Source organism: Abramis brama (genome assembly GCF_963993115.1).
Source record: "Abramis brama genome assembly, chromosome: 8".
Classification (NCBI taxonomy): domain Eukaryota; kingdom Metazoa; phylum Chordata; class Actinopteri; order Cypriniformes; family Leuciscidae; genus Abramis; species Abramis brama.
Genome location: NC_139970.1, coordinates 22,324,098 through 22,468,276, shown reverse-complemented (window position 1 = coordinate 22,468,276; position 144,179 = coordinate 22,324,098). Strand labels below are relative to the sequence as shown.

At 39.0% G+C, this 144,179-nt stretch overlaps 1 protein-coding gene across 1 annotated transcript; it reads right to left on the bottom strand.

Annotated features, from left to right (window-relative positions):
- Positions 1-68,100: 68,100 nt before the first annotated feature.
- Positions 68,101-119,753, bottom strand: znf804a (zinc finger protein 804A). Its single transcript, XM_084122666.1, has 4 exons — positions 119,128-119,753; positions 77,262-77,405; positions 74,128-74,258; positions 68,101-73,668 (listed from the first exon to the last, which is right to left on the bottom strand). Exons 1-4 carry the CDS (start codon positions 119,236-119,238, stop codon positions 70,644-70,646), a joined length of 3,411 nt encoding a protein of 1,136 aa, XP_083978792.1. The 5' UTR covers positions 119,239-119,753; the 3' UTR covers positions 68,101-70,643.
- Between the last annotated feature and the right edge of the window lie 24,426 nt (positions 119,754-144,179).

The window sequence follows — 144,179 nt, the reverse complement described above, 5'->3', positions numbered from 1 at the left end:
TTTACATTGTAGATAGAATCTAGATCAACATGTCAGTAACATGTCATGTCAACGTACAAAGATATAATACTGTCAGTAATATATCTCAGAAAACCTTGCAGCCATTTGATTTTTTTCTTTGACACTTGTCTTTCAACTGTTTATGGGTGGTTTATCTTTTGCAAATGAAAAGGTTGTCCAAATCATACAGACAGCTTTCTTTTAGTATGCTTTGAGAACAGAGGGAGCGCAGTATTCGTCCCTGTCACTTGTGAACTGCTGACTGACATCCTGTGGTCTGGCTTGAGACTAACAGGTACTAACTGTGACAGGTGAACTGAAGTTGCTCCCTGTAGAAAAAGGCACAGAGGACCTGAGGACACAAGATACCGTTGACAGCTTTCTTTTCAAAACGTAATTTTCTGAAAATGTCATTTTCATTTATTTATTTTTCCCGATACCATTGCAACAATTGCAAACTGTAGATCAATTTGTCACCCACCATTACGTCAAATTGAATTGCATTGAACTGCTGGTATGCCATCCAAGTGGAAAACTACTTTCCACTACTTTGAAAGTGAAATGACTTTTTTTTTTAAATAAATAAATATTAAACTTTAAATGACATTTGATTTCTTAGCTGTAACTAAGAACATTTTTGACATTTTCTATGCCTCCATCCAAACACATAATCTATGCAATGATGAACTCAGTGACAGTGATTTTCTCTCAGTTTGCAGGGATGAATATATTTTTGCTCAGTATGGTTCTCAAACATTTCCATGGTTTATGAAGCTAGCAGCTACACAATTAGCAACAGATGGTGGACATAATACTTCTAATTGTCAGTTCTATATTATGTGAAGTCCTCCAAAAATTGTTTTGATGCAGCCAGCTTCTTTTTGAAGAAGCTGAAAAACGTTTACATAAACCGAAGAATTGTGCCAAAAGCACACATTTAGACCTCTGAAAAAGTTTTCATGTTTTTATTTTTCTGAGAAAAAACACTATATATGATTAAACTTTATTATTAAAATGTTATTAATCTCTAACAGTGCTAGCATATGTTTTAAAAATGTTATAAATCTACACAATTTACATACTACAACTGAAAAGTTTGAAGTCAGTAAGATATTTTTTTTGAAAAGGAAATGAATACTTTTACTTAGCAAGGATGCATTGAATTGATTGAATGTGATAATTTGTCAAAAGCGACAGACATTTATAATGTTGCAAAAGAATTCTATTTTAAATAAATACTGTTTTAAATAAATGCTGAAACTTCATCAAATAAACAAAGTATTCCAAAAAAAAAATTAAATAAAAAAAAAAAAATATATATATATAGCACAAATGTGTCTTGAGCAGAAAATCTGTATTTTAGAATGATTTCTGGAGGATCATGTGACACTGAAGACTGGAGTAATGATGCTGAAAATTCAGCTTTACATCACAGGAATAAATCTGTCGTCAGGAGCTTGAGCTCCAGGAACCAAGTCCGGGTTGGCCGGTACGGCACAACCAACACAACCTGTCTGTGTCCTCCCTGACTTTGCACAATGTCTGTGCAATCAGGCTCACTGGGGTAAAAGCATATTTGCGTAGGACCCGGGGCCAGATGTGTGCCAGCGTGTCCGTGCCAAGAGGGGTCTCGGTCAGGGAATACCACGGCGGGCAGTGGGAGGATTCTTGGGGAGCAACCAGGTCTACCTGTGCTTCTACAAAGGTATACCTAAATCAGCAGGAACACCTGGGGATGGAGTCTCCACTCTCCTTGAAACATCACCCATAGTGACAGCGCATCCGCTGCACGATTGAGTTTACTCTAAAGGAGGACATTCGACGTGAGCGTAAACCACCTTGGTGATTTATATGCCATCATCGCTGTGTTGTCCGTCCGGACTGACACATGCTTACCCTGGATCAACGGCCGAATCCTCAGCAAAAACAGCCAGCAACTTGAGACAGTTGATGTGCCAACGCAATTGAGGTCCTTTCCAGGACCTTGATGCCGCGTGCCCGTTGCATATAGTGCCCCAGCCTGTGCTGGACGCATCTGTTGTAACCACAACATGTCTGGACACTCGTTCTAAGGGAACCCCTGCCCGTAGAAATACAAGGTCTGTCCAAAGGCGGAATGAGTGAAGGCAGATCGGTGCGATTGACACGTGATGTGTGCCACTGAGCAATGCCCATCTCAGAACTCAAGTCTGAAGCCAGTGCTTACATGGTCTCCATCACTCGAATGGCGTAACCACCACCAGATCGCCCTCAGCGCTTACCGCCGAGGCTTTGTGAATAGAAGCAGAAGAACTTGGAGAGGGAGCAAACAAGGTGACTTGTTCCCATGGCCACACTCTCGCAATGAGTGCTTGCACTATCCACAAAAGCTGCTCCAGCATGGGGATGGCCCAAACTGCGGCAGCGATTGAGGCTGTCTGATGGAGACAGGTGTCAACAGCATCCAGAAATACACGGGTGACAAAGCATCTTCAAAAGGACATTCTTTGTCCGCGTTTGCTCTTTTAGAGGAAATTTATCTTTCATAGAGAAACTCTCTGTAACACTTTAGTTTAAGGTCCAATTCTCACTATTAACTAGTTGCATATTAGCATGCATATTACAAGGATATTGACTGTTAATTAATACTAATAAAGCACATATTAATGTCTTATTCTGCATGACTATATCCTTAATCATACCCAATCAATCTTAATTTAACAACTACCTTATTAACTATTAATAAGCAGTAATTAGGAGATTATTGAGGCAAAAGTCGTAGTTACTATTTAGTTAATAATGAGAATTGGACCCTAATCTAAAGTGTGACCAAACTCTCTTGTTAGAGAATATTCTCTTTTGAAAGTTTCTCTTTCTAGTTGCTCGTTGAAGCACCCTCTTGAAAACTCTCTTGCACTTATCTGTGTGTATGGGAGAGAGAACCACTGAAATGCGGCATAGGAATCCAAGGAAGCTTCTAGGCTGTGGTGAATGGAGAGAGACGCGTCTTCTCGGCTCCAAAGAACAAATCTGAAGTGGAAACAAGTGTGACGGTTCCAGTGAGTAACTCGTTTGCTCTGTACCTTGGGTCTCGTGTCAAGAGGCTATCGGAGAACTCATGAGATGTGAGGGATATGGGAGATCATCGCTGCCTTTTGTTCCATCTCATTTGGGATGGTTGTTGTTCTTGGAGGTTTCATGGACTGAGAATGGTTGGACTGTTGTCTTTCATAAATGCTACACATTTGCACATATCTGCTGACACACTGATTGCCATTTATACTGATCTTTAATGTTGTTCTGTCTTATACTGATAAATAAATTCACTTATTAATTGGCTGTGGTGTGTGGTAACTCCCTTATTTTGTTGCGACTCAGAAGAGATAGTAACACAAGCCATCTCCTTTTATTCATGTATGTCCGGGGGAATGGCATGCAAAATCCACTGGCCAATTTTCATTGGCCTTTTCTGAAGTATCAGAGGTGTTCGAGGCTCCCAAGTGCAACCCCTAGAGTCACTACAATGACATAACGTCAAAGTGGGTGACATATAAGGAACTATAAATTTTTTTACACATAATGATATATATTACTGTGGCGAGCAGGGCCGTGAGAGAACGGTGCGAGGCCGGTGGCGTGATTGATGATGAGTGACACCTGTGCGCCGCACCGGTCTTGTATCTCTCACGAACGCGGGTGAATCTGACTGCAGTAGATGTGAAAGATATGAATAAAAATGATAATAATTCAGCCAGCACTCATACCTGTATTTACATCCTGTTTTCGGTCGAAGTCCATAGTAATCGATTGTCACGTGCATAGGTTTAGTACCTATGATCACACGTGTGAACTCGACAATCGGCTACTTTGGACTTCGACCGAAAACAGGATGTAAATACAGGTATGAGTGCTGGCTGAATTATTATCATTTTTATTCATATCTTTCACATCTACTGCAGTCAGATTCACCCGTGTTCACTCTGAAGGAATCACTCACATGACCTGTGCACTTGTAATGACACATCAAGGATGTTAAGAGGCTAAAAGCAGGTTTAAAACTTGCCCCATTGAAGTCAACAGGGTGCAAATTTTAAAAAGAGGATAACACGGTGTAGGCAACACCGATTTTTGTCGTTGTTCTCTGTACTGACAGCACTCCAAATGTACAAAAAAATGAGCTCAATGTTAAAATTGACCGGAGTTCTCCTTTAAGGGTGTGTGCCTACACAGAAACTGACTTTTAAAAATAAACCCATACTGAGAAATATTCACTAGAATAAAAGTGTGATAACTAGCCCCAGTCTCCCCATATATATGGCAATAGATGTTTCTGGAAAATATTCTGGCTGAACAGCAGATAAATGAAAGGAACAGAAATAACACTTACATACTGAATTTCTGCTCCTTTCATTGTAGCCTTAATGGCATTTCCTCTTGGATGGAAAACCTCCCATGAACATTTTAATTAACACAGTTGTCTGTGTGTCTGGCCTTCCAACTCATGTGCTGTGTCCGCTCTCAACCTGACAACCTGAGAACAAGAAAGAACCACCGCATGTCTTTTAAAGAAGGTGTTGGATTAAAATGAAAAGAAGTGGTGGTTCCTGGCTCACTAAAAATATAAAACACATAAAAATACAAAAAGCAAAAATAATATCCTTGGGTAATGACTTAGTTTAGATTTATTTATATTCGCAAAGCTTGTCGCAGAAACAAAATCATTTCACATTAATTTCCATTTCCTTAAAAAAAAAGAAAGAAACAGCAAGAGATTCTTCTTTTCAGAGAGTAATGATTATGCTGTCCTTCAAAAGACTTATATCGCAGGAAAACTGTATATTATTTGCCAGTGCTTAGTGCTGTGTGATTAAGACTGAATACAGAAATTAAACCACAATGCTAAAGCCAAATCTGAATGTAGAAATAATCTTCAGATATTTTAATGAGGACTGGAGGATAACAGAATGCTAGCTAAAACACATTTGTCTATTTTATAAAACTTTCACAATAGCACATCAAAACTGCATTGTGGAGATAACTTATTTTTTCCCCCCATTATTTTGATGTCAAATATTTCTGAAAGTGATAAACTCTATAGATAATCCAACTGCAGAACAGTGAAGTTATCGTCAGATTTTAAATGATAGAAAGGCATGCAGGACAAGATGTTTTCCCTCAACATTACCAGCGGTCCTGCCAGCACTCTCCTGTTCCTCATGGGCCATTTGTTTGGCTCGATGAAGCCATGTTTCCAGTTGAGGAGCCAATCAAAGAGCACAGAGGCTCTGGGCCAGTGATGAGTTTTTCTGGCCAGCCCTGTCTGACAGCTGTCCTATCAATCCCACTTTGTGTTTCCTAATTTGAAGTTGGTTTAGAGCCCAAAAGCAGATGTACAGGGAAGACAGAACTGGGAATACTGGCTGTTTCTCAATTCCAAGAACGCAGAGAACGGACTTGTGTTCTCATGGAGACCGGTCTTGCCAAGCTTCCTTGGAAGAACGAACTCGGAACCGGCCGCAATGACTTCTGGGACACCAGGCGAGTACTAGCTCAAGTCTGCATTCGATGCATCCTCGGTATCAAGAACACATCCGGGTTCTTTCATGCGTCCTCTGTACTTGCGTTCTTGAGAATTGGGTCTGAACTTCGACGGTTAATGATGACGTAAAACGAGAACACAAGGACGCAAGATCGCTGAAGAACGCATATTGAGAAACACCCACTATCTCAGTGCTCACCCCAGGACAAGAACAACAATCTTCCCGTATGAACATACAGTTACATGGGCTCGTTTTATAATATTATGTCTGTATGTCTAATACATTAACAGGAAAAAATGTCTGGAAATAATCATTATATAAATTCTAAAGATTATACATAATGTGTTTTTCAAAGTAACTTTGTTAGACATCTGCTGCCAAATGACTAGAAGGGGGAAGTAAAAAAAAAAAAAAAATCCTTCAGATAGCAAACCAGGAACGAAATTAAGAAGAGTAAATCATTTACCCTGATAATACGTTAATACTTCCCCCGATCATGTCCACCTCTTGTGAGACTGGCCCTGTCCCAAATGGCACACTTCATATGGACTTGCGGTCTTGTGGACTTACAATGGCTGCCGCGTGTGTGTGTCCGTTAAGTCTGTGAGACCGTAGGGTGTCCCATTTGTCATTTTAGGCCCCATCCACATTACTGCGTTTTCGTTTAGAAACGGAGACCTTTTGCTACGTTTGCACCTCCCGTCTAGACTAAAATGGCAAAAACAAAGACCTAAAACGGAGAAGTTTAGAAACGCTGCCGACCCCGTTTTGCGTTTTGAATCTCCGGAGGGTGTTTTAGTGAAGACAGGTCAAAACGGAGGACTTTAGAGACGATGACGCAGAGGCTCACGCTCGGCTCTATGATTGGGTGTCATCAGTCATGGAGTATACACATGTAATATTCAGTACCAGTAAACTCCACCCGCTGGAACAGTTAATTACAGTAAGAAACTGCCGCGTCTCAGGCGCGGCTCGCACGGTAAACACGTGCATGCTAGAAATAGAACCGCCGCCTATTTTTCATGCGACACGCAAGCGTGTTGGAAGCGTTTCCAGGCAAAATAGAATAGGAAAAGATGTTTATATGTCATTTTGACACAAATACATATTAATAAATGACATTTTGATGTTTGAAAGCATTTTTTTACAGTCTATGTTTGAAAGTCTCTAGGTTTACACCGGCACGCGCATGCCCAGTGTTGGTGAATGGTCACGTGATCCGCGTTTTCAGTCGTTTTAATGTGGACGGAGATCAATTCTAATACGCAGCTAAAATGCTGGTGTGGACGGAGATCGTATTCGTTTTAATTCTCCGTTTCTAAACTAAAACGCAGTAGTGTGGATGGGGCCTTAGGCCTCAGAAGGGTATTCAAGAGCTTTGTGGTCGATATGCGCCCTCGATGCGCACTTTTGCCGAGCCCTCAATGATGCGGGCTCCGCAGCAGACTTCTTCCCGACAAGACCACGAGTGCTTAGGGTGCCATTTGGGACAGGGCCACTACTATCTAATGTACCCTTTTTACATTTAGCCTACAGGGTTCTCACAAGCAGAAGTCGTCATTAGCCCTGTCCCAAATGGCACCCTAAGCATTCGTGGTCTTCCTACGAATCCGCACTTTCGTGACGTAATGCCGCTTTGATTGTCGGGAAGAAGTCTGCTGCGGAGCCTGCATCAGTGTGGGCTCGGCAAAAGTGCGCATCGAGGGCGCATGTCGACCGCAGAGGGGGCGCTCGCGAGCACCCTTCTGAGGCCTAAAATGACAAATGGGACACCCTACGGTCTCACAGAGTTAATGGACATGCGCACGCGGCAGCCATTGTAAGTCCACAAGACCGAAAGTGCATGCAACGGCAGCGAAGGCAAACCCGGCATTGCGATGTTCATCAAGGCGCCGAATAATATCCAGTAGCCTAACGTTACGTCCATAAAAATGTGTTTTGAATTTGAGGTGAGTAAATTAATATGCATACTGCCCAGCAAACATAGAACGTTGGCACAACGTACCCAATCTTCTAACAACGTTTTAATAACATCGCCAAAAGTTTGCTATAACTACGTTGTGTGGTGAAGGTTACAGCCATTAAACCACCGTTCAGGGCCATTGCTTAAGGTTGTCAAGCCTAGGCAACCACTGGACTACATATGTACTCGTCACTGCCCTGAAGCGCGAAAATCAGCCTTTTAAATTTCAACCGCCCGTTGGGCTCATTGTGTTGTCTCATTCTTCATCGAGCAAGGATAGGTGAGTAGGCCTATATTGCGTTTAATTTACCTCAGCTAAATAAGAGATGTAATTATTCAAACACAACCTACAACTTCATTTTCCAATGTGACTAATAGCCTCGCTCGCACTGTTTAGTTTTTCATTTGTTTTGTCTGCTATTCGTTTCTCTGCTCCTCTGGATTTGTTGATGTTTCCTGGACTGATTCCGGTTATCAACGGGCTTTCGACTACGCTTCACTGTCTGCCATGTATAGAACCAGGTTTTATTCATTAAATGTTCTGATCTTTGCTTTTTATGTTTTATTTATTATACTTAAAATAAATGTGTACATTCGTTTATTTATTTATTTATTTTTTTTCATTTTTCACAAATATTACTTTTGGAAGTGCAATTTGATTACCATTATGCATAATTCATAAAGTTGAATTCACGTCACCTTCTGTAATTTTTACTCTTCAAAGTGTACACTTGCAGGTGTTGATTATAATTAGGCTAATTTACTGATAGCCCCAATAAATAATAATAAGGTTACACGATATTTAAAAAGTATATAATTATCTAACATCTGACTAATTAAAAATTAACCTCAAAACATAAAATGCTAAATGGGGGATATCTATAGGCCTAACGTTATCTAGCATTAATACAAAAAAAAAAAGTCAGAACGTCGTCGCGCAACAACATTCAGCCCTGTCGCGTCAGAATAATGAAAATTGCATGTAAACTGGAATGAAGAGTTCTGCTCGTGTCATGTAAACATCTTACTGCGAATAAGAAGACCTCACTCTGATTATTAGAAATAATTGCATTATTGGTGCACATGTAAACGTAGTCATTGTTGGGTACACTTCTATAGTGATGAATGGAAAAACTACAGGAAACATAATTTTTGCATTTCCATTTGCCCCAATACCAAAAGTGTTTCTATGACTTTCCAAAAGCGGAAAAAAAAATATTGAGAGATTGATTACATTTGTCAAAAGGGAGAAAGATGTCAAATTTGCCATCACTCCCTCAGCCGCTGTATCAGAAACACTCACTCAGTAGTGTTAACTAATTTTCTGTAATGCAATACCAATTTATTACAAGGTAATACAACACAAAGTATAGTGTTATAAATGTACATTACATTTTTTACAAATGAAAATATAAAAAAAATATTGCTAGATTGTCTGTGAAAAGGGTCCATAACTGACTTTTACAGAGGACTTTTCTCTTAGCATATTCACGTAGGGGGGACATACATAGAGCCAGGGATGTGTTGGGATTTAGGGGCGATTTTTAGGCCTGGAGCGATGGTAGCTAATCAGAGAGGGACTCATTACAAGAGAGGTGAGTATCAGCGTGGGGCTCAGGGGCTGTGCGGAGGAAAAGGGCCACTGAGCACTGGGACTCGGTGGCCGCAGGCGGGGGCATTAATTGAGAGAGATTAAGTTGCTCTCGCCCTCGCCTTGACAACACCATCAATAAGGGCCCTCGAAGTCGTCCCTAGACTGATGTTCTCGGTGTTGCACAAGGAACTGTGCGACAGGGAGAGCAGCTGGCAGAGGACCTGTCCACGAGAGCGCAGGGCCAGCTAAATTGAATATGGAACAAGGTCACCTGGGCCGCCCGCATCCTCGCTGTCTCGCTGCAGTCGCATCAGTTTGAGGGAAAGTGGATGCTTTTGATGCTTAGATTACTTTGTGAGGATTCGCGTAGACCGGTGAGGCCAAGAGATTATTGACATGGAAGACAATATTGAGAAATATGGAGTGACAAAAGGGTCTCAGATATCAGGAGAACTGGGGTACAGTTATGAGATTCAGAGAAGACTTTTTGAGTTTTATTAAAAATGTTTTTTTTTTTTTTTTTTTTTTTATAAAATTACTATAATGACTACCATGCTTATATGCGGATAATAAAGATGATCTGTTAGAATAAGATGTATATGTCATCTCAGTTGGGGGCTACTTGCATATGTTGTACATTATACAAATCTGAGCAGAAATGTGTGAAATTTACAGTATAGGCAAATAGAAAAGGACTCAAATGATGTTCTTTGGCTTACGTTCCATTTATTCAATTAAAGCGCACAATATTGCTGCAATGTTGGGATATACTCATGAAGTTGGGCTGAGTCTTTGGTATATGTTTGTTCTTCACAGTCTGTGTTCTTGGCATCTTGTGAAGCGACTGAACTTAAGTGAAACTTAGTTTTTTGGACTAATGGTTAATGATGTGTGCTGGAAAAGTGTCAGATAAGAAAGTCAATAATTCATCTCAATGCTGAATAATTTAGGTGTGGGGGGGGGGGGGATTGGGATAAACTCATGATGGCAGATTGCCTCAGGGCTGGAATCCTTCAGTATCTGGCAATAACTTTGATTATAAAGACATTAAAAATAATTAGGACAGACAAAAACAGTATTTACAATTGTTCGACTATTTAGGACGGTGATTATATCTCATCCAGATGAAACATCTGTATTTGAGACTAACATGGTGGTGTGCTGTGGCCCTTTTCACGTCTATAATTACAGCTCAAATCCATGTAATTGTTTCTTTTGTTTGCATGCCAATTTATAAAAATTGTTACAAATGCAAAGTGCTGAACCAGTAAATTAGTTAGACTGTATCTGAACGATGAATACCGACTAAGAATATCCTCTTTTTTAATTACTCTATTCAAAATATCTCCATTATTAACGACACACTCAAGAAGGCATTGTTTATTGTTCATCTCTGTTCTTCATGTTTCTTTTTCAAGTTGTCTTTTTCTCTCCATTGCATAACAGCTGAAGAAACAGCACATACTGCAAAAAATGCTTGAAGTTTTCAATTATTCCTTGAGCTGATTTGTAAGTATAACAGCTGTAGTTACCAGACATAGTCATCAAATATTCAATCTGTCATATTGCACAGACCAGTGGGCTGGTCTGAATTATTGTATATAAATTTCCATTCCCATTCAATTGGCAAATAATTAATATTAATAAGCATGAGATAGGAACATTGACCTACGCATGAACCTGAATGTGAAATGAATTTAGAAGAAATAGACAAATAAATCAATGTAAAGTAAAAAGACAGACATATTGTGCATCTCATTTCCCATCTATAACATGCCACCTGGTATCTCATTCAAAACTCCATTAGGACTCAACATCTGCATATTTGCTCAAATATTCAGAGCCACAGTGATGAATATGCAGCCCTCGGATATTTTATGATGGCACTTTATGGATTTCCTGACAATTTCTTTTGTACACTGGCTATAATTAAAGAAAAAACAGACTACAAAACATTTAAAAATAAACCATAAAGTCAGCAACTCCATGATTGTTGCCCTCTTTTCTGTATCATTCCTCAAGTTAAGAGTTTTAAGCAAATATAATAATATAATAAATATTGATATTTCAATGTTTAATTGGATACTACAACCAAAAATAAAAACCGTGTCATTATTTACTCACCAGTTGTTGTTGTTTTCAGTAAAATTTTGTTTTGTAATGGGGTCCAAAACTACATTGTACCATACTGACTTTCATTGTTGGACATAATAACTAAATAAACAAACAAACAAACACTGAGATTGAGATCTATTTTTTTGTGTTCCACAGATAAAGAAACAACACAACAGAAAAAAAGAAGACAGAATTAAACTTTTTGGGTGAACTATCCCTTTAAAATCTTAGTAAAAAATGATTCATTGAACCTTTATCATGAAACACAGTCCGAACAAATTTATGTGTCAATTGTAAAGCACTGTTTTTTGTATTTTGTATACAATACTTTTGTATTTAATATGTCCTTCCTGAATAAATGAATGAATTTCTTTAAAAAAATAAAAATAAAACACTGATCCCCAGATTTTTGAATGGCAGTGCAAATCTGTTCATATAAAAAATGTTCATTTGATTTAAAAAATAATGTACAAATGGATTTCTGAAAGATTTACACAGAAATTTGTTCTGCTCCTGCTGAATGAATAAGGCTCATCGACATTCAGACAGTATATTCACATCTGAGGTCATATGTTTATCAAACAAACAAACAAATAGGCTACCTCTGGTCAGCTCTAAATGATTCACTAGCTAAAAGTTTGCAAGAGCCATTTTAGTTATGTAGACTTTCTGTAAAAATTCCCAGCATGATGTAGCATACAGCAATGTTCCACACGACAGCTTTCCTCTGCCCTCTGTGCCCACCTGACAGCCTCTGGAGGCGGGCACTACTTCTGAAGAAGTCTGCTGATTATGTTTGTGATGGGAGCTGTCATTCCAGCGGTTCCCCACCTGTGGAGCCCAGGTGCAGCGCTACATTCATTTACAGCACACTGAGAATTAGTCTAACAGCTCTGGCCAGGAGAGGACAGACTCCACAAGCCATCCACAGAGCAGCCCTGAGTGAAATAAATTACCATTTTCACACAGAAGAATTGAGACGGAAGAGAGGAGTCAGTCTTCTGCACATGCCTCCTCAAATGAGGTGCCACCTGTAATTCAGTTACCCACAAATCTTCCGCCAGAACTGTTGCCTTTGAGGCTGGCATAGTATTAGTTATTAGCCACAGGAGCTCTCTGAGGACAGTGCTGGAGACGGGAAGAGACATATGTCAACTGTCAGGGGAATGGGTGCTCATTTCTGGGTCTTAGTTGAGTCTGACTCGTTGGAGAAGATGCATCTGACGTATGATGACAGGATGCAACGCCAGAACTAGGTCTTCTGTTGACCATAACACACACAGTCTAGAGCACCACAGGGCAAAGGCGAAGCAGAGCTGCAAAGACAGAGATAATAATACGCTTTAACAAAACTAAAAACAAGCCCCAGCAATGAAGGAAAGACTGACTTGATCATGACAACAAACTGAGCGGCTGATTGAATTGAAGACAATTAATTTCAAGTCAAAGTCTCAGTCGCTTTACTGTCATTTCTCTGCTGTGTGGTAGGAGAAGATATGAAACACTGTCTCCTGGAGCCATGGTGCAGACCATGTAGCTGATATTTACAAGACAACCACTTTCACAGATTACCATAAATACGAATACAGTTTTGGGCTAAGCATGGAAAAGTGTGTGACACAGTGCTGCATTAGAGAAGGTATTGTAGTGCAGTGAACACTGCATTAAACACAAATTCAGGTAAAAAGATAATAATAATTGAAGAATTAATTTTTTTTTTGCAGATGCTTTTATTAAAGTTACAGTGTATTCATGATATGAATAATGTTTATTAATTTTCCCTCATGCATTACCTGGAAAACAAAACTCATGCCTTGCCATTGCTAGCATGCCTCGCTGTTTTTGTTATGCAGGATATAATTTAGCATGAAATTAGGAAAGCCCGATTAATTTAAATAAACTAAATTTCACAATATGGCTTAGTGCAACTGTAAAATTGACCCTTTTCACATTTTGGTTTCTCAGAAGCGGAAGTCGTCATAGTTGGGTAAACTTGAATGAGAGACTATATATATATATATATATATATATGTTTCCATTTGCTCAAATAGCAAAAGAAAAATTCCACAATAGTTTTTTTCCCCCACAACTTTCAAAAAAAGAGTACAAAGATAAATAAAGAGAGATTGATAACGGCAGTCAGAAGAGAGAAAAATGTCAATTACCATCACTCCTATAGCCGCTGTATTAGAAACACCCTGACTGCAGTGTTAACTATTTCTTTTTTGTAACTTGATGCAAAGGTAATATAATACAATTGACAGTATTATAAATGTACATCAACTTTGAAAAAAAAAAAATATATATATATAAAAAGCTCTGCTGGATTTACGATGCTGTTGACCGTTAAAACACGTAATCACAGATTTAATAAATAAATATATGCGCTGTGTGTTTCAGGAGTAAAGCTTGGCACGGTGTTCGTTTTTATTATTATTTTGTCAAATAATTTATACACTTAACATTTTTTATTTAGTAATAACAACAACAACAATAATAGTAGTAATAATTATTAGTCATCTTGATTTTTTGGTATTTGGTTATTTTTGTTCTTAGTTTCACTTTCATAGACTTTTATAGTTAGTATTCATTGGTTCCTGTTTTCCTTGTTTCAGTTTCCCACTCATTGTTTGTCATCATCATGGTTACTAATATGAATTATCATTCGTTTCAGCTGTGTTCACCCCATTACCATCAGTATTTGTCACTCTGTTTCAGTTCTCAATTGTCCGGTCTAAATTAGCGCTTGTGTTTCTTCTGTTCCCTGCATATGTACGTATCTTTGAAGCTTTTTAAAGCATATTTATCTAATTTGTCATCTTCGCATTCCTGTCCTCAACCCTTGCTGACACCCAACATGATATTATTCAAATTGCCTTAAATTACAGTTATTCACTTGTTTCTTACATTTGTAAGACTAGGTTCCCTTAAATATAGCTGTTAGCCTACTATATTAATTTCATCACTGTTGTATCAAGTTTCCCATTCATTTTCACTTGCATTTAAATGCTACTGTCTCTATACAAAATATATTCATTTAAAAATGATGATGATGATACTACTACTACTACTACACTACTACTACTACTACTACTACTACTACTACTACTACTACTATTTCTACTAATACTAATAATACTAATAATAATTTAGTCACTCATAAAAAAAAATCAACAAGTCCATTTTAAGTAAATCAGTGGTACTATCTCAAATTAATGTAAGATTTTTTAAATGAGTATATTATGCAGTATAAGTTTTCATTACCAATGGGGAAAAAAAAGAAAAAAAAAAGAAGTAAATGTTTAGTAAATATTCTGATGTCTGCCTAATGTAAGTGTTGTTATTATTATTATTTTAACTTGATTCCAATGAGATCCAGGGTTAAACAGCTTTATTCATCCTTGACATCATCCAGTGTTAACCCAGGTTAAACAGTCCCTCATTCTGTGTGGTCCACTGGGATTTGGCTTTTCCTGTTGCTTGGGGCTCACCTGGGGCCTAAACACCTTGCCTATGCTCTAACTGGGGCATGAGCTGCACTCATGCACACTGCCTGCACAACACACTCACTCATAAATGTGCATGGCTTGTAGAACATGTTCCTGTTTGTGTAAAAATGTGTTTACATTAGCTGTTAGCTTATACATACAATAGCGTTAGCTATTCTAAATTGCCCCTGCATTCGTTTTCCCATTTTAGTCAAACTCTAAACCTCCAGTGAACCTGAGAGCATTGTGCCAAAGCACTGATGTAAACTAAAAATCATCAAGTAGACAAAAGTACACTAGAGAAATGGAATGTAAGCATCTAATCAAGCTCAGCACTCCAAAACACATGACAATTTGAAGCAATATCAGAGGAGCATTAAGTGGGCTGGAGGGAGCCAGAGGGTTCTCCGTTTAATTTCCAACACTAAAAATACTGAATGAACACATAGCACAAATGACTCAACACGGCTATTCGGAGGGGAAAAAACCTGCTAAATTTGTCACTACTGTTTTGTTTCTGGGCTTCTCTGTACCAGCAAAAACTGTGGAGACTGAAAACTAAAGCAGAGCTTCCTGTCCAAATCTATATCTGGTTCCTTCCTCTCCTCGTCAGTATGCTAGCAGTGTCCATTTAACCCAAGGCTTGGTGACTAAAAGTGTCTAATGCATCGAGCACTGCAGCAAGGGACTGGAGCTGAGGGAAATGACATCCAATGGAGTCGACGTGATTCTGGCACAAGGGCTAGCATGCTCCATGCATCAATCTTTCCCTCAATCAATTGCCTTAATGAAGAATGGGCTGGAATTAAATCTAAACCTCTAATAACACTAATGGTGGCTCTTTTTTTCCACAGTCGGAGGCCAAGTGGCTGCACCCTCAGGGGAAATACCCTTCTCTCTAACCATTTATAATCAATGATTAGCCACTGATCAGTGATTAGCCAGGCCAACTTTAGACTCGATCAAAGCAGAGGAACCCACAACCTTAAAGTTCAGACATGTCTCGAAGACATGAACTCAAATTTCTGGTTTAATTTCTGTTCCTTTTGAAAGTCATTTAATACCTTCCTCTTGTCGAAAATGAAGAACCAGCAGGATGGCAGAAAATCCTGGCACACTCCATTCAGTCAGTCGAAGTGGTAATGACATTTTTTTTCCAAAGCTAATGGACTTGGATTTAGCGTTTTGCTTTGACAGAGCAAGACAAGAAGTCAAAAAGCAGCCACTAAGAATAACCCCGGCGGCTAAGGAGGCGGTGGTATCAGTCAATGAGCAGAAAAGAAAAAGAGAGACATTTACCTTTCCTGTCTGTCAAGGAGTTGATGCATGGATGGAAAGAGGATGCCTTTTAGTGTCCTCCCATTCATTAGGAGAGTCTTGTTAATGCAGACCCCCAGGTAGGGCATCAATTTCTCCTAACATCTATATTTTCAACCCATTAATGTGACAGAAGAACAAGCTCAGATGTTGCTTAGAACTCTGATGTCATGACACCCAAACCACATGATTGGCTTAAGACAGGAGGCTCCAAAACAAAACATTATCCATGTCAATCAGCATCACATGATCTAAACCAGGGGTGCATATGAAGACTTCAGATGCAAAAGCCACTAAATGCCAAAATGAGATAACAATATTGAGCAAATGCTCTCCGTACATAGTATACGTTCATCAAATACAAAAAGGAAATCGTTACAGTGGCAATGACAGGATTTTGCGAGTTGCATATATAAACACAACAGTATTTCCAACACTATCTCACGACCAATTCGTACGAATTCGTACGAATGATAAAAAGATGGCTAATTCGTACGAATTCGTACGACCTCACTCGTACGAATTTGTACGATTTGTCTAAACCCACGTGATGGGTAGGTTTAGGGGCGGGGTCAGGGGTAGGTCATTCGTATGAATTCATACGAATTGGGCAATTCATAAAATATGTATGTTTTCCCGTGAGTTCATGTGCTGCTGTAACTGCTATAACAGAAACAGGCATAAACATTAAAGAACAGGACTTAGTGGTTTTTGCAAAGAAAAGAAAAAAAAAGAAGCACACATGGACAATGAATGTCACTAAAAAGCCAGTCAAAAGAGTTAAATATCAATTAATTGATTAAAGTGATATTTTAATAATAACCTTTTCATTGCCATTAAAGTGAAATTACTGAACCAAACACAGGAGCCTGATAAAAATGTTAATTTAAAAGAGAAAAATGTCAGACAGAATTAGAGGTTTTTGCATCTGAGGTCTTTATATATACCAAGGGAAGCTTGGAAAGATTTTGCTTTGGTAGACCAAAAAGAAATTACAATACAATTGTCTTAAATAAATAACTGTCTTAAATGAGTGCATAATACTTGTGTTTAGGGGGTTATAAAAAAATAATTTAAAAAAAGTATGTTTACAAGCAGTTTCATTTATAAAATATAATTAAAATTAAAAATGATCGTAAACATTTTTCTGCATAGAAACACATGGGAAATGCAAACATAAAATGTATTTGTATTTATGAAAAACAACAACAAAAAAACCACCAACTGAATAATTGTAATTTTGTTTTTTAAATAATATCAATGATTATGCTAAATTATTTCCAATACAAGATACAAAACCATAAATCATGCTACCAACAGCAAGACATGTCATGGTTCTGTTCTGTTTGGACTTTGTGTTATGTAACTGCTGTTGTCACTCTTTGTTTGTTGCCATGGTTATTGATTTGTGTGCCCTCATTATCTGGTGTATAGATGAATATCAGATGATGTCACCAACGTCTCCTCACTTGTCTGCCGCCATCTTGAGTACCTGATTCACGTCAGTCGCAAAGGAACTAGCAAGCTATGTGGTCAATATGTTGTGCGGTGGGGTGCAACAACAAAAAAGTCTCCGAAATATCCTTTTACAGGCTACCTGCAGGACGAAAAAAGATGCCGTAATTTGCAGGTGGGACGGGTGGGACATGTCCCCACCACTTTTGAAACATCTCGTGGCACGAATGTACCAATACAAATAAACAAAACATCTCCAGTTAACTAGCAGAGCATTCATTTCGTTTGTTTGTTAAATAAGAGGCGATCTAGCGCTGAAATGTGTTGTTTCTGAAATCAAGTGATCAAAGTGCTCGTTGCCGCTGCGATCAGTGGCGCAGATACTGTGTTTGTTTGTGGCTCGCGCACAGTCTTCACTCGGACGCGCGCTTCAATGTGGAGAGACTCTCTATTCGTTCCGGTGAAATTACAAAACAAACTGCACACAAACGTGTCCCTGCCTGATATACAACCACTGATAAACATAATCGGTTTTGATGAAAAAAAAAAAAAAAAACTATATGAGTGCGGATTAGAACCCAGAACCTCTGACACGCTTGGCAAAAGTTCTGCCCCTGGACCATTTAACACAGGATTAAAATAGTCAGATCAAAATAGAATATCATTGAATGCCAGGATTGGTAGTTCGGTAGCAGCGGACAGAGGCTGGAAGTACGCATCAGGTATCGCGTAGGGATCACACCCTAACGATATTCTTTTTTGAAAGTAGCGTTTCTTTTCATGGCAGTCGAGGTGCGAAATGTTGTCTTTTGTAGCCATTTACTGTATCTGTACGAAGCTGTAAATAGTAGCAAGCTAGCTAGTTAATGATTGTCAGTGTAGTTGTACACTGTAGTTGTCCGGTCTCGTCTATGTTATGGTTGTGTTTGCTTGTCCGTTACCTGTGGAAACTATTAAAGACTGTCTTGGATCTTCCTGTCCTGTCTTGTATCAACTCCTCTTGGATCTTTATCTTCTTCATCATGCGTGTTACTACAGCCAGTGGGTTACAGAAGACCGGGACCAAAGTGATTAAAGTTGCGGCAAATTTTTTATGTTTGTTTGTTTCATGAGTTTTTTTTCACCATGGACATTCCTTCGGCTCGTTTGCCCTGCCTCGACCAGGGAGATTCCCTCGAAGACCATTTGGATGAGTTTTTAGATCTCGCTTATCAAACATGCTTCCTGGATGACTGGTTTTGACTTAACACCATTACAAGGGCCGAGTTGTCCGGGAAGGACCTCAAGGTAGCCTCGCCACATTTGTGGAATGGGTACTGGATTCATGTGGATCTGCGTTCTTCACCGGCCCAGCGGATGATGACACCAGCCCCACTCCCAACCCAGAGCCCAGCCAGAAACCACTCAGCTGCACGGAACATCTGCCTGAGTCCACCACTGACAGGGAGCCCGAGCCTCGGGATCCTGACCAGGTGTGTGAGTCGGCAGCACCATCCATCACAGTGGAGTACGAGGGTACGGAAGGGAGCCCCGCCAACACATTCCCGCCACTGAGTGTGAGTTTCTGATGACCTCAATGAACTGTTGTTTTGATTTTAGAGAGGATAATTCCCTGCCCTCCCTGATCCCAGCCAAATCAGACTCTTCATCTCCATATCCGCTTATCCCGCCCAGCCTCCCTCTCCCGTCTCCTCTCCAAACCTCAGACTGTCCTTCTACCCAGTCTCTGCTGTCTCTCGTCAGCCCCTCAGTTATCCCTCAGCCTACTGTCAGTAGCGCAGATCCACATCGGGCCTGAAATGAGCCATCTCTGCTTGGCCGCGTGTGGATCCCCTGGCTCCGCATCCGGTCACTGATCCTGTCATTCCACCTCAGCCCTCTGGTATCCCGCTTCCACATTGGCCTTCAGCATCGTTCCAGTCCATTGGCTCTCTGTCTGCGCAAAGGGCTCCACCTCCATTGGCTCCGTCGCCTTCGCTCATCCCCAGGGTGGCTTTGATGCCCTCATCCCCATGGTTCCTCCCTCCAGAAACACCGCCATAGGATGACGTCCTGGCTTCTCCCTGGCTCATTCCATGATCTTCACCACCCTGGTTTCCTGAGTTTTCACCCCTCCCAGATTCCTTTCTTCGAACTGCCACCTCGAGGTTGCGCCTTTCCTGGATGGGGCATACGGTTCTCTTTGGACTTTGTTTTATGTAACTGCTGTTGGTCACTCTTTGTTGCCATGGTTATTGATTTGTGTTCCCTCGTTATCTGGTGTATTTAATTTAATGTTTTTCTGCCTTTAGTTGTCCTGTCTCGTCTGTGTTATAGTTGTGTTTGCTTGCCTGCCTCTGTTTGGATTGTCCTGTGGATACTATTAAAGATTGTCTTGGATCTTTATCTTCTTTGTTGTGCGTGTTAAGCCAGGTGCACACTGTACGATTTATTATAGTCCTTTACGATTGTTGCTTGTCAGACTGTACGAACATGATCATCACTGTTAAGTCATGTCACACTGTAAGATCTCAGTTGTCATTAATGTCAGACAGTACAGCAGTCAAGACGCGTTAAAAACGGACGCACGCAAGAAAACTTGTCTGGAGTTTTACATCAATCAATAACGCGTTTGGTGACAGTGAGCTGCATTACACGCGGGATTGAAATGGTGGCTATTGAAATGTAGCGTTACTACAGCCAGCGGGTGACAGCATGGGTTTGATTCCCTGGTAATGCATGAAAAAAATTTAATTTCAGATTTGGTATTGATGAAGGGGTACCTGGTTCCTTACTGATGGAGCTGTGGGGTTATACATGGCAAAAAAGCACCTTATCCATTTCTTTTTATTTCTTTGTCTCAAAACTTGCCTCTATACTTCCCCTTGCCTGTGGGGAAAATAGGATGGGGTGCAAGTGTCTGGAGCTTTCAAAGCCTGTCTGAAGAGGATTCAAAGTTAGCTTAGCTTTCATGTCATAAAACACTGTCAAAAAGTTTGTGGGTTTAGAAGTGTCATACAGCCACCCACCATTAATTAAAGTGAGAAGAGTTTCTGAGGTAGCATACATTTCATCTTTACCCTTAACTATTCAACTATTTGGAGAATTCAGCTTGGGCCACTATCATCTGTGAAAATTTGTCAGAATTATCAATGCAACCTCTTTATATCAAGCCTACTGTGAGATGAATTCAAAACCATGATGAGATCAAAGGCAGGAAGCCTATAAAGAGTAATAAGGGAAATAATCCCTCAGATTTAACCAGAGATAATCAGCAACAATGCAGTAACATCCTTTATTCAAGAGGCATCCATTCTGTACATTACTGGTTTGACCATGTACGCCACAGTTAGCTGCTTCACAATGCTGAAATGTTCTTATTTTGAGCTGACCAAAACAGAGAAGTTAGATTACAAATGACACCCAATATGGGGATGTCATGATTAATTATGATGATACTCAGTTCATGGATAGAGTTGGTGATTCCCTGTAATGGCAATAAATTTTATTTCGTGAACGGCTGTCAAGTCCCTGAGACAGGCTGCTAGGGAGTGTCAAGTACACTTTGGCAAATGCAATAATGAAAACTTTATTCCCTAGATTGATATTTCTGGTAAGAAAATGATGTCTGTAGCTCCAAATTGAATTCTTCACAATCACAACCGACTTAGTTCATAGCACAATAAACATTTATGTATACATTACTATAAAAAATTATTGAAAGTAAAGGCAGTGGATACAATTCTCTGTCTCACTCTAAATATTTTGCAGTTATGTAACTTATACACTAGAGCCCCTTCAGTTTTTGAGCCCAATTTAGAGATTGTTTTAGGTCAACGGCAGATTACTTATGCAATCAGTTCATTCACTATAATACATCCATAATGCAGGCAGTGCACAAAATGACAGGCCAATGAAGATGGAGAATAAGTTAGTGACATCTCCAACAACATCAGGATCTCATGTCAGGACAGCACATCTCTAGCCGTCTCTAGTCTCTGACTGACACTGAAAATATATCCATACACATTCACTGTGTCATTGTCTTTTTATTTGACATATTCTTGAAACTCAATGCATAATAATGATGTCTTTACAAAGTGAATTATCAAAGCAGCCCAAGTCTTGTTCAAATTCATTCAGCACAGAGGGAAGATCACATCTCTGATGTCTGCAATGACAGCTTTATGTGTGGAAAGGCAAGTGGGAACAAAAATGACGGGCCATTATGATATGGAATAAATTATGCAACATAAAATGTGTCAAATGATTATTTATGTTAGCTGACAAATTACAAATTTGATGATCAAATAATTGGTTCATGTTTTTGTGTTTTAAATTATTATCCGAGGAAGGCCAGACACTATCTCAGTGACTATCAAGTCCCATTACTAAGGTGGCATTAATTAACAATCTTTTTTTTTTTTTTTTTATAATTAACATATTAAATAATAAAAAAAATTGAGATGGTCTATATAAATAGGGATATTTTGTGCATCCACAATTACGAAAGGTAAATAAATAAAACAAAAACAAAAATTATATTTGCTCCTTGTTTGATTCTTAAAAACCTAGACTTTCATAAGTCAGATATCTGCAAATTAGAATGAAAAACATTTTAATTTCATAGAATATGTTCTAAATTTTTACTTTTTTCTCTTCTAAAAACAAATTTATTTGGGTTGAAACCACACATTTGCCTGAATCTAACACTCTGGAATAATATAACAAGCTCTCACATAATTATCACTTCATTTGGGCAAAAGAAAAGTGAAGAAGCTTTTTCACCTCTGATTGTGTTTAGGATTGTGAGTAGGAGGAAGCATTCTTTAACAGGAATAACTGAGCATGAGCATATGCAGGTCACAAATACATCCATATGCTCTATTGTACAGTCCGTGTCAAAAGAAAATGATGAATATGCTTATGTGGAGCACCTGTCGCCAACCCTTTTTGGGAACTTCACAGCATGCAAGAAATATCTGCAAACTTAAATGTCAAATTCAGATCGGTGGTGTCCTATCAAACTTGACAAAACCTTTCCTGGCCTTTTGAAGGAGAGCAAAGCTTGTGAAAACACAAGCTTAATTTCATTTCATTTTTACAGACTTGTGTTCAATTGAATTTTGAAGGTGAACTTGTCATCTCACCATATGCTCAGTATTTCTTGCAAAAAAGAATCAGCTTGTGTCCCTTCAGACATAGATCTGCTGAGGTCAGCACACTCAAACAAGCCTTAGAGATGACATGGATATTGTTTTCTTATAGCATTCAAGAGTAACCCTACATTGCACGGAGTGGCCTTTAAAATACCTTTTTTTAGCAGTATTTGCTGCATAGCAACGGAATTTGCCAAAGGTTATAATATTCAGTCTTACTTTTAGGTGTGTTTAATTTAAAATATTCATTTGATACAATGCACTTATTGTGTATACATATTTTAACATTGTACTTAAAAAAAAAAGAGAAAGAAATACCTAAATGTAATTACATATGTAATGAATTTCTGTAATTTATTTCTATAATTACACTAATGGCCCTTCCCCTACCTCTTAATTCACCCTTAATTCACCCTTAACAGCAAAAGTGTTTTGCAATACAACATGAACATAATAAGTAAATTGTACTTATTTTTTTTGTTGTTGATGTAAGTCCATAGTAGTTAATAACAAAGTGTGACCGAATATTCTTATGTCATTTGTAAAATAACAACAGACAACTAGTGAAATGAATAATCTTTTGATTTTTTGTTATATCCCATCTGGGTTTCTCTATTGTCTTTTTAAAGACAGAATAATACTTGAGTCTGTCTTTCTCCAAAATGATTGATTGTTTTGGTCACTTTTAAAGGGCTATCTGCAAGAATTTTCATGTTGTAATCACTTTTTTATTGCTAATGTGTGAACAGCTTGTAATAAAAGTTAAAAAACGAGACGTTCCCTGACTTAATAGGTTGTTTTTGAAAGCCAGTAGACTGATTTTTATGTGAAGGACTCGCGCTGGTTTTGCCGGGAAAATCCAAAAGATGTGGTGGTTGTGCAGGAGCATGAGTCTCTTCCGTTCAATGACACATGAAATGAATGCTTATACAATGTTTAGGATAATGCAAAAAGAGCAATTCTGTACTGTAATGTCAATGTGTCATCATGCAAAGAAAAGGGATTTAAAGTCTCACATAGGCTGATCTATATAGTCTATAGTATCAAATATACTTTATAAACAAACTATCATGACTGAGTCATTTTAATTACTTCATCTGTCGACATAATCCCGGTGAATTGCAGAGCTGGTGCAAACATCCACATCCCTATAATCAGTTGCTTTCTTAACTGCTGCTTTCTCACCACTTTCATTGCTGTTGTATGTTTGTTTTGTTATTGAGAGTAAAGTGTGCAGCACATAGAGATGAGTGTCAAGCTTTTGCCTACAACAATGACGACATTGGTTGCATTCCATCCTTGAAGATGCACATCACACTTCATGACACAAGGCCGGTGCAGAAAACGTATATGTCGGTCCCAAAGCACTTGCTTGATGAGTCCTTGCAAGACTTTAATAAAGGTTGGGTGGCTCCTTCCAGGTCGGCAAATTCATCTCCAATAGTCTGCATGAGAAAAAAAAAAGATGGCAGTCTTCGGTTTTGCTGTGACTATCGGGAGTTAAACCAGAAGTCAGAGCCTGATCCCCACCAAATCCCTAAGATACAAGACATGCTTGACACATTGAATGGAAGCACTTAGTTTTCAGTTTTGGACCAGGGGAAGGCCTACCACCAGGGCTTCCTGGATGAGGACAGCCAGCCGCTGTCAGCATTTATAACACCTTGGGGACGATACCATGGAGTTTGGCACCAGCTGAGTTCCAAAGAAGTATGGAGAACTGCTTGTTAGGCCTCAGGGACACAATATGTCGACTCTATTTAGATGACAACTTGGTCCATAGCAGCACTTTTGAACACCATTTTGCCCATGTGCAGCTGGTGCTTCAGCGCTACAAAGAGCATGGTATAAAGCTCACCCCCCAAAAATGTGAACTTTTAAAATGCAAAGTGAGATTCCTGGGTAAAATGGTGTCTGGTGAAGGTTATACGATGGACTCAGTGCAGGAGAGTGCCCCAGTGCAGGCCCTGGAGGAAAGGATGCCGCCCACAGTGGGTGACCTAAGGAAGATGTTAGGGTTCCTGTCCTATTACCCCAGCCACTGTACCAGATACTGACAGTGAGAGAAAAGGGTTCAGGTGAATCAGGAATTAGTATCAATGAAAGGAAAATCCACCCAGAAGAGGAAAGGTAATTTGGAATCACAGACACCCATTGAATGGACACAAACCCATCAGTCGACACTTAGAAACCTGATAGATCACCTTTGTGCTACACTGTGATGCATCCCAGGAAGGGTTGGGTGCAGTACTGTATCAACGCCAGAATGGGAAGATTGTCGGGATAGCTTATGGGTCCAGAACACTTAGTCTCCCAGAGAAAAATGACCACATACATTCTGGTAAGCTTGAATTTCTGAGGTTAAAGTGGGCTGTTTGTGAGCGTTTCCGCCATTACTTGTACTATGCAGTATACTTTGTTGTCTACACTGATAAGAATCCTCTTACCTATGTGCTCACTACCGCCAAACAGAATGCCACTGGGCACAGATGGGTTGCACAGCTTGCAGACTACAAATTTTCCATTAAATACCGGCCGGGTAAAAGTAATGCAGATGCGGACGGTCTGTCATGCATGCCGCTGGACATCGACAAGTTTATGGAGCAGTGCACAGAACAAATGCAACCAGAAGTCCTTCAAGATTCAGTGGAATGGGTGGTTAGTGGAGTGTGAAAATCCCTCACAAGGATCAGGGTTGATTCACTTAAATGCCTTGAGTCTTGAGAAATGCCTGAGAGAGAGCAACCAAGGTGACCTGGGTCCACCACTGACCCCAGCCCAGATTCGAGAAGGTCAGGAAAATGACAATATTACTGGGAAAGTCCTAAAATACAAGGAAAACCAGGCAAAGAGAACAGTTGCTACTGCAGAAGTCTTACCACTCCCTGATTCTAACTGAACTACACCAAAAGATGGGTCATCTGGGTGTGGAGAGAATCCTCTGCCTCATTCAAGAGTGCTTCTGGCCAATAATGCAGAAAGACGTGGAGCACTTTGTCAAAAAAGAAAGTCAGTCAGACAAACTCGAGCACCTTTAACCACGATTCACACCACACATTCATTTGTAATGGTCGCAATAGACTTCCTCCACATGGAGACCTGCAAACAAGGTTTTGAATACATTCTTGTGGTGATGGATCCCTTCACTAGATTTGCACAAGCTTATGCAACCAAATATAATAATAATAATAATACCTTTTATTTATGGGCGCCTTTCAGGGCACTCAAGGACACGTACAATATAAAACAAGGCAGTAAATACAAAATATACAAAGCCCAAATTACACATCAAACAATCATGTCATTAAAAGCTATTCTAAACAGATACGCTTTTATCTGAATTTTAAAATGGGAAATTGAATCCATTTGGCGAATGTGCAGTGGTAAAGCATTCCATAACTTAGGCGCCACACAACTAAAAGCTCTACCACCAAAGGAACTCATCTTGAAGTTTGGAACAGACAATAAGTCTGCAGAAGATGATCTCAAAGAACGAAGAGGAGTATACAAATGAAGAAGATCTGAAAGATAGTGAGGTGCCAAATTATGAAGAGCTTTGTAAGGAGTAAGATTTTGTAATGTGCATGGTAACTAACAGGAAGCCAATGCAGTTGGTAAGGAATTTGGGTTATATGATCAAAGGTACGTGAGTGAGTAACAATCCTGGCTGATAAGATAAGCCAGATAAGATAAGCTTTTCAATGACTTTGCTTTAAAGTTTGGTTTTCCCTGTAAAAACCATCATGACATGGGCAAAGAATTCGACAACAAATTGCTGAAGAAACTGAAAGAACTCTATGGTATCTGCGAATCACACACAACACGCTACAAGGCAATGGACAAGTGGAGTAATTCAATCACACTCTATGCTCCGTACACTCATGGATGAGGAGAAAGCAGACTGGAAGAATTTCTTGGCCAAAGTGGTTCATGCCTACAATTGCACAAGGAGTGAAGCAACAGGATTCTCTCCATACTACTTGTTGTATGGAAGGTCCCCTCGCTTACCAATTGACATTCTCTTCAACCTGAAGACAGGTGACGTGTATGGCACTTATCAGGACTATGGTCTCGTTGTAAGGAAAGGTTGAGTGAGGCGTACCAAATTGCATCAAAGACTGCTTCAAAAGTAGCAGCCCGTGGGAAAGCTCACTATGATCAGAAGACTCAGGGGAGAGATCTTCAGCCTGGTGACTGGGTCACAGAAATCAGTGGTATTCACTTATGATACTTTAGGCCAACCTTCTTTGGTTCAAAGGGACTGCTCAGTAGAAGTAAAGCAGTTACCTGCCTCTAACGTTCATTTCTGGAGACCTTGGAGTATATTTGAGAGTTGTTAAAGACTGCTGTTGAGAAACTGTTGAATATGCTTCAAGTTATATTTGAAATGTCAGGAGTTTTTAGTTTAGTTTTGTGGGGGAGAGTGGGACACTAGTGTAAAGAAAAGTCATTAAAACGGAAGACACCCCATTTAAAATGTGTTAGTTTAAATATTTCTATTCAGAGGTAATCTTTCCAGACTAAATGTCTGAAAGTGCTTGAAGTGTGTCTTGGGCTCATGTTTACTTTAATAGAGAGCTGCAAGAATGTTATCTATTCATGTGTATACAGTGGCGTAAATGATCCAAACTGCTAGGGGGAGCTCTCGTCAAGGGCTGCTTAAGAACGCGTAATACGGCAGTTAATGCACGAGCAGATAGATAACACACGGGCTGTGTCCGAAATCACCCCCTATACCCTTAAATAGGGCACTATTTGACTGGACAGCCATTTGTAGTGGTGTCTGAAACCATAGTGGACGTTATTGTGTGCACTCATTTAATCTCACAATGCACCACAATAACGAGTGTACAACTGATGTATGCTCAACAGCTAGAGAATACTCATAATGCACTGTGAGAGTCGTGCGCTGAATGAATTCCTGCGTCTCGCCAGGAGATGGCACCCGCAGCTGAATCAGTCATCAATCCATTTTCCAAACCGCGCTGGTCCAGCGTAATATCATACATGTATAAATTATTTTTTTTATTGATTATTAAATTGTTTAATTCCGTTACATGCTAGTTTCCATGGCAGAGTCCAGGATAAATCTTTTCATTACTACTAGAGCTGCCAGTTTGATATGTTTCAGTTAATTATAAAACAGCAAGCACAAACTATGCAGAAGCGGCAGCCCTTCCGGTGCACTCAAGTGTCCGAATTCACTCACTCGTTTTCATTCACTCTTTCAATTGGACTATATTAGTGGAGTAATGTAGGGGAAAGTGAATGAGGGTCAGGCCGATTTCAAACACAGCAACATAATTGAGATGCTCCATATGTGATTGAATTTATATATAAGCGAAGAATAAAAAGAACTTCGACATGAGTATATCAGAGCCTTTAATCACATTTAGTCTCTTGTACGTGACATGCACTAGTGCGAGCACGAGCAGAAAGTTGCTGGCTGCAGTTCACTTAATGGTCACCGATGTCGCTAATAACAAGGGTTTCTAAATTCTACATATAGCCCCTATATAGCCTCCATTAGTTCACCCAAAAATGAATTATTTACTCACCCTCATGTACAGTATCTCACAAAAGTGAGTGCATCCCCCACATTCCAGCAAATATTTGAGTATATCTTCTCAAGGGACAATACTATAGAAATTAAATGTAGATATATTAGTCATTGTGCTGCTTGTATAGCAGTATATATTTACAGTCCTCTGAAAATAACTCAACATACAGCCATTATTGTCAAAAAAGCTGGCAACAAAAGTGAGTACACCCTAAGTTAACATGTCAAAACTGTGTCCAAAGTGTCAATATATTGTGTGAGCACCATTGTTATCTAGCATTGCCTTAATCCTCCTGGCCATGGAATTCACCAGAGCTGCACAGGCTGTTGCTGGGATTCTCTTCCACTCCTCCATAATGACATCACGGAGCTGCTAGATGTTAGTCACATGATGCTTCTCCACCTTTCACTTGAGGATGCCCCACAGGTGTTCAATAGGTGTCAGGTCTGGATAAATACTTGGCCACTCCATCACCTTCATCTTCAGCTTCCTCAGCAAGGCAGTTGTCATCTTGGTGGTGTGTTTGGGGTCGTTATCATGCCGTTCGGCACAGTTTCTGAAGGGAGGGCATCATGTTCTGCTTCAGAATGTCACAGTACATGTTGGAATCCATGTTTCCCTCATTTAGGGTGCCACAAATTCCAAAAAAGTGCAACAAAGGCCAAAGCAAAAAGTCCATTGTAAGTTCAAGTTTCACTCAGAAATTTAGCAGGAAAACAAACTAACAAAAATAACTGTTCAAAGTTCAACTCAACACATACAAATTGAATACACACACACAAAAAAAAGAAACCACACAAAAGGGAAAAAATGGAGTTACACCATTCTTTTTCTTTCAAACATTTCATCTGTTCTTTTATAGTTTTGGTCTCCTCCTTCATTTTCAAACTGACCAATCATAACTCTTCATCAGTTACTAACTGTACATTTTACATTTCACAGAGTATTTGCAACCTTACAAACAATACCTTGAAAATATCTATCTTTAACAAGTTGCATTGGTCTAAAAATCCTTAATAGACTAACTCCTCCCCTTCAGGATGACATATAATCGGTTTCCTGTTCGCGGCCCATCCTAGGCATTTCCAGAAACCAGTAAGACAAAGAGACATGCACATTAATATACAAGCATTGTTTGTCCAACTTCACCTTGTATGCTTCACTTTTAATAACAGTCACCATGGAATGTGCACCTTTCATGTGACTGCCACTAGAGTAAAACAAACACAAAATAAAGATCTTACAAAACTGTTTAGTGTGGTTCTTTGAATTGGAACGTGTGTTACATCACAACAAATGAGAACAAACCTCCTTGGTTCTTATGGAAGCTCAAACATGCTGCATAAACTATGAGAATGAACCTCATTGGCTCTCGCACGTCAAGCAAACATGTTTGAGCTTCTATTTACCATAACTGATGTGTGCTTTGATAAATGTTTATGTGTGAATAAAAATTAATTCAATCTGTTCACCACATTAAGCGATTGTCTCCAGAAAATTTGGAATAAACTGCTCAATTCATATAGATTAGTTTAAAGATCTGTTTGTTAACTTTTTGAAGCGTCAATGCGAAGGTTGCGTAGACTGTCAATTGAGGGACAGAAAGCTCTCAGATTTCATTTGAAATATCTTCATTTGTGTTCTGAAGATAAACAAAAGTCTTATGGGTTTGGAACGACATTGTCAGGTTTGACAGACGAAGCAGACAGAATGGTAAGTTAAATGCTTTAATTTGCAGAATGGATCGGTACAGCAAAACAGGTGAGTAAACAGTAAGTTGAATTTCAGATGATAGCTTAACTGAAGTGTAACCAAGTCTCTCTCTCTTTCTCTTGCAGATGATGAAGGAGATCCTTAGAAGACGGAATGATGACTGGCTGAGAAGATCGAGATCGAAGGTAGGTATACAGGAAAGTATAGCAGAGAGTCTGTCTCATGTGTAGACAAGATCAGACAGTGACTGAATGTTTGTAGCAGGTATATATGGGTGAACTGATGATGAGGTCCAGGTGACGGTGATTAGTAATCAGGTGACAATGAGCGTGTGAATGACAGTGGCCGGAGTGAGGGAATGAGTGGAAGGAGATGGTGATGGAATCCTGACAGTACCCCCCCCCCCCTCCCGAGGCGGCTCTTGACGGCTGGGAAGAAGAGAGATGTTGCCGGCGACGAGGTCGACCACGACCCCTGGGAGCTGGGCGGTCAGGATGGTCAGAATGGAACTAGGCTGGATCTAGGATATCATCACGGAGCACCCAGGAACGCTCCTCTGGACCGTAGTCCTCCCAGTCCACCAGATACTCCAGACGGGGACCTCGCCGCCGGGAGTCCATGATGGATCGAACTCTGTAGATGGCCTCTTCTTCCACAGGAACAGGAGGAGGAGGCACGTCATCCGAGGTGGAATCTGAGGGAACAGAAGAGACTGGGTCAGTGAAGTGTTTGAGGAGAGAGACATGGAAGGAAGGAGAGATCTTGTACTGAGGTGGAAGGTTGAGTCTGTAGGTTACTTCGTTCAACTGCCTCTGGATGGTGAAAGGTCCAATGAATCGAGGACGAGCTTACGGCAAGGCAGGCAGAGGCGAATGTCCCTCGTCGATAACCACACCTTCTGACCAGGTTGGTATTGGGGTGTATCGGCTCGTAGACGATCCGCTTGATCCTTGTGCCTCCGCACTGCCTGTTGTAGATGCACATGAGCTGAGTCCCATACCCCCTTGCTCTGATGGAACCAAAAGTCGACAGCTGGAACCTCCGAGGGCTCACCCGACCAAGGGAAGAGAGGTGGCTGATATCCAAGGAAGCACTGAAAGGGGGTGAGCCCGGTGGTACGCTGAGTGAGGGAATTCTGGGCGTATTCCGCCCAGGGGAGGTATCGGTTCCAGCTGTCTTGGTACTGGTGGCAATATGTTCGCAGATAACGTCCTATCTCCTGAATCTTCCGCTCAGTCTGGCCGTTGGTCTGCGGATGATATCCTGAAGAGAGGCTGACAGTGACCCCGAGGAGCTTGAAGGCGTGCCACACCCGGGAGATGAATTGGGGTCCCCTGTCCGAAACGATGTCTTCTGGAATGCCGAAATTTCTGAATACATGATGAAAAAATGCTTCAGCTGTTTCTAAAGCCGTGGGTAAACCAGGTAAAGGTATCAGCCTGCAGCCTTTGGAAAATCTATCCACAACGACGAGCACACAGGTAAAACCACCGGATCTAGGAAGGTCAGTCATGAAGTCCACTCCGATGTGTGACCAAGGGCGTCTGGGTATAGGTAGTGGCACAAGTTTACCCTCAGGAAGTTTCCTGGGAGTGTTGGTGATGGCGCAGACTGAGCAGCCGCGGACGAACCTGGAGACATCTTCGGAGATGGACGGCCACCTGTACCGCTGACTGAGGAGCGAGAGGGTACGCTTGCTACCTGGATGTCCAGAGCCCGGAACCGTGTGAGCAGAGTCCAGAAGGGGAGTACGAAGATGTTGAGGTACGAAAGTACGCCCTTCTGGACCTCCCGGCGGAGCAGGATGACGAGAATTTTCCTGAGAGATTTGCTGGTCGATATCCCAGAGAATGGGACTGAGGATTAAGGCTGGAGGGAGAATTGTTTCAGTACTGAGGTCCTCTGAAGATGAATGATGGAGTCTGGAAAGAGCGTCTGCCTTGCAATTCTTACTTCCTGGACGGTAAGTAACAATGAAGTTGAATCGAGTGAAGAAGAGTGCCCAGCGGGCCTGGCGAGGATTCAATCTTCTTGTCTCACGAAGATATTCCAAGTTGCAATGATCTGTAATTACTTCGAACTGGTGATTTGCTCCCTCCAGTCAATGTCTCCATTCTTCTAAAGCCAGTTTTATGGCTAGCAGTTCCCGGTTGCCGATGTCGTAGTTTTGCTCCGCCGGGGACAGCTTTTTGGAAAAGGCACATGGATGGAGTCTGGGAGGCTCACCCTGCCGCTGTGACAGCACCGCTCCAACCCCAGCGGAAGATGCATCGACCTCAACGATGAAAGGAAGTTCAGGATTGGGATGGATGAGGATTGGTGCTGTCGTGAAGACTTCTTTGAGGCGATGGAAGGCTTGGATGGCTGTGGGATTCAAGGACAGAGACTTGGGTCGATTCTTTAATGAAGATGTGAGAGGAGCACTGATGAGACTGTAGTTCTTGATGAATCTTCTGTAGAAGTTTGCAAAACCGAGGAATCTTTGAAGTTCTTTGACAGATGTGGGTAATGGCCAGTCTTGGATTGTTTCCACCTTCCTCTGGTCCATCTGGATACCATGCTGATCTATGATGTAACCCAGGAACTGAACAGAGGTGATATGGAACTCACACTTCTCCAATTTCAGGTAAAGCTTGTGTTCTCTCAGTTTCTCTAGTACTTGAATGACATGATGGTGTTCAGCAATTGAAGATGAATAGATGAGGATATCATCAATGTAGACAATTACAAAGCGGTTGAGGTACTCACGGAACACTTCGTTCATGTACCCTTGGAAGACTGCTGGAGCGTTGGACAGCCCGAAGGGCATTACCTGATATTCATAATGGCCAGATGGGGTGACGAACGCTGTCTTCCACTCATCTCCATGCCGTATACGGATCAAGTTGTATGCACTCCGAAGGTCTAGTTTCGAAAATATGCGAGCCCCACGCACCTGCTCCAAGGCAGCTGGGACCAGAGGAAGGGGATAACTGTATTTGACGGTTTGAGAGTTGAGATGACGATAATCGATGCAGGGCCTCAAGCCTCCGTCCTTCTTACCCACAAAGAAGAAACTTGAAGCGGCAGGGGAGGTCGATGTGCGGATGAACTGTTGTTGTAAAGCCTCCTCCACATACTCCTCCATGGCCTTCTGCTCCGGGATGGACAGAGGATAGATACGACCCTTAGGTAGAGTGGCTCCAGGTAGCAAGTCGATTGCGCAGTCCCATGGCCGATGAGGTTGTAGTTTAGTAGCCAGTTTCTTGCTGAACACATCCTGGTACGCCTGGTACTCCACTGGAATCTCTACTTGATGCTCTACTTCAGGGCTCTCAACCGAGGTGGAGCAAACAGGAACTTTGGACCTCTTCTGAGGCGTCGATGATGAAGAAGGGATCTTCTTGATGGATGATAGACAGGACAAATGGCAGGACTCACCCCAACGCAATACTTCACCAGATTTCCAGTGGAGCGTCGGCTGATGTTGAACTAACCAGGGGTGTCCCAGGATGAGCTCAGTGGTGGACTCCTCCAGCACCATAAAAGAAATCTCCTCTGAATGAAGACAACCAACACGCAGCGTCAGAGTAGGTGAACAGTGACGAATTCGACCTCGACCCAGCGGTTTTCCCTGGATGGTTTGTACCTGGAGGTCTTGAGAACTGCGATGTTTGCGGATGTTCAATTTTTGGAGAAGCTGGGTGGAGATGAAATTCCCCGCCGAACCAGAGTCGATAAGGGCTTGCGCTGAGACACAAACACGAGAAGTTACTACATGCACTGTGGTGCGATTTAAAGCTTCAATTTTAGGTGAGACTTGAATTGTGCTTACCGCTGGGCATGGAGGTCGAACAGGGCAAGAGCTGAGAAGATGATTATCAGATGCACAATAGAGACAGAGTTTATGAAGAATTCGTCGTTGACGCTCTGAAGCTGGAAGATGGGCGGAGCCGAGATCCATAGGCTCTGGTGCTGGAGGAGTGACTGATGGAACCGTGGACGGAGGACATACAGTGGGAGTCGGAGAATCACAGGCTGATTTTTGAATTAATTTCTCAATTCCCAGACTGTCGTCATAAACCACCATCAACTGACGAATGTTAGGGTTCAAACCATGACGAAAAGCTGTGATCAATGCTGCCTCATTCCAACCACTGGATGCCGCTAAAGTGCGGAATCGTAAGGAGAAAGTACTCACGGAAGATTGGCCTTGACGAAGATTGTAGAGTTGATCATGTACTGATAGATCGGCAGCTGTTTGACCGAAAACTTCTTTGAAGTGTTGTATGAAACCGGAGAGGGATTTGACGACTTCCGAATTCGAATTCCACAGAGACTGTGCCCACTGAAGTGCTTGCCCAGACAGAAGTGAAATGATGAAAGCAACACGAGCTGAATCGTTAATGAATTGATGTTCTTGCACGGAGAAATACAAAGATACCTGAAGAAGAAACCCACTGCAGTCCTCCGCCTCACCGGAGAATGTCACTGGTCGGGCCATGGGACACGCTGAGGCAGTGAACGAAGCAACGGGCGCTTGAGGAAGTGAAGCTGAAGAGGTGTGTTGATGAATGGCGATCGGATTGACAGGTGAATTCGCTGTGGTTTCCGAAGGATTCTGCATGGTGGTCTGATCTTCTGTCAGGTTTGACATAGACGAAGCAGACAGAATGGTAAGTTAAATGCTTTAATTTGCAGAATGGATTGGTACAGCAAAACAGGTGAGTAAACAGTAAGTTGAATTTCAGATGATAGCTTAACTGAAGTGTAACCAAGTCTCTCTCTCTCTTGCAGATGATGATGAAGGAGATCCTTAGAAGACAGAATGATGACTGGCTGAGAAGATCGGGATCGAAGGTAGGTATACAGGAAAGTATAGCAGAGAGTCTGTGTCATGTGTAGACGAGATCAGACAGTGACTGAATGTTTGTAGCAGGTATATATGGGTGAACTGATGATGAGGTCCAGGTGACGGTGATTAGTAATCAGGTGACAATGAGCGTGTGAATGACTGAGTGGGCGGAGTGAGGGAATGAGTGGAAGGAGATGGTGATGGAATCCTGACAGACATAAGGGTGAGTAAATGATGACAGACTTTTCATTTTTGAGTGAACTAACCCTTTAATAATATTAATGATACTGCTAAATGATACAAATCAAGATAATTATGAGTCAAAAGTAACACAAAAGTAAACACAATTGGTGTTGATGACAAGGGGCTGTGGGGGTGAAAAGACAAAATACATTAGAAAATATTAGTATACTGTGCTCAGCCTTAGTTAAAATGACATGTAGGACACCTGTCAACAAAATGTTGAATTTCTTGGAGATTTTTTTTGGGTCTGGACGTAATAAAAGTCATTTTATTAATAAAAGTGCAATATATGTACTGCTGCATTGCGGATGAACACATTTAAATTTTTATCAAAGACTCACTCAAGCTGAAACAGCTTGATGTTGTCAGTAATAGACCACTTTTAAATCAGTGTTCGACACTTGATGAGGATTCTACAACTTTATCATATTATAGACACTTTACAGACTCTGAACATGTGGTCAGTTTTACTGCTAGCCAACTCAAGGGACTGGAACATCTGCATGGTTATAGAAAGATGTTTAAGAGCTGCTGACTAAATAGCTTACTGCTGACCAGAGAAATGGTGATTAACATTTATTTTACCATGTGAGAAAATCTTGGGGAAAAGTGCATTGCAAGGTTAGCATACAAAACAAAATGGTGGAGCTTTAAAGGCAGGATAGTATCAATGTCATGGCACAGCACTCACCAAAAATGACAGCAACAATAAAATGCTCAATAAAACAATGAAAAACATGCAGCATATGATTCTTAAAGCAAATATTTGATGACTTTCAAAAGCCCAAGAATTATTTTAATTTAAATAGGGTTTTCCGAGTTTTCATAATTTGGGTTTTTAAAACAAAGTGTAACCAAACATAAAGTGACGTAGTTACATTGTACTTACTCCAGTAAATTCAGAGTAATACTAATTAAGTACAAGTACTTACTATGCTATGGTTAGGGTTTGGTTTAGGGTTAGTTACTTATTGTTATTACTATAGTAAGTACATGTAGTAACATGTAACCATGTCACCTTCAAATATGTTACCTAAAGTTGAATAATCTAAGGCCTGGTTTCACAGATAGGGCTTAGATTATGCCAGGATTAGGTTTTAGTTCAATTAGCTTTTATAAATGTGCCTTAGAAAAAGATATCTCAGTTGATTTCAGTTAAAACAGCTCAAACAGTCTGGGACTAGGCTTAAGCCTTGTAATTTTCTTTTAAACCTAGCTTACCTTAAAATATTTAGTCAAAGCTTTTCTTACCTATGCAAATAAATAAATAAATACAGAATGACAACAATTAATTAATTAATTAATTAATTCATTCATTCATTCATTAATGACAGGGTTTGATCAAAATAATTATCAGTACTGTGGTAATTAATGAGACCTAGAATAGTAGAATACATTATTTTTGTTTAACTTATTAAGGAAGCAATTATTTTGGATTGGTCTCTTACCTGTTGCAGACCACATTGCTCTTTTCTGAGCCTTCTTAGCTTGTCTTAGGCTAACCAGCAAAATAAGAACTTGCTTTGACACAGCCCATTTTAAGCACAGTATCTAGATTATTTGTTTTCTTTAAGCATTATAGTGGCTTCTCATTTGCCTGGATTCCCTTTCTTCTCTCACACCTGCCAACCAATCAGCCATTAATCATCAGCATTATACGCTCAGTGCATCTGCACTGCAGCAGCAGCCTCGTCCTACTCAGCCTCATCAGAGTCTATCTGTGGGAGTTCAGTGAGGAAGGCTAATGGAGATTCTAGTTCTTCTGCCCTACAACTATTATGCACTTTATGTAAGCTCTCTCCTATTGTCACAGAAAAGATCCTCTTTCTACCTATTCCAGTCTGTTACATACATCATTTCATACCACAAATGTGACCCTGGACCACAAAACCAGTCTTATGGGTAATTTTTTTAAAATTGAGATTTATACATCATCTGAAAGCTGAATACATAATATTTCCATTGATGTATGGTTTGTTAGGATAGGACACTATTTGGCCGAGATACAGCTATTTGAAAATCTGGAATCTGAGGGTGCAGAAAAATCAAAATATTGAGAAAATCGCCTTTAAAGTTGTCCATTTCTATTGGCGATTGTGCTGCATCCACTCACAAAAATAAATGTTTTATATATTTAAGGTGGGAAATTTACAAAATATCTTCATGGAACATGATCTTTATTTATCCTAATGATTTTTGGCATAAAAGAAAAATCTATAATTTTGACCCATACAATGTTTTGTTGGCTATCGCCACAAATAAACCCTGTGCGACTTAAGACTGGTTTTGTGATCCAGGGTCACAAATGAAGAATCTCATCCCACCTATTCTGTCCTTCACTAACTATTAGAGATTTCTCTACAGTATGACTTTACCTTGGCCTTTGCCAGGATTATGTCATTTTCCCTTTCTGGGCTTCATGTTGAGGTGGTGGAACAGGTTTGCTCATATTATTATTTCATGCTACAGTATTACAGTCATCACCCTATACACTGTAAAAAAAATATCGTAATTTTATTGGTAAACGACTGTAAAATGCTATGGTGAAAACCTGTTAATTGGTTACTTGTAAGTTTCCTTTCTCTAATTACTGAAAAACTGTAGTAGATCTAATGAAACATGTCATGTAATTTTACATTCAAATAGTATTAAATGTATTTTTTGAAGTAAAAAAGAACTGGTGACATCGCCAGAATTATCTGTGTTACAGCTCACATCTGATGATTTTTCAGTAGTTATTTACTGCTTTGTTTTTGTTTTTTTCTTAGTTGTGTACATTTGGGTTTTATGTTACATGTTATGTTGCTAAATTAATGTTTTATTTTTTCTGTACACACCTGACTTAAGTTTTACCTGTCTCGTCTCCTAATCGACGTTTATAATTATATTTATCCACTAGCGCGTCTTCTAATCGACGTCGGCTGAGTCGGTCAACGTCTTGACCACTATGAACACTCTAGTGCCCCACTAACTTGCTGCACAGCAAATACCAGACAGACTTCAGCAAATGCCCTTTAAATGCTTTAATTACGGCCAGGAGAGTCCTCTTACAATCTCAGAGAATCTCACCCAGAAAGAAGAACACGTCAGGTTTTATGGGATAGACATAAGAATAACATGTCATATTTCTAATGATCATCTTTCCATATTTTCCTCCAATATGATTGGTTCAATCTGTGCAAAACAAGCCCCCACTTCTCCCTCTGTTACTGGCAGAGGAAATTTAGATATCAAAATCATAAAAAAATCATAGGGGTTAGAAGTTCATTTGATTACTCAATATGTCATGGGACTATTAGACTATCTTCTTGATTTGTCTAGCCAGCATCTCAAAGTTTCCACTGCTTAAACACATCAACCTCAGATTACATTTTGTGTTAGAATGTTAGGCCTGTAGGAAAATAAATGTTAGATGTTAGTTATGATTATGGTTTAAAAAATACAGTTTTAAAAAAAAACATTACAATGTTTATTGCATTATTTTAGAGTAATGTCTGTGTGTTACCATGATAGTGTTTTGTATAAGTATTTACCTAAGAAAAGCTACTTGTCAAACTTTGATTAAACATGTGGCTTTCTCTTTACCACCTTAAGGTTGTTGTCAGTACAATATAATATATATATATATATATATATATATAACACTATATTAACACTATATTAACACTATTTCCACACAATTGTTTTTTTCTCTAAGTTTGTTTAATCTGTAAAACGTACAGTGTTGCTTTTTATGGAAAAGTTCAGCAACCACAGCTGCCAATTTTCTACTGAAAATTTCACAGATTTATTTATTTATTTTGTTTTGTTATATCTTGTAGTTGTAGTTCTTTAAAAGCACCAAAATCCTTGTCCCCATGGCCATCTAGGCACATTTCTGAATGAGGTGGACATTCTTCTGAGCTGATTTCAATATTCAGTCTGATGCTCCCAGCTGCCCTTCAACATCAAATGTCTATGATAGACTCTTAAACTCACCTGTGACTCTAAAGATGGGAAAACAATTTGATTTTGTTCACAGAAAACTGTCCCACACCAGTTGCTGTCACTTTGGTCCATATGTCTGACTATTTCATCTCATTCCCACTTGTAGTGGAACAAACAGTGAAGATAAACACTGTGGGATTTGTGGTGATAGAGTTCGAAGAAGTGTTTTATAAAGGAATATAATAAAATAAAATTAAAAAAAAAAAAAAAAATCCTTGTCAGAAATGACTGCTGGTTTGTGCAGGGGAAGCAGTGAGTTCAGAGGTACAAGGCAGTCATTGATTTGTGTCTGCTGGAAGTGGACCTCAGTAACACCAGATGTATAGATGTAAGCCAGCAATAGTAGAGACAATAAACAATGATTTTAAATGAATTGCATCATTCATCACAACTCCCATGACACCTCCCGTCCTTTTACCCGCTGCAGGTCATACTAAAGTGAAATTTTCAGATTCCCCCAGTGCCATTTCTCCAGTGGCATTTCAGTTTTCATATCCCTCCTTTCCATCCACTTCTTCTCAAACATCTCTGCAGATATTTCATGCACACAGGCTTAAAGGGATAGTTCGCCCAAAAATGATATTTAAGCCATGATTTACTCACCCTCAAGCCGTTCGAGATGCATATGTCAATCTTTTTTTCAGACGAACACATTTTCAGTTATTTTAGAAAATGTCTTAGATCTTTCAGTGGTTATAATGTGAAGCAATGGGGTCCAGCTGCTTCAAGTCGCAAATTGTGCATGCATCCTTCACAAAAATAATCCATCCGGCTCCAGGGGGATAAACGAAGACCTTCTGAGGGTAATCCGTGCGGTTTTGTCGTAAAAATATACATATTTAAAACTTTATAAACGAAAATAACTGGCTTCTGGTGGCGGTCGGCGCGCGTTCATGGAGATGGATGCTGGCATATGACGTAGGACGTAGCGCAGGAAGCGTCGTGACGTAGAACGAACGTAGAGTTTTGTTTTGCTCTGCTCTCTGGCTGCGCTGTCACGCTCGTTCTACGTCACGACGCTTCCTGCGCTACGTCCACCGGAAGCCAGTTATTTTCGTTTATAAAGTTTTAAATATGTATATTTTTACGACAAAACCGCACGGATTACCCTCAGAAGGCCTTCGTCTATCCCCCTGGAGCCGGATGGATTATTTTTGTGAAGGATGCATGCACAATTTGCGACTTGAAGCAGCTGGACCCCATTGCTTCACATTATAACCACTGAAAGATCTAAGACATTTTCTAAAATAACTGAAAATGTGTTCGTCTGAAAAAAGATTGACATATGCATCTCGAACGGCTTGAGGCTGAGTAAATCATGGCTTAAATATCATTTTTGGGCGAACTATCCCTTTAACTTTAGATTTTTGACCATTTAACATCTACAGCCTCAAAGCAATTTTTTTTTTTCACCCTGAGAACTTTTTAACTTGTTCTACAAATTGTGGTCATCTTGTGCAATTCTCACACAACTCATTGCCTAATCTCATGCCCATCTTTACTTCCAAGAGAGCCTTGAATGTGCCTTTAACCAAGCATTGTGCAACTGCTCACCTTCCTTAATGCATTTGCTCAAAGATATTGCCTGTAATCATGTTAATTATCTCTTCTTCTGTGGTGTTAACACACATCTTACTAGAAGTTCTGTCCCTTTATACTTTAAAATAGGTTTAATCTCTCTGAACCTCTAGAAGCTAAAAGCTGGTTTCACTATTTTCTCCCTTTTGTTGTAATGTTGTAAATTTTGTAATCAACATTTCTCCACCTGCTGAACTATTGAGACGATCAGTCCAACTTGCATAACATTTAATCAACTTGCTTGACTACAAACAATGACAAGTATTCATGTTCAACAATATTGTGATTATTTCTAATAATCAGAGGACTTAATTGCAGTAAGATGTTTACATCACTAAGAATTGTGGTTATTTTTACCACCATTATTCACATACCCCAATGCACAGCACAAATGATGAACTCACATGCAGTACTTATGTTATTGGCCACTGTTCCCTGTTGGAGCAACACTGTCAACATGACCAGAGCTTCTTTAAAATCCCAGAAATGTGATGTTTACGAATCTGCGCATGACAACGTGACATTTTGTTTTGCAAACTGATCCTTTAGTAAAATAACAAGTCCTTACCCCTCCACTCTGAAACGACCAATTATGATCATTAGATTATAATCTTTTGTGTCAGTTTGTGTAAACACCGCAAACTGCGCGCTCCAGAACAGATGCTCTTCAGTTGTCCTGAGTGAGGTTCGATTCAGTGGTCCACTGAGTCTGCCGCTGAGTCTGTCTGGGATCTTTTTGAGTGCTAAATAATGGACCAGTTTGGTGCCAAAATTGGACAACCCACCAGATTATTTATCCCTTGCTTCTCCCTACCACAGGGAGATGGAGACACAAATGGAGACACGACAAAGTGCTTTTGATGGTATTTACTGCCACAGTTAAATTTCCCTTAACAATTTCCCCACAAAAAAATTTGATTAAAATGTAAATTACACAATTGCCACGGTTATCTCAAAAAATGTGATTAGTTAAAAAAAGAACACGGCAAGCCTAGCTGGCTGCTAGTATTAAACTTAAGATAGTTGTCCCCCCCCCACACACACACACACTTTTTTAAGAACACTGTTGCCTTGTACAACCCTCTGTATGTTGAACAATTTAACAAAAAGTTACATGGCCCTTTTAGCAAGAAAGTGAGAAACATATACTTTTTATGACTTTGAGAAAGACGTTAATACAAAGAGTTTGCCCTTTCATCATGTATCGACAACTCTCCTTGATATTTCCCCCATCACGCACAACAGGTATTGATGATCTCCTCAATGTCACAATAAAAAATCCATTTCTCTGTGTGTGTTGTTTGAAATTGTGAGTGCCTTGTTGTTGTCTCCCCACGAGCGCTGTTGATGCTGTGTTTCTGTTGTTGAAGCTGGCAGGGGTTCTGTCACTATGAAAAGGCATCACACCGCCTCTCAGTCTGACCTGCATACAGCACCAGTCCTCTCACAGTCTCGGCCATTGATCTTCTCTGCAGCCCGGCTCACCATGACCAGAACTTAGAAACAAAAGACTTTTCCCTTTCTGAGAGACGGCCCTTATCCTCAAAATGACTATGACCTCTAAAGACACGCAAGTCTGACATTAAGCCCAGCAGCTGTAAGAGAGATCTTGTTTTGTAAATAAATATTATGCATTCAGCTCTGTAGACCTAATGTGAATGGGGAATTTATCACAAAAGAAAATTAAAATGAGAGATTCAAATCCTGAGTTAAAATTTATGGTCAAACTTTATATTAGGTGTCATTAACAACTATGTACTAAAAAATTTTTTTTTAAAAATGGGTGGTTTTAATGGGTAATGGAAAGGGTCAACATTGTTATTATAAATGTAATTACAGAAATTAATTACAGCTGTAATTACATGCAGGTATTTTTTAAATATAAGTGCACTGCATCAAATTATTAATTTAAATGTTAGTACATAGCCTAGTAGTTAAAGACATTTAATATAAAGTGTGGCCAAATTTACTAATAATAACTTTATTTAAAAATCAATGGGATGCATTTTAGTATGAAAAATGGTTTACAAACAAGATCACATAAGCTATATATTCACATATGTGTCTGTTTTCGCTCTCCCCGCTACACTGCACACTTGTCAAACATTTTGACGCCTGGCGACTTAAATTATAGAGGGAGGTAATGCTACATTAATTCCATAATGCACTGTATGCCGCACCTCTTCCTCTAAGAATAAACCCCCACTGAATATAAGACGTTAGATTCTATACTTTATACTCCGAAAGGACTCTGTTCAATGGACCCTGGAAAGTGAGAGCCATTACATACTGTTTTTATGTCTTTAGTAAGGGAGGTACCACATAATAGGCCCTGTGTTCCAGGAGGTTTAGACGCTACACAATAATGAAAGGTATTTGCTTCGCCAAGCACCGCTCCTGATATACAGCAAATTCAAAGAGACAACGCATAGCGACAGTCTACCAGCATTCATGAGCACTCGAGAAGGAAAACATTGGGAGCTGAAATAGACCTCCAGTTTGTGTGAGGTACTGATAGTAAAAACAGAAGTTGGCGTAATGAGTGTGGTTTGCTTTGCAGAGAATCTGAACCCCCCTGGGAGACTGACAGTCTGGAGGTGAGCTGCTCTTCAGCATTCGCGAACGCCTGTTTACACGCTCATCTCAAATTGCGAGTCTTCGCCTCCCTTTGTTATTGTCAAACTCCTCTGTTGTTTAGTTTGTAAGAATGAACACGAGAGACTTGAGATCTTGACTGTGAATTTGGGTGCGCGTACGTGCAGTTAGATTTGTCAGAGACATTTTTCTCAGTGCATAAAGATCGTTTTCATATTCAGCGTCTGAATGCATGACTCATGGCTCTGAACACTGCAGCAGAAGGGAGCTCCTCAACCACTTTGCTAATTATCACAGATTGAATCATTTTTTAACAACTGAGCTCAAATGCAGCCAATAAAGAGGGTGATCTGTCTAAATCATTTGCTCCATGCATTGGAAATGGAACTCGAAATTTCATGTTAATTATTAAGCTTTCCCCATCAAATGAATTTTAAATCATCTTCTGTTTGGGTTTCTGTAAAGTGAACCTAAGTTATGGCCTGATCTGTTATGGCTTTACAAAAGAAGATTTAGCAATGACTGAAAACGATGTGATTTTTCACACTATAAAGCTTGGAACTTTGCCTGCATCGTCATGAAAACAAAAATAGCATTCTAACTGTTCGATTTGCCAGGGACGGAAGAGACATATGAAAGCATGAAAATAAAGACTGACATTAGCTATAATCTGTAGACATTTAAAAATACATTTTGAATAAGCACATTGGATATGGCTTTTTGAAGTCAAGACTTGTGCATTATCTGCTAGCACTGAAGTGAAAAAGAACTGACAACGAAGGAGAATTTGCCCTTGTTGGTGTCAGCTCAATCAGCCTCCTTTGGAGGGCACTGTTTTGTGGCACAAACATATGCATGCTATCTCAGCTGACCACATGTCCAGGCCTTAATAATATCTGACAGTAAATATATAACCTTGCCATCTGCTCATATAACGGTGCTGTGCAAAGCGAAAACGCTAGTAACTTACAACATTGCAGGGTGGCACCCCAAAGGAAAGAACAATAAAATGGCAGGTCACGAGGGTCAGCACACTCAGTCTTCATTACTTAGATTAGTTTATAGAGCTAATAGAGCTGCATAGAAATGAGGCACTTGCAACATGTTCTTTAAAGCAACATAACTTGATTTCTTTTTAAATTCAAGTTGATGACCTATACAGAATCAACAGATGTTGAAAAAGAGGGAAATTAAAGTTGGTGTACACACAGCATTTTTCCACGCATTCAAAAACATTTAGATGAAGCACAATAGAATGGAACAGAACGTGGGGAGGGTCTGAAAACACATTGAGCGCTCATGCTGGTTGCCAGTTACCCATTATTAAGATATTAATAAGACAATGTAGCAGACAGATAGTCTAGACTAGCGTTGCATGGTATACCAGTAATGAAAAGATAAAGATACATGAAATAAATAAATAAATAATAATAATCTGTCAAAAAATAACAAAAAATATTAACTTAATATTAAATATTAGTATAAGTTACTTTTGAAATCTGAATTGTGTTCCCACTGAAAGGTATCCAACTGTTCTTGTTTGAATTGATCACTTTTTTTTAATTCTGTTGTGCCATATACATCTTGTTTGGTCTTGTAAGTTATAGGGCTGATTCTGGCAAAATGGGCTTTTAATAAACTTGGTTGTCTATGCTGTAGAAAGGCAGTGCTACATGACAAGAGAAAACTGAGCAAAAGGGCTAGGGAAACTTCAACACCCATAATGCACATTGAACTGGGTTCAATCCGACTGTCCATGAGCAGGACTATGATCTGTAGTTTTTACAAAAGCTCTGGAGCTGTCAAAAGTTTTGCATCATCAGGCAGACTTTAGCTGAAAAATAAACTGGGAGATCTGGGTCCAGGTAACATGGAGAAAGAGTACACATTGTTACATAGAAAAAGCTGGTTGAAAATTGGTGAACTAATCCTTTAAAGTGTCATCTCTAAACTTTAAGATGTTCCATAGTAGTTTTGACATATCTTACCGTTATATCTTGACAGCAACATATAGTGTCGCCTCAGAACCGGCCCACATCTGGTGCGCGTTGAATCCACATGTACCAGATGTGGCCCGGATTTGGCCAATCACTATGTTGCTGTCTGGATAGCATACTGCTGCTTTGCATGTTTAGTGGACTAATGATGCCTGAGATTCTGTTCTGTCTCATTAAGAGACCAGAAACATCACAATAGCCACATTTCCACTGGCGGGCCAAAAGCAAGCATGCTAGTAAGGGCCAGTCACCTTTCCACTGTCACTTCCAGGGCTTAATCGGGCCTCCTCTGGGCTTCCTTGGGGCCAACGACCAGGGTTTTTTGGCCTACCGAACACCTTGGTCTAAAAGCAGGCCACTTGAGGAGTAGTTATGAACAAAGATGGTGTTTGAGAGACTCAACACCGCTGCTCGTTTCCCACATTTTTATATCAAGCTACCAGCTAACCTCAACATTAAAGAAAAATTTCAGCTCAAAACTAACTTTCAGACACCAGCAAGTATGTGCAATAACTTCCAACTACGATCCGATGGAAATTCTGAAAACCGAGGCAGAAATATATTGATATTTTTATATTTGAAGAGTTCAGATGCAAAAGCCTCTAAGTGCCATCTGAAATTTTCTTCTAGAATGATCATTTTTATCAAGCTCGTTTATTTAAATTCAGTAATTTCACTTAAATGGCAACTAATAGGTAATTGTCATTGCCATTTAAAGGTGCTGTATGTAGTTTTCAGCGACCTCTAGCGGTGATGTTTCAGATTGCAATAATTTTTCAAGCGCGTGCTCTTGCGCGTGCTCGAATTTATGAGCGAGCACTGTGTGGGTACCTTCCAGACTGAGACGCAACACACCGGAGAAAGCATCACACAACATGCTGGAAACTAAGGTAAACTCCCACTGCAACGTTACAATAATAGGCTACTTTTATCAGCTTGACGATGAACTAATGCTCCATGCTCGTACCATGATATGGAACCCTATCAACCGTGCCGAATTTTGCCACTGCAAGCACCACTTCACATTTTCTTCAGGAAATGTACATTCTAGGTTTGTAGATAAGGTTTCTCCATGATTCACATGCCCTGCCGATGTTGAGCCTTGTTTTTTCACCCGAAGTTCATCCGATTCACGTCTGGCCTTACGAGCTTCAGCAGAAAAAACTTTTTGTTTTTTGTTTTTTATCAATATGTGGAGTTTGTGTTGGAGTCTGTGTTGTGCTGGGAGCAGGTCGTTTCTTAGTGTTATCAGACATGTCATAAGTTGCATAAGTCATAAGTCCATGTCATAAGTTGCAGTGTCGTCGCTCTTGAGTGCAAAGTCAGTAGGCTAGACGAGGCGAGAGGCTCGGGAGCGCGCATGCAGGTCACGTCACTGGATTTTGCGGTAAATCCGACCCGGCACCTTCACATAAAAATAAGAATACTTGCTTTCCGAGGTAATAGCAAAACCCGCAAAGTGGATCATTTTAATGTGAGATTACATCCCCTTCACACACAGGCAATAAAAAAAGGATTCATTTTAGTAGAAAAGTTACATACAGCACCTTTAAGTGAAATTATATTTGTATTTACGCTAAAGGTCACATAGGCAACAGCTGAGCCTGTAATAATATGTTAATATATTATATATGTGATTTATATATACACTATATAGCCTAGGCATAGGTATCAATATGTATAGGCACACATCTGCTAATATAAGCAACTTGAGCAATTGTGTGCAATCATTACACTAAAATGTATTACTTTTACTTCATTTCAGCACATTTCGATCTGAATCCACACAATATTTTTAATCAACTGCAAATAAGTGAATAATAATGCTAATAGATTCTGATGAAGAATAGTGAAATTCTTCAGAGACATCGCAAAAAGTGACCAATTTACAAAACAGCTACACCACTTTTGAGCGTAGCATTCCCAACAGTCCCAGCAAAGTATCCCAGATCAAACTAGTGTGCTCAATCCTACAACTTAACACTCAGAACTGACCCACAATTTTGGGAACTGCACTGTGGAAAGTGTTCAGCACAGATTTGCTCGCACCATTATTTGATTTGCATAATTACTTTAGTGAACTGCTACAATGCAGCCAATTCATTCTTAGTGAATTCCCTCCTAAATGTCTAAATGCGTTTCATGTGTAATTAAACGTTATCTCTGTCTAGATTAACAATTTACATATATGCAATCATCTACTTAATCATATCCTACAAGGTCAAATCTGTAATTTTGGAAACAAAGCCAACAGAGTCAAATATTTAATTGCTGATTTAGAAATACAGCTGTTTTTATATAACATCCCTTGTTCAAACGTAAAGTAAAAATCAAGTTTTGGATGCTAATATCCTCCAAGATATCAAGTGATCCTTCTTTGCCTACATTTACATACATTATATTAAATGTATTTGCTGACATCATGAGAATAAACAAGTGTTGAAAGATAGCAGGTGCAGCACGCGAACAGCCAAGGCGATTCCCTGCCACCCTAAACACAGCAATCAACACATCTCACTGTGAGTATTTGTATTCAGACTCTATAATGATGCTCAGTGTAACAAACTGGATTTCAGCAGGAGTCTGAGAGACATCACAGAGCTTAACCTGAAAGCACTGAAACACAAGAAGCCTGAGGCTCACTGGGAATCAACATATAATACAGCATCATTAGCCCCTTAGCATGTCGTGAACCAGATGTTCATTTATAAATGCTGAATATTAAGTGCACACTGTTCTCTCTCCATTGCTCTACCCTCTAAAACGTTTTAAAGTAATCCAAACCAAAACCAACAGACACATGCACAGCTTTTCCCCAATGCTCTATTTCGGCTCAACAAGGACCTCAACCGTTAAAGTGGTGAGAGCTCGACCTGCGTTGGGCCAGGTTGCAGAATGTAGAGACTATAGTGCAATAATATTCACCTACTTTTTTTTAGTGGCCTTGGTTCTATATTTCTCATGCATTTTGTCCAATAGATCCTTCAATAAAGAGTTCTAATAAAGCTGTGATGCAGTATGATAAATAACATGTTTGGAGTGTTTGGATTATACATAGTGCATGTATAGAACGTTATTTGGGGCACAACAAAATAATTACATGAAGCATTGTAACCAACACAATCCAGTGCTTTTCACTGAAAAACTTTACATAGCTGACATTACACAGGAGGAAAAAAAACAAAAAACATGAGCATGTAACAGAATTAATATGTTTGCTTATATTGAAAAAAAAAATGTAGGGGAAAAAATATATACATTTTCTTAATTTTCTTTTAGCTTTATATTTTTCTGATGAACAACCAGTGTAAAATAACCAAAACAACGAAAATTACAGAATGAAAATTCTAAGAGCTCCTACTTGTACCACATGTCTGCTGCAGGTGCCACATGTCTCATTTAGGAGTTGATAGTGGTGCCATAGCATAATCCCAGTCTGAGGACGCAAATAGCTCCGAATATAACGTTGTGTGTTGTCATCTTGAGACTGAGGTAATTAGGCTTGTTTGAGATGTATGCAAGAGTAGGCAGCTGCAGTGAAGGTAGGAGTGAAAAAAGTGCATGCAAGACGGACAATTCTCTCTTCTCATAGTGGATCAGAGCACCTGCGTGATCAAAGGCGGGGTTTTTTTTATAAATATGACAACAATCAAATAACCCATATAGAGATCGCACTGTCAGAGAGTTTGGGAATATTCACACATAATTTATAGCCTACACATGATATCAGAGTTTTATCCTTTGCCATACATTGCACTCAACTTAATACCTCATTTCAACATACTGGACTGCAACACACACTGCACTTTAATACAGTAATATATCCCTATCACCGAATTACCATCCATGCACATCATACTGCATTATGCGTATTCTGTGCATACATAAATCTGTAATTTCACATATTATTGTGTGAATTGTATATCATTTGCATAATGTGTACTGTTAAACTGTTAAGTAGCCTACGTCAGTTGTATACTATGTATATTAAGCATATAGGCTACTGTATATTGTGCATTGTCATCTGTATATTATCCAAATATGTAAAAACTGTAAATTGTAAAATTGTAATTGTATATTGTCTTCTATGTTAAATTGTATTCTGTGCTGTCTGGAGCTCTTAAGAATTTCACTCACTACGGCACATGTGCTGTTAGTGATGTGACAATGAAGTGATTCTGATTCGTCATAAGGTAAGACTTTATTTATGTGCTGACATGCAGCATAAATTATGAGCTTTGTATGTGCATTGTGAATATGTGCATGATGTTCAACTTCTCTAGGCACATTTTATTTTCCATAACTGGCCAATTACATCAACAACCCCCTATAAACAAACAAATTTGATGTTTTGAAGACAACATGCAATTAAATGTTTTTTAAGTCATGCAATTTTTGTTGTCATCATCGATCAATGCCAATTGGTTATAATCATGCCCATCACTAATGCATTTTCAATGCTGTTACTTAAACTTGGCATCAGATATTCAAGGAAAGCTATAAAATCTCTCAGTGCATCTCATGTCATGAAATTTGAAGGTTATTGAACAAGCAATATGGTATTACACTTAATACGCATATGCACAGTGTGATTTACACAAGTAGGACATGTTTTTGGAATATTTTGTTGTTTCGGGGACAACATTCCTGTCAACAAGCCCTAACCCTATTCCAAATTTGCCCCAGAAATCAGAGAAGAATGATTGATTGACAGAAATGCTGTTCCAGGAGAAACAAAGGATGTTGATCCAGGAGCATGTCCTACTTGTGTAAATAGGATATAGAAACGTAGAAGGCATTATTAGTCATAAACAAATCTCGCTGTATTGTGGTCTCTGAATTAACTTAGCTTTTTGTGTCCAGTGGCCTTTCTCATACATGCAGACCTGGAAAGGAAGAACAAATCAAAAATAGATCAAAGCGGCCCTGGGCTTGGAAAGTCAGAATGTTTAAATTAAAGTCGCACTCAGTAACTGGGCCTCGTTCTCTAGGGAGCAGGAAAAAAAAAAAAATCAAGTGCAATTTTGAGTGGGTGCAGTTGCTTGTTATCTGGCCCTTTTAACTCAGGCTCTTGAGGGAAGTGCAACCTTTATCAGACATCACTGCAGATGCTGATGTGAAGAGCCAGGTTTTGGAGAGACAGAGTGTGTATTGTAGGATGTGTGGTCCGTACAATCCGTCAGCATTCACAATGCATGCTCTGAGCCTCTCAGATGGTCTTTTTCCATGCATTTGCTTGATGAGAGTCATGCACTGGGGGGCTGGCCATGCATCCATCCAATCATCCAGAAATGTGTAATCATGTGAATCCCTAAAAGGGAAGATTCAACACCTTGGAAAATGTGAGTTGGGAATTGGTCTGTGTTTTGCCCCTGAGCATAAGCGGTGTGCAGTGAACAGTAGCTCGGTCTTTATGGTCAGTGAATAGAGAAAGTTCCATCTTCAGGGCATGGCAGAGCCGGGCCTGACCAGACTGGAAAAACACGCCGATCTGAGCTGACATTTCCATAATGGAGGCTGTCTGTGTGATCTGGGCAAATAGACTGGGTGTTGCGAGGGGGGAGGGAAGCACTGCGAGGACCGCGTTGCGGCAATTGTAATATTAAGATGCATTGAACAATACTCTCTAATTCTCTTCTCAGCTGATCTGTCTCAAGTGTTTGGTTTCTCTTTCAGTGCCCGCAAGCAAACAATTACAGTACCTATTGAACTGCATTAACGTGGTGTAATGTGCTCGATGCAATTACCAATTCTAATAACCTTGCCCATTTAAATAGAGATGGGAGGAGATTGCCACATGGAATGGGTAATAGTTTGAAGTTGATCTCTGATTTTTATTGCTTTAATGAAAATGTAGTGCGCTGATTTGCCATTATAGGTCCATTGGTGTATGACATTCAGGGATAAGAGAGGTAATTTTTAACGACGCAGATGGCGGGCCATTTTTCATTCCTCGGGCCATGCACTTTTGTCTCTGCAGTGTGAAAGAGAAAATATGAGAGACTTCAGGGTGACCAGTACTAAGACATCTTATCTATAAAGGGAGAAATATGTCACCCAACGAAGTAGTATGACTGTCAGCCATGATTCAATTAGATCATCTGCAAGCATAACACATCTAACCTCTCTTGAACAAGGCATGAAGGAAGTCAAGGCAATTTGGAATTACTTATCTGCTGGTATATAACCTCGAACGACAAATATCATTCTCTCCCAGCATTATACTGATTACACCATTAGACAATAACAATAGCTTCTTGAATCGTCCATCTCTATCTCGCCTAATCTGATTTTTAGACCATTAGCTACCATATGGAGATGGCAGAGATTGTGTGAAATTGCTATTATGCTATAGACCACCACTATTTGTAAAATACGGTCATTAGGATGAAGACTAAATAATTGTGTAATGTGGAGAGGGCTGGAAAACATATGCAGGCCTTATCTGGCCTTCATCTCCAGCTGACCATCAATACAGACTTTCAGCAATACAACAGGGAAAAGAATAGAACACAACTTGAACAAAAGGGCATTATTTGATATAAAATTATCATTATTTCCTCCCTCATGTCATTCCAAACCTGTATGACACAAAAGATTTGAAGATGTTTTGTAACCAATGGTATACTATCACAGTTTTTATACATATTTTGAATTAGCTTATATTTTTATATCTTCAAATTGCCTATTTGTTAAAAAATCTTTTATGTCCCACAGAAAAAAAGTAAGTCATACAGGTTTGAAATGACACGAGGATGAATAAATGATGACATTATTTACTTATTAGAGTGAACTGTCCCTTTAACACTGACAGTGAAGTGCACAAGTAATACTGATTATAAAATCACTGTCAATTGAAAACAATAAAGATTTGATGTGCATCAAGGTTAATGTGACAGTGCCATTCAGTCTAAGTCAGATCTGATTACAACTGTAATAAAAATCAGTTTGGAAAGTATAATATATGAGAAGCAACGCCTGTCTCTAGTTTCCATTGCAATTAGGTCATAGTTGTATTGGAGAATCCTAAAAAGTCGGCAGTGTTTCTAAAGGCTGAGATTACTCTGTCACAGGGTAGTGGGTCTTGGAGAAGCCCAATCATAATGGTGGATTTGCACTGAGAACTCCCCACTGATTAGGGCTCAACACCTCAAGTGACACCCTTCATGTGCAGTTTGCTAAAGCCTTATCTACTGATGCAGAGTAACCCGGTAGAGCATTACCATTATCTGTGCAAATTCTACAATATTAAAGAACAAAAATATAAAATGTAATCTATTTATTATGAAGAACAACTATATTCACCAAGATCTGAGTGCACAGCCCTGTCCCAAATGACACACTTAATATGCACTTGTAGTTCTGGGATGGCTGCCGTGTGCATGTCTCCACAAAGTCCATGAAACCGTAGGTTGTACTTCCCAGTTATCTTTTTATATTTTAGAAGAGTTTCACAGAAACAGTGGCCAGTTGCCATTTTATTTCTTTATACACCATCTTCCAAGTCTTGGCCAACAGATGGTCAGAAGATATTAAGTAGAAATGTCTTAACTTAAATGAAACAGTATAATTAAAACCACAACCCTCATTTTCATCAACACTATCATTATTATTATTATATTACATCAATACACCAGTAGGTAGTGACTAGGTCTTTACTGATGAATGAGTAATTGACTTGTTTAAAAACACTGATTCATTCAGAAACCAAACTGTCTGAATTTGAAATAGCATTTTAGTATACTACTCATACTATGTTCACCACGTATTTATCTTCTATCTATCTATGGCAGAAATAGAAAGAATACAGTAGCCTATGGTATTTTTATTTTTATTTTTTTCACACAATCACAATCAATAATTATTAACACATTCAGTTATTTGAATGATTCATTGAAAATTTCGCTTAATAAGATTCATCCAGAAATACCTCTACTTAGTGTTTGCTCTGCCCAGTTATTCCTCTGTGGCATTTGGACCTTTTCATTGACAGAGCAAAAACAGACAAATTAACTGGTAATAGTGTGTCTAAAATGTAGGTTAATCACCATTAACTTCTTGTATTTTAGTCTGTTGTATAAAAGTCACATGCAGTCGTGCTGTTTGAATTTCATCGTGTGCTGATACGTTTGTCAGTGGAGGGTGTTCGCTGAATATTTATTACATGTTTGCCACAGTGAGACTGAAACATTAGTACTCAGTACTCAGGCCAGGCTTCACCTACTCAGCTTCCTTAAACACACTGTTGATTTTTCCATCATCGATTTGTGGATAATTCCACATAATTACTTTTATCTAAGCAGTCCTGATACCAGGACACTTTCCGGCTGGGACTTTCCTCCCTGGGGCGATGGGGTCAAGTTTTCTGAGTGCCCCCCACCCCCCACCCCGCCAATTAATTAAATGCAATTAAATACTTGGAGCACTCATGGGGGGAAAGTGTGTTAGAGAAGCTCCCAACACACACAAGCGCAAACCTCCCTCTCTTTCACATTATGGAGGCTCTCTCACACTTGGGTCACGCTCAATCATAGCGCATTTCCGCTTAATCTAGCCAACCACTTGGACTGCAGTCATTTATGCTAAGCTCTGTTATTAGCCGACTGAATGGACAACGAGCAAGCGGGAATCAACGCTTAGCAATTATGATTGCTCTTTCAAATGAAGCATAATGATAGACACGTTTCAACAGATCTCCCTGAAGTTGCCATGTCAATGCCGATGGAGTTTAATTTTTCATTTATGAATGCATTATTCCTTTCATTAATATGTGACAGAATCGTTAGAGATATCATACCATTCACCCTTTGCCTTTCCGAGAGTTGCTCGCTTGAAAAAAACATACCATACCACTTGAGTGAAAATCTGTCATAAAGTTTTATGTTATAGAGTTGCAACCACATTTTTATATCTGCAGCTGTCAAGAGCAATCGGACCAAAATGAAGGCTATTAGCAGAACAAGCAGAGCGGGAAAGCCTGAGTCATACTGTTATTTTTCTGATACTGCAAATATGCACCTGTCACTTGTACCTGCTTCCATTACACATCCACAAGCTTATCTGAGACTATTTAGATCAGAGTGCTTTTGACAAAACAGAGAGAGCTGAAATAGATTGGCAGTATAGTAAAAATTACCCTTCAAAGGATTTAGTTCTATATGGAACAAAGAATATTTTAAAGCATTGAACATTTTGGTTACCTTGTCATTTTGATGTTTTTCAACTATTTACTTTAAGTGACAAATGTAAAAATACCTGACCATTAAAGGGATAGTTCATTCAAAACATGACTTATCTTCTTCTGTGGAACACAAAAGAAAATTTTTAACAATGTTTCATTATTATAATTTTTTTGTCTATATAGTGAAAGTATTCCATGGACACAAACAAAATCCTTCAAATATCTTCTTTTGTGTTCCGCAGATTTTTTTAACCCTTTAACAGGTGTTGTTTTTGTTAGGAATGCGACGGATGCTGCACGAGTCATTCATGCAGAACACCTGATGACAGCTGTTCTCTTGAGGGAACGCCGAGACCTCTCCATGACCTGGATATCAATATGTCCCCACACCGTAAGATAGCATTGCCCCACAGTATATTTGCAGTCAAAAGCATCACTCCTGTTTAAACTAAAAGGGCCCTATGTGAGCCACTCAGAGATAGTTGGTGCCAATTTATTGTATCTTTGATATTTAAAGGGTTAGTTACGGTGGCCCAGTAGTGCACAACACAACGAAATTAAAGGTCCCGTATTATGCCCCTTTTCACAAGATGTAAAATAAGTCTCTGATGTCCCCAGAGTGTGTATGTGAAGTTTCAGCTCAAATACCCAACAGATCATTTTTTACAGCATGTTTAAATTGTCATTTTTTGGGGCTCAGAAAAATGCGCTGTTTTAGTGTGTGCCCTTTAAATGCAAATAAGCTGCTGCTGGACGACCCAGGGGGCGGAGCTTCATGAGCTTGCGCTCAGTCTCTCAGGACAATTTCATCTCACGGAATGATGATAATATCAGAAACTCTCAGTAACGGTGTTCATTTCGAGTCGGACAATAATGCCTACAGAGTCAGAGTGCTGTATAGAGATGAAACAGGTATAGTTTAGTAGTTTAATTACGGTTATTATAACGTATTTGTCATCTTTGTATGTATCCATTATTTATTAATAACCTACAAGTCTGCTGTTTCGGACCAGGTCCGAATAATGTTCAAACATATACTGATGAGTTTAATAAAGTTTATTGTACATCAAACAAAAGATGAAGCGTCAGTTTTACTTCAGAAAATCACCGTAAGAGCTGAGTAAACACAGTAAGTTATAAGAAGTGCGCAAGTACATAAACGAATTTCGGTAGAGTTGAGGGAGCATTCCTGTGGGTGGAGGTTAGTGAAAAACTGTTCTAGTGACGTCATTAAAGAAGGAAGTAGAGGGATGTAGTCCAAACGGGCCGTTCGCTGTAGGCGACTTCTGTTAAATAAAATATCTCGCTTGGCATTGAACTTTGAGCTTTATAATTTTACAGATATTATTTATACTCTAACAACAACATTACACACTAACTAAAGTTTGAAACATGGGATCACGAAGAACGGGACCTTTAAGCCACAACACAACGAAATGAATCCACAACACAACGGAAATGAGCCACAGCACAACTGAAAATGTACAACATAACGGAAATAAGCCACAACACAACGGAAAATGTACAAGACAACGAAATAAAGCCGCAACACAACGGAAATGCTCCCGACCACTAGAGGGCTCTCGGAGCGCGGTAAAGTTAGTTTTCCTTGCCATTGTTCTATAAAGTCGGCAGTCTTAATATATCAATACCACAATTAGTTTTTACAGTATGTAACTATTGTATATCGACATAAAATATACTTCAAAATCACCTACATGAATTATAGCTGCGTATTTATACTGGAGAATGCTTTGACACGCTACCACAGCGCATTCCACCAAGTGGTTAAAACGTACTCGGTTACTAACGTAACCTCGGTTCTCTCTAGAAGAGGGAACGAGTACTACGTTTTTTGTAAAAACGCTACGGGAAAAACTCTTTTTTCACGAAATACTGAAGCAAAAAATTATCCTTAATTTTCCATATATGTAAAGCGCGTTGCAGCAGTACACAGCTATGGCGAGACAGCTTGCTCGCTCATTGGCTGTTCTGCGGCAACTGCATAAGCCTATCGAGCGAGGCCTGAAGTGACGTCAGGCCAATGAGGGCGCTTTGCGCCCTCCTTGCCACTTCCCGCCGAGACGGGTGTGGCTAACCTCTATAAAAGGAGCTCGAAAAGGCTGATTCACTTGATTTTCATCGCCGAAGCGAACCAGAGTGATCCGTACGCACGGCAGAGAACGCAGTACTCGTTCCCTCTTCTAGAGAGAACCGAGGTTACGTTAGTAACCGAGTACGTTCTCTTACGAGAGTCCTCTCGTACTGCGTTTTTTGTAAAAACGCTACTGGAACCCCTTGTAAAACGCCGTGCGTGCTGGGATAAAACACCGATCACTGGAAGCTAACCCAGGTATACAGTGCATAATCACCAGATAGACTCACAGAGAGTCTGGGAATAAGGGGGGGGGGACCTTAATTCCCTATATTGTAGCGTCCGCAGACGCAAAACATGACCTCACAGAGAGAGTCTAGAGACAAAAGGGGAATCCCTCCGTCCTTATATGGCTGCGTCCGCAGACGCGAATATGACATCACATAGACAGGGTGGGGAACCTGAACTAATGTGGGAAATGTGGGTCTTACACAATTCTGCCCATAAAACAGTCGGTAGCGCGCTGCGCATGCGATTTCAGTGTTCTAGTTAGACAGCTGATTCGACTACACCGATAGTAGCTTAGCCTGCAAGGCGGGAACCTCTAGGTTGTAAAACCTAATAAATGTAGACGGCGAGGCCCAGCCTGCCGCCATACATATGTCCTGTAAGGAAATCCCGCTAGACCAAGCCCACGAAGAGGCGACGCCTCTCGTGGAGTGCGCTCTAACGCCCAACGGGCACTGGAGGCCCTTGACAGTGTAAGCCAGCGCTATGGCGTCAACTATCCATCTGGATAGGCTCTGTTTTGAAACAGCCATTCCCTTGGAACGTCCACTGAACGAGACAAAGAGCTGCTCAGTCTGTCTGAAGACAGCAGAGCGGGACACGTAAGCTCTTAAAGCCCTAATGGGGCAAAGAAAACTTGAGTCCCCTTCCTCACTTGATCCCGGCAGGGCAGACAGGGAGATAACCTGAGCCCGAAACGGCGTGTTGAGGGATTTTGGCACATAACCATGCCTAGGTTTGAGTATGACTTTAGAGTCATTAGGTCCAAACTCTAAGCACGCTGGGCTCACGGAGAGCACGTGCAGGTCGCCTATGCGCTTCACCGAAGCGAGAGCCATCAAAAACACTGTTTTAAAAGACAAATGTTTGAGGCTAATAGATTGGATAGGCTCGAAAGGGGCACCTTTCATGGCTGCCAAAACCGTAGAAAGGTCCCACATAGGGACTGAAGGAGGTCTGGGAGGATTCAGCCTCCTAGCTCCCCTGAGGAAGCGGATGACTAAATCGTTCCTTCCTAGTGACTGACCTAGCGTTGTTCCAGAGAACGCTGCAATAGCCGCCACATAAACTTTGAGCGTGGAAGGGGATCTGCCCTTATCCAACAGCTCCTGTAGGAAGGAGAGAACCTCCGTCACCTCACAATCGAGGGGCGATAGGCCCCGAGCTGTACACCAGCCGGAGAAAACCGACCACTTCGAGGCATAAAGCCGCCTAGTCGACAGTGCTCTAGCCTGAGTGATGGTATTCATCACTCCCTCTGCGAGATCAACGGATATCCGTTGAGCGCCCACACATGAAGGGACCACAACTCCGGGTGTGGGTGCCAAATCGAGCCCCCGGCCTGCGAGAGGAGATCTTTCCTCAATGGCACTGGCCATGGAGCGATGTCTGCTAACTGCATCAGGACTGGAAACCATGCTTGGTTCTTCCAGAACGGTGCTACAAGCAGTACTGAGCATTTTGTTTCCCTGACCCGCTCTAACACCTGAGGCAGGAGGGAGACGGGGGGAAAAGCGTATAGCGGGCAGCGCGGCCACATCCGGGACAGTCGTTCTTGGAAAAGAACACGGGGCAATGAGTGTTTTCGCGGGACGCGAATAGGTCCACCTCCGCTCTGCCGAATCTCTCCCACAACAGCCGGACTGTTTGTGTGTGTAGAGACCATTCGCCCAGGGGAATGTTGTTCCTGGACAGTCTGTCTGGGCCCAAATTCTGGAGCTAGGGCACATGCACTGCTCTCAGCGAGCGCAAATTGAGCCTGTACAGGGATCTGGATCTGAGACCGCCCTGGCGATTTATGTAGGACACCACGGCCGTGTTGTCCGAACGGACTACGACGTGTTGGTCCTTGATTTGGGGACAAAAACGCGTCAGCGCGTTGTGCACTGCCAGCATTTCCAGGCAGTTGATATGTTGGAGCTTTTCTCGTTCTGACCACAGGCCGAAGAGCGGTCTGCCCTCGAGCAGCGCTCCCCATCCCGAGGTGGATGCGTCTGTCGACACCATCCTCACTCCCGAGGAAGTCCCCAGGCTTACACCTGATCGGTACCAGTCGTCCGCCATCCAAGGTATCAGGGCTGCCACACAGCTCTGATTGACCTTGGGACGTAACCGGCCGGACACCCACGCTCCGCGTGGTACTCGCGCTCTCAACCAGAACTGCAGAGGGCGCATGCGGAGCAAGCCCAGCTGAAGAACTGGCGATGCTGAGGCCATGAGACCCAGCATCCTTTGAAATTTCCTGAGCGGGGTAGTCGCGCCGCAGCGGAAGGATCTCGCCGCGCGCTGAATGTGCAGCACGCGCTGTGGCGACAGCCGCGCTGTCATAGACTGTGAGTCCAGAATGGTACCCAGAAACGAAATCGCTTGACTGGGGTTCAGCGAACTCTTTGTCCAATTGACCGTGATACCAAGATTCTCGAGGTGATCGAGTAAAATGGTTCTGTGCTCCACGAGCTGTGATCGTGATTGAGCTAGGATCAGCCAGTCGTCCAAATAGTTCAGCACTCGCATGCCTCTGAGTCTGAGAGGGGCGAGCGCTGCGTCCATGCACTTCGTAAATGTACGAGGTGCCAGGGACAAGCCGAACGGCAGGACTGTATACTGGTATGTCTGACCCTCGAAGGCGAATCTCAAGTATCGCCTGTGATGTGACGCTATCTGTATTTGAAAATACGCGTCCTTCAGATCTATCGACATAAACCAGTCTCCTCGGCGAATATGCGCGAGGATTTTCCTGGTCGTGAGCATTTTGAAACTGTGTTTCACTAATGCTCTGTTCAGCCGTCTTAGATCCAGTATGGGTCTGATACCACCGTCCTTTTTGGGGACCAGAAAGTATCTGCTGTATAGCCCCCCTTCGCTTTGAGCTTGGGATACATGCTCTATCGCCCCTTTGCTCATCAGTTGATATTTCGGCGCGAAGTAGGTGTGCTACTTCTAAAGTCACCGTAGTTTCGACGCGCGCTGTGAAGCGGGGAGGGCGTCGACAAAACTGTAGCGAGAAGCCTCTGTTTATAATGTCTAGCACCCAGTCCGAAACCCCTGGAAGCGCTGCCCATGCCTCTGCATGGCTGGCTAAGGGTTGGATGCGAAGCGCGCTCTGTTCGCCGTGCAACAGAGGTGCTTCGGGGCGCAATAACATAGGCGTTACGCCTGTGACATTCGAGGCGGGGAGCGCGCTTATTACAGCGGGCAGAACGCTCGTCCTCGACCCTACTACAGTGCTTAACTGAGTGAGGGAGGGCTGAGAAAGTCTCGTGGGACTCATGCTGTCTGCGAGTAAATGTGGGCGGGAAACGGGCACATTCACTGCTTTGGACGCGCTGCCTGCCTGAGCAGAGCGAGCGCGCACAGGTCCCGTTTTTACAGAGAGCCTGTGATCTGCGAGACATAGTGTTCGTGGGCACTGGGAAGTGGGCACTTTTACTATGTTGGAAGCGCAATCGACCTGAGTCGATTTTATGTGCGCGAGCCCTGAGTGTAGGGCTGTGCTTGTGTGTAGGGATGGGCACTGGGCAGTGGGCATCAACGCTACATTTATAGCACCATCGGCCGTGGCCGGGACAACAGAAAACCTGTGATCTGTGTGACATAGTGTTCGTGGGCACTGGGAAGTGGGCACTTTTACTATGTTGGAAGCGCAATCGACCTGAGTCGATTTTATGTGCGCGAGCCCTGAGTGTAGGGCTGTGCTTGTGTGTAGGGATGGGCACTGGGCAGTGGGCATCTGCTCTACACCTGAAGCACCATCGGCCGCGGCCGGGATTTTTATTTATTTAAATTCTTTTATGAAGCGCGTTCTACCGAGGGGGAAGCGCGCTGATCACAGCGGACAGAATGCCTGCGCTCGACTCCGCTGCGGTGTTTAACCGAGCAAAGGAGGGCTGGGCGAGTCCCGTAGGACATATAATGGCCGTGAGTAAGTGTGGGCGCGGGAGAGCGGGCACAGTTACTGCAATGAGTGCACTGTCTGCCTGAGCAGAGTGAATGCACACAGGTTTCGTCTTTACAGAAACCACAAGGCATGCAGAACATAGTGTTTGTGGGCACTAGGCAGTGGGCACGTTCACTATGTTGTGTGCAGCTTTTTTTGTTACCTATAAAACCTATAATTCCACCACTGAGCCACAGGGGGATACAGGCTTTTGAAAGCGGCGTCAACATGTATTCTTCGGCGTTTGCTGGCAGGCAAGCGTGTTATAACAGACTCACTTGCTGCAATAATATTTCCAGTCGCCGAACAGGGAACTGAGAAATGTGAGAGAAAAGAGGTCAGACCGACCAACGGCGGGACTAAGAACACTCTTTTCTCCTTCGCCGGTGAATGACGCGTGCAGAGGCAGGGTAGCTTTTCTTGTAACGTAAAGAAAAACTAATCCCGCCATCCGCTTCCAGGAAGGGCAGCCTCGGAAAGGATGCCCGGCGAGTCCTCAGAGTCACCGTAGGCAATTGGCTCGGAGTGAAGGCGTTTCGCCGTCAGCGAGCGCGAGCGCTGCATGAGAAGGCATCTTGAAAAAGACGCAGCTCTTTTAGGGGTGAGTGTTGCAAAGCGAACACACACACACACACACACAAGAACAATAGAATGGAAAGGATATGGCGTCGGAAAGCGCAGCAGGTACGGCGGTAGAAGGCAGCGTTGGCCAGCGGCTTCGAGGGCTCGTCCCGCTGAAGTGCTTGCATCAGACGACGCGTGCTTCCTCGTGATCCAGCGATGCGTGAGCTTCGCTGAAGAGATGAAAATCAAGTGAATCAGCCTTTTCGAGCTCCTTTTATAGAGGTTAGCCACACCCGTCTCGGCGGGAAGTGGCAAGGAGGGCGCAAAGCGCCCTCATTGGCCTGACGTCACTTCAGGCCTCGCTCGATAGGCTTATGCAGTTGCCGCAGAACAGCCAATGAGCGAGCAAGCTGTCTCGCCATAGCTGTGTACTGCTGCAACGCGCTTTACATATATGGAAAATTAAGGATAATTTTTTGCTTCAGTATTTCGTGAAAAAAGAGTTTTTCCCGTAGCGTTTTTACAAAAAACGCAGTACGAGAGGACTCTCGTAAGAGAACATATCATTTATTATAATATAATTTGATAAATAAAAGTAAAAACCATTTGGTTAATTGCAAAATGACAGGAAGTTATTGGCACAATTTCACCTGTAATAAGTCTAGGGACCTACCACAAGCTTTGGGACATAAAAAAAAAAAAAAACCTGTAGGTGAATTACAGAAGGCCTAATGTTTATATAAAATACTTCTGTAGGGGCGGCAGTCGCTCAGTGGTTCATGTAGGTTGTCTACAAACCGAAAGGTTGGTGGTTCAATCCCCGGTTCCACCTGACCAAGTGCCGAGGTGTCCATGAGCAAGACACCTAACCCCAGCTGCTCCCGACGAGCTGGATGGCGCCTTGCATGGCTGACACCGCCGTCGGTGTATGAATGAGAGAGTGAATGGGTGAATGTGAGGCTATGTAAAGCGCTTTGGTGGCCATAGGTCTGTGAAAGCGCTATATAAATGCAGTCCATTTACCATTTACAGTGGCTCAACCTTAAGTTTATCAAGCGACGAGAATACTTTTTGTGCGCAAAAAACAAAAATAAGCGGCATTTTGCAACATGCTAAAGTTTGTCACAAAAAAAGCTGCTTGGTTTGAAGGTGACTTCTGTGTGAGCTGTGTTTCATATATCGCTACACCACAGACAATACAATGCACCTTTTTGCCTGCAAAATTTCGACAGGACTTTCAGTAGGAATCTGCGAGATTGGGAGTTCCCTATGCAGATTTTGTTCATTTTCAAACTGGCTTGAGAACAGAACTTTTGTCCCAGTGAAAATTCGCCAATGTGATCATACCTTTGCGCTTACATTAAGATTATTATATTGTTGTTGTTGTTTTTTCTTGTCTAGGCAGGACTGCCAACATGATGCATGATGCCCTTGTTTGCAGTCTATTTGAATTTCACTTGATGTGGCGCTTGTGATTTTCATCATAATATAATACATGATTTACAGGCAGCGAGAGCCTATTTCCCATATAAGACAATAAAGAAAATTGCTGTCAATCCGTAGGAATGCCTCCATTATGTTGAATTGGCCCTATTAGAGGACATTAAGCATATTCAGTCCTCTCTGAGCCTGCGTTTATGACACACGCATTCAGCCACTTCCATTCTGGCTGAGCCTGTTTTGCAGGGGAAGGAGATAACAGCCAATCCCCAGTTAATAGCTACCTCTTGCCCTTTCCCTCATCATACAGTGGTGAACAACGCTTGATCCTGGTCAACTGAGTGAATACATTGAACTGAAGCATTGAGAAGCTGTTTTATTTATTTATTTATTTATTTATGTTTGCGTCACAGCTGCGAGAGCGAAGGTTAATTAAATAATAAAATTTTTGTGAGGCAAAGGCATTCTGTTCTGGCATGGCTAGGAGCATGATGGGAAAAATACTGGGGAGAAATTTGCATGTAATGGTTCTCTGAAAGAGCATAGCAAGTTATTCACAGTGGCTCATTTAACATGGCTGTTTGACTCCCACTTCACCAAGGCAACGGTGGTTTTCACTTTGCTTGCATGATGTTTTTTTTTAATACAAAAGCAGTGCATTCTATCTTAAGCTGCAATTTCACTACAAAGTCGAGAACTGTCAGATATCTTCTGCACTTATTTACTCTTAATTATGAGAATTTCACATGACAGAACATCACATTGGTATAATTGCCGTTTAAGTAATTATCCTTATATACAGTTATTTTTGGTAGCTTTGTCAAGAAAAATATAGCTGCAGTTATTTAGTTACCATGTGCACATAAGCCCATATCTACCACGTGTTATTCTTTTAATTGTATTTTCTAATATTAAATAAACCATCAGTGGGGTTAACGTGACTGTATTTTTAAAGCCTTCAAACTTTGTAAATTATGCTACATGATTTCAGCCAGAGAAAAATGCTGTTTAACAGCCCTTGAACATTCTTAAGAGTTACTGCCAAATCCAGTCAATGGCACATTTGTAAATGAAGCATAGTATTACTTTAGGCAACACTATTTTAAGAATGCTCGCATATTTTCCCCCACAGTTGGGAAATGTTTTGGCATTTAATTAAAGATAGCCTAAAGTACTGTTAGGACCAATACCAAGTGACATAAGGTTATTAAAGTGAAAAACTTAAATTACCTTAATTGCGTAAATTGTCGGTGATCTGGACATTTTTCCTCATGCATAGGAAGAGGAAGTTCTACCTGAAAGACTCAGAGGGCAGGTGATCGTCTGCTTGGTATTTATTCCATAAAGTATTAACAGTAGTGAGCTCCTAACTAACCCGTGCTTAGTCCAAATCCTGGGGGATGCAGATTCAGCTGATCCTGCCTGAAGATGAAGGCAGGGGCGGAGGAGCCTACCCCCTAGGTGGACCGGGGCCAACCTGGTGGTGGTAGGGAGGATGGAGGAAAATGTAAGCGTCATGAACTGCGAATGTGAAAGCAGTTCAAGCAGTGATTGGCCAGACCTATTAGTATGAATGAATGACGTGGCATTAGATTCTAAATGTGAAACGTTCCCAACACAATACTCAATATTGTGTTGGTTTGGTGTTCAGAAAGGTAAAGAAAAATAAGAATATGTAGGCTATTTGGAACAGTGTAATCTAAACGGGTTGGTAAACTCTTGAAAGACATTAAAGTCCAACTATGCAATATAGATGACCGTTTTTAATAGCAATTCAATTTGTCTCTGAGGAAACCTTTGACTGTTATTAAACTGCTTCACTCAATGAGAAGATGTCTATGCATATTTGATACAGTGACATTTTTTACAGACATTAACATTTGACAGTATTAATGTAAATATGAAACATTTAAAAAATCCATCAAGCTATCTAAGAGGCACTGCTACATGATTTACCGGTAGATGAATGAATGATAACACAAATGTTATATCTGGGCTGAGCATACAATATAACAATCTACATTCCTAATGATAATCTTTTTTAAATAAATACATAGAACATAAAAAATACAATGTAAACACCTGAAAGAAAATATCTTTAGACTTAAACTAATGATATAAAAATGACTAGATTATACATTGTTGGGGTCAATGATATATATATATATATATATATATATATATATATTTTTTTTTTTTAAGTGACAGTAAAGACTTTTACATTGTTCTATTTCAAATAAATGCTCATCTTTTAAACATTTTCTAAAAAAAATATAAAGTGAAAATATTCAACATTTATAATAATAAGAAATGTTTCTTTAACACTAAATCAGCATATTAAAATTATTTCTTATGGACCATATGCAGATTGAAGTATTGCTGTTTTTACTGTATTTTTAAAGCAAATAATACAAATAAACAAATCTTACCAAACTTTTTTGAACTATATATATATATATATATATATATATATATATATATATATATATGCAATATAATATTGTCATCTTAGGTTCACGCCTCTCTATTGAAAAGCTTAGTGAAATTACTAGCCTCTGACCCCTATTTTGACAGAAATCATCTCAGTACCAGTGCAGTGCGTTTAGATCAGTGACAACAGGATCAATAAAATGTCTAAGGGGACAGTCATCGGGGCCAGTATGAAGATAGCCTGTGTCATGAGAGCAGCTAGGCAATTCATTGCCATCACAAACCATTCAGATTGTTAACATCCTGTGACCTTCTTCCCATCGCAGGGGAAATGTCCACAGCTCTCTGAAGTGACTGAAACAGCGCAATACTGTACATTCCCTGCTATGTGCAGTATACAGTAGGCAGATGATACCTGGATAATGCACATCATCTGAGGTTCTTCAGCATCACAGGGGGGCTGCAGGGTTTTTCGTGTGCCAGTGGGCCAAAGATCACACTGGTCAAAGGACAATGCCAACATTGTAGATGTAGAATATACAGTATACCACACACCTGTGTAACTATGTACTTCCTAAATGGTTCAGATGTAAGTTCTACATAAAATTAAGTTCATATATAGAAAAGGGATTCGGACACAGCCATAGTTACTAACAGTTTGAACTACTAAATAAGAAACTTATTTGAAGTTAAAGCCAATTCAAACTACAGAAAGCATGAATATGTGTATCTCTGTAACAAGCTGCAAAAGATTCACTTCAAAACCTGCTGATCTGATCACACATCAAATAATTACACACCCACTTCAAATAAATTGCAAAAGCATTTACAGTCATGGTCTATATGCACATTTTTATGAGAAGGACATGCAGGCATGATATCCAGTGCATTTTATTCATTTATTCTTTGCTGTGTGACAAATTATAAAACTGATAGTTAACTAATATAATAAAACTAGTAGTTAGCTAAATTCTGATTCATTTTTACATATCTCATGTTAACAAAGACCTTACCAAATCTAATATTTATATAGCCTATTGTACATTTATTCTATATAATCTATATTCTGCATTCTGTGGTTTATGTTCAGTGCTCTATATTATTGTGCAAAGTTGGGAACCACCTACTGTTACAATCAACTATATGATGGAAGAATTGTTTATTCCAATAATTACTAATCATAAATGTAAGTCTTTTCAGTGATGGGTAAATGGGTAATAGGCAATCCAGTTCATGCTCTGTCTAAGAACATGTTTTAGCCCTGATAAAATGATTGGCCTGTCATGGCTTATTGGTTTCATATTCATTAGCCTAGAACCATGATTCTTGAATGTGTTTAGATGTTTATAGTATTTGACATTTCTTTATACGCTATAAATTTTTCATGCAGAGACTTCAGGCAATGAAATTTGTAAGCTTGCTACTGTCGAATCGGCTCTTATTGAGGTTAGCAATAACTTTCTTGACAATTTATTTAACTTACTGTGGGATTCGCTGTAACACGAGCACTTAAAGAGTCCCAGGCAGTCCCTATGAAGAAAAACTACAAAGAGCTTCACTTGAGGTCAGACTTTAATACACACCACAGACGGTGTCTAATAAAAACTGAAGCCAGATTTAATAGTTTAGGCCCTAATTCAGATGCTTCTCTTGCCATTCAGAGCCACACAGACTATTGTTTCATTCTATAATAATGAGGGTAAAATTATCCAGGAGCTCATCTTCGTTTAGTAATAAAAACCTGCTCTAAGAGAATGGAAGCGTTAATTAAACATTATTTAAAAGTCCTGCGTGAGTCTGTGTGTTTTGCAGTTTCCTGCATCACTCTCTTGTGTATTTCCTTGACCTTGCGAGGAAAATAAAAAGAAAGGCAACAAACAAAAAGGATAAAGAGACGACACAAATGAGACGCCTAGATTCTTAATTGCATCCCCAATGTAGGATCCATCCTCTGAACGTGAGACTCTGATCAACATACAAACAAGATGACTACGATAATGCTCTGATTCTGATATACAAAATCATGATTAGACCGGTACAATGCTCAGATTGCAGAGAATGCTTTTGTCTGAGGGTAGCCAGGCATTTGTTTATCCCTGGCTGTGAGAGGCAGTGTCGTACGTGGGTGTTTGTAAAGAGATGGTCCATAAGTCTGCAGGCAAGATACGCTCCGAGGAAAAACAACGTTTTAGATAGCAAAATGTTGCAATTTGGTGCTTTTATATAACAAAGGCTTTATGCAAATGCAGCATGTCAGTGTATGCAAAAAGGAAATAAGTATGGACGTTAGTTGTTTAGCTTATTTCTCACAAGTACACGATCCCGAGAGCCATCATTCCGGGTCGTCCAGGCTCAGGGAGAGGTGCTTAAACAGTAGTGTAGACAGCAGGAAGACCATGTTTTAGCTCTGTGGGATAGAGGTAGCGGGTGAAGGAATCATTTGCATCCGTTCCAGGGAAACAAAATGGCACAAGGGAGTGCTGTGACTGGGCCTATGAGTCACAAAGTATGAGGAAATCTACCGAGTGCTGTTTTGAGTGAAAAAGGTCGGCACACAAAATGGCTCAGAGAGCGTGCGATTGTTGCCGAGCAGAAAGAAGGTAATGCTGTCTAACAACAGTGGAGCCTTGGAGAGATGTGATTCAAGGACTGGAGGGGAAATAACAGCGGAACATCTGAGCTAATCAGTCTCATACAGGATGGCAGAATAATTCTGCATAATGATGTCACTCTCTCAGAGAGCTGCTGCAGGAAGCTGCCGACTGGAGTGTGAATTTTAAGCCTCGCGTACTAGAAGCTCAAGCTTCCGATGGTCTAACACTGCCTCAAAGTTGCTAGAAAATGACCACGGCTGTCTCACTCAATAACCTCTGCATCGCTTGTGCAAGACCTTAAGATGAAATATTCAACAGTTCTTTCCTAGCAGTGACAAAAACCCTGGATTTTCCCTGGCTTCAAAAAGCATGCATTTCCAGTGTGTTTGTAGTCATATACTGTGGACTTTTTTCACCTGAGTGTGTGGTGAACCCAAAAACACATTTTAAATGGACACACATGAAAGCAAGCGCTCGTTTCTTTGTTTTATTACATAGTACTTTAGCATCATTCAGTTGGCAAAGTGGCGTAAAAAACATAGTTGTTTTTATCTTATCTAAATAATTCATACATACAGGGTACCTGGCACAATAAAAACATAAAACATATGTACATGTACATTACATATTACATGATTTATAAATAGTACTGATTTACAGCATATACAATTTTCCAAAGCATGTTTTTTTTTTTTTTTTTTTTTTTTTTTACTGCGGGGAAAAAAACATTAACATTGTGCATTTACACAATTTCCTATGTGTTTAGGGTTTAAGAATCAGCGTGAATTAAGAAGGAGCAATCTGGCGGTATTCAGGGCTTTGTTGAACAGATGTTACAAAAACACCAGTCTCTCTCTTTCTCTACACCACTTTTTATTTTCATGTACCACCTCATTTCAATGCAAATTTCAATATTAAGTAATGAAATTACATGATTTTAGGATATCCAGAAAAAACTAAATAGACTGCAGCTTTGCTTAAATTTCTCCACTGCTACATTTCTAATAGAATCCGTCTACTTCACAATAACAGATTCATTATTAATATTTATTAATTAGGCATTGAATACAGCTATTACCTGTTACTATTTATTAATGTTGTCATTATTGATTAATTTGAAATAACCTTGAGTCCTGTTCACTAGAAGTGGTGAAATATTATTGTGGAGCTGTATAGCCTTTTATTTATTATTTTTTCTGTTTTAAATAAAAATATATCTAATAAAAAATAAATAAATAAATAAATAAAAAACATATGGTTGAGCATAATTATCAAGAATTAAGTACAGTCTACTTTCCATATGGCTATTTGCAAAATCCACAAAACTAAGTCATTAATTCCAGTTCAACACATCTCCTTTGAAAATGAAAGGATTGTGAGAATTCAAAGACACAGAATTTTAACTGTTCTTCACTAGCTAACTTGACTTGCTTTTGGATTCAAGTGTCTTAGAAGTTAGTATTTTAAATAAGTAAATGAATCCTTCTCTTGAGTTTAGTCTCTTCTTTCATCTGATGCAAGCAGGAGAAATTGAATGCTTTGCTAACAAAACCACACTTCTGTTTTGAAGTTACCCTGAAGCAGGATTTCAATAAAGTTCAGTTAAATATTTGTTAGAATTAATCAGAATTTTATCACCAAGGCTTGTAATTTTTTAATTTTTATTTTTTACATGAAATATGTAAATCAAACCAATAATATTAATGAAATGACAAGGGGAATTGCCTTAGTTGTATATGCTTACTTTGAATAACTGTTAATGTTAACTTTAGCTCCACAAGGCAGGCCATTTGGTCGTTTTTGGATATGTAAACCAGTCAGATTTACACACTGGATAAAAAAACATATGCTAAGAATAATAAAAATCCTTCAATAACTGCTACAGGGCAGGGTACTCCATGTTCTACAGATAGATCTAGGCTATGTTCTCCTAATCCAAGCAGGTTACAATATGAGGGATACAGGAAACACCCATATATGGATTTGCACTTGGTAATTTTTGTGCTTCTTTTCAAATATTTTAGGCAACAGCATGTACGATCTACAATTTGAAGTACATATTAAACCACACATAACACATTCTGTAGTCTGAACTTAACCATAATTCTGTTTGTTTATTCACTGCACTGAGGTTGATTATAATTAGCTAAATAAGAAATATAATTTGCCCGTATCAGTTCAGCTTTCGACAGGGACATTCAGTTTCCCCATTACATGCAATGGGCATTTTGATTTGCATAAAAACTACTCATAAAAATGAGCATTATGTATGTGTTCAACACAATGCTGTCATAGCACATGGTGCATAGCACTATTTTGCTGCATTCCGCTAGCCTTTGACAGGTACAGCAGCATTATATTTAAAGTAGTAATTATTCTCATACACTAGTGCCAGTGTGATTTATTTTAAATGCTGTCACATATGAAGAATGTCTGTGTTACATCAGTTCTCTGCAGGTTTACTATGGAGCTCTGTAAACTGCACATAATAACACTTTGACGCTTTAGGACTTCCTGTTTTCATTTCACTACATATACTGGATGCAACCATCATATATTCTATTGTTATTGTATATATTATTATTATAACAGTATTTTGTTATTATCTTTGTGTATATAGACTAAAGCGCACATATGTATTTATAATATTTTATAATTTATTTCTACAAAGATGTGCACCTAAATTGTGTTCCAAATGATCATGCTGCTCTTGATCCAACAAAACGATGGCCTTTGAGATGATTAAAATCTGTTAAAATCTTCTTAACAACAAATCGTAGAATAAAATAGGTATTGGACTTAATCAGGTAGGCGAGTTATATATTTCCTAATAAAAGTGTCTGCAAGAATCTCTACTGACAACATTGCACAGAAACAGCATCCTTCCCAAACTGCAAAGACTACTCTTTTGTATGTTACCCAAGGAAAACTTCCTATCTCAAAATTCTTACTAAGGGAGCAGTGCTGCTGATGTTTCTCTCGCTACTGCAATACAAAATACATTTTATTACACACAGCTAAAAGAGAGGCTGAAGGGGAATGACAGCGTGATGAGGGGGCAACATGGGCGGAAACATGGCAGGTCGTGGCAGGGCATGAAACGTCACAGTCATTGGGTGAATACTAGGGGGTGCCACTACCGATACCTGCTGAGGGGTCACGAAGGGAGGTGCAGTGGGCCGACAGATCTCTGGCCCCAGGGGGAGTCGAGAAACAGGCACTACCTGGGGGTAAATAGGGGGTTGTGGGGGCAGGAAAGCGGTGTGGTGCTGTAGTATGGTGTGCCGTATTGTGATGGAGCCAGAAGGCAAGGAGGATGGCAGGTGAACTGGATGAAGGACAGCAGATGACATGGGCATATGAGGCCTGGACAGGACAGATTTGAGCTTGGTGGGGAACATCTGCTGGTGTAGCACTTGTCCATGACTCTGGATCTGCAGGAGACAGTGTCTCTCCATGCTTTCTGAGGGGGCCTGAAAAGATGCAGACGGTTGGAACAGGCTGCTGGTGGTGTGGAAGCACTCCCTGCTCAACTTCTCCTCAGCCTGAATGCCTAGGTGAAATCTCTGCGGCGGGGTTTGAATGCTGTGCTGACATGATTTGTCGTGAGTAGCTTTTTCAGTCCTCTGCAGGGCTAACTCTCTCACATCGAGCAGGCAGGCCTGAGCAGCCGCTGAATACTTGTTACAGTTCTTTAAGTGCGTTTGTGCTGCCTTAGACTCGCTACTAAGGATATTACTATTCTCCTTTGTTGGCTCTTCTGAGAGCTTTGAATCTGTCTCTAGTAGAGTTAGACTGCCCTTGGTGCATGAGGCATTGATCTGAGAGGAGGCGCTCCGTTGCCAGTCACTGCTCTCCACCACAGTATGACCCAGGGCACTGCTAATGGAAGTAAATGTCTGAGGACCAACCGCACTGCTCTCTACATCATCAATACTGCATGAGATTTGGTCTGACCCATTCGAGCTGTCACACACGCCTTTTAAAACAAGGCATTTCAGGCTTGACTCCTCCACAGCTTTGTCCTTTTCTTCCAGAACACTGTTTTTAACAGCGGTACATTCATTTGCAAGGCATGGAGTTTGATCTTGGACATGTGACCGCCTCTTTCTTTTCCTCATAATCCCATGCTTACAACAGGTAAGCTCTGAGCACCCATCAGAAATCTCTGCCGGTGACTGATAGGAGTCGTCAGACTCATCTACATCACTTAGAGAATCTGTTCGTCGTCTTTTAGAAATTTGTCCTTCACATGGTCCATCGCTGTTAGTCTCTGGTGATGAAGGTGTCTCCTCTCGGCACCCTTCGGCTGCTCTGGATCTCTGAGAGTGAGATGCGTCTTGGCTGCGAGAACGCTGTCCAATGGTCGTCAGCTCCCCTGCAGTTGGATTGTCAGGCTTTTCCCTGCTGTTCCTAAGCACCTTTTCACCATCAGCACAGAACTCATCAGAGAGAATGATGCAGCCTGCTGAGCCGTTTTCATCGGCTGTTGCCTCCTGCCTCATGCCTCCCACCCCTTCCTCAACTACGGGAGCTGTGCTGCTGTCCTCAGTCTGATTTTGAGCTGATTGCTTTGACTTCTCTAATGGATGCACTTGCTGTGAAGTGGTGCCTCTAAATTGGCTATCAAGTCCTTCCACACACTCAGGTCGTCTGTGGAATTTCTTAGATTTCACCATATTGCTCTCTGTTTCCCGGTATCTGTCCCTCCTCCTCTTCCGCCTCCTTCGCTTCCTTTTGCAGTGGCTTCTGTAATGACGTCGATCCCTGGTCCGCAATTTCTTTTCAGCCCTCTTACTTGCATGAATCCAATCTTTGGAATGTCTACACCTGTCATGTGTTTTCAGCCTGACACAACTCTCTGTGTCACTTGAAAACTGATAACACTTTCTGACCTTGCCTTCAGGTCCTTCGCTGGGACTGTTTCTGTGGCTGGCTGTGGATTCCTCAATGTGCTTGTCAGAGTGGCAGGATTTGAAACCTGAGCAGACAGATAATTCCTCATCAGTTTTGAGCTCAGTCATCTCCTGAGTATCAGCAGACCTTCTAATCCGTGACCTCTTGAAGTCAAAATGGAGGGGGTTGCAACTGAAAGACAGGGATGGCTCTGTCCTTGTGAAGGTCACCATCTCGGAGGGCCACTGGAAGATGGTGTTACCATCTCTGCTTAGGACAGAGAAAAAAGGCTGGCTGGGTTTTGTGAAAGGGGAAGGTGTCTTTGCAGTTGCATCCTCCACTTGTTCTTGTTTTTGAGCAGAATCGTTCTTAGGTGACATATCTGAGAAAGTCTTTTCCGGAGGCTCAATGATGGTTGAGTGCCCCTCCTCTGTAATGCTGTTCTCCTCTACTGTCACATCCTCAGAGGTATCAGGTTTACTTTCAGCAATGCTGCTTTTCAGGCTCTCAACAGAGTCCTCAGAGTCAAGAACAATATCAGCACTGTTTAAACGAAAGGGGGAAGTGTTTATGAGGGACACGGCAGGACTGGGCACATCCTCTGAGTAAACGAGCAAAGCACACAAATCTGAGGCCGTTGACGAGGGGTTCTCCCTCGCCACAGGGATATCTGATGACCCCTGACTTCCGGTGCTGTCACTTTCTTGGAAGTGCTTGCCCTGCTGTGTGCCAGTGCTGTAAATTGCCTCCTCACAATTTAGTACTTTTTCCTCCATGGGGGAGCTGGGGAGGTCAAGCTCGACAGGGGGTGCTCTGAGTCTTTGTCTACGGCTCCGCTCCATCGATCCCTCCTCTATACTCTCACAGAAAACCGCCGCTGATGACTCAAGCTTAACAGACGCTTTCTTTGGAAAGGAAAAAGAGAATGCAATTTTGCGTCTGAAAGTTTGCTTTTTGGCCCTGCCATTGTACGGCCACAATGACTGCTTACTAGCTAAGCCACAACTGCTGGAATGGATCTGACCCCCTGAATCTTGAGCCGCACAGCTGTGGTTTTCTTCTTGGGCATCATCACAGCAGGACTCCCTCAAAGAACCCTCCACTGCCACCGTAGTAGACTTAAACATAGGACCACTTCCTGGGGCACTGCATCAGAAAAGAGGAAGAAAAGAAAGACAAAATCATGAAATGCATGTGCCAGGTTCATTTACACTTTTAACTAACCAAAAAAGGGGATGATAATGAGGATAGGACTCCACAGGGAAACAAGATAATTGTGCCATGGTATCCAAAATGACTTCAGAATCAAATTACATCTTGTGCTTCATGTGCTTCAATGGAAGCAAGAACATCTGACATTTTATACAAATAAGTGAACATTATCAATGTGAAAAAAGGGCTTGTTTGATCAGTGACTTAAATAGTGCAGAATCTTTCCATCTTTATTTAACTTTTAAATATTATTATCTTTATTTCCATGATTAAAATAATGTTTCAGAAGAAAAAGAGCAGATTTTCTTGACTTTTAGACCCCATTCTATATATGTATACACTTGCACATTGTATATAAATATGGAAATAACAATTTAACAAAACGTCCCCCACCATTGCACCTCTCTGCGTTGTTCAGCAAGCTCATGTAGGCGTCTGAGAGCTCTCTCCTGTTTCCTCTCATCCTTCCTCGATTTGGAGGCCACGTTGCGGGCAAACTCTCTCTGCTTCAGTTCCTTCAGCCTCTGAGGGGGGACAAAGAATCTCTCATTCATTCACCTATCTTAGTATGTCAACTACGTCAAAGCAACAAAAGCTATTTAAATATTAATCCTCTTTGAAACCATGAATCTTTTTTCCATGCTTTAACAACCTTTCATTATGAAGACTGGGGTATCACTGTGTATCACACATTGAGGGATACACAACAAAAAAGATTAAAAATCTCTTCAAGAGAGAAGGATGGTAATTACGGTGTTTGCACACCAATGTTATGTTTCATCAAATCCATTTTCTGTGCAAATAAAAAGAAGCTGAGGATGAGGTTGCTAAACTCCATGAAATTGTCCTATTTATTTTTGATAAAACTCAGTGATGCTAATTTGCATTTGTTTCCAGGTCTGAAAGGCTTTGTGCTTTGAATGCAAGATTGATGGAAGCTGCCATGAGGGTCTGATGCTAAGGCCGTATACGCATCTCAGGCAGTGAGATGTATCGATTAGGATTATGTCTGTACATGCAGTGTACACTCCCTTTGGTCTGTTAGATAATCTAAATGAACTTTCATTAATAATTCACAAGGATATGATATTTATGGGTGTTTAAAGACTACACTCCTTTTGAAAGCACTAGATGTCTCCAAGCAACAACCAGCTCTAGAACAGTTATCACATCCAATTAATCCTGAAAGCTTTCTTTCAATTATCCATTAATAGTTGATGCTTAGCTTTAAGACAGATGACAAGCCCTTTTGAAAATAATTTTTGTTGCAGGACGGACTATGAGTTGTACTTGGGCAAGTTAGATTCTGTGCTAGCGATAGCTGAGAGTAAAAACAACGATGGTTTCTCCAGGCAGCCAAGTAGAGTCATCTGGCCCAACATTACGCATTCCACTCAGGTTGCACAGTTATACACAGTTCAGTGGCGCTGTAACCTCTCCTATTTGAGAAGGCTTCAGTGATTGCATTTACCATGGCTGGGGCTCATAGTCAGGGGAATGCGAGGCGGTCACATCAGATATCATTTTGTCATGTTAAAGGGCTGCTCAGTGTGGAGTGGGCACATCAGGGTAACTAGTTTGATCCCATCAGGATAGGGTCTCTTTGTGCACCTGCCCTCTATCTTTCAGCACCTATCTTGTCACTCTCTGCTGGCACAGTATGGGCAAACTCAGGCCTGATCCGCTGCGCTGGTTTACTGTCAGCCATTCTTGCAGAAAATAGCAAACAGGTTGGCGTGGGCTATATTTATTTGACTCTCAGGTGCATTGCTTAGAGGAGCTGTTCTTTATTGATTCTTAATATATTTGGCGAGAGAAGCTCTGGAATGAGCCATTAATGCATGTAGCCTGTATTTCACATGACTGGATGTGGTTACATCATTTATAGTAGGATACACGACTGATTTGAGAGAGCTGTACTGCAAATACCCTGTGAAATCCTTTCATGTACAATGGGGGCAGACATGACTGACAGGTCACTTGAGGATGAATGGAAATTTTAACACAGTAATTTTTTGACTGGACATGTATTCTTAATTAAAGGCAACATTGAGACCAGTCGAAGGCTGACAGTGAAGGCTTGGCAGTGATGATTCACACACCGACTGGAACACCAGGCTTTTCTGTAGCTCTAGGCTTCCTGTGGGTCAGTGAGTCTCCCATACTCCATTATATTCTCAGCAGACATGCTCTGCCAGCCTCAGAGGGTTGCTGGGAAATTGTGCTATTCATCTATCAACCTCCTTCGTTGAGGAGGTAAATGGTAGGATGTGCTGGTGATGTAGAATAGTTTGAACTCTGCAGACAGGAGGCCATGCGACGAACACATCTGAATGACACAATCTAGCAAGTGCAGCACCCATATCAAAGAGTGAGGGGAGTGGCTTTTTCCTTTATAATCCATTAATTTCACTCCTTTTGCAGTGTTCAATAGCAAGGTCATGGGTGGAGGGTGGCGAAGATGGTGTTCAGTCAATAGTTCAGTGAGCTCTGTTATTGACAGCGCAGCAGGCCCCAGAGACTCCATGCATTTAGTTTCTGATTGAGTCAGAGCACAGGGGTCAGGGTCGATATCAAACAGCAGGACAAGTGGTGGAATTAAAGCTTTAACTTGCTATTAAAGGTTATACTGCTATTTTTGGATGCTGGCAGTTCTTAAATCAACATACACTGAGTGTGAAACTGCATTGAAGTTATATGTTTGTTTGATGCAGAATTTCTCAGAATTTAAGAATTCAATTACAATTTACACAAATTCAACAACGCAATGCATTGTGGGAAATGGAGTGAACTTCCACCCTGCTATCTATCTATCTATCTATCTATCTATCTATCTATCTATCTATCTATCTATCTATCTATCTATCTATCTATCTATCTATCTATCCATCCATCCATCCATCCATCCATCCATCCATCCATCCATCCATCCATCCATCCATCCATCATTAACCATAAAATTTGTTGAAAGTTTTTTTTGTCAATTAACTTCTGAATGAAGCACAACAGTGCTGCAAACATGTTTTTGTTGCTTTCTATTATTTGTTTGCAAACTAGCACTTTTGTTAACTTATAATATTGAAACGCGTATAATATTCAAATGCCTCAGTGGATCTGGATATGGATGAGACTATTAAGCTATTCTCAGGAAAACTTCACGCATGTTGGCTTTATGGCTTAAACAATTTGCAGTGCTTAAGAACAGGTCAACAAAACTAGCACACTAACTTGTTTATGCAGCATGCTGGGAAAGAGGTTTAACACTGTCCTGAGAAAAGGGGATAAACAACACGAAAAAACAACAACAAAGCACTAGGACTTCCAATTGTCCTGCCTGCTTTTGATCTATGGCCTCCTAAAATAAAACTCCATAAGACCACCTCCACTCCCAGTCAAAGGGGAAGTCATTTGTCTTGTGCTTTACATGTGTGCTACAAAATCCATCTGTTGTCATATTCTAAAACACTCTATTATTGCAATGCATTGCATCAGTGGACGTCTCAAGGGGCAGACAACAGGCCCATTACCTGCTTGTGAGCATGGTCATACGAGTTGATGTGGTTGTCAAACTCTTGATGCTTGTAATACTGTTTGTCACACAGCTGACAGTAGAAGTTGGCCTTGAGGTCCTCCAGGGCTTTGGCCAAGGTTTTCCCCTTCTCAGCATAATCCTGGAGCAAAAGTAAACATAATAATCCATCAGGATAATAGCTTCCAACTTGTTTAAAACACATCATTTAGAACGACACTCAATGTAATGTCCTTCATGAGGTCCTTGAATTAAGATGTAGTAGATGTTTTTAGTCTTATGACTCAACAACATATTAATATACTAAAAAAAGAAATTGATGGGGAAAACCATAATACAAAACAGAAATTGAAATGTCCTTTTCAATTATTTTTCTATTGTACACATACAGTCATAAGTGATAATTTTTCCTATTAATACAGAGATACTCTTGTCCCTCAATAAATTCTGTTTGCCAGATATAGTCAAATAAACTCACAAATATACACAGAGATATTGGTAGACATATTTATATATACACAGTACACATGTTGCTGTCATGTTGATATATATTCATAATTTGAGAGGGTGAATATTTGTGGTGCTCTTCTTTGAAAATGATGCTCATAAAACTGAACTCAGCTCCCATGATGCCATCCTCATTTTCTTCCTCTTCTTTAATACTCTTTATTAAATATTGATTTACAACAAATTTTAGATGGGAATACTTTCACCAGGGGCAGATTGTATTTCAAATATAATTTCTTTAACGCTCTAGAAGTATGGAAACTTGCAGATTTAAAAACAAGATGAAAAAAAGAAAAGAAGTCTATTCCCAAAAGGTCTCCAATCCAAATGACCACAGGGAAGAGGAAAAGCACTTCCATTTTAATTAGAATCAGTTTACCATAAAACTCATCGTCGACTCAAATGTGAACCTGTCATTTCTGTGAAAAACAGCATGCAGTGAAGGACTAGTAAATCAGCCAAGGATGATTAAGTCAACTATCAAACGTGTCAGCCAGAATGAGATGGCCAATAAATGATATACGATTGTCATCATCAGTCAAAGCCGACAAACATATGTCTGGTGTTATTACTGACATGATCGTGAGCTTTTCACAACTGCATCAAACCCATTAGACTGAGAAACAGGGAATCCCGGCCTATTCAAATGATCTGATGCCTTGTGAAAATAGTCTGTCTCTCACTCATCTTAGGTGAGAATACGCTACCGCTAAACACACGTCTGTGATATGCAAAAATAATAACATCCCTCACACTCACTCCCACTGAGAGACAGCATGAAACAATTGCCGTGTAATTGTACTTAATAAGTGGCTAGCTTGCAGGTAATGAAAACTGAATCGCTTGATTAGCTGGAAGTGCTAGGGAAAGTGACCCTTATTTTCTTTAGCTCAATAGACCTGAAAAATTAGAAAAAAATCGCTTGCTCTATATCAGGAAATGGTTACTTCTTCTGGGAAAGTCCTGTGAACACCTGGACTGTTGTGAAGCATGCTCTTGTTTTTATAGACTTGTTATAGACAACCCCCTGGATCTCAAGATAACAGTGGAGTCAGGGGAGAATTCACAAAAAGATCCAAGTTGGCTTTAGCAACACTTTTGTACTTGAAAGTGGGAAAGTTTTTGGGAGCGAAATTAAACAACAGAACTCATATGTGGAATGAAGAAGAAAAAACACCAAAAGCGAGTGATGTGGTGTGAAGCTGTGAACTCATTTACACAGCAGATAAATCTAATCACTGCATGGGGGGAAGCAGCCACTTAACAACAACTTTGTGTCAAGCTGAGAAACCCCCCTATACCTCTCTGTTCCTTTCAATATTTCAAAATAGAATGAGGTTGTTCTCAAGGGCATGTGACCCTAGCAGCAACAACAACAAAAAAAAAAAAAATCTTTTTAGTGGTACTTTCTAAGGCAAACATCACTATTACTGATTCTCAGTTAGCACTTAGAACAATATTAAATTACCTCACATAATGCATCTCCCACTGTTTATAGGGACATAATTGATACTTGAAATCATGCAGATTTCTGAAGTTATTGCATAAGTTAAAAAAATCCCATACACTAGCATTAAAGGAGGGGCCAGAACCATATCTAGAATAGAGCGCAACAGTGTCCGCCCTCTTTTTTCAGCAGCGCTGGTTCCAGAAGTTTTTTTGTTTTTTTACATGTATTTTAAAATAGTCTTTGTTAAAGAGTTATAAGGCAAGAACCAAGTTAATCAGCTGAATCACAACACTACAAAAAAGTTTTTGCCAAAAAGACAAAGGTACAAGAATGAGTACTTAACAGTTTTAGTGAGGGAAAGAACTGCAATCACATGAAGCATTGCGAACAGCATAATCAAATTAAAAACAATGGATAAATAGAAAACTACTCATTAACAAATGTTTATTATATGTATAAACGGATATATTAAAGGAGCCGTATGTAAGATTGTGGCCAAAACTGGTACTGCAATCACTTTCAAATTACTGTAGAGCGGTGTATCCCCTCCCCCTCCCCCCTGACTCGAGGTTGCCAGATAGGCTGCAGGATCCAGCAGGAACATAGGCTGCTATGTAGCTGTGATAACTAGAGCAGAGCTGCCAAAACACTACTGACTTTGTGATTGGTAGATAGGTGGAGGGTGGCGCTTCAGGCCAAAACACAAGATGACAGCATCAACATCAGTTGAGGGCTGCAACTTCACTTTTTAAATGACAATATCCTGGCCATACTACTGTTGTCAGTGATATAAGTATTTGAAATGAACATGATTTCTTATTGACATATCAGGGCCATTTTATGATTAATTGAAATACATTTCTTACATACAGCTCCTTTAAGTTTATTGCAAATTATGTATATATATATATATATATATATATATATATACATATATATGCTCTGAAAATGTCCTGGTAGACGGCTGCGTTGACTCTGGATTTAATAAAGCACCGACCCTCTGATTGGTGTAATTTTCTGTACAGCATCATGGGTAATGTTTTTCACCAGGAATTCCACTGTTAAACCTGATATTTAGAAAAATTCAGCTTAAATAATGAGTGCTGACGGCTTTAACAAGTTTTTACTCCCTGAACCCAACAGTTGGAATTCTATTATAGAATTTTGGAGGAAGAGTGCTTGTGCTAGTAAGCAGAATGGCCTGGCATCCACCTTGCAACACCCAAGCCGCCACCCAGAACACCCTAGCAACAGTATTGCAACACCAAGCTACAGCTATATGTTTTTACATTCCACTCATTTTTAAGCCAGCTGAAAGTAATTTAAGTTGAAATTACTTACACAAGTTGATTGTACATAAAAATGTAAGGCAGCAAGTTTTTTTTTTTTTTTACAGTGTAAATAAATATATAAATATGTGGGTAAAATTAATTATTTGTGTGACTAAACTAATAGAGTACTTTATTAAACCACCAGGTGCTTGCATTATAACATTATAACTTGCATTATGGATGTGTTTTTGTACTGGCACTTCTGTCTCACAGCACCAGTCTATACTTTGTTATTTTCTGTAGGCCATGCACAAAAATCAACAATCAATCAAAACTTTCCAGCACATTAAACACTGTTGTCTGCTATTGTGATTCCTGTGTAAGTGATTGCAGACTATTATAAAATCAGTATAAACACACTCTGATGCCCTATAAGCACTAAGTGAAACTCCAACTTCAGATCAGTAGATTTTAAGGTGTAATGGATGTGTACTAAAAAATGTCCTCCCTATGGACAAGAGCTTCTCTCTTTAACATTGTCTCAAGAACCTAAGGCAGGAATAATTAATGCGGGACACATTTAGAAACATTTTGCAAACTAAACATCTGTCTTTTGTTTAATATTTGTAGCAGCAGACTTCAATCTGGCATTCTATTAAAACATCAAAAGACAAGGGTATTTACATACAGTGGATTACTGCCTGACTTAAAACAAATCCTGTGATGGGTTGACACACAGGGGGTGTTCGTATAAATAGCACACTTCTGAAGCATCACAATGCATCTCCAAAATCTGAAGCGCTACTTAACATGGCTTCTTTTGTACTGAACATCAAGCACGAGAACATGAACCGTTGAAGATCAAGTGGCTCTTTATGCATTTATGGGACTGCCTAACAAGGTCAACCACAAGAGTGGGAACCACAGAGCCACCACACCGCAGAAATTTATTGAAACATAAAGACAAAATATGATTGACATGAGGGTACATGAGTGGTGATCAGAGAGACTGTGATTGCTCTTTTTATAGCACACCTGGGTTATGAGTGATGTCTTTTATGTGGCACAGAAAAAGGGCAATTTCTGAGCAAAGGGTTGAGAGAGTGTTGTTTGATGCAAGTAGAGAAAATGAAGATGGTCCTTCACAAAATCACATTATGTGATTCATGAATTAAACAGTAAAATAAACCCTGTCTCGAATTAAATTAATTAAAAACAACCTGATGATTAATTAATGCACATTTCCTGAAGCCTTGGAACAATATCTAGTCAAGAAAATCAAAAATGCAATTTCATCAGGGATCATTTCATTTTTACAGATTCTCGCATAATTTATGAGGAAATAGAAAATATTAACTTTGCACATGGCTCACGGGCAAATCTGTTGTAAATCTCATGCATATTTTCAGACAGTTCTAGTGAAGACTCTACAGACTTTAATAATAACCAGCAGTAATGGCAACACTTTGAGAAAAATCACATAGATCAGAGCCGATCATAATAATGATGTCATGAGCACAGCAACATGTGATTGCCCATTTAATATACATAGCAAACCTACTCAGTATTCAGAACCACTGTTGAAGTATGAAATACACTGATACACGGATGAGAGTCAATCGTACTAGAGGTCATTTAAATATAATACTACACTATTCAAATACACTTAATAATACTATTCTACTATAATAATATTTCAAATGAGTTATTATTAATTATGTATTATAATTAATAGTATTATATCAATACTATTAATTTATTCATATAATTATCATTTATATACACAATATAAATATAATATCAAAAGTACAGCAACAAAGTACTGTAAGTAAAGTCAGTCTAATTATTTTAACAGTCTAATTTTAAAACTAAATTAATGTTCTTGGGTGCAAGAAACCTTGACTATCATTATAAGTGGGGGGAACTGTTTTTAAATTCTATTGGTCCTTTTACACAGTTACTTTTACATTGTTCATCTAATAACATTGTTCTGTGTGTTTAAACAGTGTCAGTCTTCAAAGAGCCTGATTCAGTTCTTGATTAAGTATCACATTTTCTCATCTTTCACGTCTTTTAAAATTAGAATTAGAATTAATATATACCTTGTGTACACTTGTTCCGCTTCAAGCTACAGCAAACAGCAAAAAAACACAACACTTACTCTGCTGGCTGGTGGAACCGTAGCGTAAATGTATTTTGACATGATCCGCTTGTTTCCACCCACTCAAGTAGTTTTTTTAGGGGAGTAATTTTACTCTTCCTCGAGCACATTGGTTGTGATAGAACATTGACTGCACTGTTTTCAATACACACTCCTCTAACAGCACATCACTCACTACTGCTTCTACAGTTTATAGACGAGACGATGCAAGGTTCAAGCCACACTTCACGGCAATGCAAGGTGAAGCCATTTTCAGTAACTGCACTCTGACTTTGAAGCAGCGTAATAAACCCAACAGGCTCCAGCCTTAATAATGATGCAGTGGTATTTTACACTGAAGACTGCGGGAGAGCGAGATCTCTCCGAGCAGACGCTTACATCTCGCCTGTTGTGATTAATTGTATCCCTTCTGGTGGGATTCCTGTTGGCTGTTGTCTCTAAATTGCTGACACACACAGAATCTATCTCCATTATTGACTGAAGAGTCTCCTCTAGAGGGCATGATGGGAGCTCCTGCATTTGTCTCCAGCTCTCGCTCGCTGTAATGTGCTCTTCCAATGACCACCTGATTACGACACGTAATTGTATGAGGATTAAGAAAAAGTGTTGTGGGTGTCTAGGGAGCAACACATTTGATAAGATTTGTGATAACACAATTTTCAACCAACCACAACACAATGACGCACCACTCCTAGGACAATGGAACTGCACTAGAATGTTCACTGGAAATCGAAGTGAAATTTGAATACCACTATGTTGTTATATAATGGTCAGATTTAATATATAATAATAAGAATATGTTAATAATAATATTCCCAGCTTTGGTAATTGTACTATTACAGTCATGCCAATTTAAGTAGTGTAACGACGATCAGTTCCAGGAATGCACTAGTATTTTGTTGGTAGTACCAGTTTGCAACAATTATTAGTTAACACTAAGTTGTTAACACTTCGGAAAAAATAATAATTCGTCGTTACACTACATCCTTATGCATCGCTTTCTGACAGGACTTTTACGTGCTTTTCCCAAACCACTGAAGTGACATCGACTGTTAGCAGTAGCATGAGCCGTCAGGCAAGTGTTATTTAAATAAACTCCTGATGTACTTACAACCTTTCCAATGCCTCGCTTTATGAGTACAGAACCTATTTGTACTACTGTAGAAGTTTGGTACCATTCTGGGCATTATTAGTGGGGTAATTTACGAGATACAACCTTGGATCCATTAGCGCCTACACTAAGCCATCCGGCTGATTTCTCTAAAAAAGCTCTAACTTTAATAATGTTCAACCAAGGGAAAAAAGGCTTCTGGGGGGTGTTTGGCTCGAGGTCATGGTGCAAAGGACCCTAGGTTGATTTTACTCCGAACCATCCCTTTAATTGTTGTTTTAATAGTGTTTCGATATTTTTACTGGACATCAATACAAAAAGAAAATTATCTATTGCAGTGCAAGAAGAAACAAAAAACATTGTTATGTTTTGTTCCTGCTAAATTAAAGCTCTTTATTTTACATCACACTATGTGCACATTGTAGTCATTGAGCAAAATAACACAATAATTCATATCCAATAGTCCACAATTATTTCCTTATCCCTACACCACTTTTAAAAATCATGTATTTGCTGGGTTTTGCAACAATTTCAAAGGATCTTTTTTTTTCTTTTTTCTTTTTTTGCTTCTAGTAGTTGTAGAGAGTGGGTTGTAATTGGAGGCTGTGTAGACTGTAGACACAATGCCTGGAGAGAAAAGAATCTCGAATTCTGAAGACAAGAGTAAACGTTACGTTGACTGGGACAAGGCCGATTTAGGTGCTAGATGAGAAATTCAGACTTATACTCTCAGTTTATACATCAGGGATCAGGATCCGTCTCGTGTGAGGTTTTGTGCCAAAGTGATCTGCATTACAATTGTGATTCCCCCCCCCAAGTCAAGACAAGAGAGGAGAGGGAGATCACACATACACACACACACACACACACACACACACACACACACACAAACACACACACACACACACACACACACACACACACACACACACACACACACACACACAAGCAGGGCTCAGTTAAAAGCTGGTTTCCATCCACTTTGTTCCTGTGGATTTGGGGCAGGGAGTAAAAAGAAGAATTCTCTTGTAAAGACTATGATCAAATGCCCTTGACTTGCAGCTGCAATTCCTACAGGAAAGTTGCACAGTACTCATTGACAAGGTAAAATGTAAGAACGATACAAAAAAAAGGAAGAGAAAGGGTGTGGGACTATGCTGACAAGCAGTCGGAGGAGATGTGCCTCCGTTTGACAGCTGCTAATTTTCCTAAGGTTGCCCTCCTATTGTGAGGGAGGGAGAGATGTGATAATTATCATCTGCAATCAACTGAGGTTATGAAGGGAACAGCGTATGTTTTTCTTTGGCTTTTCAGAGACACGACACGGGAGCTTGGATAAATCACAGGGAGCATGCAGCAATTAGAGGGACGTTTTTCTGCTTGATGAAGCTGAGCTTGATAAGCCTTTCCCAAATGTCTCCAAAAAAAAATAAAAAAAAAATTCAGCTGTAGTCAGGTGCTGTGGAAGTTGCATCTGAGGAAAGAACACAGTGCTAAAGCAAGCTGTCAAAAATAGAGAAACACGCTCAAAGACACGATTAGAACTTTCATCCCTTAACAGGTAAAATTTGGTTTGTATTGATCCTGTGTGTGCTCATTATTGATCTACGGTGTGCCTAGGAAATCAAAGTCTAATGCATGCATATTCATCTTAAGCATACATATTCATAAATAATTACATGCCGGTATTGTCATTATTATTGCTCCACACTGAAGCTGAAATGCAATATGGACCGAAAATGTTTTTCCAAGTCTGAAAATAAAACCAAATGTTTGGCTGTAGAACAAAAAGGAAATGGCATATGCAGCACATACTCAAAATCAACATGAGTAGTTCTTGCACAATCACATTGTGGCAAGCGAATAAGTCACAAAAACATGCGCATAGTGAGTTTGTAGCACATTTTCATTCAGTGGCATGCTTGTAAAAACAGCAATAGAATGTGAGCTGGAACAAACACGATTAAAAGTAACCCACAGACGACGGTGACGATGAAAGATGACTAATTTGTTAATTCCCTCATTGGCATGATGGTGTGCTGGGAGTGTGAAGTGCAGGACTTACAGGTCTGAGTGTTTCTGCAGCTTGCAAGCTTCAAGCTTGTAAACAAGGCCATTACCGGTGCCTCATTTCATTTTAAGTGTTGTTTTTTTACTAGGTTTGTATCTCACACATTTACTGTTGAGATCTCACAATCAAACTCTACCCATTTTCTCAGTAACTATTGGAGGTTTATAATATCTGGAAAAACTCTACATGATAATTTCCATTTTCATCCGGTCAGTTGGCCAGTTTTGCTTTGGGAACTCCCTTTCCTTGTTCATTGTTATTGTATTTAACTAACATTGAAAAATGTACCCCTTCAGACCTGAAGTTTTTTCCACTGAGCAAAAGAATTTTCACCTATTTGATATTTACTCTTCTTCAATGTAGAAATGAATCTAAAAACATTTTTTTTTACATGTCCACTACAATGGACACCACGACTGAAGGAACATACAAATCTTCATATTTTAACCATACTAATGAACTAGAGTTTGTGAACTAGTGTTGAGGACTTTGAAAAGAACACATACTGTGAGAGTGAGCAAAGCAATATTAATGTAAAAAAGGGTGAGATGATATGAAGTCTCAGAAAACTTGTTTGATTACTTTTGTTGGTTGCAGTGGGTGAATCTATATGTGTGTATTTGTGTCTTTGTGTGTTTGTGAATGTGTTTATGTGTAGTTGCTGGTTGTTTTGATGAATATGTGATTGTGTGGAGGGTGTGTGAGTGTGTGTGTGTGTGTGTGTGTGTGTGTGTGTGTGTGTGTGTGTGTGTGTGTGTGTGTGTGTGTGTGTGTGTGTGTGTGTGTGTGTGTGTGAGTGAGTGAGTGAGTGAGTGAGTGAGTGAGTGAGTGAGTGAGTGTGTGTGTGTGTGTGTGTGTGTGTGTGTGTGTGTGTGTGTGTGTGTGTGTGTGTGTGTGTGTGTGTTGCTGTGTATTCATTCATCTCACATCCACTGTGAATATTTCTCACTAAAACCAATGAAAAATGTATTGACAGTTCATGGTCACTTTGAAGACATAAATAAAATCTGAAATTTTAAAATCAATGTGATGCTTGAAGCTCAATCAGATTAAGTTAGGGGTCATATCTTCATTGTGATTGGTTGATCAGGGACTAATCAGTGACCAGGCATTACTCATATTATAAAAACATATTTTTTTATTGGCAAAAAAATAAATAAATAAAAATAATAATAATATTCCAATGGGCACAGTGTCTTAAGGGGTTAAAGCTTTTTTTTTTTTTTTAAGTTGCCAGCCAGCATCAGCATTTTCGGCAATTTTCACACACACACACACACACACACACACACACACACACACACACACACACACACACACACACACACACACACAAAATAAATAAATAAATAAATAAATAAATAAATCATGGCCCCCAGAATATTTTGTTGTATGAATATCTGAACATCCAATATTTCAAAAGAAGGAATACATCCTCTGCTTTTAAACAAACAAGCAAACAAACTAAAAATCAGTTTTATTCTTTTGTAATCAACACTTGAATGTGGGTAAGTTTCATTAAAAAACAACAACATTTTGAGCAAAAAGCTGAGAAAATCTGTGTCTGGATCTGATTCAGTACGATGATCAAAACACAGATGGAGTAGACCGAGTCCATCAACACCTCTAATGTGTGTTCAGTCATATAGCACTTCCTGGGTCAACATTTCTTTTAGTAACATTAGGCCATTTTGATTTATATGCCGTTTATTGTGATATTGCATTATTTTTCATATGCATCTTACATATGAGACCGCTTGTTTCTGCTTCTTCTTTGCCTGTGTTTTGATCAGGAGATTCTGTACTCATTCAGGAGATAATAGCGCCCCCTACCTTATAACAGTGATAACACGAAAATCTGTAAAAACTCGTCATTGGCAGAGATTTGTTTTCTCATAAATTATGAGTTAAATCGTCAATGGCAGGGAAAGAGTTAGTTTCTTTAAAGAAACAAATATTTCTCTGTATTTAGATGGCCATCAATGGACAACATTTTTGCGAACCAGATTGTGTTACAGCTTTTAGAAGCAGAAGCTAACACAGCCGTCCAGACCTTGACCTCTTGTTTTCAATCACATCAGGTGAAGATTTCACTGCAGGCGAATGGGGTGTATTTGAACCACATGTAAGCTATTACATGACTTCAATAAGCTTTTCCATCATCAGAGCTATGTGATGCTGTGAGCTTTGAGTCTGCTGCAATTCTTACTCTGTGACGGCCAATCGCGACGGCCAGAGCGCATGAAGCCATGGTCTAACTTTTATCCCTCAAATCACGCATATACGTTGTTTAGTGTAGCATATGTGCATGTGAGCCACGCTAAAGCACAACGTGACGGGGTTTAATCTAAGTTTGGGCTCCGCAGTCGCTCTGTAATGAATGAGTAGCCTCGGTTTGATAGCTGCTAGCGCTGCCTATGCATCAGCGTTCTGCTTCAAATGAGCAGCGTCTTCGAAGTCTCATCTCCACCACCTCAATCGATAATAATAAGAGAGACTCTGCCGAAATGAGACAAGCTGTAATTAATCCTTCCAATCGCGCCAGCCGGCCCCTGCCAGCCACTTCTGTCTTAATAATGTCGAAAGGCCTCATGACCCAGCCACTGAAACAACCATTTAATCACAGCATGACACAGAGAAACGGGCCAGGAGACACATACGCCACACATATCACATAAAGGCCAAGGGGAAAGCACAGAGGTCTGAAGGGTCCTCAGAAAATGCTTTCAGTCTGTTAACTCTACAAACAAGCTTCTTGTCCTGTTAAATCAGGAAATGAAAATCAAACTATTCAGAATGAAAACATGTGAATCAATCTATTCAGACTGAACGTTCCTGGGTTGTAGGACTGAGTGACTTCCCAGGCTACAATTTAAACGTACAAGTATGTCTGAGAGCAGAAAGCATCTTTCTCCATTGATGGCCATTCAAAAGTATCCATGTTTTCTTTCTTTTTGGTAGCAACATTTAAATGATAAATATTTCATTTTAGCGTAGCAGATGTTTACCATGAAAGGCTCTTAAACGCGTGAAATGGATTTTGGAAATGGAAATGACTGTTTTTTTCCTGTCTGTTGCTTTCAGGATAGCAAAGGGTTTGATACTGTGTATATTATTGTAGTGCCATCTGCCAATCATGGTACTTATGACGCTGTTTGATTGGATCTGAAAAACATAGCCACAAAACGGAGCACTCATGAGCAAAGTTGGCAGTTTTCAAATCAGCAAGGACCCATTAAACTAAATGCTAAATGTAAATGCTGTTCTTTTGAACTTTCAATTCATCCAGTAATCATAAAAAAATGATCACGGGTTTCACATACTGTACATAATAAGCAGCACAACTGTTTTCAACTTTGATTATAATTAGAAATGTTTCTTGAGCAGCAAATCAGCACTTTGGAATGATTTCTGAAGGATCATGTGACTGAAAATTCAGCTTTTCCATCAGAGAAATAAATTACTTTTTAAAATATATTGAAATAGAAAAGAGTTTTCTTTTCATTTTAATAATATTTAACAATATTACCACACTGACCTCTTTGAGCATAAGAGGCTGAAAAATCTAACTGACCCCAAACTTTTGAATGGTAGTGTATTTCATGGGGGTCCTGTGCTGGCCAAGCAAGTGCCATTGAGATGAAGAGGAATGCTAAAAGACATATTTCTCCAGATATATCTTTCCTGTAGCATTTGATTTTGAAGTGCTGGTCAAATCGAATGTACCGACAACACACAAAAACAACAGGCACAAATAAACTTCAAAGCACAAAAAGAGTGGCTTGGCTTTGATGACTTGATATGTGATTACCATTTGAATATCCTGAGGGCCAATTTCTGCCCCTCCCACCCCCCAAGAACTGGAGCAGAGACCGAAAAGAACAAAAATGAGGGGGGAAAAATGTAAAATAATTCTAATGACCTACTTCTACTCTCTTCCCCCAGAGCTCTCTTACAGGGATCTGTATGCAGGATTATAATAACACGGCTCTAGGTACAGAAGAGTGCAGGACCGAGAAGGAATACACAAAACAACTTCAAGATCAGTGGGCTGAGATCAATGGGAGCTGATATTTCTGTTGTCATCATTATCTCGGCATCATTTAATATCTGAAGAGAGTTTGCATGCAAACACACAGACAGCGTTTAATTTCAAAATTATGAAGACCCGGAACAAGGACTGGTGATGAATTCGTCTGTTTGTACACTTGCTTGTAAATTGCAAATGTAAATTATATGCAAAAACAAGAAGTTGTGAGTTTCGTAAGCACTTGCATTAGAGTAAAGCAGTGTAAACAAAAAATTTTACTAGCAAAGAAGATTTTCTCTTTCGTGCATTAAAGTGCAAGCATATGTGCTTTTAAAAACAATACAGAATATTTAACAAAAACCTGCATGGCTAATTTTTGTTTTAGATTTGTATGTTTTAATGACATTATTATTATGAAATATATAACAGGTCATTCAAAAGTGCAGGATTACATATGTAAACGTCTGAGATCCAGATTGTACTGCCATACATTTAGCAATGCTTTGAGGGAATTCACTCATTTACAAGGATTCTGACAAAATGATTCACAAACTACATTTCCATAAACTAATGTCCTGATATTCTAACTCATCTTTGCAATCTGCGCAGGGAAATCTGTTTGATTAATTCATAAACATTTCCTGTAAAAGTGGACATTCAAAAAGATTTGGTTTGAGATGAGATATGGAATAGATTATGCCATTGGCGTTGCTTTACAAGCTGTCACATCACATGGATTACCCATAAAACAGTTTGATATATTCAGTGATGAATGATCAGTGGTCCAGTATTGAATGCGTCCCAGATAGCCTCTGCAAACAATTACTGTGACATAGACTTGACAGCTGTGATTTAGCTGTGATGGCATTATATGGTAACTCATAACCTTTGTAGGCCCCATGAAGACTGAGATTTCATCTCTGTAGCTGAAGGGAGAACACAAAAATAAAGAGAGGCTAAAATGTAAAAGGTTAATATATTCTACATTTGTGTTCAGAAAACATAAATAAATAAATAAATAAATGAATGAATGAATGAATGAATGAATGAATGAATGAATGAATGAATGAATGAATGAATGAATGAATACATACATACATACATACATACATACATACATACTTATTTATTTATTTATTTGACCATGTAGTTGATTAATAACATTTAATAAAGTTGTTGAAAAAAAAGATAAAATTAGAAAACATTAAAAAATATTATTGTTTTAATAATGTTTTATAATAATTATTATATTATAGCGTTATATTACCTAATAGCATGACCATATTATTGAATGATAATATTAAAATTAGGGCCATAATTCAAAATAATATAAATTATTATAATAATTTTCAAAGGAAATATTTATTTTGGTAACACTTTATTTTGCAGTGTCGCTGTTACACATCTTATATCTTAAAAACAGTAAAATATGCATAATTACTAGTCCCTAACCCTAAACCTAACCCTAATTATTTACTAAGTACATTTAGTTAATTAATATTATTCAGTGCTAATTACACTGTAACAACGTCACCTTAAAATAAAAAGTGTATCCTTTTTTTTCTTTTTCCTTGTTTATAGGTTTTGTTTTAAACACTTTCAAATATTAACTCCTTTTTTCTTTTTCTAGCTTTGCTGTCCGTTACATAACAATTTTGTCCCCATCAGTAAGCAAGCGTCGAGCTGTAATTATGGCTGGCTTTCCTTTCAGCTGCGAGGCAGGTTCTCTCAAAGACAATCCCCACCAAGGTTCTATAAAAAGTAAATTACACGTCAAGAGTATCATTAGGGTGCAAAATAACTGAAACAGTAATTCCAATGGCAATAAAAACTATTATCTCGACCAAATAATGAGAATACAGTATGTAGGCCGTATAAGCTAGGATAATGAGCAAAGATAATTAATAAAGTGAATAAGCATTACATTACTAGCCAAAATCCACGTTTGTAACAGCGTGTGCTCCTCTGTTCCATTTCCCATGCAGGGTAATGTAGATGAACCACAATCAAATCTCGACGAAGGGCCGCGCTAACCTTTGAAAGAAAATCAACCAGACGTGAATTATTCTGATTGTCAAATGAATCAATTAGCCATGCTGGAAGCCTCATTTTCCTCTCGGCAGCTTTAACGGGCAACATGAAAATGAACACGCTTTAAGGAGAACCCCTTCAAATTGTCAAAAGGCTGTGTATTCTTCTTTTTCTATAACTGATTGCAAGCTAGCCTTTATTTGCGAGTGAAAGGCAATTAAACAAGTGGGTGCCTTTCTCTTCTCGCAGTGTGATGGAAATTGTAGAAGATGGAATAATTCGTGGTAGTTAATAAAAATGAGTGAAATAGACTGAAACAATGGTTACAGTACCCACTGTCATCCGCAGTTTGGATTCAGAGAGAAATTTCGTGCTCCTCTATTCATTCTTTTAATCCTCGCTATCTCCATCTCTTGGGGAAACGTTTGCTTTATCAAAACCAGGCTTAAGACAAGCAACCATGGAAACAGAAGAAGAACCCCGTCTTTCTACACAAGACCTGCGTTTGCGTAAAGCAGCAAGGAGAGCATTTGGTGTGGTATTTTTGAACCGTGTGTGGATGTGATCAGAGTGTGATAATGTGTCTTCTGTGTCTTGTCTCATCTGAAGTCTGCTTGAGCTCAGCATCCCAACCCTCAGCTATGCCAACATAATGCTCTCAAGATTTACTACTGGAACAGATGAGCTTAGATGATTGCTAAAAATACTTCCTTACGAAAAAGTTTTTGACATTTTGGAAAGAAACACTAAAGTTTGTCCAGCTGCCTTTGTCTTATACAATGTGTTCCTGGGAAACTAACCTGAAATCCTTCAATTGGCCTTAGTCAATGTCTGTAAAGTATGTATGCAATCAAAATGTAGCACTTGCAGCTGTTACCCTTTCATAGTAAGTAAATAAAAGTCTTATTTTCTAGTTTTTCTAGGGTTTTCTAATCATCTAGATAAAAGATCAAAGATAAATGTTACTGTGAAGTAAAACTGCATTGGGTAACACTTTAAGCTTTAAGTATTTTTAATGCATTAATTATGCCTTGTAATTCTCCTTATAATGCATTGTAGGATCTCATGGATAATTGTAACCAGTTACAATACATTATTATAAACCTTTAGAAAGTATAATGCATTTAAACAGGACAAACAACCAATTTCAGATGGAATACTTGTTACATCTGAATATATATAATTTTGCTACACAATATACTGTATTTGATTCACAATAAATTTTTACAAATACAAATACTTTTTAATGAAAAAAAAAAAACTGTTTTTCAGTGCGGAATGAAATCCTTTTTCTTTGCTTTTTTAAACTGTTGCATATTTTCAAGTAAACAAAGAAAGCTAAATACCCAGTATGCTCTAAAAAACAATCTAAAAGTTCACTCCATAATTTATTGATCTTGAGCCCCGCTGACAAATTATCTACCTTTGAGAAGCCATCACTGGAAATGAGTTCAAATTATAATGTGTAAACCACATCACAAGCAGAACTGATGTGCGTGAACAACTTTTTCCATGACACACTGGTCCGCAGCAACAACGGAATCTCTCCAGATGTTCAGAGATGTTCACTCCAGGACTGAATGATGATTATGAACGCTCACAGCCTAGTTTGCACACAAAGCACCCAGGCTCCCCTCGTTCAGCATGCTCTTATCAAGTTAATGAAATGGAACTGCTGGAGGGAATTTGATTAAGGATGCAGACTTTTAATCATGGAGGAATCTGAGATTTTTTTTTGGGGGGGGGGGGGGGGGGGTTACAGAGGTCTCAGTGGTACACGAACAACAACAGAGCGAATAAGCGTCGACTGATAAGTCCCAAGGACAACGGGAATCAGGTGTCAGGAGCTATAAACATTGCGGCTCGGGCGCTAGCTGCGCGCAGTCTGTTGTTTGGGATCCTGTCGTGGGTTATTAGCAGCAGCGGGGGCTATGTTCGCTGGGAGAGTCCACGATCAGGCAGCTGCGTGCAGGCGGCCAGGGGAGGAAGATGAAGCATCTGGGCCGAAGGTCTCTGAGGACATGGGGTACATCTGTACATCACTGATATCGCATGCTGCTACTGACAACACTAACTCAATCCGTCCATTTGAGCAACCACAACTGCAACCCATGAAAAAAAGACATTACTCTGACATATTAGCAATAAAATGAGATCTTTTGCCTTCAGCGTGATGAGTGCTTTGATCTGTGCCCCACTGGTATCAATGCAATCCTGTCTGATACTTCACAATCTATGCCAGCAGAAGCCAATTATTTAAATGAATATGTAAGAAATAATGTTTCTTAACTTAGTGACGGAAATTAAAATTCTGTCATCATTTAATCACTCTCATTTCATTTCACCCTCATTTCATGACTTTCTTTCTTCAATGGAACGTAAAATATTTGGAAACATGTCCAATGAAAATCAATGAGGTCCAGTGATGTTGTTTTGGACCCCATTGACCTTCATTCTATAAACAAAAAATGTATCTGAAAAAAAAACGTGTGATTGCTATTTAAAATGTTTGTAGGGCTGCAAAATTTGGACAAATCATCATTGTGATTATATATAAATATTACTATGAAATGAAATAATAATTATAATAATAATAGTAAAAAAAATATTATTATTATTAATATAAAATATTGAACAAAATAAGACATATTACTATTGTAACTAGAACTTTTCTAAATATTACTAAAGTAAATCATGATAATTGCACTGAGCCATATTGCAATTTTGGTTTTAATTTGATTCATTGTGCAACATAGTTAAACAAGTTCTTCAAAACATCTTGTTTTGTATTTTGCAGAAGAAAGTAAGTCATACAGGCTTGGAAGATCATGAGGGTGAGTAAATAAAGACAGACATTTTGGGTGAACTATCTCTTTAAGGCATAAGATAGAAGAGCAAGTGTATATGTGTTGAGGTTAGGTGACAGTGCAATAGCAGCCTTTAAGCCCAAACAGAGTTAAGGCACACAACTGACTGTGAAATGTCTAAAAGGCTATGGCTTTGCACATAAAAGTGTTGGCCCCTTTTGACTGCATCGGTTTCAGTCCTCGGTTCATTTTGAAATGTCAGCTCTGTTTTGACTGCCACAATCACAGGAACTGATACAGGCATCTATGCTGTTCCAAGGGGAAATAAAAGGTGAAAGCTCTGAAAATCTCCTTTTAATATGACCTTTACTGACCTCAGAAAGAGGTTAAGATGGGAGTGCTGGCGATGAACTGTTTTAGAGGATTTAAAGGAACGAAACTCAATTTCATATGGTTGTGAGAAGCTGTAAGAATTATAAGTTGATTTATAGGAAACACTACCATGGCACTACATTATAATAGTTCTTATGGTTCTATCAAATCTGACACATTTTTATAGACTCTCTATTATTCAGTCTTATGCCAAGTTCGTTTTAAAGCAATAGACATTGCTTCTTGTCATACCTGTACAAGAACGTGTTTGTACTTCTGAAGTAGAAGAAAGATAAAAAGCCATCGATTCTTGTGATTTATCTCTGTAGCAGATGTTTCCTGCTGTTAATGTTAAACTAAGTTCACCAGCAGCGAGGAAAAAACTCTATCTGATGTTGATATAAGAAACATGGCTTGTGAATTTTCAAACATACCATCAAAGACAGAGTGTGTGCAGTGTTTGTACCTGATGATCTATCATTTTACTTCAGAGAAAGATTTGTCTAGACCAATTATTAGTTTTAAACTGAACATATGAAAACAATCAGGTATTTTTTATTCATTCTCAAAGTTGAAGTGTGTATTTTCGACCAAACAAATGAAAATTCTGTCATCATTTACTCACCCTCAAGTAGTTTCAAACCCACATGATTTACTTTTTGTCCATACAACTAAAGTCAATGGGGTCCAAAACAACACTGAATTGTATATATATAACATTGAGACAAGAGGAAAAAAAGTCATACAGGTTTCGAAGAATATGACAAAATTTGCACCAATCTGACAGCAACATTAGCAACAGCAACAATGACATTTAGTTGGGGACGGGACATTTTCAATGAAAATATGTTTTTATATCAGCGCATGTGGAAAAATTGGCGTTGGATGCTGGAGAGAGACGTTCGTTCCACTTCACGCTGGGCATCATGACAATGAATTTATTCACATGATGAGTACAGTCTGACGGAGTGAAAAGGTACAGTGTGTCAGCAACTAATTATTCATCTGTCGCTAAAACGTTACTAGAATCGAGGGCCTTGACTGATCTGACAGCAACTGTGAAGCAGCATGTTCAGATTTAGAATCAAATGACATTCAATGTGAAATTCTGACTGGCCATCTCAAAAAACATGAGGGAAAAAAATCCGAGCGTTGGTTGTAAGCTGTGCCTTCCGTCTCAGTCAGAGAGCGTTTGCTTTCAAACCACCCTCTAAATACAAATTCTTTCTTGGTAAATGCTTAAATATTAATAGGGTTCTGCATGGGAAAGATGCTAGAGCTAGAGAATGAATCTAGTTTATAGTTCCATTTTCTGTGCACGCTGCCAAAGTGATCAAAGGATTTTTTTTATTATTTTTTTTTACAGCCACTTTGAAATAGAGTCCGCAATCTCGAGTTTAAAACTGAACCAATGGCAGTACTGCAAACCCAAACACAGAAAACACAACCACAAGCCAGATCCTAAAGGTCAGTAATTGCAGTTTTAGACACAATTCATTGAGTTACACACAGCGATGGATGGCTTTGTTCAGAAATGCTATCAAAAATGTGGACACATGTTGACAGCAACAACACGAGCAAAGATTTCGTTTTGTGGGGGTTGTTGTTATACCGCGCGTTATAGAAATGGTTTTGAGATCTAAGCGCACAGGAATTCCCCATCTACTCCCCTGAGTCCTGCGCAACAGGGGCTAGAACAGCAACATTCTCTCTTAATCTGATCTCATTTTGCTTTATGGATTTTTTTTCTTATCCTCTCTGATGCTTACATTAGTGAGCGCTGCTCTTGTGTGAGCTGAGGCTATATCATGATTGGGTTTTTACAAGAAGCTCCAAGCCATTTGAATCTGGCTTGTAATAGGTTTTTTTATGACCATCCTCTCCTTCTCTCTGTCAGATTTTGTGCGTGTGTGTGTGTGTGTGTGTGTGTGTGTGTGTGTGTGTGTTTATAGCTTATCTAATTATGTGTCAGGTCTGGGCCTAGAACAATATTATATCATTACCCCCCTCCACTTAACATTTTGCTAAGGCCACATTGAATAATAAAGCAGTGGTAAGATGTTCAAAACTCAAAGCGTCAATCAGCAAGATGCCAAAAAAGCCATCGGGCATCACAATCACAACACAACACAATTAATCTCCACCATGTCACAATTCATAAGTCAGTGTGTTATTTTTTATGTTGAAAAGATGCGTCTGCTGAGTTGGAGACATGCCCTCCCCACTTTTTTCAATGACTGATAAATCTAATACAGAGGAAGCATCTCCATTTGTCGAGCGGGAGTTTTCATTTCAATTCATTCGCGTGTTTTACATTGAGTGGCACTGGAAATGTTTTTAATGTTTCGCTGAGTGGTTGCAGTCGTTATCAGAAAAGCAAACAGAAGGAAATAGCGACAATATGTTCTCACACAGTTCCCTGTTTATTACTTGTCAATGGCTCTCTACATGTATGAAATGACAAAACCAATTTGGTAACAAATGCATTCCCACAATTGTTTCCCATCCATAATTTGACATGCAGACATACAACTGTTTTTATCCAATATAGGCTCATTGAAAAAACGTGCCTGTACCCTTGTTTTGAGAACTCCAGCGTTTTTTGTTTTTTTTTGCTCAAATGAACAATTTATGGCAGTAAAACTCCAGCAACTTGTATTCCTTTTCGCAGATATTATGATTACAGGAGCAGATTATCAATTGAACAATACTTATTTTTACACCATTCCCTACTACACTATGTATACATGATATAATAGTATGACCTCAAAACACTTAGTGCATGATTTGTAAACTAATAGATTTTGTAATTTGCATAAGATAACCAACTCCACATGTTTGACTTTTCTGACATAGTAAACTTGTCCTGTGAAACACAAGTCACAAGAACAGATCTCAAGGACTTATGACTTATGTATTTATTTATAATTTGTTTTTGTAAACACTATCGGTTAGATTTGGGTAAGGTTTATTGTGTAAGGTACTTTATTTTTAAACGCGATAAAGCATTAACCTTTTAGCACCACTCACCAGACATTTCACTTCCAAGCTGCTGTGAAACATAAAACAACCAACGTAATAAAACATGGCCAGATTCACGTTCATATGTTTCGGATAAAACTGGACGTGCTTTTAGCACCACTCTCTGGACATTTCACTTTGAATGTGTCATGAAACTTGCAAAAAGCAATGTAATATCATTTTGCACAAATGTTGCCACAGGTTTTTTTTTTTTTTTTTTTTCAATGAGCCTGGGTGTTTTTAAAATATGGTTGTTTACATTTCAGTTTCACTTAATGAGCAAATACTCTACTACAAACTTTAAAAATATTTATCAAAATAGTTCTGTGCATAATGTAATTAATATTCATTAATATTACTCATGAATATTAATTATATTAATTAATATTCATAAGCCTAATTAATAGATTTAGGCAATTTTGTGATTTAACAAGTATGTCTGTAACCCCCACCCCACCCAATGGATCATTACATTTTAAAGTCGTTTGGATATAATCTTGAATCTTTCCATGTCGTACACTAACCCTAAATGCATGAATGTTTATCCAATCATTATTACTTATTCGGGTCTTTAGCGACCCGGATCTATATCTAACATGGATGGATCTCGACCTGTCGTGATAATATAAAACTCTTACGATATTTTAATAACAATTAAAAAGGAATAAAATAAAGCATTTTTGTTACCTTTTGGAGCTTGGAAGAGTTCAGCGTGAACACGTTTTATACCTTCATCACTGTCCTCGTCGGAGCTCATTTCCCAGTACATTCAGCATCTGGCTCATATTTGCGATCTCAGACATATTCTCAAAACCATCATCTTCAAAATCAATATTTTGAACGCAGACAGCTTCTTCACCAGATCCACCATTAAGTTAGCCTGACGTCGTCATACTCAGATTCTAGTCAGAATGTGAGTCTGATACTGCTCCATTGAGCTTTGATTATGGGGCGTGTTTCAACCGAACCAGGAAAGAAAATGCCTCTGCACTCAATTGGATAGACCTACAACCAATCAGAGCAACGGAGTAAGTGACGTATGTTCTTCATTCATGTTTCCGATCGACAAATGCCTTGATCGCGGTTCTCTGTTCCTCTTTTAAAATTAATGCGCTGTCGATATCTTCTATAACAGACGCGATGGTGGAATCTACACATGTTTCATAAACAAAGTTCAGGAGGAGCACATTCAAATAATCAATCCAATCAACCGTCTACGGTCTACACTATCAGCATGAGAGGAAGCATATATTTATTCACTCTGTCAACTCACCTAACATTCCTTGACAGTTTTCAGCATCCCTCCACTCACTCTCGGCTTGTTCTTCCACAGCCAGGAATACGGGGGGAGTACTTTGGGTTCGGGCCGAATACCGAGCCCGAAGCCTCTCCTCGGACAGCACGCCAAATATGCATTTATTCTATCTGACTTGTAAGCGTGAACTCGTGAAATCTCAATTCTCCAGCGGCAGTCATTTGAATTCAACCCAAGCGCTCGTTGATGACGTGGATGATTATGTGACCGTTGCTCATCTGTCCATCGTCGTATAAAGCCCGCCCTGACAATTTGATTGGTCCGAACTATTTTTGTTTGGGCATAATAGCTCCTCAACGGATCGAGTCCAGACCGAACTTCCCGACCTAAACATCTTGTGGGCGGGGCTAAGTTCGGCTGGCATCCAGGCTACCATTAAGTGACAGTGACACTAAAATTTTATTGTGTTCAGTACTTGCTCTGCAGTAAATCGCTGACCCATTTCAAGTTTTGCTGATGATACTTCCTATTCTTTTGTTTCCTGCCTGCGGAAACTATGAGTGAAACGTCACTTCATCATTGTGTATCAGACACTACCACCTTGTGGAATAAAGGTGAATTGCACTTATTCAGGCATCAGTCATTAAAGATTCAATTGTTGTTGTGCAGAAAAATATATACTTACACTGCTAGTTAGTGTTGTCACATAGTTACACACACCCTTTACAACTTTTTACATAAAAATTAAAGGGAAAACAGGTATTATTTTATAATTGTATTATTTTTTCTTGTTATATTGTTTATAATGAATTGATTGAGGAATACTGAGAAGGTTGATGTCTAAATTTAAAAAATGAATGAGGAGGATGGTAGTGAATGATGTCTCAGTTCTGAGGTTTGCATTTAAGGGTTAAAGATTGAAGGTGAACAAACATCTCGTCAAGGTATAATGATGTCAGGTGACTTCAATAGATGGTGGAGCAATGTGTTCATCCCAGGGCTGTGATTGTGCTCCTGTATCACTTCTGTAATGAGGATCTTCTATTAATGTAAATGAAAGTAATAATTCTCAAGAGGCCTTACATTATAGAAGGCTAATTTATAGTACAAATGTTAAGAGTTGCTTAGGCACAATGTGAAGGATCGCAACAGCAATATGATAAATAATTGTTCAGTAAATAAATGTGTTTATAACAACAACAACAATCTAAATTCTTCTGCAAGTACCTCTGTAATTTATTGGTCTACTGTAGGCCATTTATATAGTTTCCAAGCAACTTAATAAAAGATAGAATAACTTGATAATTAATAGAAACTGATGTATGATCACAGGTGTTCATATCTGCTAATTTACAAGGAGCGTGGCTTATCCAATCAAAATGTAAAATCGGAACATTTATATTTAAATAGGCTATTTCAAGGTGCACAAAGATTATTTTCTTATTAAAAAGGTTAACAGATAATGAATTGAAGAGTGCTTTTTTATTTTAAAAAAGATGCTTGTGATATGAAAAATGTGATTGATTGCCTTCATCAGTGACTATATGTATAGTCAGAACCCATGGCTACTTTTGAATGATTTTCAATAGAGAAAGATGTTTTTTGCTTTCAGATTGTGCAGTTAGAGGCAAACAGGTTAACTAGAAAAACCAACACAACATAAACAAAAAGAATCACTAAGCACACCTTTACTTTTGTGAATTCTTTTTAATGCATTTCAAAAATAATTGTTTACACATCTGCATGTTTACTTGTGTAATATTCTTATAAGATTATCCTTAGCTTGTGCAGGTGGTTAAGCGTAATTTAGTTGTTCCTCTTAGCTTGTTTCCACACTGACTGATAATGACTTCTTGCCTCCATCCCTGAGCGTCTACATTCCTCTCTCTCAATCCCTCTGCACTCAAACTCTGCTCATCTGTAACCACATTCTCTCCCATCCACACCCCCCAATTAAGGGTCTCTGTAACAGACCCTCTAGAGTACGAGACGTGGAGGCATAAACAATAACTAGCCACACCCGGACACAGAGAAATGCACACACATATGCAAACGGCCTGTGAAGCAACCCACACACGGTCATGCAACAGATATTCCAATGCAGCAAAAAAAAGGGGAAAAGACTCCATTATGAGCCTCGAACAGCATGAAGCACATTCACAAGAGTGAGGAAAGATTAAATGCTGGAGGACTGAGCACTAAAAATATACTAATGCCTCTGTAACTAACCTACTCTGCTCCGTTGCAAGTCAGCAGGGACCGCATTACAAGCGCCGTCATTCTAAAAAGGATAGCAATCAAAAGATCTCTGAATGCGAGGTTGCCATAGCAGAGAGAGGGAGTGTATTTCTGTCTTGTGATGTGGCACAGAGGATCAGAGTGAATACTTCAGTTCTAGCATATTTAATATGGTCATAGTCACTCTGCCCTGCCTCTACAGAGACAGACTACAAAGATCCAGCAATGTATGGATGTAACAGAATCTGAGCTGCAGATAAAGAGATAGCTGATTGAAAGGGAGAGGAGAGAGTGGCTGTTGTTGGCCCAGATAGCAGCAAAACAACAGAGATAATTGGATAAAAGCGAGTTTTGCTAGGGTTACCGTATCTAATCTGTCCAGGACTGCCAGTGTGACGGTGGCGTGGGATGTTCCCTAAAGCCTTTTCTGTGAGATAGAGGCACTCTAATTCACTGTACTGTGAACTTGCCACAGCTTGCTCGACAAGAATGTGCGACATTTGAAGAGAGAGTGAGAATCTGACAAGAAGAAAAAAAAGAAAAAGAAAAAAAAAACAATGAGTAAAGGGACCAACACTCTATTAATTGGCAGTTTTACTCTGTACAGCAATGGCACTGTTCAGATTGCATCATAAAATACATTTAAATTTGTTTTTTAATAACTTCATTCTAAGAAACAATGCAAGAAAAATGCATTTAGCTAAAATTTTGAACCTGGCAGGTTCTGGTTTTTACATAAACAGACATGCAGTAATGCTGGATGATTTTGGGGGAAATCTAATTGCGATAGCTGTTGATAAAAACAGATGGAGCAAAAACACATCCAGGGATTTTGAACTGTACTTGGCCAGATGTGAACTTTTCAATTGGAACAGTACTTGGGCAGCGACTGATGACGTTTCACAAGTCCACAAGAACACAGACAAGAACTCATATTGAGAAAAGGCTATTGTTTTGGAAGTTGTGATGTTTGAAGTGGAATCATCACCAACTTTATGTTAACCTGACACTAGCAGTCCTTTCACAAACTTGTCCATGCTTAGTGCAGAACCAAGCATCATTAATATATGTTTTTATACGGCTCCCTGCAAAACTTAATTCTGATCTTTAAATCACTGCCTTTAGCGGTCTGTTATTGCACAAAAACAACCATTACAACTGACTTGGAAATGGGTACTCCGAGTCATCTTGAGGTAATAAAATATGTCACAAATTTCACAGTATTTCATGTTACTCAGTCGTTATGCATTTGGTACACAGAAAGACAAAAGCCAGTTTGATTTCATCACTGGAATTGTAAAGTCAGCACTAAACTCAAGCACTAAACTCAAAACTGCATGAAATGCACCAAGCGTGTCACAAAATGCATTTCGTCCATCAAATGTGAATCATCATGTATGAAATGCTCGTTCTGTGGAGGGCATATGCATTTTGTTAAAAAAAGAGGTTATCACAAAATAAATAATCAAAATACATAATCAAAAAACAGAATGAACATTTCATGGACAACACATTTTGTGAAATGAATAATGAAATGCAATGTACAAAAAAATCCTTGGGAATTATTTAATAATTTACAAAACTTTTGTAAACAAACTGTGTATGCCCTCCACATAATTAAAATGTTGTTGATGTATGCAAACATTCCGTCTTCCTATGTACGTAATGCATAAAAAACCCCTTTGAATTTCATAATTCATTCAGTCCGCAAAATTAGTCAGATCACATTAGGCGTATCATATATACTGTTTGTAGATTCTTTTAGTCCAATTAATTTTTTAACATTGAGCTCTGCAAACTGCTCATATGCCTACAGCCTGCTTCATCCACACAGTGAGGCATACTGGGACACAGCTGAAATGAGATGATAAAGCACCATGACTGGGCCACACGCTGAGGGTGTCTCCTGCCTTCTGGAGCTGCACCGTACCACCCAGTGCGGTTGAGCCTATAGAAATCTGTCATCCCTCTGTTGAGCCGACAGAGGGTCACATTTCAACATGTACAACATTCCTCATTTATAAAGTAATGAGAAATGAATAAGTAAATTAATGAATGTACCTTGATGCAGCAAGAAAGTCAATCTTGACATTGGATTTGTAAGACCTGACAGAAAGGCAACCACCAGTGTGGGTGAACAATGGAGCAAAGGTCAAACAAGGTGATTTTTAATGGAAAGCCAGTCTGCAAGGAGACAATATGCCAATCTGGTGCTAGTTGTGGCAAAATGAATTCCCATCACAAAAGAAATCAATACTCATTTTAGCCTTCTTCCTCTTACACAGTCATTTGTCTTTTGAACAGAATCCTGTCACTTTTTCTTTCTGTCAGTAAATTATTCACACTTATTCGGTGGATCTTAAATTCCCAAGGTGCCTGAACAGGCATCTAGCTCCTACGAGTCCAGTTTAATCAGTATATATTGTGTATTTTTCGCTCTGTACTACCAGACAGAAGAAAAGGTGCTAGTATTGTGCCCAGGAGAATCTATCAACTGGAGGAGGATTGCTTTTCCCCTTCACGTATGAGGAAGTATATAATACGCATTATTTAGATACAGGACAGTGGATGTGAAATGAAAGGAGTGAATTGATAGGTTTCAGACTCCACGCTGGATCTTGGGAAACCCATTTCTCTTCTATATCAGACCTTCAACTGACACTAGCTGAACAACAGCTGCAGATATTGCACTCTGCAATTTTATTTCACTACATGTCTGATCGAGGGGTTGGCAGCAAACAAGACGCCCGCCAAGAAAGGGCATTTCTGTCTCCCTGTGGGTGTCTGCCTGAAAATAACCTCAAAAAGAGTGATAGGAGATACTTGTATACAAATATTTCATCGGTCATCTGAATAGTAAAATAATTAGTTCAGAGAAAAGAGAATTGTCATCATTTACTCACTCTCATGTTGTTCCAAACCATCTGGTTTTCTTTCTACAGTGGAACGCAAAAGAGGAAATTCTCTATAACATACTGGTTGCTCTTTTTCATGCAGTAACAATGAATGGGGATTCTGGGGACTATACAATAGCAATGAATGAGGACAGTAAAAAAAAAAGACAGAAAAGCACCATAAAAGTAGCATGAAGGATGTCCATATGTGTGCTATGCGAAGGCTGAAATTAAAGTAATTATTTTGAGACAATCTTCCACTTTAGTGGTTGTTTCACTGCTATGACCGGATTGCACTGCTATTGATCACTGAGTTAACAAACCATTCAGACCAGTTTTGTGAATTGGATCAGTCAATTCATTGAAAAGATCTGACTCAAAAGACATTTTTCAAGGTGAACTCAGGTATGTCAAGATTCTCTATGAATAATGGCTGCTGGACTTCAATCACTTAGTTTACTTAAACCGACTACAAGCTTGCATTCAAATCCCCCAACACAATCTCATGGTAATCAGTATGTTTTTTACATTTTGGAGAACTGTTGAAAATTATGACCCGTTTATGTTATATTTAGGGATGGACCCTCATGTTTTGTCATTATCATTTCATAAATTGTATGTCTTTGTACAAATCACTTTGTAGGAATTCATACAAAATCACCACTTGTAAAATAGTTACCTTTTCCCGTGAGATCTGGTTTGAGCTGCCTCCATCCAATCAACAACCAATATATTGAACCAAGCCCTTCCCCACATTATTTTCATTATCAATGTACGTCACAATATGGAAGAAAAGAATCTGTCACTACTTCCGTTACATTGCATCTTTAAGGGACCACATGGCCAATATATTCTTCATACACTTTTCCAACGACATAAGGGTGAGCAAATAATGACAGAATAATCATAAATTGGTGAACTAGTCAGTAGAACCCATTGGTTTAATGGTTTTGCGCTGTTCTCCACTTAGGATTCAAGACTCTACCTTCAGAGAATCAGGCGGTTGTTATTGAGTAGCCCTCTTAATCAGTCATCAGCCAAGTGTCTTTCCCTCTTAAATGAGAGCACAAATGCCACCAATTTCCGCAGAGAAAAATAACTGTGGTTGCAAATGTCACAAGACCCAAAATCAACAGTAATAAGCTCTTTGATCAATAATAGATCACGCTGTCAGGTACAAACACGTTCTGCATTAATTAGCAGCACGCGTGGCGGAGGCTGACTCAGGTTCACGTGCTGCATCCCTGGCCTCGGAAACAGATCCGATAGGCCTGATGGAAATGAGGGCTTTGATTAGCCTATGACATCTGAGAGGAGAAAGACATTAAGTTGGAGGCCATCTATCTGGGATCAGCAGCGTGAGAGAATTGCCTCCGAACTGCTGATGTGCACAGGGTGTGATCATATCATGAAAAAACAGTAGAAAGATTGACAGAGAAGCCATTTGATGGCAAACAGATGATTTACCACAGGTAAAGGACAGATAAGTCAATAATATGATACGTGATCCTGTATTCACCTTAGCCCTATAATGTAGCTACGTATACCTTACTCTCCCTATATACAACCCAGGGATTAATGATTAGATGCATATTAATTGTAACTTGTTTTGTCAATGAACATGAATTTTGATGGTAATTTAGATTCTTCTAGATCAGGTTTTGACTACACTGTGGGGACATTTTGTATGAATAGTAAGAATAGTAAAACCTGAAATCACTAACATTATGGGGCAGCCAATGGTCCCCATGAGGAAAATGGCTCAATAAACGTACTAAATAATGTCTTAATGAAAATCTAAAAATGTAGGCAGGTTTCTATGAAGTCCCGAACATGATAGAAAAAGAATGTGTGTGTGCAATCTTGCGTGTGTGTGTGTGTGTGTGTGTGTGTGTCTACCTAACCTCAGGTTGCCCCAGGAGGAATATCGCTGTTATAAAGTACATTGATATGATAAAAGCATCTACTGAATGACAGTTTGCATTTAATTTCTTACTAAATATAAATCTTGAAAGCACTTAAAAGGGAAGTGAATGGATTTAAATGCAGAAGCTTATAATTTAATGAAGCACTAACATTAATTCTTCTGTTTAATCATTAAAACGGTCGTTACAGGGTTTTAGATGTTATGTTGTCATGGCAACAAGTTGAAGATTTAAATATAACAAAAAAAAAAATTGTTAATGACGGAAAAATGTGTTAACAGGTATATTGTTTACATTACTTGTGGCTATACTAATCAAAGAGTGAGCAACATGTAACAGTAAAAGTAAGTCAAGTCAAGTCAAGTCAAGTTTATATAGCGCTTTTCACAATACAGATTGTATCAAAGCAGCTTCACAGTATTAAATTAAAATAATACATCAATGCTTGTTTCTAGTGGAAAATGTCCGCGTTTGGTAATGCTGATCAATAGTATTGTTGATTGATTAATTAAATTAAATATCCCAAATATCCCCAACTGAGCAAGCCAAAGGCAACAGTGGTAAGTGTAAGTGCCTCACTGTAAACCAAATGTTTGTTTTATTAAAAAAAGGAGGTACAAGTTGAAATTATTTTTTGTTGTAATCAAATGCTACAAGTGCAGTAAATTATATCTTGTTGCAAACCCAGAATATTCATTTAACAAAAATAAATAAATAAATAAATAAAAAGCAAACTAAATTTAAAAACAATTAATTAATTTAATCAAAAGCACATTAACAGAAGAATTCCTGGAGTATCAGATAAAAAAAAAAAAAAAAAAAAAAAAAAAAAACACTAAATAAAGAAATTAGTTGCCAGGATTGTGAAGCATTAAAGATTCAAACTAAAATGTCACTTCACATTTCAATTCAGGAGCACGCATTGTCATAATACCACAACCTGTTCAACAGTCCCTTTTATTACCCCAGCTCTATTTTTATGTGCGTGGGTTTTAAGTCAGTTCATAGCCTCAATGCCTCTGTTTATTACTACTGCTCTTCAAAGATGAATTGCATTAGCGACGAGCGCACTCAGCCCAATACAATAACCAAGCACTACCTGGACAGGCGCCAGAACAGTTCTAACATTAGCTCCACATAGCATATGTCAGAGTCGGTGCGTGATCGGCTCTCCGAGCCCATGATTGGGGCAATCCAGAATGGCAAATCAAATCTGCTTTTACAGGGGACGGCTGTAAGTGCTAGAGAAACACTGACCACACATTAATTATTAAACACAGAGATATCAGGCTTATAAATGTACACTGCAGATACACCTCTACGGCGGCAAGGGGATGCTATCTGAACCTCACAAATAGGGCCCTTAAGTGCCCCTGAACCTGAGATAAATTTGTGCAATCGAAGAGCTTGTACACACCGCACAGCAAGATACTGAAAGATTGCACGTCTCCATTAAACTGCAGCAACTTGTGCTCAGGTTATTTTAAGGCAAACAATCGAGGCTGGATATGAGCAAGCAATGTGAGGGCGAACATCGCCCCACTTTGTGGTAACAGCTGAAGTCATTGTGCCATTTAAAGCAAGACCACGGGAGCAGAGTGTTCAGGCGAACGCGCCAATATTTACAAAAGCATTGTGCAAGCACAATGGCCGACACAATGCCTCTGGACCGCAATGAAGAGGTGAAAATCCTTTCAAAGCTCCCAAGTCAATAATTGTTTGCCTAATAATATAGATAAAACAACGTTTTGTTGCCTTTTGTTTGCAAAAACGACCCTTTCGTCTCGCTAGGGTCCGTTGTTGACTACCATAGTGCAGGGAATCATGCCTCTGGCAGCGATGTAGAATCCCAATACATGTTCCCTCTGTCACGCATTTCAAAAAGAAGCTTAATTAGTCTTCCAGCTTTTAAGATGCTCTGGCTAATGAATTTCATTAAAGAAGAAAGTGGCCTGATATCTGGGCACCACTCTGACAGATGAGAGGAGGGGAGTGGGTGGAAAGGGAGGCTAGCTGCGTGGGTAGTCCAACAAAGATACAGCCTCCAGCAAAGACTTTATAAAACACACAAAGATGCCCTGCAAAGCTACTCATTATGTAGACAATGACAGCCATCATACTGCTGGGAACGTACGTTCTCCTGCATCCCAGCAGTCTTCTTTTAATGAAGCGGGTGTGGGATAACTGGGAAGAAAGTCTTAGGGGTCGCAGAAATGCTTTTACCTTCTGCGAGTCTGAGCTCTCTGCTGATACTGCGAGAACATAAGCCAACTCCTGGCACCTGCCCAGGCCCTGAGCCGAACCCGACCCCTCCCCTGGGTCCTAGCCTACCCCCTCCCCTCCATGTAATTTTAGTCCACCACTCTACAAACAAACCAGAGCTTTTGAGCAGAGCCACTACACAGATAAACACTGCAGCAAGGAAACTAAAACAATGTATTAAATGTATCCCATAACATCTCAAGGTGGACTGCACTTTCAAACCCAGCACTGCGGTAAAACACTCAACTCATGAGAGGGATACTGAGCGCTGCAAAACTCAAGAATGCATTTTAAATCAGTTTTGAATATGTATTAAAGGGATAGTTCACCTAAAAATGAAAATGATGTCATAATTTTCTTACTCTCATGTTGTTCCAAACCTCCATGACTTTATGTCTTCTGTGAAACAACAAAATAAGATATTTTATCATACACACAATGAAAGTTAGTGGGGTTTGACCATTTCAAGACCCCAAAAGGGCTTATATTCCACTTATATTCCAAGCCTTCCGAATGCTCACAGCAGTATGCTCCTTTTGTTTCATGAACAGTTTGAAATGTAAGCCTCTCAAATCAAATCAAAACATTGATTATGTCAAATGTAATGTAGTCTGTGTATTCATGCATTGATCAATGTTTTCATTTAACTACAGATTTCATCAAAAAGATCTTCGTGTTCTGAAAATGAAAGAAAGTTTTACGGGTTTGGAAAGATATAAGGGTGAGTAATCAATGACATATTTAAAAAAAAATTGGGTGTCCAAAAAAACTATAAAAACTATCCCTTAAGGGTTCACATTACTAATCTAAGGTTCTAATATACACAATTTAAAGACAGATATTGTACAATTTGTCCTTTGCAGTGACAAGCTGCTGTACCCCCAAAGGTATAATTCTTGCACATTTTGTTCTATCAGACCTAATTTTATGTTACCTTCATGTCCTTTTTTTGAGCTTGACATTTTTGGACCTCTGACTTTCATAATGCGGTAAAAAGGCAGCTGAAACATTTGCATTTGGAACAAAACAAGGTTGAGTAAATGATGAGCTATCCAATCATTATTATTATTATCGATGTTGAAAACAGTTGTGCTTCTTAATGATTTCGTGGAAATCACAATGCATTTTTTTTTCAGGATTCTTTGATGAATGAAAAGCAATCTGAAGGTGGTCTACTCTTGCAAACCCAGCACTGCGGTGAAGCAGTCAATTCATGAGCTGGATATTGAGAGTTGCAGCACCTAAAAACGCATTTTAAATCAGTACTGAATATGTATTAAGGTGAAAGAGGCTGTAGGTATAGAAACAGGGTCAAATTCGCCATTCATCCAGAATAGAAGAGGAAATGGGAAGTTATAAAGGAGATCATGTTTTCACACAGGTGAAAACATTCTAATAAAGAGCATAAGTGTTTGAAATGACATTTACGCTCTCAACTGCAGCACCACACACACAGAAACCCAGCACGCAGAAATCGAAACACAGATTCACACACACACACACACAGGGACAGGCTCCATAAAACTGTCTCTTTGAGCTCTGCTGCTTTAATTTACACAGCCCGCACCAACTCTATCTCTCTTCACGCTGACCATGCACATTCCCCGGGATCCTTCCACTGCCATTACCGCCGCTGTTGTTTCAAGCAGAGATTAAATGAGAGGCCAGAGGAAGATAAATTCTGAGGATCTGCTAGGCTGCCAGACCAAAAAAAATCAATGCCTTTTCTATGGGCGAATTCTAATGAAGGTACAGAGGAACTAGCCTTACAAATCACCGGCAGGTTTAGAGCATTTGAAGCTCTATGTGATCTTCAGAACCCTTTGTGTAAAGCTAAAGAAAGAACTAATTGAGGGTGTTACGCAAAATAAAGAAGCCTCTCACTCTAATGTGTCAAGCGGGCACTTTTAAGGCATCTGTTTGTCAGTCAGATGCGCTGTTTGCATTAGGTGAATAACGTATGTCAACTCAAGATGCTGAATTAATGGCCAGAGCTGAAACATGCAAGGGTTTGTTTTTGTCATCAGTCTCTTCTGGCACAGTGAGCCTCTCACTCACAAATACAGCTCTTCTATCTTATTTTTTGGCTCTCAGATACATATATCTTCAGATGTAAAGCCTCGCTTGTATGTGTGATATTGATTATTGGACCGGTGCAGGCAGCATTGTCTAAAAGAAAAGCTTGAAAAGAAAGTTTAGATTGAGATTGGTGATGTCATTAGAAAGGAGAGTTTACAGGGGTCATTCAAAGGTTGCTTTGGGACTAGAATGCCATCAAGAGGGAGAGGGGGATTATGGGATAGCATGCACACACACACACACACACACACACACACACACACACACACACACCATCCTTTGGTCAGCCTCAGAGGCTGAGAGAGATCCTGCAGAATTTAAGTGTCCCAAATCAGAGACCTTTCAACTGTGTTTGATGCAGCGTGTGCCTCTGCGGTGTGAAATATGCACATATGAAAACATTATCTTTCAAACTGTCTCTCAACCTGCGTGATATTATAAAAAAGGGCCTATACACTATACTAGCTGAACTTTTCAACCAGATTTCAAATGCTATGGAGTTTATGGCTGAAACCTTGTCATAGCACAGCACAATTGTTTGTAAAACTTTCATCTCACCAAGCACACAGCAAGGCAAGCCGTCTCACACCAGAGCTCAGGGGCAGAAGTCGTGAAATTGCAGTGATCGTGTGCACGTGCAATTTATGAAGTGAAAAAGACACAGCCGTTAAATGCATGACAGGCACTGATGCATTTGAATCCCAGGGTCGCAAGTCAACCGGTTTTCTGAACCGAACCTCAACAAGGATCGCTTTGTTATCTGCTTAGGTGTTTATTAAAGCTTTGAAACAGGGGTTTAAATGTCAATAATCGCCATGGCTACCACATGAAAGGCCATGAAATGCTCCCTCACAGACTGAGAAGACGTAATTATGGGGAAGAGATCTGAAATGATCTAACCAGCGGATTTCAAATTTTATTAAATATTATAACTTAATAAGGCACGCATTTGTCCAAAAGCTTGGGGTCAGTTAGATATTTTTATTTGTTTCATTAATAATTTTATTCAGTATATAGGATGCATTAAACTGATCAAAACTAAATTTTTACCTACCTTTTTTTAAATTGTTATTTTTTTTTTACTTTTGAACTTTCTGAAATCACGGTTTCCATAAAAATATTAAGCAGCACAACTGTTTTCAACATTGATGAAATAAATGTTTATTGAGCAGCAAATCAGCATATTAGAATGAAGGATCTTGTGACACTGAATACTGGAGAAATAGCTGCTGAAAAAAAATTATAAAGTCATTTCAAAAGTGATTTCAATAGGCTACCTCTTTGAACACTAACGCTACTATCTGCATTCGATTCAAAACAACACTACCCAAATCGGACAGGCCAAAGCTGAAATGTTTGGTAACGTGAGTTTTTTTTTTGTTTTTTTTCTGACGTCTCATGATCTTTAAACACACGGCAGACCTCCATCAATTAGCTCACATTCTGATCATTAGAAACTGATCACGAGCAGAGCTCAGTCTAGCAAACCCGTGAGAGGTTTTAAATGCGTTTGGAACACAAACACATTGACGTGCACATATATACACATGAGAAATAAGAAAACAAGGCCAAGAAACACACACGCACACACATTTTGAAATTGTAGTCAGAAAAATAAAATCAGCATTTTGTAGTGAATTTGTAGTTCATGGTGATAAGGTTATGATGGATCTATTTCCTACAGTTATTTTGTACACTTAAACATAAATCAGTCTGCTATCAAGCTCAAGTGCTAGTGTCTGACCCTGACTCTGTCTCCTGGATCTAAATGATTGCAGATTAAGAAGTGGCTGGCAGGAGACAGCACAGGCTCTGCCGCCCCAGTCTGACTCCATTTTGCCCAGAGACGAAGGTGACGACACTTGAATAATTAACAACCACAAATAGAGACTTTAAGCCGCTCTCTCTCTCTCTCTCTCTCTCTGGAGTAGAAGAAAATAGAACATTGAGATAGAAAAGCCACTCTTAGAAACACCGGCGTACTTTCAAGGTGCAAAGATCAGTGTTATACTTTTAGTTTATTCAAATTTCATTATGTATTCAGTTTTCAGTCTCAGTATTTTTTTTATAAGGATGTTAATTGTGTTAGATTCCTAATATAGCACCCTTTTGCAATGATGCATACTACACTATAACAGAAACCGCACTATAAAAAAATGCAACCCGAGTTTAAGGTAAAAGTTTTACTCACCCAAATGTACAACAAAAGCACTCCATGCTACTTGCTGACAATGAAATGTGCTATAAATGTGCCACTGCTACATTTTACAGTAAATTAACTACCATCGCTCTGGCATTCTCTGGGACATTTATGATTCAGCAACATGGACCGGACTCACTCAGATTTTGTGTCCATCTCAGATGCCCCTTACTCGATAACAACTAGTCACTGGATTTGCCACATTTTGCGCAGTTCATGGCACTGAATCATTGAGGTTTCTCAATCATCTGCAGCATTATCTGCTGTAGACTCTTATGTCTGGTATGTGCTTATTTAATATTGTGTTGTCTTCCATTTATGCATAATGTTTACACACACTGCCATTCAAAGCTTTTGGTTAATACATTATTTCGATAGTTCATTTTAGACATTCTCCTGATGTTAGAGTAAAAAAAAAAGTTAAAATAAATGCTGCTCTTTTGAAGAAAATAAATAAATAAAATAAATAAAATGTATGTTTCCAGAAAATATTGAAACAGCATTCATGTTACAGTCTAACAACCATTGATTTGTGTACACAGTATCTCAGACTTCACACAGATCAGAAATCTCACTGAATTAAATATAATGTCAAATTAGGTAAGTATGAAAATAATTATAAAATATGATTTTAGTATTTTACTTAGTCATTTACATGTACGTCTAAATATCTCATTATTATTATAAATACAATAAAATCAAGCTATAAATTCCATGAATTATAGATGCTGTCCATAAATGAATAACATACGTTTTGGTTTCTCTCCTTAATGTAAAAATAATGTATGTGTGCCAGAACCACACGAATAGTAATGAATAGTAATGAGATCAGGTTGGATTTAGAAAGAAAGTGAAAAAAGAGAATGTTACAAGGCAGAGTGAGAAAGAGAGAGAATGAAAGAGCAGGATGAGAGCAGAGCAGAAGTTAATTGACTTGAGTCAAAGACAAAGGGCCTAGTATTCAGAACTCTAATAATATCATTGCTTGCTGAAGTATCTGAATACGAGACAGATAAAAGGAGAGATAGAGAGAGGTAGGAGATTCAGTGAACACATACACACTTAACTCAGAGCTCATCAGAAATACTGTGGTCACCTGGAGGACTCCTCTCTGCACCTCTTTCCCTGTATCCCTATCTGTACTCAATCTCAAACACGGCCCAATGGCAGTCGTTTCCCCGTGATCGGCTCCGGTAAAGTTTAAGGCAGTGAAGCTCAATAAGATCAGGGTCTGTCGCTGTGATACTCAGTGTTTGCAAGCTTGCTCAGTGTGCAGCACTTTTTTTTTTTTTGGAAAAGGAGGAAAAGGAGCGCTTCACTTCTATCAAGCATCAAATCAAGTGAGACGAGGCAGCTGGGATGCTCTGCATTATAATATCACTCAAAGGAATGGGGAACATTAAAAGGCTCTCAGCACTCATATCGCGGTGAGTGGCTATGAGCAATGATGGGGACTCGTTCAATTACTGGCACAACCACAGGGCTCCTTTCCAGAGCTGCACCTGTATCTTCCCATACCTCCTGCATTTATTTATTATTATTTCACTCTGCATCTGTATTATTTAGCATTAACACAAAAGCATAAGGTGTGATAAAGGGATAGTTTACACACAAAAAAAAGTTCTGTCATTTTTATGCACCTTCATGTCATGTTTTCTATTTGGAAGTATTTTAAAATTGGATCTATTCCTGTGACGAGAACCCTGAACTTCCAGCAGCTATTATTTCAGTGACAAATGATCTTTCAGAAATCAATCAATGCTGATTTGTTGCTCAAGAAACATATCATATTATGATTACTCTTGAAAACAGTTGTGCTGATTAATATACTGTTGTGGAAACCATGATACATTTTATCAGGATTCTTTGAATAGATAGTTTAAAATAAATCATTATTACACCTTTATAACATTATAAATGTATTTACTGTCAATTTTGATCAATGTAATGTATCCCAAATGCATACAAAAAAGAAAAAGAAATCTTTCTGAAGCTTGGTTACTACAAAATGTATTTGAATGGAAAACAGCTGCATACATATTCCTCAAAATTTCTTCTTTTGCATTCCACTGGGAAAAATAAAAAACAGCATGCAGGTTTGGATAAACATATGAGTAAATAATGCCAAAGTTTTCACTTCTGGGTGAACAATTCCTTTAAGACTCGTATGCTTTCAGGGTCAGAGTGGCAATGATATGGCAGAAAACGTCCCTCAGGAGGCAGAAACTGCAAGGAAGCCTCACTATATGCTGCCCTTCAGTTGTACAAGGCCAGAGCTCAGGGCTGGCTGGGTATTTTTACTCCACTGCTTACGAGTGCAAAACCCTTCCGACACGTAGAAAACTGCCTTGCAAAGTTCAAGCGATTATATTGAGACGAGCGCTTCGGAGAAGGAGATCGGTCTCACCGAGTTAGCCGCTTATTCTACATTGCAACAGCGGGTAAATTATAGACCTTGTGGCCAGCGACTTAAATATTTATGAGGGTAAGATGACAACAATGACGGCATCGAATCGCCACGAACGTTTCATCTCCAAACATCAGGTGAGCCGAATACAGAAAGGAGAAAGGGTAAAGCTGCCATGGTACTGTGTAATTGTGCTATTATACCTCAGCAGCAAGCCTACAGTCAAACCCCGCTGTGCCTTTGTGCCTTCTAAGTACACAGTTTATTCAATGGGGTATTTTCTGTGAATCAGTGTGAAAATGGGTTCACCGTCAGTAAAAAACATGGGATTAGCACTTTTATAAGGGCCCCTGGAATCTGCACCATGCCTCTTTTGTGCAGAGAGGAGGAGAACAACACAACCAGGGCAAGAGATTTGATTTGTCACAGTGAATACCTCCAAAAAACACACAAAGAAACAAACACCGTGTCTGCGGGGTTCAGAGAGAATGATCCCATTGTTATAAAGTTAACAGCACTGTGAAATGAAATTGATGCAGCACTAGAAGGCAAAGCGCCACGTTCAGGGTATTTAAATGAACCTGGCGTTTATGAGTAACAGAAGGCCATGAATGGAGTGAATTTTAATCAGCCGAGTGCGAGCGTGCCACACATTTGTCTCGGGCGTGCGTAAAGTTAACTACATCTGTCTGCATTCAGCAGTGATGACAAGCCTTGGGTTCTCCCCGTCTGTAAATAATGCATGGTGCGATATCTAAACGCTAGTTTCTCTCTCACACCTGGATGGGGCCGAGCGGTAAAACGCGGCGAAAGGTTGCAGAGGCTAATCGCCCGCACTACTACATTAATTACCCCGCAGCAGAGCTTGTGCGCGGGGCCTGGTCACGGCTAGAGCTGGATTTCTGCCGTAATTCTCAATTAGGAAGGAACTCAGAGAGCATCCGCACACACATACACATTGTCCTCCCACAATGCAAATTGTCGGGCCAGCTTTCCCAGCAGGGAAAGACAAAGGGTAAGAGGAACATAATAACATTTTGCCCTTTTTCATTCCCTCTCCTTCCTCTGTTTTAGTCTATTTCTCCGGCGCTCTCTGCGATTAAGCTATCTGCTGCTGCCTCAGCTCTTGGACACAGGCAGTGGTGATTAGGGCTTCACATACTTTTGTGCTTTGGATGGTGGCATGAAGATAACAAGCCACAGGATCATGGTACACTACAAAAAGCATAATACATGGGACAAAAAAGGAATATGAGAGCGACAAAGGAATTTTAATTCCATGCATATCACGTTAGCAACATCCAATCTACACAATCGCCCAGATCCCTTGCGTAATCAGCACTAGAGCTGATTATAACACCTGTTCATTCCGCCATGCATCTGCCAATAGAGGCACTGTGACAATACATACCGTATAGATATTCAGCATAAGGATCATTTCCCAGAGCAGAGTGGTGTCTAAAAGCGGCATCACTGAGTGGAAATGGATGCTCACATCACAGCTCAGCGGGGAGATGGGCTGACTTAGCAGCGACTGTGAGGAAATCAATACGAGCGTTGAAATAACGCCGTTGATATGCATATTCATGGGAGCTAAAGCAAGGGGCAAAATTCCACTCAGGCGCTTGTGTCTGACTTTATAAGTGTCCACTGACATGGCACAGCTCCAAACAGGTACTCATTCAGTTTAACATCAGGAAGATGTTTTTACTGCCTTGTCGCATCTGGACTAAACAAAACAAAAAGCGAAGCAAAACAAAGCTAAATAAAATAAAGTCATTTAAGAAATGATAGACATATATACAATAGAAAGTACTTTGCTTCTCTTCCAAAAATAAACATAATATATCATTTTAAGTTTCAATGCAATTTTCAAATCTCTTTTCCACTAAGGTAGAAGATTGTAAGAGTCAAAGTTCCTGTTACGGGTCATTCGATAGAGATACGCACAACTTATTTTGTTTTGTTTCTTCTCTCAAAATTATTGTTTGAACCCAGCCCTGTGATGCGCTGAGAAAGCCGGGAGAGCAATACTACTAATTACAGAGATGGATTTCATAGCGCATAAGTCCACAGTACCATAAGAGTGACTATGGGAACACTCACACTCTCGCAGTTATTTCATTCTTATCCTTCCTCCTCTCCTTTCCTCTGCGTCTGAGCCACGCTGAACAAATGTTCTACAGCACAAAGCTTTTCTTCTGGACTAAAATATCACTGCACCAGGAAAGAGAGCCAGATGGCACTGCACCAGCACTGGGATAAGCACAGCTTTCTTAGTCTGCCTTTCATACCCATACATCTGAGAGTGTGTGTGCACAAGTATATGAGATTTACAGCTGCTCTATGCAGCAGAGGGAGTAATGAACGAAATTTACTGTGTTACAGAGCGGTGGCAGTGATGCACACAATGCTCCACCGTAATTTTGAATTCACTGACACCAGGTTCTCCCCGCAACAGAGTGGGAGATGTGTCAAATCTGATAATTGCATTGAGATCGAGCCGAAAACGGCCAGCCAAACCATCATTCTACTTTCTGTCCGTGCTTGAGAAACAATCTGTTGCTGCATTCACAGTTACGCCACCCAAATGTTCCCTCAGCATTACCCTTTCAGCTGGAGGCGGGAGGCAGATGAGCAGGATTGGCGCTTGATCCCGAGCCAAGAGCTTCAATATTTCATCTCCAATCATTTTTGATTCTTTTGAAAGGAGGAGGCTGCTGTCAAGAAATCTCTGTTCCCCCCAACTGACAGAGATGACACGGAAAGGCTTGAGAAGGAAGCAGTGAAAGAGAGTATGAAATTTCACTTCCACATTTAAAAGCTTTGAAATATGCTTCCATTCAGGAGCCAAGCGCATTAATTAAATTACACTGTACGGCTGCATCATGCATCGTATTACTTTGTGTTTATAATCCCGCTTAACTTGCCAGCAAACTGAAAAACAATATTCAGACTGCTCTTAGAGTAATTATGAAAAATAATATTTTACTAACACTGATTTTGTTTTAAAATTCCCCTTTGTGCTGTCCTAGATATATGGCGGGTTTATAGCAGAGAGTTTGTGTGGAAAGAGGCAGTTTTGTGGGAGCACAAACAGGAGGATTATTTTGAGGGCAAGGCCAGAAAAGTACGGTTAGACTAAATCCCAGGCCATGACTGTGAGTAGAGATTAATTTGATCCCTATCCATCTGTTAGGAATTTAGTTATTGGCACAGGCTAGAGCAGCATTCCATTTCTCCATCTGCAACTTTCCTCGTAAACAGGAAGTACTGAAAATAAAGTCATTTCACAACACTTTTCCAGAAGGTTAATTCCTTGAGCAACTTCATTTTATGTTCCTGTTACAGTTTAATTACTTTTGGAATGCTTATAATCTATCATTATAACTTCAATTTGATCCCTCCACACTGAAAAATGGTAACATCTCAAGTCAAAAACCTTATTTAATATCACTGAATCAACCTAAATTCATTCATTCATACCAACAAAGCAAATGTTTATGGGTTAAATCAGGTAGAAATAGCTTGTTAAGGTAACACTTGCATGCTACCCCTTTTTATAGTGTACTTGTACAGATTTTCACTATAATAATAACAGTATTATTACAATACTAATTAATTAATTAGAGTCAAATGTATAACATGTAAAGTGTGTACAGACACAGTACAGAAAAGTTTCTAGAAGCAAGATTACTGGCTTCAAAAGCGATGCAAACAATTCCTAAGCACATGATCAAACACACATTCGTACGGGAGACGTGGTAGTTACCAAGTTTTTGTTGCCATTCTTGCTGAGGGGACCTCGGAAAACTCCCTTGATGTTTCGAAAGTGTCCATTGCTGAGGTGTGTGGAGCTGATGACAATATAGTAACACGCCATGGGGGACCCGAAGCTGCCATGCACAGAGTCCAGCCAAAGAGAGAGAGAAATAAGTCCACCCAACAAGCCTTTTCTTTTGTTTCTCTGTTTCAGATGAAAGGCACAAGCTCACTTTCCCTCAGTCAGGAACGGAGCGAGCAGGTTCCCTCATCCTCTCAGATCCTCAGACATCAGTCATTTCAGCTCGGTCTGTTACAGTCACTTTGGGGGATTTATCTGGTGTGCCTCTGCTTCTTATAGTAGCCTCCAGCAAATGCGTTATCCCGTTCTCTCCTCTTCTGTACAGCGGCAACGAGAGTAAAGCAGAGCTGCTAACTCGTTCTTTCCTCTTCCTCAGTCTCGGCTCTCTGCGCTGGGCTGAAGTGTGTCTGGGTTGAGTCTCCTGCTCGATGCGCAAGTGATACGCGCTAGTGAGAGAGCTCCGCTGGGTCTGGCAAAGGAAAGCATGGTGTTATAGCGCACCGTGCGTTGCCGGTCCAATGAACGGGGCCAATGGCGAACAAGCCTCTGGTCTGATGGTGAGGACTGGGATGAGAATTGCATCTGTCACATAATGCTTTTCCAGATCCACTGAGTCAGCCTCTACTCTCCAGCCAACCAGGATTCAGCATCTTTTTCCTCTCACACCCCCTCTCTCTCCCTCATTAGTCTCTCTCTCTCTCTCTCTCTCTCTCTCTCTCTCTCTCTCTCTCTCTCTCTCTCTCTCTCTCTCTCTCTCTCGTGAGTGCGTTCTTTCTCAGGAAGGAGCTGAGGCAGCAGTCAGGAGCAGGTAAAGGAAGGCTGAGGCGCTGAGAGAGATGCTTTGGTATGTGTTACATCCACTATCATCCATCTTTTACCATGTTAATGTATGTGAGAGCTGCTATACAAAGATTTAAATGTTCTACGAACACAGATACCTGGAAATCAAAAATCCCAGGTGGTGAAGTTTGCACAAGTTGGGTATTTCCCAATGAGGAACTGTGGAAATCCATAATGCCATTGCTATAATCAAAATTTGCATGCTGATATGATGTAACTGAAGACTCATGACTTCTTTATGAAGAAAATTGCATTATAGATGCTAACTGAAGAAAGATCAAACAGCAATTTTTAACTCGTTTTATTTTAATGAAGAGTGGAAAAAACAAGCTTCAAAACAGTGTGCCGTTTGAGTATTGGGAATCCGGTGTCAGAGTTTTCTGGATGCATTGCATGCCTATTTAAGAACTACACTGATTGCAGCACTAAACAGAAAGAGAAATACAGAGAACCATACAAACTTCTACAGAGCATGTGGCTGCAAGAAAACATGCCAGGGAGAGAGAGAGAAAGTGAGAGAGAGAGAGAGAGAGAGAGAGAGAGAGAGAGAGAGAGAGAGAGAGAGAGAGAGAAAGTGAGTGAGAGAGAGAGAGAGAGAGAGAGAGAGAGAGAGAGAGAGAGAGAGAGAGAGAGAGGGGAGAGAGAGAGGGGAGAGAGAGAGAGTTCCCTTCCCACCCCCCAATTTTAGAAGAGCAATAAAGCCTCGTAACTAAGCAACGCAGTTTCTGAATCAATTCTAAATTGCATACAGTAGGAGAGGCAGATGTAAGGGGCAAGACGAGTGGGTGCACACATGTACAAATGTGTCTTTCAATATGGTAAGAGACATTGTAACGGGTAACTTTGCAATAATAATTTTAAAAAAACGATGGGAAATATGTCATTTGTGGATTACATTAATGAAAACTCCAGTGACAGGAAGACGTCTTGGCATGTTTGAGACTGCAGCATAATTGAATGGAGTGGAAGACAGATATCTTGGAAAGCACTGTGACCAACTGCCAATTAAAATGAACCATCAGGGGCTGATTTCAAATGAGAGAACAAATGCTGTTATTCGTTTCATAAGTGTTTGAACCTACTCTTGAAAATAATTCTTTAATACAGAGGAAGTCTAGACATCATTTCAAAGAAAAATTGTCCTAGAGCAGCCTAGATAACTTTGAAACAGTGATTTAGTAATTGTGCTAGAAATGCAACCACGAAAAAAAAAAAAAAAAAAAAAAAATATATATATATATATATATATATATATATATTGTTCTCCCACTTGGAAATCATGGAGGGGTCTGAAATTGTCATCGTAGGTGCATGTCCACTGTGAGAGACATAATCTAAAAAAAAAAATCCAAAAATCAAAATATATGATTTTTTAACTATTTATTTGTATGATACAGCTGCAAATAAGTATTTGAACACCTGTCTATCAGCTAGAATTCTGACCCTCAAAGACCTGTTAGTCTGCCTTTAAAATGTCCACCTCCACTCCATTTATTATCCTAAATTAGATGCACCTGTTTGAGGTCGTTAGCTGCATAAAGACACCTGTCCACCCCATACAATCAGTAAGAATCCAACTACTAACATGGCCAAGACCAAAGAGCTGTCCAAAGACACTAGAGACAAAATTGTACACCTCCACAAGGCTGGAAAGGGCTACGGGGAAATTGCCAAGCAGCTTGGTGAAAAAAGGTCCACTTTTGGAGCAATCATTAGAAAATGGAAGAAGCTAAACATGACTGTCATTCTCCCTCGGACTGGGGCTCCATGCAAGATCTCACCTCGTGGGGTCTCAATGATCCTAAGAAAGGTGAGAAATCAGCCCAGAACTACACGGGAGGAGCTGGTCAATGACCTGAAAAGAGCTGGGACCACCGTTTCCAAGGTTACTGTTGGTAATACACTAAGACGTCATGGTTTGAAATCATGCATGGCACAGAAGGTTCCCCTGCTTAAACCAGCACATGTCAAGGCCCGTCTTAAGTTTGCCAATGACCATTTGGATGATCCAGAGGAGTCATGGGAGAAAGTCATGTGGTCAGATGAGACCAAAATAGAACTTTTTGGTCATAATTCCACTAAACGTGTTTGGAGGAAGAAGAATGATGAGTACCATCCCAAGAACACCATCCCTACTGTGAAGCATGGGGGTGGTAGCATCATGCTTTGGGGGTGTTTTTCTGCACATGGGACAGGGCGACTGCACTGTATTAAGGAGAGGATGACCGGGGCCATGTATTGCGAGATTTTGGGGAACAACCTCCTTCCCTCAGTTAGAGCATTGAAGATGGGTCAAGGCTGGGTCTTCCAACATGACAATGACCCGAAGCACACAGCCAGGATAACCAAGGAGTGGCTCTGTAAGAAGCATATCAAGGTTCTGGCGTGGCCTAGCCAGTCTCCAGACCTAAACCCAATAGAGAATCTTTGGAGGGAGCTCAAACTCCGTGTTTCTCAGCGACAGCCCAGAAACCTGACTGATCTAGAGAAGATCTGTGTGGAGGAGTGGGCCAAAATCCCTCCTGCAGTGTGTGCAAACCTGGTGAAAAACTACAGGAAACGTTTGACCTCTGTAATTGCAAACAAAGGCTACTGTACCAAATATTAACATTGATTTTCTCAGGTGTTCAAATACTTATTTGCAGCTGTATCATACAAATAAATAGTTAAAAAATCATACATTGTGATTTCTGGATTTTTTTTTTTAGATTATGTCTCTCACAGTGGACATGCACCTACGATGACAATTTCAGACCCCTCCATGATTTCTAAGTGGGAGAACTTGCAAAATAGCAGGGTGTTCAAATACTTATTTTACTCACTGTATATATATATATATATATATGTATATATATATATATATATATATATATATACATATACATATACATATATATATATATATATATATATATATATATATATATATATATATATACATATATATATATATATATATATACATATATATATATATATATATATATACATATATATATATATATATATATACATATATATATATATATATACATATATATATATATATATACATATATATATATATATATATACATATATACATATATACATATATATATATATATATATATACAGTGAGTAAAATAAGTAGGCTATTTGAACTTACTTGAGATGTATATATATATATATATATATATATATATATATATACATCTTTTGTGCATAACTACTTCCTTTTGCCATGGATTCAAATCTCAAGTTAACAGTTTAACAAATGAGGCCAAGCCTCCGTTACTAACTCTAAACGTCACTTTAGAACTAACGAAGGAACATTGAGTCGCTTCATTGAAGCTTGTTGTATTATGTAGAGTAGAGAATTATGGTATTATGAGAGAAGGATCGACTAAACGACTGTATTACCTGCATCTGATATAGGACTCATTCTTCAGGTCGATGTCCATATTATATCCAAAAAATCAGTTTGAATGTCCGCTGAGGAAAGCGATATGTTCGTCTCTATCTTTCCAATTACAGTGCTAAAACAACTTCCTTGTTCTGACTCACTCGTAAAGACAGAATTTATTGACTGGCCGAGATGACGCTGTTCTCTGTGGGTACATGAGCGCTGAACGGCCGTTGACGGCCTGGAGCTCGCATCTGCGAAAGAATTGTAAAAAATTGTAAAATAGGCATTATGATTATATATTAATCACATATTTGAGGTCTAAATAACTACATTCTCACCAAAACTCTTAAAACTACATTTCGAAACACAACAGAAGAAGTAGTTTTTAAAAATATGGTGGATTTGCTCGACCGCCATGACAATCGCCACAAGCGGAGTGATACACACGGTGAAAAACGGTTGCTGTTACTGAGTGAATATAGCACTGCTGGAAAAGGCTCTCAGCCAATCAGATTCGAGAACCTATATATATATATATATACACACATACAAAATAATAAATAGATTTTACTACATGTAATAACTACATGTCCAATGGACATTTCTTATAATATCTTATCCTATATATTATGAAAATGTCTGAATGGGCCAAGCTTGAAGGCACTGTAAAAAAAGACGATAAACTGAGAGTTGCTGCTTTATGCTGAGTAGCTGATTTAAAAAAAAATCTTACTATGTATAGCCTATACTGCTGTGTAAACACTATAGCAGAAAATATAGCCTACTGGTTAACATTTCTGCTATCACACATGGCCCAGCCCTATGCTTGTATTGAAATGTTGTTGTTTTTTTATACATACTTATACATACTACTTATTTAAGCATACTAATGCTATAAAAGAACAGTGAAAGAAAAGCATTAAGCTTTGATTAAATTCAGCAATACCTAAACAAAAATGAAAACTTCTAATTTTTACAAAAGATGGATGATTTTGAGATGGCCTATAAACTGCTTAAACAAATCATCATTCATTATTTATCTAAATGCATTTATTGACCACTGAATCATTAGGTTTGTAATGAGTGTGGTGTGGGCCATTTCGCTGAGAGAAAACATCAAATGCATTTCCGATAAAGAAGCATCTATTCCCCTTAACCAGCCGATAACTGCAACCACAAGGAGACCATTATTAGTAAACTAATGGAAATAACATAATGAACTGCTTTCCTTGCAGTAACAGCCATTTCTGTGGAGAGAAATATCACTGAATAATAACTGCAACCATAAGGAAGAGGAGGAAGAAAGTTTTCCTCGGAAGTCTCTTAGTTTGACCTGTCAGCTGTCAGGGAGATTTGTTCCAAGTGAAAAGCTGCACTTCGCTGGTGCTATTGGTGTGGTCATGCAGCATACAGTGGTATTCAGTTAAGGCCATGCACATAAGGCAGATTGGGCCCCTGTTTCCATCTGTCTTTCTGTCAATACTCGTTGAAATGCCTACCAACCTCTGCAGTTCAACCAGTAAAGGCTTTAGAAATAACTTGCGTGTGGGTGGTTCGATTCTTCTCAGAAAACAATGTTAATATATTCTGCAATCAGCAGACTTGATATGATGACTATATCTTGGAAAACAGGACGTGCCTGTTCATTATCAAGAACCCGCAGTAAAAGGTACTGTCTTTTTTTATTTTTTAACATCCACTATACATCAAGACACAATCCAAAGTAATTTCTCTCAGTTACTCCCCAACAAAGACATAGCTACACAGCCAAATCTTGTAACTACAGCGCTGTTTCATGGTCTGATGATAAAGCGCAGTTGTTGGAAAGGACAGGCTTTGTTCTTTATAATAATGGCATTCAGATCTGAACAATGAGCCGAGTGCACAAACACGAAATTAGCTTTGACTGATTGCTACCTGTGTGATCGCCTCAGCGCTGCCTCCCACCCAACATGCATGACATTTCATAAACCAGAAAATTACAAAACCCCATTATTCTTCTATAATATGCAGCCAAGCATGCAACAACTTTCATTTCGCTTATGTGTTAGCACAGCAGTTCCAGGAATTGTGAACATGGCAATTAAACAGATCTGCTGTCATCTTCCCCTGCGTGGTTCAGAGGTAGTAGAAAAGTTTTTGCCCGCATGACAGAAAACTTTCAACAGAAGTGATGTTGTTAGAAGAGCAGGATTTCTGCTGAGAGGTTCATATTCTGTATTCCATTAGAACCGATTGTGGACGGGGCTTAAGGTCGACTTGAAGCGAAAAATGTGTCTTTTCTTCCCTATTGTGACGTATATCCAAGTGAAACGGCTTCTTAAAAAAAAAAAAAAAAAAAAAAAAACAGTAGGACGGGACTTGATTTTGTCCAACAGGAATTGATTGGATGGTTGTGGTTTGCTATTGCTGTGATGTCATGTGAGTGACAGGTTGATCCCGCCCTCTCGCCAGTAAACACGCATCAGAGAAAAGTAGAGATGTCACTTCAAGTGGGGAGGGAAGCGACTTTGAGTAAAGATTACGAGGGCACATAAAAAAATAAATTGTGATGTGCATGGATATATGATTTATTATACTGCAATATTCCATAAAAAAAAAAAAAAAAGCCAATTTTGATTTCATGGTGACTTTAAACCGGAAGTGTAACTCTACTATTTAGGGTGTCCATATAGCAAAAATTCCTTGTTTTATTAATTCAATGATTTACAATTTTTTTTTTAGAATAATGTTTATATAAATAAAGCTAATACACGTAAAATGAGTGGTGTGTTTAAGTGGAGTGGCAATATTATTTTTTTCTTTTGAATCCATTCAGTAAAATGCTTAGTTCAGATTTGTTCACTGATCCTTTCTGAGGGGCAATATGCATGTAATTTATGGCATTATTTTGATGCCACATGTTGAGCAAGTAAATCACTGAATCATTCACTCAGCTGATTCTTTAATAACTAAAACAACTTTTAAAGTTGCAATGCAACCAAGTAACAACAGATCTTATAATAGATTGTGTAACAGATTATCGAAAAGGAAAAAAAAAAAAAGTTGGGGACTTCATCAGCTGTTGACTGGATGACAGAAGATCTGAATGTGAGCTTGTGTTCGATTGTAAGAAAGAGGCAGAGTTAGGACTAAATGATTGGAGAAGTCCGGCATACAGTACAGTACAGCAGAGAAAAGTCTGGAAGATCAAGTTTTGAGAAAAAGAAAATTAAACTACATGGGCAAATCATTTACAATAAGATCTATATCATGCATTTAGACAGATTTCCATTTCATGCTGACTTTAATATTTATAAAAATGCATGTATACAAATTTCAAAAGAGACACCAGGGAGTGTGTTTAAGCATCCCGCAAATTACAACAAAGCAGATCTAATTTTTTTTTCTTCGATTTGTATTCACAATTTGATAACTTATCTGTATTTGTTTCTAAAACACTGATTCATTCATGGATGAAACGCCACTACTGTGTGCAGGCTTCAAGTACAACCCTAGTAACATGCAGATACCGCTGTAATATTTACAGAGTGCAGAGTTAATGCAGAGTGTGCCCAACCATCCTAACATCTAAATATATAGACTCGGAGCTAAAAATGAATAACCATGGGGTATTTTCTCCCTTTCGAATTGAACAGCAGCTATGCCATGTTGTTTCGCTACAGTAGCTCATGTTGGCAAAGAGAGAGAAGTGAATCTAAAAGGATAACACACAGAGAGCTTTGTTAAACAAGGCAACTTTTTGGCAACAACCACACAGCTCCAACAGATTTAAAGCTCTGAGCTCAAGAGTACATATGGAGCAATGAGCCGACCGCTGCTCGGGGAAAACTCAAACATCACCCAGCTGACAGGAGAACAGACACTGTCAGAAAATCTGACCAGCTGGAAGATTCTACCCCACTTAATCTCAGACATATTTGCAGAAAGTCTCTTGAGGTGCCGGGGTATAAAGATCTTAGTGTAAGAGCAACTAAAGAAACCCAGTAGCCACTTTATACAGAGGTGTTCTATATATTAGTCGAACAGATTTATCCCATAATAGCTTCCAAGAGCAAAACTATAAATCATTTTCTACCACAGTCGGATTCTAGAATTTGTTTTATACTGTGCGGCAGATAAGAACTGAAGCTTTCCTCTCGGTGTGCCATATGGACATCAGGCTGTGGCGTTCTGAACCGTAGCCTGCTCCCAAATTAATTAAGCCTTTAATTTGTAGCAAAGGAGAACATTTGAAAATTGTTTAACTCGTGTCACAGTCTGTCGTATTCAAGTTTATTTGAACATGTCTGTCATGATGTCGCCCTAATGCTATCATGCAAGTCTGACATAATGGGTCGTGACAGCCTGTGAAACAACTCTGATAGAGTCCTAATAGAGCCGCTTACGGAAGGTCAGCTGAACCTTTGATGAAACCCTGAGAAACAGAGTTCAAAGGGAAACCGCTTTGATGCCACATATGTCGGTTGCCATATTACGATTTATGAAAATAACTACGATGGTGGCTAAAGCGAAAAGCACAGAGCCAAACTAATTAGTTAAATGGATGGGTCCACATCTGAGGTGGTCATATCGGAATATAGTCATTTCTAACCCAGTTTTACAGTCGGTGCGTAAATGGACTTCTGTGTTGCAGTTGCAGCTGAAATTCAATAACTGCACAGTAATCACTTTACCCTTTAGAAAATTATTGATCTGGACACAGTCGTCGCTGCCTGACTTGATATCAGAGTCTGATATTCCTATGGGTGCTAATCTAGCATCACCGAAGCCGCTCTCGCCTCACTTCTGAGCAGAAAAGTTGACGGGCCTCAGAGACGAGCAGTTTATTAGCACAGCTTCCACGGCAACTACAAAGGTGGATACTAAAAATACTCAGCAGTGGCTGTACAAAGCGCACACCCTCCCTGCATGCAAGAAATCTGTAAATGACACTTCACAGCACTGAGGATCTTCTCTGACGATGGAGTGATTCAGGCAGGATGGCATAAAGAATGACAGCTATTGTGGCGTCAAGTGTCTTTGTCACACAATTGCTGGTTTTGTGCTAGTTTCTACCTTCCATCTTCCTCAACACAAGTTGATATGCGTGCAAGCTGTATAGTGCTCTCTACTGCCCTGGGTGATGTCAACAGCCATTTTCAGAATTTCTAGCATACTGCTTGCTGTTTTAGAGGACCGTATGCATTTGCAAAGCTAAACATTTTGAACAGTAGTAAAGTTTGATGCTAGTTGTTGCATGACTTTACTTTGTTGCATGTTCAATTCAGTAAATGGTGTTGAGTAATGAACTTCACATTTGTATTCCTCTTTTGAGGAAATGTCTCTCTTAACTTCTGGCAATTTAACCAAATAATGAGACAGTAAAGCATTATTAAAAATAGACTGATATAGCTTCTTGTTAATTCCTCTCAATGGAAATGGAAGGACTAATTAAGTGCATTGCATGGAATACAGTATTTTACCAGATGGTCATCCAACTGTTCTATGCACACAAAAAATCTGCATACTGTGTAGGGGAGAGTGGGGTAAGATGAGCCAGTGGGTAAGCTGACCCACCCCCTTTATCTTGACAACTGTACACTTTTATTGTCATGTGACCATATATTTTGGAACCACCCATAAGTTCTGCCAGACTGTAAAAAGGAGAAACACATGGGAAGAGTGGAAGGCATCCATTTGGCTGTTACATCAAAGCAAATTTGTCCAGGTCTAAAAATATTGATGATCCATATTGGTGATTTAGCAATGTATAAAAAAACATGCAAACCATTTAGCTAAATATTAGCATGAATTGGTAAGCTAGCTAGTTTTGTCCAAAATGGCAGTTAGGGGCAAAGTAAGCCAAATGTTGTGGGGTAAATTGAGCCAGCATTTTAACTTACCCACAAAAATCGTATAAAAGTATAAACTGGTATAATTTCAATGTAATATTACGCAACTGGTTTAGTTAATATATATATATATATATATATATATATATATATATATATATATATATATATATATATATATATATATATATATATATATATTTAATTATTATTTTTAGTTCTGGTTTATTTGATAAGAACAATGTACCAAATATCTACCTAACCAAATCATTTTCTGGTAAGAACCAGATGCTTAATCATTATCTTTCCACCTGTAGTCCCTAATGGCCTAACATGTTCGACATTGCAGAAAAACTACAATACCAAGAACTTTTGGACTAAAATGTTTATTAGTTTCAGTGACATTTATTCTTTCATTCTAATTCAGTTTTTAATTTCACTCAATAAACTCTCTGATTAGTCTATTTTTGGGAAGGTTACATATTGTTTCAGAAATGCAAACAATTAAATATATTGAAATTCCAACTGAATTGGGTTGGTTTTATATTGTTGCTTTAGCTAGCTTTAAGAAAAAAAAAAAGAGGTAAATTATCTTTAAAATTACACATGGGTTTGATTCAGATTCAGTTAGATGGTGCACCCAGATGGTGCAACTTACCCACTGACTCGGATCAACTTACCCCTAACCTGGGGTAAATTAAGCCACATGAACTCTTTTTTATAAGAAGCCATATTTCTAGAACTCTCTGTCATATATGCATTCTGATAAGAAACATCCTGAAATTACTATAGATACTTTCATTTTACTTCTGCCTAATTTTCTCTTATCTTATCTTGGCTCATCTTACCCCACTCTCCCCTATACATACTGCGTAAGGCAGTATACATACTGTATAATAATTCCCTTTGAAAATAATAGAAGGTATGTCCTTTCAAACAATATTGTCCATGTTTTGTTTTGTTTTTTAGTTTGAATGCGATCACACCATTTATTAACAGTTTCCGTTAGCACAAACCCTCTTTTGGCGTTAAAAAAAACTACTGTCAGGATTTACTAAAGACAGTGCTGAAAAGGCGTGGACACAGTAATTTTTTGCAGCTGACAATATTGCATATGCATTTGTAGGAGTTTCCCTTTCAGACACAAAATGTATGGGAGGAGGGTATTTAAATGAATCACGCAAGGTGATTTACTAAGGTTTGTGCTCGTCAATTTACTGGTGATGGCACCATTATTTACCACCCAAAAAAGCATGTTTTATACCAGACACTACCAGGTAGATTGCATTGGTCATTATGGAAATGATCCGGCTGCTTCTGTGTTCTTTAATTTGCGAGTCACCAGTAGATCACGCGCAGAACTTTCCACTCCCATCGGCGCTGTTTTGGAATTGCGCTCTCACGGTAAATTGCCCTGTTTAGTAAATCTAGCCCATGATGTCCTCACTTTATTTCTGAATTAATTTATTGTTTAAGCACTAAAGATCTGAGCAAGCACCTCTTTACATTCTCAGCATGATTGAAGATGACTAATGATTGAGTCAGTACATCCAAACACATCAGAGCTGACAGCAGAATTGATCGAAATTAATGCAGTATAGTTTGTTTTCCTAATTAGAAAAGTTTGATGCATGAAGAAATAGATAGTACCTTTGACATTTTACAACTGGCATGCACTTGCATAAGATAAAGACTATATGTATTCCACACACTCACTGTCCACTGTCCACTCCGGTTTGGACCCCTGTTGGCTTCAGAAGTGCCCTAATTCTTCGTGGCATAGATTTAACAAGGTGTGGAAAACATTCCTCAGAGATTTTGGTCCATACTGACATGATAGCATCACGCAGTTCCTGCAGATTTGTCAGCTGCACATCCATGATGCGAATCTCCCATTCCACCACATCCCAAAGGTTCTCTATTGAATTGAGATCTGGTGACTACGGAGGCCATTTGAGTATAGTGAACTCATTGTCATGTTCAAGAAACCAGTTCGAGATTTGAGCTTTGTAACATGGCACGTTATCCTGCTGGAAGTAGCCATCAAAAATAATAAATAATAAAAATAAAAAATTTAATAATAATAACAATTTACCTATGCTTAATGTGCTGCTGTACAAAACCTAAAAAATACATTAAGAAAAACAAGCAAATAGCAACGCTAATATATTACTTTCCTACAGTGCTGTGGAAGCTACCTTGGTAGCTGTAATTCTATTCTGCAATCTGTTCATAATTTGCATAACATCATAAGTTATATAACACAGTTTAAAACCATGATGAACAGCAACATTAATTAGGCCTGTTATTATTTTGTATATATTGCTAGAAATTAAAGCCAATTGAAAAAATTGCGATAAAACAATTTGACAAAAATAGCGATGTAGCATTTTGGCACATTTCTTGTTGGAAAAAAAGTAGCTTGTTACTGGGAATATGATATGGTAATTTCAAAACTGCTGAGCTACTGGCAAGTTACTGAAAAATGCAGTTAAGGAAGTAGTTACACCCCAACACTGGTGTCAAACATACTTTATAACAAATTATATAATATTAGATTTACGTAATATGGGAATAAATTACATGAAAAATGCAAAACAGCACAGTCGTTGAAAGACATAACACATATTGGAAATGCACAAGTGAATAGAAACAGAATTCCTGCAGTGCAATGCCTTTTTTTTGTGCTGTCTTTCTTACATTTGATTGATATCATCCTTATCATAGCAGACAAGCCACATTAGCATACATAGTGTGCCTCCATTCACAGTCTCTGGGGAGAGCAAACATGTACTGTATGTAAAAAATACATCACCTTATTCTGAATCAGTATATGGATCAATGTCAGGACTCGTGAATCTAGAGGAAGCAGAGCCCTCCTCTTAACATACAGGCAGTGACACTGATGAGCTCTCAAACACTTTCAAACACAGGCCAGTTCTTCACATAAATAGCTGCGATAGGGTGATACAATTTTGCTAAGGTGGATACAAGTGATTTATATTTTGTTTTAAAATCTTACATTCAGCACTGGAGGAATGTTCATCTCAGGAGAAAAAAAGCAGATGTATAATATCAATATTCAAAGTGGGAACGTCAGGGTAACAGATTAATGTTTTGCTACTTGAACAAGAAAAACAAATCAATTGTGATGCTGAAGCATAATAAAGTGAGCAGGGGAGACACCAAAAATTAATCAACAATATTGATTGTCTAAAGGCCATTTCATATTCAAGGCAACACGCAGTCTTTCACATCAAAATGTTTTTCTTTTTTTCTTTAATAATTTAGTTTAAGTATATTTATATAGTATTAATTATATAAATATTATAAATATAATCATTCAAATAAATATTACAATAAATAAACTATTTAAATGAATGTTTAATGAATATATTGCCTTATTTTAGTTGAAGTGTATTTAAATAAATAAATGTTGAATGGACCTCTTGCCTTAATTTATTTTAAGATTATTTAAATAATAATAAATGAATAAAAAGTTATATAAACAAAGTAGAGGTTAGTACACTGTAAAATCCAACAGTGATTCTAACTAAAACTTTGTAGTTAACTTTACTTAATGTCTTAACTTAATTGTTAAAATCTAGTAATCTATACTATTAACATACTATGCTTTGTTTACTCAGAAAACCCAAGTTAAGATGAATTGATTGGTTTGAGTGAGATTGAGGGAAATTCTTAATGGACTTTTCACTAATTTCCTCCACTTCTGTAGTTATTTTTCTCTTTTTGCATTCAGTCATTTCCCAAAGTCATCTTGAATGTTGAATTGTCAATATAACTGAAAAATTTGAGAGAACATCACATAAGTTGACTTCATAAATTGATGTTAATTTTCCTAAAATATTTAGTCGTCATTATGGTGATCAGTGTTCACTTTGGTTGGGCACTTGGAACTTCATTTATTTTATTGTAATTCTTTTGATTGGTGCAGCGATGCAACAAAAAAATAAATTATTTGGTGTCAAAGGAAGAGATGTTGAATGAATGAATTAATGAATGTTGTATAACATAACTATATTTCATGTCAATTAATTATCTTTTATCATTTTGTTGCTAACACTTATGTCCTAAACACCTTGTGAAACTTTAAATTGCGTTTATATAATCCCTCTATATTTGTGACAATCTTGTAATTGATCCTGCTTGAGTCACACAGACTTCAACATTCAGCATGCAAAACACAACAATGGTAACAATTACATTTTATTTAAAGTAAATGATCAAGTACTCTCTGTTACTTTTTAGTTACTAGAACTCTTAAGTGAACTATACTACCTAAGCAGTTGTCAGTACCACATACTATTCCTATTTCACTTTACTTGCTTTTTTTAAGGCAAATGGTTTCCTGATACTTTCCTAGTAATGTGAACTCTAATGAGAAGTTAACACAACTAATGATTTTTATTCAACAGTACTTGCGTATTCTTGATTAACAAGTTTTCTATACAAATGTTATTAAGTTGTGCCAACTAAAAATTAATACACTACTTTACTTGGAAATTGTAAGGCAATCGGTTCCCTCTCTTTTTCTAAGTAAAGTCAACTTATTACATTTTACAGTGTATGAATTTAGGTTAAAATGGTCTATTATAGTTTACTTTGCAAGAGCATCATTTATAAGTACCTTATTCCCTTAATCTGACAAGCAAGTTTCCCACGAAGATGTCTAAGGCTATATTTTAAATTCCTAAAGTCCTCAGGGGTTCTGTCTGTAATTACAGAGGTGAAACTGGTGTGGAGAAACCCCAACACCTCCTCGTCCTCCACGGGTTTTGTTCTGCATGTAGTTTTGTCATTGTTTAATATCCATACACAATGAGCAAATCCAGCACAGGAAACATGCCAACTGCAATGTTCCTGTGGAAAATCCTAAATCCTTTCAAGTGGTTTAAAATTCAAATTGCACCAAATCATTCATTACATGTGGATGATTCAGAGAATACTCCCTGACAGCATTTTAAAGGCGAATGGGACAAAAAAAGTGATGTAAGGCGGATTTTTATGTGTTCTGTTTACTGAACATTGCCACATTATTTGGTGGAATTTGTGGCGCTGAAGACTTTTGACTCAGCTATCTAAATTTTGCATGAGTAAAATAAGACTTTTTTTAACAAGCCATTAAAAAATTGAAATTACAGCAGCACAATGCAATTTAAATCAACTTACCCAAAAATTCAACTCCTATCACATGTTGCCAATTAATAACATCTGTGCTGATAAGTAATACTATGTCCATTGGGATTTAGCCTAAAATGGTTTACTGACTGTTTCTTATTACTCCAGGGTTTAACGCATCCTATTCCTCTGAGACAGTAGTGATTTTTATCGTTTCTGCATCAACAGGGACCATATGATAGCATCTCCCCCAGAGCTCTGCCCTATCTTAGTTCATCTCATCCATCTACCACTGAAAGGAGTGCTGATCCTCGCGGCTGGAGCGTTTGGAGGTGTTCATGCACAGCTGTGGGTAATGGAATATATGCAACTCCCAAAAACAAACATCCTGACCACAGACATGTATATTGCAATAACACCCTCTGGGCAAAACAGCGAAAAACAGACCACTGAGGAGCTTTTAACAAACACAAAAAAAACACATCAGTGACATATTTACTGCTGACAGATTAACTTCCTTTTATTGTTAATGTCTCTCTCAAGGTGCAATGTTTTTCTAGATTATGACAGACCTTTATCAGTTGATAGGAGATTTACGTTTAGTGATATCTAAACATATTTGATGTTGTGAAATTACTCTTTTCTGTAATTGCTGGGTTCCTGTGTTGTAGGAGCAGAGGCCCTGCTGTCTTTAAAACGCCTCATATTTATGTAAGATCTAAATACTTCATGTAGCCTATATATAACACTAGTTAGATTCCATCTCTTGCCAACAACACCAATCATTCAAAGGATTGGCAGATGTTTCTGAAGATAAATAATTCAGGACCCTGGTGTTTGGTCATTTATAAAATCAATAATTAATTATGGTTGACAATTAATAAATAGCTATTTTGTCTTAATAAATTCAATATAAAACTGAAAAAAACCCCAGCTATTTTAAACATGTGAATTTAGGCATTACAACATTTTTGATTTGAGATTTGTTAAAGTTTGCATTTAACAGTCTCTGTAAATTATTTGTGTTATTAAAGGTTTACTTTAAAAGGTTCACACAAAAATATCTCATTATTTATTTACCTTGAAGTATGTTGGTAACCAAAAACATTTTGGTGACCATTTCATGGACAACAAAACCAGACAGAAATTGAGACATTTCTCAAAATATTTCTCAAAAGTTTGGAACAACATGAGGGTGAGTAAAAAGTATTATTTTAAATAAGTTGTTCAACTAAAGCAAAGGTAATCTAAATGTAGATTACAGTTCAAATGTATATCAAGTACAGTACTTGAGACTAATTCTGTAAACTATACAGGGAACCCTGCCATGAGATAGACTGTATTGAAGGTTAAAATTAACAACTGATTTGTATGCAAACATTTAAATTGCGCATAAATTAATTAATAACATTATAATAATACATTTTTAATGACATAATACATTTTAATTTATTATTATAATTTTTTTATATAGACTAAACATGTATTCCTGATGGATTATATTCAACTATACATTAAATTTTGAAGAACAAAATATACTACTGTATGTAATGTAGTACATATATTTAGCAAAATGTTCATCTCTAGTGTTAATTTTTATGACTAACTAGTATGGTCATTGAATAGCTTTTTTGAGGTAAATTTAACGTTACGTGACAAATTTAAAAGCTGTTTTACTGACGTCTTTCCTCGGTTAAAACACCGATTGCAGGATTATATTACATTTCGGTAGGTTGCACTGTATCTTTCAACATTACTTCGGATGTTCATTCATGTTTATTTCATGCTATAACTAGTAGTAAAGAGGAGCAGATGATCAGTTCACATTCTCTTGAACTGAGGCGGCTACAACAATATGTCATGCCACATTAAAGAGCACCACAACGTTTCTGAAATTGAATGCTGGATGGGGGATGGGATAGGAATCGATATCAGAAGAGGCCGAAAGTCTTCTGAAACGAAAAATGTATATGCTGTGCCTACGTAACAGGAAGGGACTAGGGAAAGAAATGAAGTTCTTTGTACTTCTCTTGCAAACATTTAAATGATGCACTCAAGACAAAAAAAAGAGACAAAACGTGTTACTTTCTATCAGGACTTTAGAATTTGAAATGAAAAGTTTATTTATTTTTTTAAATGAATAAGAAGTATTGTAAATTTGCTTTGAATTAAGTTGTTTTTCAAATAAAGGTTTCAGAGTCAGTGATATCAGATTGTGTATGTATTTTTATTGTACTTACCATGCAACTTCATGGAAGAACAAGCACCACTTTAATTTACAGCCCGCAGATGTTAAACTTACCCTGTAACTTAATAGAAAGAAAGAAATGTTGTTTATTATAATAGTACAATAAGTACCCCATTATTTTAAAATACTTATTAAAATAATTTTCCTTGTTGTTACCCCTTTATTCCCCCAAACTTTACATGTTGTTCACTTATACCTACACCGTACACGTACGTACTTTATAGGTACACTATAATAACTGAAAGTTACGCTGTAAATTCGTTTCAATAAAAATAATACATTTGAATACATTTGAATATGAAAAATTTTGCATACACCAATATGCTATAATTACATTATCCTGGGTCAGTGATATATGTTCTCTTCAATGAATGGTAAAAATGTGGGGGTAAAGATTGGAGATTCAAACTCAAGAGGTGAACGTGAACTGGTCTTTAATTGTTTCAATGTGCAATGGACTTAACCCTATGGGTTACTCCAGGGGCTCTGCTCCCTATCAAGTACACTATAAATTGAATTGGATAAAAAGCATCTGCACATAATCTAATAATAACATTTCTATATTGCCGACAGCCAACCAAGAGTCCAGTATCAAGAGTGCAGAAATTCTGTAAATATGTAAATAAAAGAGCTTTGTGAATGGGCTATAGTTGTCATGTTGAAACCCAAGCAGCACACTAAGTCGAACAGTCATCGTACTTGGTTTCCAGAAGAGGATATGACAGAGAGGAATATATCAAGTGACAGGAAGTGAGAAAATAACTATATTAAAAATGAACAAGCTCCAACTGCATGTCTCTTCAAGCTTTGTGTGCCTGCTCTTGAATGAAACACTACAAGCTATGAATTCAGCACATATGTGAGTCAATAAAATGAATTGACTGGAGAGTAAAAGCACTTAGAAGAATTCAATATGCAAGATGATCAACTGTGTGCACTACAGTGGCACATATAATTTCACAACCCAATTTAAATAGCACTTGTATTATGATCTTTCACTTCTCCTCATCATAAGGAAATTAATACGGTGAAGCTTTTTTTCTTTCTTATCTCTAGACTATTTTTATTCTGTTTGCCAATCAAATTATATAAACATTGATGAAACAAAACTGATTACACAATTCTCTGGAATTCTGATTAGTCAGTCAGCATTTGGAGTTTATATAAAACGTCAACTCAAACTCATAGTTCATGTATTATCTGTTTTGTAACTATTCAGTAAATAAAACTCTTCAGGATATATACAAAACCTAACTGCTTCTCATTACCCTGACTGTACATTATCCCTTACAATTTTAGTTGAAGCAAAATGGTGTAAAATTATACGAGTTGAATGGACAATATAACTTGTTTTCGAGAACTTATCTTGAATTAAAACGTTGTTTTCAGTCCATTGGCATTGTTTGCCACTTTTTTATTTTGTTCTTCTTGTTTCAACAATTTGACAGTGGGATAAAGTAAAATTTAATTCAACACATTCTTATACATATTGTGCTTTCTTAAAACAAGTATTATTATCATACACAATTTTGCTTCTAAATGAATCTGGTTTTATGAATGTTTAGATATTTGTACTGGAAAACATGACAAAAATATGACAATTGTGACAATTGTGTGTGTGTGTGTGTGTGTGTGTGTGTTATTCGGCCCAGTAAACTAGTTCTAACATACCAAATGGTAATTGTGGAGACCTGTGTCGGTATAAAAATAGCAGCACTCACTAAGCTCAGAGCAAATCAGCCCTTTATGAACATACAGTGAGCTATGGCACCGATTACACCAGGCAGCTAAGTAAAGCAGCAATTACCTGACAACCCCAAGAGATCTGGAAAAATACCCACTTGCGAGCGTGGCACAACAAATCCATTTCATAATTGTCATTGTATCTGTTCATATGACAATTACCACCATGTTAATGAAATCATCATCGCTAAATGATCTCAATGGGCACAACTGCTACACTGCTGGGGGACTTATGGCATTTGCCTGATGGCAATAAATTCTCCAACAAAATATGCTTGGGGAAAAGAAAAATATACTTTGCCTGCTTATGCAGCATTATGTGTCTACTGATGTACAGCTGGTGCATGAAGTGGGACGGTACTCACAGGAACAGAATAACAGCAATTCTGGGCTATTCTGTTCAGGACCGGTAATTATTCTTAGAGACTGCCGACATAAACTGTCAGTATTCTCTTCTGTACCTGCTTGACAAGACAGTCTACCCTCTTGCTCCCGCTAGACAAAGACTGTTAGTCACACAAGACAGAGATTTAACTTTCAATGCTACATTTTGTGCATAATGTAGCTTAATCTAAGAACTATGCACTCACATTCAATGTCATGAATAGGAAATAGGGGGCCAATACATTAAACTATAGTGGTCGACCGAAATTTATTCATTTTGTATTTTTGATGGCCGATGCCAATATCTTAGATAGCAGGGTGGCCAATATCTGTTATATTTAAAATTACCAACACAGACTCATTGGAAAAACCTGTGGCAACATTTTTGCAAAATGCAAAACACGTACCAATACCAACGCTATCTCACGACCAATTCGTACGAATTCGTACGACCTCACTCAAAATTCATATGATTTGTCTAAACCCCAGTGACGGGTAGGTTTAGGGGTGGGGTCAGGTGTATGTCATTCGTACGAATTGGGCAACTCATAAGTATGTACGATTTAACAAAAATCGTACGAATTCGTACGAGTGAGGTCGTATGAATTCATAGGAATTAGCCACCTCGTAAAATACATACGAATTGCCGTGAAATTGGATTGACCAATATGTACATATCTCTGCAGTTTCTAACAGAAATAAACACTAGAGGAAATAAAACAGTAAGCACTTTTAATCGTTTTCACACACAGTTATGATTGCAGGGGCAGATTATGGATTAATAAAGACTTGTTTTCACGCGACTCCTTGCACAATTATAGTATGACCTCAAGACACTTTTTTACCATAGTGCATGATTTGTAAACTAATACGACTTTGCATCACTTAACCAGCTCCATATGTTTTACTGACGTACTAAGCTTGCTCGGTAGCTCAGCTGACTTGTACTTGTGATACAGAGAGGTCGAGTACGAATCCCGTGAAAGACGAGTCACGATAAAAGAGCTCAAAGACAAGAGTTCAAAAACAAGCTAAAGTGCCATGGTTATGATTGCGTTTTTATGTCACATTTGCTTTTCTTAACACTATCGTGTTTTTTTTTTTTTCACACTACAGTTCAGAAATTACAATTCACCATGGCAACAGCACCCGACAAAAAGATGTCCGCATACTTCCGAGTCAAAATGTAGGCCTAAGTTTAATTATTAATCAGTGTTATACTATCAGAGGTGAAAACTGGCAGAACTACCATTTAAAAAGGGTACTGCTCAAATAAATGCATGTGGATATGGCAAAAAATCCTCTCCCGATGTAAATGTAACTCCCTACGAATTAATGCAGCCTCCTCATCTACAAGATCCTGTATAAAAGGACATGCCATTTTTGTCACTTTGACATGATGAAAATATGAGTAATGAATGAATGTACCTGCACTGCAAAAAATTATTTTCTTACTTAGTATTTTTATCTTGTTGTTTCCAGTCAAAATATCTAAAGATTCTTTAATCAAGGTGCATTTTCTACATAAGAAAAATGACATAAGGTATTTAGTCTTGTTTCTCCTTGTTTAAACATAACTGACACTTTAAAAGGGGGGAGGAGAACAAAATAATCTCTGGGTTTACTCTGGGTTACCATGGTAACTGACTCTGAGTATTAGTTACCTCTCTTACAAAAATGGGCTTGACTTACCCTGCTTTCTCTGGTTTGACACACCTCCCGTTCTGAAACTGAAAACCCAGAGTTTTCCTCATTTCAGGGTTAACATTAGGCTACTCAGAGTTTTCACTTAACCTCATTTCTGAAACGGAGCTCCAGTTTTTTTTTTTTTTTTTTTTGATTACTGCTGCTTGTAGATCCTGCATCATCCTCTCTTCCTTCCACCCGTGACAATAATTTAAAAATAGTGAATAACACATGCTGTAGAATTTATATTTATTTTACATTAAATTTACTAAGTTTAAAAAAGATATATTTGAAAAAGAATCAATAAGAATTTGAAAAAGAATGAATATTTAAACTTTAAAAAAGTATGATAATTTGTTCATGTAAATAATATTTTTTACCACTTCAATCTCTGTGCAAAACCATGTAGGGAGGCAGACTGACAGTACAAATATCAATTGAGTGGTTACTGTTTTGCGACTGGAATATGATTTTGCGGAATATCCACTTCAAATGTCATTTCATTAAGCACACATGCAGCTCTTCTTATGATTTTCAATACAGAATCAAGGATTTGAGGCTCAGAAGATGATTAAAAAAGCCAGCTACATAAGCAGAGGTCACAGGAGACTGATGGTGCAGTAATTGGAGAGATAAGGAGAGAAAGACACAAGGATTCAGATGGCAGTGTGTTCAGAACTGAGTGCCTTGGTATTGACAGCAGATCAATGCCTGTGGTCGTGTATGTGCGGATATAAACAATACAGCCAAATTCTGTGGTGAAGGTGATTGTTTGAAGATGACCCTGATCCTGCTGGAAAACAACCCTCTCTCGTGCCCTTTGTGCTCAGCGGACATGAGATATCACATTCAAACACACAGACGAGGCGTCAGCCTTCAATCCTGCGACAAAATCAAGAGGAGGAGAGAAAAAGAAATCAATGCAAGACAACCTGGAAGAAAACAGGATGCTACTCACTATCTCCCCCTGATGCAACCAATACCTAAAGTGAAAGCCGGTGCTTGGGCTGCTGTCTCAGGCTCAGACAGACTGATCGATGCCTGGTGTCCTGCATTAACTCCAGGACGCACATTTCTTCTGCCAGACTGAACACGATACTCTGTGGTCAAAGGGTTTAATCTTACAATTCATCCCGCAACAATGAAAATGTTTGATCATGAGAATTCATCTCCAGTCTAGACATGATGAGCTCCCTCAGAAACGTTTTCCTACAGAGAGGTTTCTTGATGGTTCCTTTCAGTCTGTTTTAATGATTCAGATTTTTCATGGTTCAGTAGTCATGGTTGTGGCACAGTTTGGTAAATGCTTGGTATGCCACTATTAGGGGTACCGATAATCAATATTTATTTAGTCACAATAAAACAGAACAAGCAACTGATTTCTCTCCGTACATCTGAGTGTAATGGATAAATGGTAAAAAAAAAAAAAATGTAGGGTGTTTATTGGTTGTTTAATGGATGGAGGCAGGTCTGAATGTAAATTTGCCGTCAACTGGAAGAAAATGGCAGTTTTAAGTAAATGATTGTCATACGTCAGTAACATCACCAGAGAGAAGTGGTTTCACCAGAAGGTCAATTTTAGTATTTTGAATAATGAGGTTAAAAAAAAAGAAGAAAAAAAATAAACCACATGGATGAATCACTCACGATTAGACCAATAACATTCATTTACAAAATACATTTTAATTGTACTGATGAAAACTTGTTTGTGTTCCACAAACTGTTTGTATTGATGCACAATACAACAGTCTTGACTGCTGTCACTCATGTTCTTTGTCTTCGTTTGTCAATACATTAGCTATAATTACTTTGGAAAATGGACACTTTACAATTCATATACATTTAATATTAATGTTTTCACTTTTCAGAAGTGTCGTTAGACCCGAGATGAACTGCTTACCGTACAAGTTTGTTCAATGTTTAAAAAGGAAAGTATCACAGAAAGCATGCTTTTCCTTACTCTTTTCAAATAAAACAATTCAACATACTGTGTAGACATACAGTATTATTAAGCAAGCAAAGTTTTCCTCTCGCAAAATTGAATTATGTGGAATCACTATGATGTCAGTGATGTAAGTGATGTATGTGTCATAGTTTTGGTCTAATATACTTTAAAATTGAGGGACAGAAATCTCTCAGATTTCATTAAAATATCTTTGTTTGTGTTTCAAAGATGAACAAAAGTCTTGAGGGTGAGTAAATGACAGAATTGCCATTTTTGGGTGACCATTTAAAGCCACAGTACCAAAAAAAAAAAACATGTTGATATGGTATGTTTGATACCTTGATTATTATTATAAGTTCACTTCACAGAACAGGGAAACAAAAATAATATATTCCCTTTAAAAGAATATTTTGTAAATACAACCACATACATGCGCTTCAACATTTCTCAAGAACTAAATAATTCTCCTTACATTAGCCATGGATATCGCATAAAAGTACTGTCAAAGACTCCATAAATATTTGAAAGAGAAACATTGGGTTCAAATTGAACATCCAATTCAGCTGTGCCAAAGGCACGCCCAGGCCACACAATCATTCGCATGTAAAGTGGCTGCAGAGTTGTGGCGTGGCAGCGACCCATCCCTGGTAATGGAAGAAGAAACAGCCAGCCAGTGCGCACAAGACAGATGGTTCCCCTCCCAGAATACATCTCATTTAATGATCTCATTCTAGTGGGTGTCATGCTCTCCAGCTTTGCTGTTGCTGGCAATTCTCAGCCTGAGTGGAATCATCTATGTATCATATAATTATAACGACCTGCGTTCGGCCCCGCGTTGTCACGCTGGATCTCATGAAAGTAAATGGAGCTTTATGGTGATAATGCTAGAGTGAACATATTCCTTCGTCGCCAAGCAATAAAATGTTTTGCCAGTAGTTAACCATCATAAAAACAGAAGAATAAGGTAAGGGATGAGGAAAAAATAATAGCTTGATACACTCATGTAGCTCCCATCTTAAACAAAGTAATTACATACTCCAGTCGCCATGCTGTTGAAATGAAACCGAGTGCATACCTCTCCATAAAACATATTTGCCTTGGCATAGTAAAAATATCATCATTGGCCATCAACAAAGGTGGACTAAGCAGGCTTTTAAATCTTGTTTGCTCGAGAAATGCTATTTGCACTTTGAATTGTCCATCTTTTCCGACCGCCAAGATGCCTCCCCACCCCAGCCCCACCATCCACTCCTGCAAAATGCATCAGCTTTCCTATTTGTCTTGGTAATAGGTCTAGGTAAAGCTTTTACTCTCCACACAAATTACCACTATAATATGCTCTGTTAATCTATCTAGTCAGGCCTCAAATTTAAAAAGGGACATTTCGCTGAATGGAGGAATTTTCAATTGCAGGCAGATATTAGATTATTCTCATCTTGATGGCCTGATGTGCTCTTTTTCCATTCGGATTTTGGCTCGGTAATGGGCTTGTGTGGATATTTCATTCACCACACTCTATGCAGCTGACTGCTGAATAGGCAGGAAATGGATGTGATTTTATGGCAATTGACTGAATCAATAATCTCCATTTGTGGCTGCGCATTGTTGTGGGACGTCTTACAGCAAATGAAACCTTTATGAGAAGACAACTGAATAATAGCTGCTTTCTCAAAAGCAGTACAGTAAAACCTTCTTTTGACATGCTGCAAGTTTCACCAGCATATTTTATATCATGCAAATAGATATAACAAGAGGTTTCTACAAAACTGCATT

Excerpts from the sequence above, each read along its gene's own strand:
- znf804a (XM_084122666.1), bottom strand. The coding sequence starts at position 119,238 with ATGGCGTGTTACTATATTGTCATCAGCTCCACACACCTCAGCAATGGA. Across the intron at positions 77,406-119,127 it reads AGAATGGCAACAAAAACTTG|GATTATGCTGAGAAGGGGAA; the intron begins GTAACTACCACG and ends CTTTTGCTCCAG. Across the intron at positions 74,259-77,261 it reads ATGACCATGCTCACAAGCAG|AGGCTGAAGGAACTGAAGCA; the intron begins GTAATGGGCCTG and ends GTCCCCCCTCAG.